We start from the raw sequence: 144,179 nt of genomic DNA, 5'->3' as shown, positions 1-144,179 counted from the left end.
ATTAACATTTTTAATCGAGTTAATTACAGCTTAAAAATTAATTAATCACAATTCAAACCCTCTATGAAATATGCCATATTTTTCTGTAAATTATTGTTGGAACGGAAAGATAAGACACAAGACGGATATATACATTCAACATACGGTACATAAGTACTGTATTTGTTTATTATAACAATAAATCAACAAGATGGCATTAACATTATTCACATTCAGTTAAAGCGATCCATGGATAGAAAGACTTGTAGTTCTTAAAAGATAAGTGTTAACACAAGTTATAGAATTTTTTATTAAAATCCCTCATGTTTTCGTTTTAAATAAAATTTGTAAAATTTTCAATCAAAAATAAACTAGTAGCTCACCATTGTTGATGTCAATAATTACACAATGCTCGTTCATAGTGCTGAAACCCACAGTCGCACCCAAGCGCCAGCAGAGGGCGACAAAACGCCCAAAAACACAAGTAACAAGTGCACATTACACTGTTCTGTCATTTGAATCTGTTTTAGCGGGGCATGTGCGTTAATTGCGTCATATATTTTAACGTGATTAATTTAAAAAATTACTTAACGCCCGTTAACGAGATAATTTTGACAGCCGTAAAAAAAACACACCGTATTTTTCGCACTATACGGCGCATCATAGTATAAGGCCTACCTTCAATGAATGGCCCATTTTAAAACTTCATACAAAGGACGCACCGCATTATAAGGCGCAGTAGTAGTAGTAGTAGTAGTGGTGGTTGCGTTAAGCTAGTTAGCGATTATTCTAATTAGTCTCTCAAGTGTCCAATTGTATTGTGTTTTGAAGAAGCATGTTGGCACTTGATTTATTGTTCCATAGTTTTTTTTGTTTTTTTTGTTTTTTTAAATAAATAAACCACACAAATGACCACTTCATATAACAGCTGAGAGTCATCTTTCAACACAAACTCAAACTAAATAGTCATACAAGAGTGGGCTTTGAAATTGGATTTGGACTGTATTTAAGAACAGTATTTAAGAACAACTGTTTGATAAAGAAGACTAATTCATTACAGTCTGCTTCCTCCTTCTTCGATTTTGTTTTTTAGTTTGCATAAAGAAAATAAATGAGTCATTGACACAATTTATATCAGCGCTTTGTCCGAAAGAAAAAAACTTTTTTTTTATTTGAAAAAGCAGGACTTTTGTCCGATTTGTGTACTGACAATTTTTTTCGTGTTTTATACTCAAAACCTTTATTAAAAACGTAATAAGTTTTATGTACTTCAAACAGTACAGTTGCCAGAGCTGGCGGAAGTAGTCTCTGACAAAAGTCTTGTCGCTTATCTATTTTGTACAAACAACTGCTAATCACCTGACTTTTAATTATTCAATTGGTTTCAGAAATGGCTCATATGAAAGCTAAGACCCTCCCAAATGATGTTGAATGTACAGAAATATATTTGTTTCACTGAAAAAAGGAAGACATAAAGGTCAAATTTTGGCAAGACTAAATTTTTGTCGCCTACAGAAAGTAGTGTGAAAATTGAACAAAAAATGTACTTCAAATACAAAAACACATTGCATAACATAAGCGAATTAAGTAGTGGTGCTGTGAGATCCAAATTTAATATTTTGTATGACTTCCATGGGCTTCCATGGGTTCAAATCCATCAGGGCTTGGTGCTGCTATTTATATTGCTTGTTTTAATCAAATGGCATATATGGAACACATAAATTACATAAGGAAAGCATAATTTTCATGCAGAGAACATATGAAACATATATGGAAACTATAATTTGCCATATGTTTTCCATATTTACCACATACATACATTTTACTTGTTTCATACACAAATCCTTTAAATATTTTGTATGAAAAGTATGCAAAAGTGGCCACTTTCAAGAGTAAATTATAGTTTATTTCCTGGAAGCCGCAACCAGGAGTGCTTGTGCATAACTGGCGATCCTGGAAGTGGCGATAGTTTTGACAGGCAGAAATGTCATGGAAAAAAACGGATCGCACGCCTCTTTGACTGGGGGTACCATGCAGGTCACTTTTCGGGGTTTCATTTTCCTCTACGTGTTTTTATATACTCATGTTCGGTCGGCATTGAGTTGGGAGGGGCCAGCCCCGCAGCTGGCTGATCGGAGACAATGTGGGAGACAAACGGGTAACAAATGATCATGTCCACATCATCCGCAATAGGAGGACCACAAATTGGCAAGGCAAATTTATTTATATAGCACAATTCTACACAAGGCAATTCAAAGTGCTTTACATCACATGAAGATCATAAAAATCACATTTAAGTCAATATAACGTAAAAACCAAGACAATCAAAATAGGAAATAAAATTATACATAAAAATCGTATTTAATCACAAATAAAATAAAAATAAATAAAAATAAAACAAAAACTACTGATCATAATAATAATTGAAATCAGCAATGGCGATATGCACAAGAGGAACAGAAAGCAAGAAGATTGAAATATATAGACAGTTATGGATATGTTGTGCTAAACAAAAGCGTTTTTAGCCCTGATTTAAAGGAGCTAACAGTTTGAGCATACTTCAGACATTCAGGTAACTTGTTCCAGAGGTGAAGAGCATAATAACTAAATGCTGCCTCACCCTGCTTGGTTCTTGTTCTTGGAACATGCAGGAGACCGGTTCCAGCCAACCTTAGGGGTCTAGATGTCTCATAGGAATCTAACAAATCAAGCATGTATTTTGGTCCAAGGCCATTAAGTGATTTGTAAACGAGCAGTAGTATTTTATAGTCTATCCTTTGGCTCACTGGAAGCCAGTGTAGCGGTGAAATGTGGTCCAGCTTCCTTGTATTTGTGAGGACTCTGGCTGCAGCATTCTGTACTAGCTGCAGCTTCCTGACTGATTTTTTTTTTTATCAAGACCCGTAAATATACCGTTGTAATAGTCCAATCTGCTGAAAATGAATGCGTGTAGTTTTTCCATGTCTTGTTGAGTCAGAAACCCCTTAATTCTGGCTATATTTTTTAGGTGGTAATAAGCAGATTTAGTGACGGACTTTATATGGCTATCAAATTTTATGTCTGAGTCAATAATTACGCCAAGGTTTCTGACTTGATGTGTAGCTGTAAGTGACATTGTGCTAAGGTGCCTGCTTATCTTTGACCTTTCCTTTTTTGCCCCAAAAATTATCACCCCTGTCTTCTCCAAATTTAACTGAAGAAAATTCTGGCACATTCATTCATTGATTTGATGAATGCATTTACTCAGGGAGACTAAAGGACTATAAACATGTGGGGACACAGAAATGTACAGTTGTGTGTCATCTGCATAGGCGTGATAGGAGATGTCATACTGTTCCATTATCTGAGCAAAGGGAAGCATATAGATGTTAAATAAGAGTGGCCCAAGAATTGACCCTTGAGGGACTCCACACGTGAATTTGGTTCGTTCTGACTGATGGTTTCCGATTGACACAAAGAAATCCCTGTCATGTAAATAGGATGTGAACCACTGAAGAATAGCGTCAGTAAGCCCTACCCACTGTTCCAATTTGCTGAGTAGTATGTTGTGATCAACCGTGTCGAATGCCGCACTGAGATCCAATAGTAACAGAACAGATGATTTGCCTGCATCGGTATTCCGACGAATATCATTTAGGACTTTGAAAAGCACGGTCTCGGTGCTGTGTTGTGGCCGAAATCCAGACTGAAATGAGTTAAAAAGTTTGTTTTGCATCAAAAAAGTCTGGATCTGTTCGAACACAACCCTTTCGATAATTTTCCCCAGGAATGTCTGATTTGATATTGGCCTGTAATTACTAATGTTTGAGGCATCCAGATTAGGTTTTTTTTAGGAGAGGAGAGGTTTTATTACTGCAGTTTTTAAAGTCTGTGGAAACTCCTGTTTGGAGAGAAGTATTTATAATCTGAAGTATGTCTGGGGCTATGCAATGAAAAGCAGTTTTGAAAAAGTTTGAAGGAAGGATGTCAAGGGAGCATATTGTGGGATTTAATTTTGACACAATTTCTGTTAAAGTGGCATTGTCCAAGAGGCTAAACTGTCTAAGATTGACATGGGGGACATTTTGAGAGGCATTTAGTGTAACAATTGTTAATCTGGAGTTGCACACAGTCTGTCTAATCTTTAGTAGTTTGTGTGTAAAGAATGCTGCGAAATCATTACAGGACATCTCAGATGCCAATTCCTAAGGTATTGATGCTTGTGGGTTTATCAGTTTGTCAACAACAGAAAATAGTGTGCGAGTATTGTTGGTGTTTCTATTAATGATCTCTGAAAAATATGACTGTACTGTTTACATTAAAAATAACTAATAAAAGCATTAAATATCCACGACCAAAAATTGCACATTGTTCTGTTTTTTCTTTTTTTTTTTTTTTTTTTTTTTTTGCCCAGCAGAAAAAATTTGGGTCTGAAGGAGTTAAAGAGGAAATGTTATATCAAATAGAGTATAACGTATTTATGATAAAAATATTTCTGTGTATTTGCGGACAATTTAAAGTCTTCACTCAACTCAGCATGCATCTTTATTGAACGTAAGGGTAAATGCAAGTACACAGGCACCTCTCGCCAGGTTTTGATGCTCGGATCATCTTTGGCAATTAAAAACAAATGTTATGATGGAAAACATGAGGTGGATGAAATCTCAATGCTTAAAAGAGAGCGAGATACTCCCTCAACTCGTCATTAGTTAATTGCAAAGCACATACAGTCATAACAATAACACCTACGTATATTCAGTTTACACTATTCCAATAACCTCATACAAAAACCTATTTAACTCCAGTGTCACCATGCTGCCCAATGACATGTTGCGATTTCGATGCATTTTTCTTTCCCCTAGTGCCTCAGGCATAATCTTCATGGATAAGGCAAGCAATTGAAATAGAAATTAGAGTAGTTGCTTTGGAGACAGTCACTCCTATAAGTGTGAATACCTTTCAAACTGAAGGTTCTCTACTAGTCTAATGAATAGCAATGGAAACCAAGATGTTAATATCAACCAATTCATTGCCATTGAAAGGGTTGAGCAGCCTTGAGCTAAATGAATGGTTTGACATTTATTGGTCCAATTTTTAAAAAATACCACCACCAACAACAAAAAAAACCTGACAATCTGGGAAAAGACATTGTGTATAGCAGTGGTGTCAAGAATAATCGATGCGGCGATCAGGGCCGGCCCAGGCCATTTGGGGGCCCTAAGCAAAATAATGCAAAGGGGCCCATATTTTTGGCCCACCATTTCGTCACAGTGTACTGTGAAACCCATACATGCAATCCAACCCATACGTCCATATTTTGTGTATTAATCAGATTTTGTTGCACTGCATACTTCAAACTTCTCACCCCAAATGATTGTCAGTACTTACAGTAGATAGCGCCAAACCTTTTTCTAAAAGAGGAAAGAAAGAAGTTAAGGAAGTTTTATTTTTTTTAAGCTTGTAATCAAGTATCAAAACTCACAAAAGTCAAATAAAGCAAACTGTAGTAAACAAAATAGAATATAAATTAAACAATTGCCAAAAGCCTTGCCTTAAGCAGCTGCATAGTCTGCATATAGGCTGGGCCGGCCCTGGCGGCGATGCATCCCGATGCGGGGCATGGACAATTCGATTCAATGCGGGCAACAAGCCGAATTGATTCAGCGTATTTTAAAATATATAAGTACGTTCAATAATCTTCCTTGCGCAATTCCGGTGATGCAACGGATTTGGTTTCCCCATTTGTATTATTATTCTCATGTTTCATTTTTTACACACGCATAACTCTGGTCAAGTTTCCCACCAACCTCGTTGACAGTGTTGTTAATCTTACTGAAAAAAAGTAATTAATTATAGTTACAAATTACTTCTCCCAAAAAGTAATTGCGTTAGTAACTCAATTACCTGAATGTAAGAGTAATTAGTTACTTGGCAAAGTAATTGGTGATAATTACTTTTTTTTTTTTTCCTCAAAAAAAAAAAAAAAAAAAAAAAAACATTGGCCACACGATGGGAAGTTTTTTGTGAAGGTTTTTGGTACAATTGGCCCGAGCCCAATTCTTTACCCTAATTTACCCTTTACCCTGAATCAACTGTTAAAAGTTGTTAAAATTGCTCCCATTATTGCATTAGTTCCCTTCTCTCGACTTTCGACATATGAAAGTTTTGAAACTGTTCATCATTTAAAGATAGATTCAAGTCAAGATTTTGCCGATTTAGAAGTATTTTAGATTAAAAGTTACTTAGGTTCGCTAGTAAGGTTCTCTACAACAGAGCCATCCTAAAAAGTCTACTGCTTTAAGATGGCGGCTGTCTACTAACTCATTTAGTGCCATGTCTGTCATTTTGCATCTAGTTATATCTATGTACAGTACATGTGATATCTACCATGTCTACCATATCTACCATAAAATGCGGGCGTAGTTTGTCGGCTATCGGCTACAACATGTATTATTGGAGCTACCTATCATCGCGTTTGCTCGGCGTCACAACTTTCTTGCCTCCTCCCTACTCCTGCTCTGCTCTGTCGTCTCGGTGAGTCAGTCTCCCTCAGACTTTTCGACCAATATAGTAACGCATGCCTTTCCGTCCTCAGTAACGGTAACGGCGTTGCCAAGATGAGAAAAGTAATTAATTAGATTACCCACTACTGAAAAAAATAACGCCGTTAGTAATGCCATTATATTGTAACGCCGTTATTAACAACAATGCTCGTTGAAGCCAAAATGTGTCCAGATGTCTGCTTTCAATGTCTTAGGTGCATCAATAATCTTTCTCGCTCCCTCTTTCTCCGCTTCAGCCATTGTTGTTATGTCGTATCTCTTAGAGCAGACATGTCCAAAGTCCGGCCGGGGGCCAAATGCGGCCTGTGGTCAAATTTCATCAGGCCCCCAGCCTCTGTCATAAAATCAATAACATCTGGCCCGCACACAGACTAAATTGGTCAGCAGTACTGCAACCAGCATATGAAGTAGCTTACACACGAAATGCTGCTCCTCATTTACCCACTAAAAGGCAGCAGCACTTTAACCCCTTATTGCCAAATGTATCACATTTGATACACCTAAAATTTCATGATTTTTAGACTAATTTAGAATTTTGACATTTCTTTTTGGAAAAAAAACAAAAATGATGGATGCAAGTCAGAACATGCATCTGCAGGTTCCATGAGAAAAAAAAAACATGATTTAGCATGGGTTACAGATATTAGAGCGCTTATTACACATATTCATTTTGACTTTTCACAAATTTGAAAAAAAGGTTTCATTATGACCTTATTTTTCAAATTTTGGGATTCTCTGCTAATTGCTTAATGTTGCAGGTATTTAAGGGCTAAACAACATTACTCCGTGAGACCCTCTAGTTCCAATTTTCTAAAATTGCAAAAATTGACAAAAAAATAGTTGACTGTGACGGCCGACGCTTCAAGGATAGGTAGAAATTGGACTATTTCTTCACTAAAATACGCAACAACTGTGTCTTGCCTCATTTGCAAAGAGACAGTCGCTGTTTTTCAAGATTTCAATGTGAGGTGATGTTACCAAACAAGTCACGCTGACATGTACAACAAGATTACAGGGAAGATACGCAGCAAGTGTCAGGAATACGCGGGCAGACAGGTTGTGTGTGGACCCAAATTCTGGGAAAGGGAAGCGAGGCAGAATGGCGGTGCAAAAGGTTTTTAATTAATGCCAACAAAAAACAAAGTACCAACAAAACGACTGGGGTATCCAAAAACTCTTAACAAACAAAAGTCAGGCTAACAAATCAACTTACTTTCAAAGCAGGGCGAGTAACACAAGGAACTGGGGGGGAAAACGCAGGCATGAACGTGGACAAGTTCATTGACAATGACGCAACAAGGAGTGACAAGAAACTGAGTGCTTATATACACACACACGCAGACAAGGGGTAACGAGACAACGAGGAACAGCTGGGTAACACAGGAGGATGCAAATTAGAAGATACTCTAGGAGAAGGTACAACAGGTGAAATCAATGGGCAATCACAGGGACAAATCACACTAGGAGAAAACCAACACAAACCCTAACAGCGAGAAATTGAAGCAACTTGAAGCTAGTTTAATTTCACAGCAGTAGTATTTCGCAAGAGCCCGAGAGTCAAAAGAGAACGCCACAAAGGCTAGTTGCGAGATTGTTGAAATTATTCATTTAAAAAAAAATAATAAAGCAAATGTGACACACTGAATGGCTTGCTAAATTTTGCTTAAATATATTGTTCTACGGAAAAGACGTCAGCCAAGGTCGGCCCCCCACATTTTTACCACCCCAAATCTGGCCCCCTTTGCAAAAAGTTTGGACACCCCTGTCTTAGAGGTTAGATCTTGCGCCCGAACCTGACCCGAAACTCGGGTCGGTCGGGTCGGGTCGGCCCCAAAATGTTAAGCATTCACGTTCGGGTCGGGTCGGGCCGCCGCGCCGACTAATAAATTATGAAAAAAAAAAAAAAGGGATAAAACCGAGAGCAGGCTCTCTGTATTGTGCATTTGCTTGTGCACGCACATGAAAGCCGTGGCGCCGCTCGCTTTTTCATCTTCTCCTCCCACTGTGGCGCTTGAGAATTCGTTACGAAAGACACTTTTATTTATGCACACAAAAGCAACACAAATGTGATCCTTTTGAATCTTCTCATCTGTGTGTCTGCAAAACCGCATGTTTTTTTTTGTTTTTTTTTTTTATATTAAACTTTCCCGGTGTTATTTCGTTGTGTAAATGCTTTTATAATGATCATAAAAATATGTAGACTATCTAAACATTAAGAAAACTTGCGTTTTTTTCTGCCAACTGAGAATTCGTTACGAAGGACACTTTTATTTATGCGCACAAAGGCAACAGAAATGTGATCCTTTTGAATCTTCTCTGTGTGTCTGCCAAAACCGTTTGGTTTCTTTTTTTATATTAAACTTTCCCAGCGTTATTTCGTTGTGTAAATGCTTTTATAATGATATTGAAAATATGTAGACTATTTAAACATTAAGAAAATTTGCGTTTTTTCTGCCAACTCGATGAAATGAAAATAAATTGCTGCTGCTGCATTTTTTTTTTTTCGCGTCACTCCAACAAATAAAAAAACAAAAATTCGGGTTTTTCGGGCTGGGCCTGCAAATCTAGTTAATTGATCGGGCTCGGGCCGGGTCGGGCTTCAATACCAGCAGGTCGTGTCGGGTCGGGCTGGATTTTTTAGGCCCGATCTAACCTCTATTGCACATATATAATTGGCTCGGCCTACATTTTACTTTTGTTCTACATTGCAATTTAGTTGATGTTTTCTTTGCAACTGAACTGATCCCTGGATTGATATTGCGATAAAGATGCTGCTGCACTACAATATTTTCTTTGTCATTTTCTTTAATATTTACTTGAATATTTTTATTGATGGGTCGTTGTGACTAAAATACAGTGACTGTTATTACTGATTTTGCATAGGAGTTCAGATGTTGCACTGTGTGAAGGGCTGCTACTGTGTGTAAAAAAAAGAGAAAGCCCTGGTCTTATTCAAAGCACTAATTAAATGCTGTGTTTTTTTTTTTTTTTTAATTTATATACAGTGGGGCAAATAAGTATTTAGTCAACCACTAATTGTGCAAGTTCTCCCACTTGTAAATATTAGAAAGGCATGTAATTGTCAACATGGTTAAACCTCAACCATGAGAGACAGAATGTGAAAAAAACCAGAAAATCACATTGTTTGAATTTTTAAATAATTTATTTGCAAATCATGGTGGAAAATAACTCTTCACAAGCTTTTCACACACTGTTGCTGGTATTTTGGCCCATTCCTCCATGCAGATCTCCTCTAGAGCAGTGATGTTTTGGGGCTGTCGTTGGGCAACACGGACTTTCAACTCCCTCCGCAGATTTTCCATGGGGTTGAGAGCTGGAGACTGGCTAGGCCACTCCAGGACCTTGAAATGCTTCTTACGAAGCCACTCCTTTGTTGCCCTGGCTGTGCGTTTGGGATCATTGTCATGCTGAAAGACCCAGCCACGTCTCATCTTTAATGCCCTTGTTGATGGAAGGAGATTTTCACTCAAAATCTCTCGATGCAAGGCCCCATTCATTCTTTTCTTTACACAGATCAGTCGTCCTGGTCCCTTTGCAGAAAAACAGCCCCAAAGCATGATGTTTCCACCCCCATGCTTCACAGTGGGTATGGTGCAATTCAGTATTCTTTTTCCTCCAAACAAGAGAACCTGTGTTTATACCAAAAAGTTCTATTTTGGTTCCATCTGACCATAACACAATCTTCCAGTCCTCTTCTGGATCATCCAAGTGCTCTCTAGCGAACCGCAGACGGGCTTGGACGTGTACTTTCTTCAGCAGGGGGACACATATGGCAGTGCAGGATTTGACTTCAACCAGGAGTGACACAAGAGCCAATAAAAAGTTGTTTAATGTCTTACCGCTTGTGTTGCCTCATGATTCACGAAAAATATGCTTTGCTTTAGAATTTTAATGCATCCAAGGCTTTAATGCATCGCGACGCATTGCCGAATTGAACCGAATCGAATCGTGACCCTCTGAATCGAATCGAATCGTGGCCCTCCGAATCGCAATCGAATCGAATTGTGAGGGCAGTGCCGATGCACACTTCTAGTGTTTGGTGTGTCCAATGTGTATGTGCCTGGAGTGAAAATAGCAACCATCTATCTTCTGTAGTGATATTTTATTTTAGTTTTTGTATTGAGGTCACATGTGAGCTGGAATTTGTCTGAACAAAAATACGAACAACACAAAAAAAAAACTCAGTGCAGTCCAGAATAATGAAAAAAAAAAAACTTAGATAAAATCATTGGCGACGATAGATGTAAAGTCCATTTTAACGAGGAGAGCTGTCATGAACAATTACCGCTAGCCCTCCCGGTTAATCTGGTGAACACTGCATTGTTTGTCATCGTGTCCAGAGCCACCCACCCCCACAACCCAGACAAGTTCAATTCAAACTGTTAGTGTCCACTTGAGATTGAAAAGATGGAGGACGCGATCTGGCCAAGGGTTTTTATAATCTCGCCCGGGGAGCAACGAAGTGTTGATTTATATAAACCTCAATGTTCTTTCTGCTGCTCAAAGATGAGTGTTTGATAAGAGGTCACACTCAGTGCAAAGCAATCGGATAAGAGAAGAGTTTAAAACAACCTGAAGGTCCCACTTCTTTTGCCAGTGTGTTTTTATCTTTGTTGCTCCCTCTTCTGGATCTTGTTCAATCCAAGTATTAACAAGTTGCTTCTCCGAGATAGCCTTTTCCATCCTTCCTGCACAAAAGTGAAATCCAAGGTGAATTCTGTGAGAATAGGCTACATGCAGCCAACAAGGTAAACTTTGTAAAAGAAATACACTGCAAATACACTGAAACATTTGGAGTTTGACCTACCTTCACTCCTGATTTTTTTTTTTTCTTTTTATTGTGTTTTTGCAGCAACTACTGTAATTTCTGGACTATTTGGCACCCCTGATTATGAGTATATATTTTTAAAGGAAAAACAATTTTGTACATACGTAAGCATCTCCTGTCTATAAGCCGCGTGTGCCCACATAGTAACATGAGATATTTACAAAGAAAAAAAACAGCGTTTTCTAAATTTTAATAACATACATAATTATAACATAATAATTATTGGCACCCCTGAAAAAGATGTGTTTTTTAGCTTTTTTAGCTTTTTTTTTTTTTTTTTTTAATTCAAATTGGGGCTGTCAAAATTATCGCGTTAACGGGCGGTAATTTTTTTTTTTTTTTTTAATTAATCACGTTAAAATATTTGACGCAATTAACGCACATGCCCCGCTCAGACAGATTTAAATGACAGTACAGTGAAATGCCCACGTTAATTGCGTTTTATGGTGTTTTGCCGCCCTCTGCTGGCGCTTGGGTGCGACTGATTTTATAGGCTTCAGCACCCATGAGCATTGGGTAAGTAATTATTGACATCAACAATGACGGGCTACTAGTTTATTTTTTGATTGAAATTTTTACAAATTTTATTAAAACGAAAACATTAAGAGGGGTTTTAATATAAAATTTCTATAACTTGTACTAACATTTATCTTTTAAGAACTACAAGTCTTTCTATCCATGGATTGCTATAACAGAATGTTAATAATGTTAATGCCATCTTGTTTATTTATTGTTATAATAAACAAATACAGTCCCTACGTACTGTATGTTGAATGTATATATCCATCTTGTGTCTTATCTTTCCATTCCAACAATAATTTACAGAAAAATATGGCATATTTTATAGATGGTTTGAATTGCGATTAATTACGATTAATTAATTTTTAAGCTGTAATTAACTCGATTAAAAATTTTAATCGTTTGACAGCCCTAATTCAAATAATATGGGACCTTAATAGAAAAAAAGAGAAAAATCCAACCTTCAATACAAGTGCATTCATTCAGTGGGGAAAAATCCCACATGAAGAAAAAATTATTTGACATCAAATAATGTGTGTCACAATTATTAGCACCCCTGGTGTTAATACTTTGTACAACCCCCTTTTGCCAACAAAACAAGGTCTGGGGACTGAGATGGCCATGGGAGGAGCTTGATTTGTGTCTGGTGAACCATTTCTGTGTAGATTTGGCCATATGTTTAGGGTCATTGTCTTGCTGAGAGACCCAGTGACGACCCATCTTCAGCTTTCGGGCAGAGGGCAACAGATTTTGATTTAAAATGTCCTGGTATTTCAAAACATTAATGATGCCATGCACCCTTACAAGGTTCCCAGGACCTTTGGAAGCAAAACAGCCCCACTGCATCACTGACCCACCCCCATACTTCACAGTGGGTATGAGGTGCTTTTCAGCATGCACATCTTTCGTGGCACGCCAGACCCACTTAGCTGGGACCGTGTGCTTTGGTCAGATGAGACCAAGATTGAGCTTTTTGGCAACAAACACTCTAAGTGTTTTTTAGTATGACTTCCATGAGCTTCGGCAAGGATTCATACAATTTATTGATGAAGTCATCAGGAACATCAAAGAAAGCAGTCTTGCATGCCTCCCAGAGTTCATCAACATTATTGGGTTTCGTCTTCCATGCTTCCTCTTTCATCCTACCCCAGACATGCTCAATGATGTTCATGTCTGGTGACTGGGCTGGTCGGTCCTGGAGGATCTTGATCTTCTTTGCCTTGAGCAACTTTGAGGTAGAGATGGAAGTATGCGATGGAGCACCGTCCTGCTGCAGAATTTGTCCCTTTTTATGGTTGGAATGTAAGAGGCAGCTAAGATATGTTGATATTTCAGACTATTTATCTCTCAGGGTGCAGACCATTTAAAAACCGTGTGGCATTTGCCAAGGCCCACAGCCTGTCAAAAGGATGGACGCTGGAAAAATGGCAAAAGGTGGATTTTTCAGATGAATCTTCCATTGAATTACACCACAGTCGCCGAACATATTGCAGGAGACCTACTGGAGCCCGAATGGATCCGAGATTCACTCAGAAAACTGGCGTTTGGTGGTGGCAAAATCATGGTCTGGGGTTACATCTAGTATGGGGTGTGCGAAAGATCTGCAGGGTGGAAGCAACATAAATAGTCTGAAATATCAACACATCTTCACACAACACATCAGAGAAGAACTCTGGGAGACATGCAAGACTGCTTTCATTGATGTTCGTGATGACTTCATCAACAAATTGTATGAATCCTTGCCGAAGCCCATGGAAGTCGTACAAAATATTAAAATTGGATCTCACAGCACCACTACTAAATTCGCTTATGTTATGTAACATATTTTTGTATTTGAAGTACATTTTTTTGTTCAATTTTCACACTACTTTCTGCAGGCGACAAACCTTTTTTCTTGCTAAAATTTGACCTTTATGTCTTCATTAAATGATAAATCTTTTTTCAGTGAAACAAATATATTTTTGTACATTCAACATCATTTGGGAGGGTCTTAGCTTTCATAAGAGCAATTTCTGAAACCAATTGAATAATTAAAAATCGGGTTATTAGCTATTTTTTCTACAAAATGGATATGCGACAAGACTTTTGTCAGGGACTGTGGAATAAAGAGGGGAAAAAATAACGACTATAGTGTAGCTGAAAATAGCGGAAAAGAGTAGTATTTCTTCACAAATCAATTCAAGTAAAAGTAAAAAGTTTTGTGTGGTAAATTGTAAAACTATTACTTACTATGATAAGGTAAATTTTCATCGAAAAGTTACTCGAGTAAATGTAACGGAGTAAATGTAATACGTCCATACCCAGCTCTGCTCTTAAGATTGTAAAAAGAAAAACAGCCATGCAGGCATGGATGAGGGGAATCACTAGCGCACTTCGGTTGTTTATTTCATGGGATTGCTAAAACTTAAAGAAATCTACATTGACACAAGAGCCTGGGAAATTTGTCTCACTATATAAAGAAAATGCACCTTGACCAACTTTCCAGAATGAAATGAGTTCCGCTTTGTGTATTAAATATTGGTTTAACATTTCAAATTAAACTATTAAAATACATTACCTTTTCCAGGTTCTAATCACTTAGGTGAACCTCAACATAACATTATCTTTAAAACACACACAGAGAAACCAGTGATACACTGTGTCTGTCAACTCTGTTACCATTTGGACATGAAAAAAGTCCTGTCTGTGCTCATGCAGCTCTCATCCAATGTTTCCATTACAAAGGAGAGCACACATGCTTTGATGGTGCATTTTCTCTCTCTCTGGCAGACTATTAAATCCCAAATAATGATACCCGCTTCCAAAATCTGTTTCATGCACATCAAAAGGCTCAGCGAGTGTCCATGCCACCATGTGATAGTGCATACAAAAGTCTGGTTGGGGTAAACTTCCAATATTATTAAACTGAAGTCAAAAGACTGATTATTTCGGAGAGACGTTTGTTGACCTGTTGGACCACAGATTATAACGTAGAGAAATGGCGCCATCTTCAGGACTAAAGAGTTCCAGCGCATGACCGGTCGCTCGTTTATCAGCATGAAAAATGCCCATAACCGGTCAAATAATGAACCAAAATAAACAAGACAAGCATTTTAGCAATAGCAACTTCATGCGTCCATCGTCAAATAGCACAACTCAGATGGTAAAATTCAAACTCTGGAACTCACACCTCCAATATAAATACTAATACTTCTACTACTACTTCTACGTGCTATTAATAATAATAATAATAATAGTAATAATCACTCCCAAATAAATCATTTGGTTTTTGAGTCTTTAAACTCAATTTTGTGTTAAAAATTACATTCGGTAATCATCCGAAGAAAGTCCAGCCTGATTATCTGTTGCTTAGCAACCATTTAAAACCGTTTGTAACTTCAGTACGTATCAGCAAATGATGATAAAAGTTAATTCCATCCATGTATTTCCTTTAAACAAGCCTAAAAAGGTGACAGATTTCAGTGAATTAACATATACTGTATAAATTCATAAGCGACCCAGACAGCAGACCGATGTTGAATAAAGGTTGATTTTTTTTTAATCTAAATCATCAGTATGGTTAACAATGAAATTTTCAACAATAAACAATGTTAAAGTGCCTATGACAGCAAAAAGCATGTTTTTTTCATATTTTCCGCGGTATTTCATGCTTCTGAATGAAATGGACCGCTTGGATGTGTGTGGGAGCGATCGCTTTATTTATTTAGTTTTTTGAATCCCGTCATGAAAATGAGTGACTTCCGGACTTACAGTAGAAGGAGTCCTCTTCTCTGTCCAGCCGTACTGTTGTATGAGAAGGACTAAGGATTCAGCTGATTTTGCGGATTCATTCGCTTATTTTTCGCATCACGCCAGCCAAACGGTTGCAGGAAAAAAAAATCTGCACCAGGGAGGCGTGTGAGCCTTTTGGGGGTTTCAGAAGGTTCCCATTCACCGGTGGATATTGGCCAAAACAAGCCCTACTACTGTTGACCATTGGACTTACGAGGAAGTGAGTAAACACCGTGTTTTGTATTATGTCAAATACTAGGATCATTTTAATACGTATGTGGCTTTCATTTTGTGGCTGACAAGCTCCTTGTCGACTTGGCCAACGACACATCCCCCAGCCGGGAGAGCACTATACTCGGTTGTTGCCCTCTTCATGTGCCCGGTGTTCTGTCAAATTTTCCACGCGATTAGAAATTGTAACTTTGTGTTTAAAAATAGCTGCGAATACAGCGACTACACCGTAAACACTACAAACTTTCTTTCAATAAAGGACTACTTACGTTTGATCATGGATGGGCATATAAAAAGCTTTCCTCATACACATTGTCATGTTAGCTGCACAACAACTGCAGCCGCTCTCCTATGACTCTCGCTGTTTACGTCTTCGCCGCGTAGTAAAGCATTATTTTGCCATATTCGTGTTGACCATTTGGCTGCTACACGCTCCTCCGACGTCGGCCGGTTTGTTCGGCGGTCATTGTCCAGCTGCTTCCCCGGCTAGCTCTCCTGTCCTTAGTAGCAGGGGAATGAGCTGTAACTTGCTCTCCGCCGGGCGGGTTGCCGATTAGCGAAGACAATCGACAACCCTGCGGCAGTGTGACGTGATCCGGGCTAGTTTTGTGTGATTTTTCGCTTCAAAAAGCGAAAATAAGACTTTGAGACGTCACTCGGTTCGGGTTAGCTGTCACGCCTCTTGGTTTGTGTACATTCTCGAAGCCGGGAGGCAGGAAAATGTCAAAAGCCTGACTAACTACGGCGGCATAATATGGCGTACGGGAGGTGCGACAGTAAAGGTGAAGTCGACACTTTTGACCATTAGGGAGTAATTTTGCCATGTAATGAATAAATGCATTTTTATTATTTCCATTTAGCACAAGATTGTTATATGTCATGACATTTATTTAGCCATTGGGAAATATACTTCTATAAAAAGAATATCCTTTAAAAATATTGGAGTAGAAAGACTGAAACAATGAAATTTTGCGGGTCTCTTCGTCGCATTTTCCTTGTTATGAATAATTCCCCCTCAATGGGCTGCATGCTAAATCAGATGAAACCACTCTCCCGCTGACGTCATTCACCTGTTGGGGACACTAGAGCACTATAATGTTAGACGTGGCTAGACGGCGGATTAAAAGACTAATTTCTCGTCATCTGCTCTTTGCCAAATTGTTGTAAATAGTCTAATCGTCTCAAAATATGATTGTAATTCACATAATAATGCTATTTAAGACTTTTTTTATCCTGTCGTATGCACTTTAACTCAACATTGCAAATACCGATGGCACCTGACAATGATGCTGAAATAACGTTGTTCTATGGTTTTTCAGGTGATGGTTGGGTTAACATTGTTTTATAGTTGATTAAATAATAATGACAAATTGCAGATTTTTGATTGACCGAGAAATATGATTGAAAAGTCATCGAATTATCGATGAGCGGGAGTTATGTTAAAAAAATAGTTGTGTTCGTGGTTCACCGGGAAGACAGCGTAAACGAACTCCACTGGAAACGCCTCATTTAAGGATAGGAATATTTAAAGGTAAGCTTTTACCTTTTCTTCAGGGCCTTTATCAGCAATGATGTCTTACGGTAGAATGAACCACGTTTGTCATCAAAGTTGTATGTAAAAGGGTTTGCCTGACACAAGTGACAAAGTTGCCGAAATTGTAAGAAACGGTGCATTTGTGTGATTGGCATACAAGCGAAGACCTACTTAGCTTGAATGTTTGCTAAGTGGAGCTTACTAAAGGCAAACGTAAGTCTTTTTCCCAATTAAAGTACTAAAATCACTAGATATTACACAATCGAGCCTTGTCGAAATTATAATTGATGAAAACCAAGATATTGCATTTATTTTTCTATCATAGTAGCTAACTAGCCAGCTCCGTTCCCGCATGTAGCCCTAATTTGGTTTGAGATTGGTTGAGAAACTCACTTCACTACAAAATACTGAAGTATGTTAAACTGATCCATGATACCTGCTTAAATTCCTTGATATGATATAACTGTAAATGCTGTTTTGTTTGTATTTTTCAGATTCACTGAAGAGGCAGATAGGGATGTACGTGTCGCAATGTGCATTTGCTACTGTTGTGCAGAAGTGACTACGCTGCCCCACATCGCATTGGTGGCAAAGTTCGCAGCGAAGCTCGTCAGGCTGAGGAGGAGGCTTAGGTTTGAAATTAGTGAGCGTTAATAAAGTTTTCTGTTGTTGTGATTCAATTAAGAGTAATTTGAAATCAAGCCAAGTTTTTATTTGTATTATTTATTATATATATATATATATATATATATATATATATATATATTAGGGCTGTCAAAATTATTGCGGTAATTTATTTTTTTAATTAATCCCGTTAAAATATTTGACGCAATTAACGCACAAATGCCCCGCTGTACTACAAAAAGATTTCCCAAGCTTTAAACATCTCAAGGAGCACTGTGCAAGCCATCATATTGAAATGGAAGGAGCATCAGACCACTGCAAATCTACCAAGACCCGGCCGTCCTTCCAAACTTTCTTCTCAAACAAGGAGAAAACTGATCAGAGATGCAGCCAAGAGGCCCATGATCACTCTGGATGAACTGCAGAGATCTACAGCTGAGGTGGGAGAGTCTGTCCATAGGACAACAATCAGTCGTACACTGCACAAATCTGGCCGTTATGGAAGAGTGGCAAGAAGAAAGCCATTTCTCAAAGATATCCATAAAAAGTCTCGTTTAAAGTTTGCCACAAGCCACCTGGGAGACACACCAAACATGTGGAAGAAGGTGCTCGGGTCAGATGAAACCAAAATTGAACTTTTTGGCCACAATGCAAAACAATATGTTTGGCGTAAAAGCAACACAGCTCATCACCCTGAACACACCATCTCCACTGTCAAACATGGTGGTGGCAGCATCATGGTTTGGGCCTGCTTTTCTTCAGCAGGGACAGGGAAGATGGTTAAAAATGACGGGAAGATGGATGCAGCCAAATACAGGAACATTCTGGAAGAAAACCTGTTGGTATCTGCACAGGACCTGAGACTGGGACGGAGATTTATCTTCCAACAGGACAATGATCCAAAACATAAAGCCAAATCTACAATGGAATGGTTCAAAATTAAACGTATCCAGGTGTTAGAATGGCCAAGTCAAAGTCCAGACCTGAATCCAATCGAGAATCTGTGGAAAGAGCTGAAGACTGCTGTTCACAAGCACTCTCCATCCAACCTCACTGAGCTCGAGCTGTTTTGCAAGGAAGAATGGGCAAGAATGTCAGTCTCTCGATGTGCAAAACTGATAGAAACATACCCCAAGCGACTTGCAGCTGTAATTGGAGCAAAAGGTGGCGCTACAAAGTATTAACGCAAGGGGGTCGAATAATATTGCATGCCCCACTTTTCAGTTTTTTATTTGTTAAAAAAGTTTCAATTATCCAATAAATTTTGTTCCACTTCACGATTGTGTCCCACTTGTTGTTGATTCTTGACAAAAAAATAAAATGTTATATCTTTATTTTTGTAGCCTGAAATGTGGCCAAAGGTTGCAAGGTTCAAGGGGGCCGAATACTTTTGCAAGGCACTGTATATATATATATATATATATTTTTTTTTTTTTAATTGTTAATGTTTAATATTATTAGTCAGCCTAGCTATTTCTTCTGTCTAAATAAAGAAGGACCTCTAAATATCGGCATATTTGAAAGCATTAATAGCATTATGGTTGAAAATGAAGGAAAACATGACATTGATTCAGCATTGTTCCAGTATTACTAATCATTGAAATGACGTTGAGGTTTTGTAAGGATTTCAACGTTGGAACAACATTAATCAAGGGTGCACAAGTGATGACATATCAACGGTGGGTGTCAACGTTGATTCAACGATAAAAACTTGACAGCGGAATGTTGATTCAACATGTTTTCGACGTTTGTCTGCTATCTGGGTATTAAAGATTTTAGGTTTCACATTTTGAATAATTGACAAATATTGTATATGAATAATTATTAATGTTACTGTTGTAAAAGTACCACCTTGCCGAGCAATATATGATTAGAAAATGGATTTTAGTGCAATGGTAAATGGTAAATGGTGTTATACATATATATCTAAGCATTGTTAGTAAGGAATTTTTTTTTAAAAAAATGTTTTTTTAAAAAAAAAAAAAGAAAGAACGTTTTAAAAGTAAAAAATATATACAGTATATTATATGAAGCATACATAAGTGTGTGTGTGGGGGGGGCTAATTCAAGAATAAGAAGGAGAAGAATGAATTTGTTTTGTCTCGTCACTCCATATTTTCCTTATTCTTTTTTGTTTATTGTGGACGATGCTGCCCTCTGGCGGTAAAAATGGGTATCTGTTTCTCTAGATGGTGACTTGCAGTATCAATGATTCTCACCTTATGAAATCTTACTGAATATCATATAACTCTGAGTTTGGTTTCTGTAAATGATAATAAAATAAAATAAAACATGGATTTTTAGTGCACACACGTTCCACATATAATATACCCTATTTTCGTCCATCTGTGATTTTACTACATGCCTTGGTTACTAATAGAAGTTGTATATGTTGTAGTTTTCCCATTTACTTTCATTGAAGTCAGTGCATTGTTTCTTAAAGATGTGTGAAAAGAATTACATCTAAAATAATGTCTACCTGGCCGTAAAATACTGAGGCCATGTTTTGCCACCTGCTGGGGAAAGTCTATAAAATTTCAAATGCAAAGCATCCCATCAGTATTTGAACTATTTTCAAAAAACATGTGCCTTTACATGCATGTTAGCAATCTAACGTCACTTGTAATAAAACACATTAAAAGTTCAAAGAATCATTTTTGCCCCCATCTTTGAAATTCCTCGTAGAAAAAAAGCATAACATGAGACTACGATATTCTTGATGGTCTTGTTGTGAGATTCTCATACATCTATTATCCAGAAATCCATCCTTCTGCAACTGTTGAAAGAACAGCATTCATCAGTAAATGAAATTATCTGAAATCTTTGTACGTATAATGTAACCCCTTCCCTTACCCAAAGCCTCAAGTGATACTGTGGGGCAAATAAGTATTTAGTCAACCACCAATTCTGCAAGTTCTCCTACTTGAAAAGATTAGAGAGGCCTGTTATTGTCAACATGGGTAAACATCAACCATGAGAGACAGAATGTGGTAAAAAAAAAAAAAAAAAAAACTGAAAATCACATTGTTTGATTTTTAAAGAATTTATTTGCGAATCATGGTGGAAAATAAGTATTTGGCCAATACCAAAAGTTCATCTCAATACTTTGTTATGTACCCTTTGTTGGCAATAACAGAGGCCAAAGGTTTTCTGTAACTCTTCACTCTTCGCTTGGTGTATAGAAATCAACTGTGGGAGCAATTATTAGAAAGTGCAAAACATACAAGACCACTGATAATCTCCCTGGATCTGGGGCTCCATGCAAGATCTCACCCCGTGGCATCAAAATGATAAAAAGAACGGTGAGCAAAAATCCCAGAAACACACGGGGGGACCTAGTGAATGACCTACAGAGAGCTGGGACCACAGTAACAAAGGCTACTATCAGTAACACAATGCGCCGCCAGGGACTCAAATCCTGCACTGCCAGACATGTCCTCCTGCTGAAGCCAGAACACGTCCAGGCCCGTCTGCGGTTCACTAGAGAGCATTTGGATGATCCAGAAGAGGACTGGATGAATGTGTTATGGTCAGATGAAACCAAAATAGAACTTTTTGGTAGAAACACAGGTTCTCGTGTTTGGAGGAAAAAGAATACTCAATTGCACAATACCCACTGTGAAGCATGGGGGTGGAAACATCATGCTTTGGGGCTGTTTTTCTGCAGAGGGATCAGGACGACTGATCTGTGTAAAGCAGGAATGTCCAAAGTGCGGCCCGGGGGCCAAAAGTGGCCCGTGGTCGGATTTCATTCGGCCCCTAGCCTACAGTGCCTTGCAAAAGTATTTAGCCCCCTTGAATCTTGCAACCTTTCGCCACATTTCAGGCTTCAAACATAAAGATATGAAATTTAATTTTTTTGTCAAGAATCAACAACAAGTGGGACACAATCATGAAGTGGAACAACATTTATTGGATAATTTAAACTTTTTTAAAAAATAAAAAACTGAAAAGTGGGGCGTGCAATATTATTCGGCCCCTTTACTTTCAGTGCAGCAAACTCACTCCAGAAGTTCAGTGAGGATCTCTGAATGATCCAATGTTGTCCTAAATGACCGATGATGATAAATAGAATCCCCCTGTGTGTAATCAAGTCTCCGTATAAATGCACCTGCTCTGTGCTAGTCTCAGGGTTCTATTTAAAGTGCAGAGAGCATTATGAAAACCAAGGAACACACCAGGCAGGTCCGAGATACTGTTGTGGAGAAGTTTAAAGCCGGATTTGGATACAAAAAGATTTCCCAAGCTTTAAACATCTCAAGGAGCACTGTGCAAGCCATCATATTGAAATGGAAGGAGAATCAGACCACTGCAAATCTACCAAGACCCGGCTGTCCTTCCAAACTTTCTTCTCAAACAAGGAGAAAACTGATCAGAGATGCAGCCAAGAGGCCCATGATCACTCTGGATGAACTGCAGAGATCTACAGCTGAGGTGGGAGAGTCTGTCCATAGGACAACAATCAGTCGTACACTGCACAAATCTGGCCGTTATGGAAGAGTGGCAAGAAGAAAGCCATTTCTCAAAGATATCCATAAAAAGTCTCATTTAAAGTTTGCCACAAGCCACCTGGGAGACACACCAAACATGTGGAAGAAGGTGCTCTGGTCAGATGAAACCAAAATTGAACTTTTTGGCCACATTGCAAAACAATGTGTTTGGCGTAAAAGCAACACAGCTCATCACCCTGAACACACCATCTCCACTGTCAAACATGGTGGTGGCAGCATCATGGTTTGGGCCTGCTTTTCTTCAGCAGGGACAGGGAAGATGGTTAAAATTGACGGGAAGATGGATGCAGCCAAATACAGGAACATTCTGGAAGAAAACCTGTTGGTATCTGCACAAGACCTGAGACTGGGACGGAGATTTATCTTCCAACAGGACAATGATCCAAAACATAAAGCCAAATCTACAATGGAATGGTTCAAAAATAAACGTATCCAGGTGTTAGAATGGCCAAGTCAAAGTCCAGACCTGAATCCAATCGAGAATCTGTGGAAAGAGCTGAAGACTGCTGTTCACAAACACTCTCCATCCAACCTCACTGAGCTCGAGCTGTTTTGCAAGGAAGAATGGGCAAGAAGGTCAGTCTCTCGATGTGCAAAACTGATAGAAACATACCCCAAGCGACTTGCAGCTGTAATTGGAGCAAAAGGTGGCGCTACAAAGTATTAACGCAAGGGGGCCGAATAATATTGCACGCCCCACTTTTCAGTTTTTTATTTGTTAAAAAAGTTTAAATTATCCAATAAATTTTGTTCCACTTCACGATTGCGTCCCACTTGTTGTTGATTCTTGACAAAAAATTAAAATTTTATATCTTTATGTTTGAAGCCTGAAATGTGGCGAAAGGTTGCAAGCTCCAAGGGGGCCGAATACTTTTGCAAGGCACTGTATGTCATAAAATCAATAAAGTCTGGCCCGCACACAGACTTAATAAATTGGTCAGCAGTACTGCTACCAGCACATGAAGTAGCTTACACATTAAATGCTGCTCCTCATTTACCCACTAAAAAGCAGCAGCACTATAAGATGCATTACCCCGTGTGACCCTTGACTTCCAATTTTCTAAAATGGCAGCAATCAACAACAACAACAACAAAAAGTTGACTGCGACGGCCGATGCTTCAAGGATAGGTGGAAATTGGGCTATTTCTTCACTAAAATACGCAACTACTGTGTCTGCCTCATTTGCAAAGAGACAGTCACTGTTTTTAAAGAGTTCAATGTGAGGCGATATTACCAAACAAGACACGCTGACATGTACGACAAGATTACAGGGAAGATACGCAGCGAGAAATTGAAGCAACTTGAAGCTAGTTTAATTTCACAGCAGCAGTATTTCGCAAGATCCCGAGAGTCGAAAGATAACGCCACAAAGGCTAGTTGCGAGATTGTTGAAATTATTAAATTCAACAATCTAATCTAAAATAATAAAAAAAATACTAAACCAAATGTGACACACAGAATGGCTTGCTAAAATTTGCTTAAATATATTGTTCTACGTAAAGGACGTCAGCCAAGGTCGACCCCCCCCCCCCCCCCCCCAAATTTTTACCACACCAAATCTGGCCCCCTTTGCAAAAAGTTTGGACACCCCTGGTGTAAAGGAAAGAATGAATAGGGTCATGTATCGTGAGATTTTGAGTGAAAATCTCCTTCCATCAGCAAGGGCATTCAAGATGAAACGTGGCTGGGTCTTTCAGCATGACAATGATCCCAAACACACAGCCAGGGCAACAAAGGAGTGGCTTCGTAAGAAGCATTTCAAGGTCCTCGAGTGGCCTAGCCAGTCTCCAGATCTCAACCCCATAGAAAATCTGTGGAGGGAGTTGAAAGTCCGTGTTGCCCAACGACAGCCTCAAAACATCACTGCTCTAGAGGAGATCTGCATGGAGGAATGGGCCAAAATACCAGCAACAATGTGTGAAAAGCTTGTGAAGAGTTACAGAAAACGTTTGGCCTCTGTTATTGCCAACAAAGGGTACATAACAAAGTATTGAGATGAACTTTTGGTATTGACCAAATACTTACTTTCCACCATTATTTGCGAATAAATTCCTTAAAAATCAAACAATGTGATTTTCTGGGATTTTTTTCCACATTCTGTCTCTCATGGTTGAGGTTTACCCATGTTGACAATTACAGGCCTCTCTAATATTTTCAAGTGGGAGAACTTGAACAATTAGTGCTTGACTAAATATTTATTTGCCCCATTGTATCTACAGCATAAAACTGTCTATTGCTAAGCTAGTTAACAACATAATGTCGTCTTTAGTTTTTGATACTGTAGCAATATAGCAACGAGCCTAAATTAACTCAACATGATTTTGATTTACACATGCGTGGTGTGGTCAATGTGCCAAAATCTGACTTTAAAATTAATGCATGCTAAATTTTAACGACAGCTGTGTTAATGTCTCTCATTTAGTTGAGTTATGTTCCGTCACAGATGTTGTCATGAAGGGCAAACTCATACGGTAACACCATGGAAACATGTTGTTCATACCTCCTAGGAGCTGTGCAACGTGTATAAATGTGTCATAAATGTCATAAGTTTAGACAGTGAAACAATTAAGTAACTTATACAATATGAATCAGATGTCATGGTTTGTTAATGGCATGCCTGTCCCCAGACATTTATGAGATCCATTCATCTTGATTATGCACTGCTAAAGATGTACAAAAATTTGTCTCAAAAACAACAAGTTTAAATAGAGCCTTGAATTTTAAAACATTTATTATATAATATTTCTAATTCTTCCTTGCTTAAGCCTGACAAATGCGCTAGTGAGTCTGGGTGTCTTGGGACATAGTCGCTAGCCACCAATCATCCAACACTCAATCCCAAACCCTCATAGATTCCATTGCACTTATGTATGCGGAAAAACCTTGTTTCAGATTGATGTATCCGAACAGTATATGGGGGGCAGGTAATCTCCTCAGGCCATAAATGGTTATCATTTTTTATGGACCACAAACAGAAATTAAGAACATACTACGGATTTGCATCTCATATCAGGTATTTTCCACTTTGACCCCCTTACAAAAAGTATTTTGTTCCATCAGTAAATTGACCTATTTCTTTCTGTAAAGCATGTTACTAAGAATGAGATTTTTTGCCTGTTTTATTTGGTTCTATCACCTGTTTGAGCAAATAGGTACACATTTAAGATCACACTTTGATTTGATTTATTTATTTCGAGCTGTAATAACTAAATACAGCAACAAGAATGGGGGCAAAAATAACAACAATAATAACAGTAATGTTGATTATAACAAAAATAATAACAAATACATACATATGTAGCTAGAAAAGGAGTGGGAAGAAGCTGAGATTTTTTGGGGGTCCCACCCCCAATTCACCCCTTAAAAATTCCATGAGAATACAGTCACTTCCCAATATCGTCATCATCATCGCATCATCACCAGTGTTGGGCACGTTACTTTAAAAAAGTAATTAGTTACATTACTCACTACTTCTTCCAAAAAGCAACTGAGTTAGTAACTGAATTACTCTATAGTAAAAGTAACTAGTTACCAGGGAAAGTAACTATTTCCGTTACTTTAAAAAGAACTTGTTGTATGTCAAAGAATTTGAAATTTTCTGAGAAGTATTCGAGTCAGTGGAATAGAGAAGAACAGACAGGTAGTTTAGTTGTTACGTGCTTCAGCAGATTTGAATTGCTTACCACAGATGTCGACAAAAGCTTTGCCCCGGGACATAAATTACACATTACATGCAGGTTCTTTCCTTTAATTTCAACAAACTTGAAATAGTGTCTTTATCTCCACCTCTTAAAGGACAATTTTTCTTCTGAATGCTCTGCCATCCCGACCCTGTGCATCTGTTTTGCGTGTATGTTTGCCGCACGCGCTGTTCCGGTTTGCTTGTGAAATCACCGGCTCTGATTGGCTTACCACGACACATGACTCTAACCCTCAGCCAATCACAATCACTTCCATCGCATCTCTCGAGGGGCTGCATTCAGGTAGGCTAGTTTCCCGACAATTCACGTCACCTTCAAAGCGTCTGCCGTCCTCAAGATGGAAGCAGAATTATTGCTGGCTGACAGTGGCAGATGGGAACGAGGCTAGCATCAGGTGTAGCAAACACAGAAACGTTACCAAACTTTGGAAAGCATTGTCTAATTGAATGAGCAGGGACAAACAGCTTGGAGTCAGAAGTACGTGCGCTATTCTCGAACCTGAACGCACCCCAAGTCTTGGATGACAAATCAACAGAGCAGAGAGTCGACTCGACATGGCTGGTAGTTTCTTCAATTTATTCAGATTAAGTAACGCACCGCTTTTGACCGTCAGCAACGGTAACGGCGTTGTAACGGCGGGAAAAGTAATTGGTTAGATCACCCCGTTACTGAAAAAATAACGCCGTTACGTTATTTATAACGACATTACTCCCAACACTGATCATCACTATCACTAGCGCCATCACTACAACCACCATCATCGTCGTCATCACCGCTGTCCCCATATAGTGATCGTACATTCAAGAGTTATTATATATGTAATAAGAGCTTCACTGGTGGTCATGGTGATAACCATTGTTTTTTTTAGATGTATATTATTCATTATCCAATGTTAATTGTGGGCCTGCTGCCATAGGGAAGCAACCCACAGGCAACAGGACCATCCATTGCTAAAAGATTTAGGAGCCTGTGCCAAGGTGTTGGCCTCCAGCTTCAGAGCTCCCCCTTGCTAGCCCTATGCTCCAAGTTATATTGAACGTGTAGACATATAAACTTGTTTGCACACCAGTTTTCATCTACAGTGGGGCAAATAAGTATTTAGTCAACCACTAATTGTGCAAGTTCTCCAACTTGAAAATATTAGAGGGGCCTGTAATTGTCAACATGGGTAAACCTCAACCACGAGAGATGGAATGTGGAAAAAAAAAACAGAAAATCACATTGCTTGATTTTTAAAGAATTTATTTGCCAAATCATGGTGGAAAATAAGTATTTGGTCAATAACAAAAGTTCATCTCAATACTTTGTTATGTACCATTTGTTGGCAATAACGGAGACCAAACGTTTTCTGTTACTCTTCACAAGCTTTTCACACTCTGTTGCTGGTATTTTGGCCCATTCCTCTATGCAGATCTCCTCTAGAGCAGTGATGTTTTGGGGCTGTCGTTGGGCAACACGGACTTTAAACTCCCTCCACAGATTTTCTATGGGGTTGAGATCTGGAGACTGGCTAGACAACTCCAGAACCTTGAAATGCTTCTTACGAAGCCACTCCTTTGTTGCCCTGGCTGTGTGTTTGGGAACATTTTCATGCTGAAAGACCCAGCCACGTCTCATCTTCAATGCCCTTGCTGATGGAAGGAGATTTTCACTCAAAATCTCTCGATACATGGCCCCATTCATTCTTTCCTTTACACAGATCAGTCGTCCTGGTCCCTTTGCAGAAAAACAGCCCCAAAGCATGATGTTTCCACCCCCATGCTTCACAGTGGGTATGGTGTTCTTCGAATGCAATTCAGTATTCTTTCTCCTCCTAACACAAGAACATGTGTTTTTACCAAAAAGTTCTATTTTGGTTTCATCTGACCATAACACATTCTCCCAGTCCTCTTCTGGATCATCCAAATGCTCTCTAGCGAACCGCAGACAGGCCTGGACGTGTACTAGCTTGAGCAGGGGGACACATCTGGCAGTGCAGGATTTGAGTCCCTGGCGGCGCATTGTGTTACTGATAGTAGCCTTTGCTACTGTGGTCCCAGTTTTCTGTAGGTCATTCACTAGGTCCCCCCGTGTGGTTCTAGGATTTTTGCTCACTGTTCTTGTTATCATTTTGACGCCACGGGGTGAGATCTTGCATGGAGCCCAGATCGAGGGAGATTATCAGTGGTCTTGTATGTCTTCCATTTTGTAATAATTGCTCCCACAGTTGATTTCTTTACACCAAACATTTTACCTATTGCAGATTCAGTCTTCCCAGCCTGGTGCAGGTCTACAATTCTGTCTCTGGTCTCCTTCGACAGCTCTTTGGTCTTGGCCATAGTGGAGTTTGGAGTATGACTGACTGAAGTTTGTGGACATGTGTCTTTTATACCGATAATGAGTTAAAACATGCCATTAATACAGGTAATGAGTGGAGCCTCGTTAGACCTCGTTAGAAGAAGTTAGACCTGTTTGACAGCCTGAAATCTTGCTTGTTTGTAGGTGACCAAATACTTATTTTCCACTCAAATTTGGAAATCTTTAAAAATCAAACAATGTGATTTTCTGTTTTTTTTTTTTCTTTTCTCCACATTCTGTCTCTCATGGTTGAGGTTTACCCGTGTTTACAATTACAGGCCTCTCTAATCTTTTCAAGTAGGAGAACTTGCACAATTGGTGGTTGACAAAATACTTATTTGCCCCACTGTATATAGATATGTACGACCATTTATTTCAACTATCACCATCAGCACGGGCATTCTATCTTACTCAAAGTGTTGTTAATAACAATAAAATCTGGACTCAATTATACCCTAGCAATAGTGATCACCAGCAGTGAAAATGACAGTTGTGGCCACAATAATAACAACAACAATGGCAACAACAGCCATAATACCAGTGATGACATCAATGATGACAACAATAGACTTACAGTAGCTACCAAGTTTCAAGACAATTATTTCATGAATGACAGATGATTAGGACTTCAAAGTTAGTGTCCACAAACAACAACAATAACAATCTGAGTGGCAACCTGACAGGCCTTCAGCCTGTAACAATCAATGATTAATTGCTGCAAGGAAAGAGGACTCCTGTCCGTCACCTCTCACAGAATTCATAGAATGATGTGACGGATAATATAAAACAGCATAAACAGTCACTACTGAGACAGTTAAACAAATCAGTTTTGAGTCACCAAAAATGTAGGTTTATCACTAAACCTCCAAGACTGACCAATGCGTAAATAGTGAGTCATTCGTTTAGTAATGGAGACAAAAAGCACAGTTTGGTTTGATGTTTGATCATAGGGTCATCCCATGAACAGCTGGTTCCCTCTAAGCATAACACATTTTACATTCGGCCTAACCTTTGGTTTTATTGATGCCATGCTGATTAATGGGTTTATGTTCATTTCTACGGCCTCTAATTATTGTACTATGAACACTGAAGTGAAACCAAGTGTCTTTCATGCAAGGGGTTTTGTGGTGGCTTTTGTGATCTCTGACATTGATAGAAAGGAGAGTGGCATTGGCATTTCTTTTTCGAAACCATATATGAACTCTTAAAAAAGAGGTTGGAACAAAATGTGTTAAATAATCTACAAACAAATTTTGACTATATATGGTTCATTCATTTAGAAAAAATTGATACGATAACGTGAGTACATTTAAACTTTGACTCAAAGCCTTGTGAATAAACACTTAAGATATTTAAAAATAGTCTACTGTAGTTTCATGTACGGGAAACAGTCCCAGCATGTTGCTCATCATACTGCATAAAGGTCTGATTTTTGTCTTTTAGGTTTGCCGGTTATGTCTAAACACTGGGCCAGCTATCCCAGCCCATCCCGGAACCACAAATAGAAAACCATAAGAGTTCAGAGGGTTGAGCTAAAGTCAACCACAAACTGCTGCATACAACCTGAGCATCCCAGAGGGGAAACTACACATTACCACCCTAAAATTTCATCACTCACAAATGGGCAAGGCTCTTCATTACATGTCTCGATACAGAATCAGACTTCCTTTCGTCATTACATAGAGCCTTGCTGAAACTGTGCAGTAGTAGTACTATGGCTTATTTGACTAACTGCCTTGTGCTAGATAAAAGATTATTCTTTTGATTGGAGACTTTACAAACAATATTCTCATATTATAATCAGAATATTTTCTCTAGGGCTGTTTATTTGGGATGCTGATTTACATTATCAATTAATCACTAATTCTAGTCATACACAGAGGTCGAAATATGTCATTGCATGTAATTGACTTTCCTATACAGTGTATATGAATTTAAAATTAGGACTTTGCCGGTAAAATGTTTTCACAAAAAAGTTGTAAAGCAATAAAACAAACAACAACAATGAATGAAATTAACAAAAAAAATAATTTTAAGATGGGTGAAAATAATTTTTTCGAACAGATCATGTGACTAGCACCTTAGAGACGGTCATTTGGTTCACTTAGCCAAAATTACCTGAGGACAGAAGTGACATTATGGATAATGACTAGGGTTGTTCCGATCATGTTTTTTTGCTCCCGATCGTTTTAGTTTGAGTATCTGCCGATCCCGATATTTCCCAATCCGATTGCTTTTTTTTTTTGCTCCCGATTCACTTCCAATCATTCCCGATAATTTTTCCCGATCATATACATTTTTGCAATGCATTAAGAAAAAAATGAATAAAACTCGGACAAATATATACATTCAACATACAGTACATAAGTACTGTATTTGTTTATTATGACAATAAATCCTCAAGATGGCATTTACATTATTAACATTCTTTCTGTGAGAGGGATCCACGGATAGACTTGTAATTCTTAAAGGATAAATGTGACTTTGTATATTATGACTAAATATTGCCATCTAGTGTATTTTTTGAGCTTCCAGTAAATGATGCTGTAGCCATCTGTTCTGCCCAAATGCATGATGGGAAGTGCACCCATGACTGTGCGTAGTGGTACCAATTGATATATCTTCCCTGCGTTGGGAAATAACATAGGGTGTTAAGAAAAAGATCAATTACTACCTTTCTTCCCCACATTACTTCCCATGATGTTTCTAAGCGTAGGGAGAGGGATTGTAAGGCAAGGCAAGGCAAATTTATTTATATAGCACAATTCAACACAAGGCAATTCAAAGTGCTTTACATCACATGAAGATCATAAAAATCACATTTAAATCAATACAATGTAAAAACCAAGACAAAAGATCGCATTTAATCACAAATAGAATAAAAATAAATCGATAAAAATAAAACAAAAACATAACAAAAACTACTACTAATAATAATTGAAATCAGCAATGGAGATAGGCACAAGAGGAATAGAAAGCAGGTAGATTGAAATATATAGACAGTTATGGATATGCAGTGCTAAACAAAAGCGTTTTTAGCCCCGATTTAAAAGAGCTAACAGTTTGAACATACTTCAGACGTTCAGGTAACTTGTTCCAGAGGTGAGGAGCATAATAACTAAATGCTGCCTCACCCTGCTTGGTTCTTGTTCTTGGAATATGCAGAAGACCCGTTCCAGACGACCTTAGGGGTCTAGATGTCTCATAGGAATCGAACAAGTCAAGCATGTATTTTGGTCCAAGGCCATTAAGTGTTTTGTAGACGAGCAGTAGTATTTTATAGTCTATCCTTTGACTTACTGGAAGCCAGTGTAGCGATTTCAAAACCGGTGTAATGTGGTCCAGCTTGCTTGTATTTGTGAGGACTCTGGCTGCAGCATTCTGTACTAACTGCAGCTTCCTGACTGATTTTTTATCAAGACCCGTAAATATACCGTTGCAATAGTCCAATCTGCTGAAAATGAATGCATGCATAAGTTTTTCCATGTCTTGTTGAGTCAGAAGCCCCTTAATTCTGGTTATATTTTTTAGGTGGTAATAAGCGGATTTAGTGACGGACTTTAGATGGCTATCAAATTTTAGGTCTGAGTCAAAAATTATGCCAAGGTTTCTGACTTGATTTGTAGCTGTAAGTGACATTGTGCTACGTTGCCTGCTTATCTTTGACCTTTCCTTTTTTGGCCCAAAAATGATCACCTCTGTCTTCTCCACATTAACTGGAGAAAATTCTGGCACATCCATTCATTGATTTGATGTAAGGCTTTAGCCAATTAAAGAAAGGCTCCAAGGGCTGCCAAAATTCACTCTACTCATTTTACGCTGCCTTTTAGCTCTATAAATAGGTAAAACAGTGCCATTACAGATTGAACGCAACAATGCGTGAGTGGGCCGTGCAGGGCATGCATTAATTGCGTTAAATATTTTAACGTGATAAATTCAAAAAATAAAATAATTACCGCTGTTAACGGGATAAATTTGACCTTAAACCTAAACTCAAGACTCTGGATGACATATTATGTCTGAAACGTTAAATACAATTAGAAAATGATTTATTTAAAAAATATATATATATTAAAAAAAGGCATGTCCGATATTTTTTTTGCCGATTCCGATACTTTGAAAATGATGTGATCGGACCCGATCGATCGGCATCCCGATCTCTAATAATGACATAATTTTTTTCATACCTAAGCTTTCAAAAGTGAGAACAACTACTGAGTGAGAACCAAGGATTGAAGATGTGGACAATGAAATGCCGGAGCACACTCCCAAAATGGTGAGTTTCACTTTCCCTCACAAAAGATGCTAATTGTATAAGAGAACCACCACTGGGCATACCATATTCAATGGACACTGATCTTGGCCAAAAGCATACTAGCTGTCCTAAGCAGCCTGATTAAGAATTCCTTTAAAAATGATGGGAAACAAAAAAGATGTTCATTTTCAACATATTATTATAAATATTCTTGCTTGGAATATTCAGTCAAAAGATGCCGTCTCTTGTTTTGCTTTCTGCCATTATCGAACTGAGGATTCATTTTGCAAGGGTGTGAGTGACTGGAAAAAACTCTGCAGTAAATTGGATATCGGCGTCTACTTCTTTACTAGGTAAGACAGAAAAACGCATGCGCTCACACCCACCCTCCCCAACCCCTTCCACACACACACAGACACAGACACACAGCTGGGATGCCTGCATTTACGAGCATGGTTTAAGCTACTTACAGAGCATATATGTTGTAAATTAGTTTTATTGCTGACACTGCGTTTCGGGGTCATCTACATGTTTTGCCACCCCAACTCAAAATTCAAACTATGATCACAAGTGAGCTGGAATTTTGGGTGTGGGTTTTGGATGGAGTGTTGTATGATTGGTGGCTAGCTACCCGGGCGTCACTAGGTTTTAAGAACAGGGGGGTTTTAGCCACCAGGAGTTACACCGGATGTAAGTGAACGTAGCGTACAAGCACAAAACTTCACAAACAGCCAAAAAGAATGATAATTATAATATACATAATATATAAAATATATGAATACATAATATACATATGTATGCTATATATAATCATCTTCTTGGTTTTCTCCACTGTGTAATCATTACTCTCCAACTCATGTGGTCTCTCCCTTGTCACCCTCTTTGCTCCTCTGCTCTGACTCCTACAGGTCAATAAAGGTGGTGGAGTGATTAATATTAGTGTATTATTATGACTATCCATTGAAGATAATCATACGTGAATGAGCTCAGCGCCTGTATTCATCTATGCGTAAAGTGAGAAACACAGCTGATGATCCAGAAGGAAGTCACCTCAAAGATAGTGGTAACGAGTGTGCACAGTTCAGTATACTAGGACCTTCACAATGCATGTCAGACTAACTAGCTAGCCGCAGCTAAGTAGCAGCGTTATTTTTGAGCTGGGATGTAACTTTTGACCTCAAAACACCAAAGGTAAGACGTGCGCAGAGACCGACTGCGAAAAAAAAAAAAGGTAGTACCGACTGCTAGCAATGTCACAGGGAAAACGCGTACTGGATTTTCAGAGATGTGGGCGTTCTCTATTTGAATAAGTGGAATGGATTGGATAGCGACGCACTGAAGGGGTGCTCCACCTTACTCTATGAAGGAAACTGACAGACTCTTCACCATATTTAAGTTAATAATGACAGTTAACAGGATTTTTTATTCAAACTAATATTCTGGCAACTACATAGTGAATATGGCAGCATTTTTTGTAATTAAAAAAAAAAAAAAAATTATGACCTCTAATTATTTAGGGGGGGCATAAGAACCCCGTAAAATATGCCCAATGACGCCACTGTTCGCTACTATGTCCCAGCCCCAGTAGTAAAAAATGATGGGAAACAAAAACTGTTCATTTTCAACATATTATTATAAATATTCCTGCCTGGAATATTCAGTCAAAAAGGATGCCGCCTTCTGTTTTGCTTGCCGCCATTCCCAAACTGACCACTGTGAGGATTCGTTTCATAAGGGTGTGAGTGACTGGAAAGAACTTGGCAGTAAATTGGGTATCTACGCCAAACACAAAAGTCTCCACTAGGTAAGACAGAAAAACGTGCACTCGAACACGCACAGAACACCCCCCCCCCCCCAACCCAACCCCACCCCTCACACACACAGCTGCCTGTAATCACGAGAATGGGCTAAACTACTAACTGGGCATATATATTGTAAATTGATTTTATTGCTGACACTGCGTTTCGGGGTCATCACCATGTTTTGCCAACCCCCCGCCCCACTCCTGCCACAAAAGTCAAACTCCACCGATGATTTTAGTTCTGTCTAATATCTTGTATATTTTGTGGGCCAGGTAAAAAAATATCCTATTTATTTTTAGTTGCGCTGATAGAGGACTTAAGATGGTCAGTGACTAACCCTACAAATCAAGGGCGTAGATTTGCATAGAGACATTAGGGACCTATCACTACCGAGTATTCAGGATGCTCAAATTGTCCCCACCAACCTTTGAGCAACCTTATATGCCTTATATGATAAGTTCAGTTATACAGGAAATTCCGATTGTCTTCCCATATGTTGTAAGGATAGAATTGACCCTACCATTAGTAAGTGAATTATATTCATTATGTTCAAACTTGCATTTACACCTTTCCACCCCCAAGTGCACGTTTGCTTGGCTGATGATTTGACCCACCCCCGACACACAAACACATGCATGCTCATACTCACACAGCCCCGAGAGAAATACATGTCGACAACATGCCACCTCCTCCGCCCCCTTTGAAGACGAGGGATATTAGAAGTTTTTTTTTGGCCTGCAGGAGTAAGTAATATAAAAAGTAGGGCTGTCAAACGATTAAAATTTTTAATCGAGTTAATTACAGCTTAAAAATTAATTAATCGTAATTAATCGCAATTAATCGCAATTCAAACCATCTATAAAATATGCCATATTTTTCTGTAAATTATATATATTCTGTAAAATAAATTGTTCGAATGGAAAGATAAGACACAAGATGGATATGTACAGTGGGGAGAACAAGTATTTGATACACTGCCAATGGAAAAATCCATTGGCAGTGTATCAAATACTTCTCCCCACTGTACATTCAACATACGGTACATAAGGACTATAGTGGGCATTTCACTCTACTGTCATTTAAATCTGTCTATGCTGTCCTCACTCCGAAGCGTCTACTTTTTCCAAAGCTAGACAGCTAGTGAACGATGCCTTAATAATCAGACTTCCTCCTTATTCATCTGATTTATTAATAAAAAAGCCTCAAACCATTGTCCTCTTTAGACCGTCATAAAACTACAAAAAAAAAAGTACACAAGCATTGCATTAGCAACAACGTTAGCTTAGCACGCTATACAGGTTCACTAAACATAAACAAAAAGAGTCTCATACAAAAAATAGAACATTTCGCTTACTAACATAATATGTACATTCTTTACAACAACCATACTTACGGACAAATCTTGTCCAAGGATCATATAAGCACAACATTACAACGTAGGCTTCAGCCCGAGACGTTGTGCAGCCATATGAACTGGCAAGTAAAAAATAAACCATGTCGCAAGGCGACCACAAGAGTTCGCTGTTGTGCTGCAGCACAAAAAGGCTTGCTGTAAAACTTACCAAAAGGCAGAATACTGTCTGAGCGGGACATGTGCGTTAATTGCGTCAAATATTTTAACGTGATTAATTTAAAAAAATAATTACCGCGCGTTAACGCGATAATTTTGACAGCCCTAATAAAAAGATGTCAATGTTGTGGAGGTGGGGGAAACCCCACTAATTTTGCTAATGAAAGTCCAACCTGCATCAGGAGTTAGCATAACATTTAACTGTGTGAACTTTCTAACCTGCAAAATTTGAGTGGAAACCTGCTTAGAAGTGTCCTTCTGTATGTGTCTTCTACTCTGCTGGAAACTACAGAAGCAGAAAAACGTGAGCAAGAAGCTGCTTAGAGACGGGTGCTGCATAACCTCATATGTTGCTCACACAACACAACATACACACACCATAATCAACTACATAAATAAAAAAACAATTTTGTTTTTGGCTGCCACGAGCTACCCATACTAGCATTGCGATCGACTGGTCGATCGTGATCGACGTAATGAGCATCCCTGATTTAGCGTATCAGTTAATCAGGTTCATATTAGTGCTGTCAAATTTATCGGGTTAACGGGCGGTAATTAATTTTTTTAATTAATCAAGTTAAAATATTTGCTCATTCAACGCATGCACGGAATGACCCACTCATGCATTGCTTCAAACATATTACAATAACGCCATTTTTCCACATTAAGAGATAAAAGGCAGAAAATGGGAGTGGACTCAGGCGTTCATTGGGACCACACCTTTTATTGACATAAACTTTGTCACAACAAACATTATTATTGTGGCGAGCTACGTGGAGAAGAATGACAGGACATGAGCTTTTCCTTAACACGCTTAATCGAACCCAACCCAGAACATTCTGTATACCATTTGCAGCCATCTTTGACAGTCATGGTTGCCCAACTTCCCATCATGCATTTGGGCAGAACAGTTAAGTCACAACAGTACCATTTAGTGAAAGCACAACAAAAATAATATTCCCATCTCTCAAAAAAATAATGTTCACACAAAGAAAAGCGCTCAATGCAAAGAGAACTGACATTCCCAATCAAAATAGCTTTGTAAAATACACATAAAACCTACTCAGACTTTGCCTTGGCTAGATCTCTAATTAATTTAAAACTCGCCATTGACACCTTGTGGTGTATTTCAATCACTACCTTACGTAGTTAAAGACACTGTGGAAGAACGGCAGGGATCCCATGTGACGTCCCGCTCGGCGACGTCAACAATGGCAAGCTATTAGTTTATTTTTTGATTGAAAATTTTACAAATTTTATTAAAACGAAAACATTAAGAGGGGTTTTAACATAAAATTACTATCATTTGTACTCAGATTTACCCAGGGGTGAAAGTGGCTAGAATTTTTTGCCGGAACTCCCCGACGTGAAGGTTGCCACAGTGTCAGAAATTTTATATATTATTTATTTTTCTTTCTTTTTTTGGGGGGGGGTCAAACCTCCTAAAACTACTGAAATGCAAAGAAAACTGTTTTGGCACAGTTATTTCTATAACACATACAAAAACTGATTTTCATTCAAAATTGTATTTTTTTTCATTGATTTGCAAAATAGAAGTTAACAAAAACAGCAACCCCAACCTCCATCTCCTAATTCTTATTTTCCTTCATTTCCTCACATACTAAATGCCAAATCTCAATTTGAACTACTTAAGAACATAGCATGTATGTTAAAATTGAAGTTAATGCAAACATTTATTTATTTTTAATAACAAACATATAAGTAACGTACATTCAGAAAAATAAGTACAAATGACATATTATGCAGAGTGAAATGGAATATATTTTGAATATCACGCAAACATTTACTTTTTTAAATCACAAGGAAATGAATAAGTAGCCTAACATAAATGAACAAATATAAGTCCAAAGTGCACACTGACAGCTAAGATGTTCTAAACCTCCCCATCAGAGCAAATAAAACTAAATATGATAAATAGGCCTCCTTAAACCTTGCCTTGCTCTTAAACATTTGATCCATTTTCTGTTGAATTGCCCTTTTTTTTGTCGCATCAGTTCAGCAAACTTTTTTATTTTTTGTTTGCTGTTTCAGAAAACAGGCACATTTGAACCAATCAGAGCTAACCATCTCTGCTGATCACATGTCAGTATGTCAGCCAATTGAACGGATAAATGACTCCAGCCATTTTGCTTTGCTGCGTGCATTCGCACATTGACGTGACTCATCATCGTCAGACTCAGATAACTGCAGCAGCTGGGGAAACCTCTATGCCGTCCGTGGAATAAAATAAATAATAAATATTGGTGGAAACGGATTACGCTACACAAGCACTTTATTGTGCTTGTTGTTAACACTTGTGTATGTAAATCTGATGTTGGTAGATTGTTTTCTTCTTGGAGATGAAATGCATGTGTGGCAGCTTAGCATTTATTTATTTATTATTTTTTTTTTTTTAACAAAGCGTTTTGACAGTTGCCGTCATATTTTCGGAATCAAAGCACCTTGCACCGGTACAGCATTGCCCTGAATCTTATACCCGAACTGCGTTCTGGCCCTTAATCTTATACCGGAACTGCGTTCCTGACCGTTTTGGCCCACATTCACCCCTGGATTTATCTTTTAAGAACTACAAGTCTTTCTATCCGTGGATCCCTTTAACAGAAAGAATATTAATAATGTTAGTGCCACCTTGTGGATATATTGTTATAATCAGGGGTGCACATAAGTGGTCCGCATGCGCGCATGCGTACTGGAAGTAGACAAACGCGCTGGCCCTCAACGGGTTCCATACGCTTTTGCGTACCGATGGCTGACCACTGTATTTGCGGCGGACACGAGAAAATAACTTCTCAAAATGTCGAAGAGGCAGGCCACACTGAGTAATTACTTCCGTGTTCCCCCACCCCCGTCAAAAGACAGACAGACGACAGCGACGTCACCGGAGCTACCGAAAAAAAGGACTTTTGCTGAAAAGTGGCTACAAGAGGTATCATGGCTAGAAGCAAATGATGCTCGCACGGAAATGCGGTACAAAATGTGCCGTGAGAATCCCAATGTCGCCGATAAGAGCAGCGCAATTTACGTAGGGTCAAAGAATTTCAGCCATCCAAACTTTGAAAAGCACGAAAAAAACAGAGAGCATGTGGCAATTAAGCAAACTATCGATGTCAAACAGGACCCCACTCGCCCTATGGACAGGTGGCGGAATAAAGGTAATGAACAGCGACATGCACTGACAAACGTGTTTTTGCTCAAATTTTAAAAAAGCTAAACATGCACGTTCAATGAGGTCTTATGAGGAGGACATCCCACTTTTAAAAAGGCTTGGAGTTAATGTGGGAGCCGCATAATGCCCTTTATTTGGAATTGGTGCTTTTTATTTCTTTACATTTCACTTCAAAGTAATGGCAATTATGTTGTGCCAGTTGATGTTAATCCAGCATTAATTGTTAATATAATTAATTGAAGTTAATTGGCTCTTAGTAAAGCTTGTCATAAATTTATCGCATCAGGCTCTCAAGCTCAATGAGGACCAAGTCACATCTCCAGGTCCTCCTCTGAGTACCTGGGCAAAAAAATTATGTGCACCCCTGGTTATAATAAAAAAATACAATACTTATGTACAGTATGTTGAATGTATATGTCCGTCTTTTGTCTTATCTTTCCATTCCAACAATAGTTACAGAAAAATATGGCATATTTTAGAGATGGTTTGAATTGCGATTAATTGCGATTAATTAATTTTTAAGCGGTGATTAACTCGATTAAAAATTTTAATCGTTTGACAGTCCCAGTTCATATTTTTGACAAATGTAGCCCTGACCCCCGTTCACCCGATCTGTTTGGTCCAGTGGCGCCTCCAGAAATTTTTCATAGGTGTGGTCAGATGGGGCCACTTAAAATCTTGGGGTGGCACACTAAAACTAAAAGCCATAATTTCAGGTTTTCATTATATTATTGCAGTAAAAAGGTCAGGGGAAAACTATCAGAAACACTTAAGGACGCGGCTACTGATATACTTTGGTGTATTTTGTAATATTTGATGTTACTAATGATTTAATGTGCATAGTCCATAATCCATAGTCCTGGCTGTGCATTTGGGATGAAATGCATAATTGATGCTACAACAATCTAACGATATACTGGCAAGCAGGGTGGCCAGTGGGGTGGCCAACAAATTTATAGGGGGGGCCGTGGCCACCCCCTGGTGGCGCCACGGGTTTGGTTTTATTAATGTCCCATCCCTAGCAAAAAGTGTACATGCAGGTTATGCTCTTATATCGTCCATATCAATGTTGAGACCAAACCTACGCCAAATGTTCCTCCATTAAATATTTTTTTCTTTCCAAAAATCAAATTAGAGATTAGATTAAATTAAACTGAAGAAGAACTAAAATTTAAAATGAAAGTCTCTAAAAAGAGGGGGGGACGCTCGAGATTTGCTGTGACGTCATCTCCCACAGCCCCCCTCCATGTTTGGCGAAGAAAGAATTCGTAAAACTAGCACAAACTACCTTCCTCGGCTCTAATTCGGCTTTTGAAACTATATCCTCGAAGAAGGATGTCGCAATAGAGCGTTCGGTTTTGCATTCTCGCAAGCGGTGTCTTTTAGAAGTATTTAGTTTGACGTTTTCCACAGGGGAACAGCGTCAGTCAGTGAGTCAATGTCCCACAGTGGAGGGTTAACAGTTTAAAAGCGCAGCCCACACTTGTCTCGGATGGCCGCTCACAGACGCTCTTGGACCCATTTCATCTCCCGAAAGGCTGCCGGTTCCTCAGCCACTTGCGCCGTCTTTGTATGAACAGGGCCGAGGCACCGGGACAGCGGCGAAGAGTCGCGACGAAGAACCCTCCTGCAGCAAAGCCGGCCGGGCGGCAGGATGAGGATGCCCCGAGGAGGACGCCTGTTTCTGGCGACGTGCCTGGGCTCTCTCGTGGTACTGGTGCTTTATTACCAGAGTGTCGGAAAGCTTGGTAAGTCATCCTCTGACTCTTTTATTTTGAATATACTGTAACTTTCTTCTTTCACACCCAATACTACAACTCCATCCATGTATTACGAGCAAAAGGGAAGTTTAGAGTAGAACAGTTTTTCCACTTAATGAAATGACTGTCAGGAGAACATATTGTACAAACCACAATTTTAAATTGATACGTAAAAAAGACTACTAAAAAACACAAAACATGATTTTTTAATCATTTCCAAACTATTTAAATGAACACACTACAAGATCCTAACCAACTCATTGTATTTGTTATCATTATTATTATTATTATTATTACATTCTTGCATTTTGAATTTGATGCCTGCAACATGTTAAAAATTTGGGTCAAGAGCATAGGTTTGACTTTTGGGCCAGGGGGGGCACAACATGTTGATGACCTCAAAACGCAGTGTCAGCAATAAAATAACTTACAAGAATATTTATTATGATAAGTTAAAAATGAGCGGGTTTTTTTCTGTTTCCCATCATTCTTGAGGGGAATTCTAACTCAGGCTGCTTAGGACTCCATACTTTTCGCCGTTGAATATGGTACGCCCGCTGGTGTCGTGCCAATGTAGTTACCCCAGTCAAAAATTGTATCCCCTGGGCGTAGCCATATGGAGGTAGATTTGTGTCTTAGTCGATAAAAAAAAATTGTGTTTGAATGCAAAAATGTATTTGAAACTCAAAAAAATGAATTTCAAAGATATTTTTCTTTGAATTTTTTTTTTTTTTTTTTTTTTTTTTTTTTTGATTGAAGCCGATTTTTTCTTTTTTTTTTTCGATTGAAGCAACTTTTTTGATTGAAGTAATGTTGTTGTTGTTTTCCGTTTGGGCCACATTTTGGCAAGGACATTTGTGTCTTTATTATTCAATCAAAAAATAAGTTGCTTCAAAAAAAAAAAAAAAAATATATATATATATATATATAGTCAAATGAAAAATAATTTCAATCAAAAAAATAAACATTTCAATCATTAAAAAAAACGTTTTTGAATGCGAAAAAAATATTTGAGACTCAAATATTTGTATTTGAACACTTAATTTTTAATTTAAAAAAGTTAATTTTAACAATCCTTTTTGTGTTTGGGCCATATTATGGGTAGGACATTTGTGTCTAAATCATTCAATCACCAAAAAAGTTGCTTCAATCAAAAAAAAAAAAAAAAAAAATTCCAAGAAAAAAAATCATTTGAAAAATAAAATTGCCCTCCCCTCATTTTATTATTATTTTTTTAAATCATATGCAAAGCAAATGACCGTCTAAGGTGCTAGTCACAAGATCTGTTCAAAAAAATAATTTTGACCCATTATAAAAATATATTTTTTTGTTCATTTCATTCATTTTTGTTGTTTGCTTTATTGCTTTACAAATTTTATATATATAGGAAAGTCAGTTACATGCAATGACACTTTTCGGCCAACAGGGGGGTGCTGGCCCCCCCTTTAACTCCGCTTATGGTCAAGAGGGGTTGATGAATGGTTATGGTTATGGTGGTATATGCTCAAAAAAACACTTGTTTTGGAGCACTACACAGGTAAATAGGTTAACAAATGAATGTTATGATCAGTGACGCTGGGTGTCACTCACAGCAGGGGGTGCTGAGGATCTTTTAGTTTTTCCCATCCAAAAACAGTCGTTTCGGTCCAAATTTGTCATGCTTGCATATTTTCTCCATACAATATTTATACATACGTGTACAATGGCAGGACACATGCATGCTGGATAGTTTATGTACTACTACTAGGCTGCTACAAAGACAGCGTTCTATTTCACCTAGAGTGTGTGTTGGAGTTTTTGTTTTGGAAATAAAGCGCACCTTGATTATAATGCAAATCCCTGCAGCTAGAGGGTGCAATGACACACAAACACATTTGAAAACTAAAAGGGCCAATAAGCCCACTTTTCACGGCACTCAAATAAATTGCACAGAAATATCCAACAGCGCTCTGCATGGCGACAGCTCAACAGCAACAACAAACCATAATATGGCTACAATGCAAGCATGGCTTCAGATGTGGGTAGTAACACGTTACATTTACTCTGTTACATTTACTTGAGTAACTCTGAGCGAAAAATGTCATTCTATATGTTGTTTTACTCAGCCATACTTTTTACCTTTACTTGAGTAGTTTTGTGAAGACAAAACGCTAGTCTTACACTGCTACTTTGGGCTACACTAGTTGTTACATTTTTCTTCGTTATTCTACATATTAGATTTTACTTCTTTTTTGTCAGAGATGCCAACAGTGCCACAACCAGTTTCACCAATGAGACGTCGCAATAATAATCACATGCCTCCATTATACCAATCAGACACAAGGTTGCTGTTGTGCGACCACGCCGGCCTGTTCAATCAAGTGGTGTCTTTAAAGCACCGTAAAAAATGAAGTATTTGACATAGCTGTCAACATGACTCGAACGCGTGGTTTTTAAATCTCTCTCCCAGTTTTTATCTGGCACCGATTGACCGCAGAAAACCAGAGATATGATCCTTTTAGTTTCATCATAGGATTTTCTTTTTCTCCACTAGAGGGCACTCATGCTCTTTGGACGAATAATGCTTAATTTTTGGAGATTTTTTTCTCTCGCCGGAATTCAACATTTTGTTGTTGTTACAGTAGTAGTATTTTTTTCACCAAATACTTTACTTGTACTTGAGTACATTTTTTGGATGACTACTTTTACTTGAATAATATTATTTTTGAAATAACGCTATTCTTACTTGAGTAAAATTTTGGGCTACTCTACCCATCTCTGCATGCTTTACCTATTTGAAGACACCAAAGAACAATCATCTTCATTTACAACTTCAAATTGAATTTTAGAAAATGTTGCTGCTTCTGTAAAGAAAAAAATTGCTACTTCGTTTTTGTGACATGTTTACACCTCCTCTGTCAACAGTATAGTTTTCCGTTCCAATAGCGCTTTATTCAACGTGACTCGGTAGCAAGCAAGGTGTCAGGTGGTGTTATTAACCAAAAAAAAAAACCTTTTTCAATATATATTTCCACAAAATACACTATTGTTCCAATGTTTTGTTTTGTTAAAAATAAATGATCTACCAAAACACCCCCCCAACACCAGGGGGTGCTGCAACGCCCTCAGCACCCCACTTCCCGCGGCACTGGTTATGATTTAGTATTGAAGGAGCAGACCCGAAAGTCTTGGCTGTTCCCAAGCAGGGATGAGACAAGGTTCACCCCTTTGTGAACATTTGTGTGTTCATACAAATAAAAGTCCAACAGTATAGAAATGTTTCTCAATAATTGCAAGTATTTTGATTTCATCATCCAGTCGATTATAGGCATGTGCAGATATGATATTCTGACAGTATGATAACCTTAAGCCATAATATATCGGTTTCAAAGTATTACGGTATTGCAATTACAGCTCATAAATGTGTTACTTTGAGATATCTGGGGTGGAAAAAAAAATTCCATTGAAAAGGATTTTTATTTTCAAAACATATCAGCAAATTGGAACATAACTATAATTTTAGGTTAAAATATTTTTTTTTTTTTTAAAAGTATTCTAAATAAAATTAAAATAAATGCAGTCCTTTAGGTGAGCCTAAACCCACACCCACAACTCAACATTATTACCATCAGAATAAAAATAATTGAATTATTTTCCATAAAAAGCACATGTGTATGACTTGTATCATGTCTACATTATATACACTAGAAATGTCCCGATCTGATATTTGGATCGGATCGAACGCCGATATGGGCAATAAAATGCGCATCGGTATCAGATCGGCCGACACGGAGAAATTCCGATCCAGACTTCCGATCCAGTTTTTTTGAAAGTCCGGTCCGGGTTTTCCAATGCACCGATTTACATAATCCATTCCAGTTTTTGCTTCGGTTTCCCTGAAATCCGGTCCGCATTTTACGGCACACCTTCAACAAACTACATTACCGTCTCTCCAATTTACCGAGAGACATTATGGTAAAAATGTCAGCTGTGTGGGATCATTTCACCTTAAAGGACGACAAAGACGAAGATGCAGAGTGCAACACATGCCACAATAAAGTCAAGCGTGGTGGTAAAGCTGTAAGAAGTTTTAATACAACCAGCCTAATCAAGCATTTAGCGAAATACCACCACAAACAATATAAGGAGTATGTTAAGACAAACGACAAAAAGAAAGGTCCTACGCAACTAACACTGGCAGAAACTTTTGCCATGCGTGACAAACTGGCACTCGACAGTCCCAAAGCCCAGGGAATAACAAGAGTCATTGCCGAAGAATTCATTCTGGATGACAAGCCATTATCTCTCGTGAGTAAAGACGCACTGTCCAACACTTAGAACCACGGTACAAAATGCCCAGACGTCATTACATCCTTGAGCGATTCGGCCATGGAAGATTCGAGAAGGATTCACAAACATCCAAATTACGATTATTGAAATATGTCAAGTAAAGCGGAACTAATACACAGCGCGGTCTTCGGGACGCAATGAGAAACGGACCGCATTGCGTCTCGAGAGTAAACATCATGCTTGTCATAGACCTGAGTAATGCCAATGCTCAACTCACGGCTTTAGCTCAACTCATGCCGCTGGATAAAAAACACAAGAATACCTGACTACCGCTGACAGCCGCTACAAACTACGTCAACGTCGTTTTACTGGAGATAATAGATATCATATGTATATAGAACTAGATGCAAAATAACAGACTCGACTGCGTTAGCTACATTGAACTATTGAAAACTAGATGTGTTAGTAAACAGCCGCCATCTTAAGGCAGAAGATTTCCCGAGGCTGTTGTGAACCTTCCAAGAGAACCTAATTAACTTTTTATCTAAAATACTCCTAAATCGGCAAAATCTTGACTTGAATCTATCTTCAAAACAGTTTTAAAACTTTCACATGTCGAAAGTAGACAGAAGGGAAATTATGGAATAACGGGAGCAATTTTAACAACTTTAACAGTTGGTTCGCAAAATTAAATGAATTGAATGTAGTTTAAAGCTGCTGATACAGAATGGGGACTTGAGTATTTTATTTACTGTTTTAAAATGTTAACTTGATACTGAAATAGTCGTTTATTTAAACCTGAGAGGCTTTTTATACAATTATTGTAACTAATGCACGAAACATTAAAAGCATCTAATAGCTTGGGGGGTTTGTGGGATTTTCCACTGAGGTTGTTTGTGTGTTTTGCTTTTTTAAGACAGTTTACAATATTATTTGGACGTTTTAATGACTGACTATGCCATTTCTGTTTGTTATTTATAATGTTTTGTGTTTGTCACTGAATAAACAGGTCAGTTTCTTGTTACCAACCATTGTGTGTTATTCAAACTCAGCTGGCTAGTTGTTATCAAGAGTACTAAAACCCTTTTCAACATGAGTGACAACTAAGTAAGGAGGTCAAATAACTTTAAACTTTAATACATGCTCAGATAGACCGGTATCGGCCAGTATCGGTATCCGATCGGAAGTGCAAAACAATATTGGTATCGGATCGGAAGTGCAAAAACCTGGATCGGGACATCCCTAATACACACACTCTCTTTTTCAACACAGGCAGTTCCCAGAAAGAAAAAAAATACATTTTTACCACCGCTAGACACACTAAACACACTGAGGTAAACTCTTGTAGCTGGAGGGAAAAGTTCATGACCGTGTTTACTAACTTTTAATTTTGTATAGTAAATGCAAAATCATACTGGAGGTATTGCCTCCTCGGCAGCCACCCTCCGCAAACATGTTTTACATGTCGGTTGGCCCTCCTCTAAGCTGCGGCCGTCTGTAACATTTCTTAACCAAAGTATTCCCATTCTAGCGATTTCATTTTCTTCCACGGTGTCGAAGTTTAGGAGTTACACCTCCTCCAGCCATCGTGTAGCACAGCTGACTCACTCACACTGAGCACCAACCGATGGGGGAGGGTTGAGCCTTACATGTGCAAGTGAGGGATTTCTCTATGCATTTTTGTGACATAAAAAAAATAGGTAATACCTTAGGGACGGTATGATGGGAATTTTTTACGGTTTTGAAGCCTTGACATTTTCATACCACGGTATACTGTGAAACCGGTGATAACCACTTGTCTAGTTGACTATAGAATCAAAAGATTCCAAAAATCTGGATTTAAAACCAAAATAATTGTGTACAGAGTATTGCCACATTCCACTTGGGCTCAGGAACACCTCAGAAAAACATTGTCTGCTAACACAGTTCTTTGCTACATCTACATTTTCAAAATCTACCAAATAAAGAAAAAAACAATAGTTATCAACACCCAGAAAGACCACTAAACTCTCAGGGCCTAACTTCATCCAAGTCTGATGCGAAGTGGACAAGCTTGCTGGTCTGACAAGTCCACATTTCAAATTTTTGGGGGAAATCATGGGCATTTTGTTGTATTGGGTGGAGTGGTGGTTGACTGATTAACATGACACTGCGTAGTTATATGATCAAGCGTTCAATCTCAGGCTACGTGTGGAGATTGCACGTTCTCCAAGTGCTTGTGTGGGTTTTCTCCAGTTACTCCGGTTTCCTCCCACATTCCAAAAACATACATGCTTGGTTGATAAAATTCTAAAATGTTTGGAGATAACGTTATTATGCCCCACAATTGGCTGGCAACCATCTCCAGAACCCCCGCCACCCTCCGCGATAAGTGGTATAGAAGATAAATGAATGTCAATGTATTCCTCGGGCCAAAGAGGAAGAAGACCATTTAGATTGTTATCCTTGCAAAGTTCAAATGCGTTAGTCCCTATGGTAGGGATGGGTAAACCGGTCCTCAAGGGCTGCAGCGGGTCCTGTTCTTTGTTCCAACTGATCAAGCACAGACAAGGACACAAAAAACTTTCTCAGATGTCCATTGTTTGTTGGAAACTTATGTTGGGTGGCTGAAAACACAAACATTCGAAAATAAATCGTTACAGTCCGAGTACCAATATACAGTGGGGCAAATAAGTATTTAGTCAACCACCAACTGTGCAAGTTCTCCTACTTGAAAAGAGTAGAGAGGCCTGTAATTGTCAACATGGGTAAACCTCAACCATGAGAGACAGAATGTGGGAAGAAAAAAAACTGAAAATCACATTGTTTGATTTTTAAAGATTTTATTTCCAAATTAGAGTGGAAAATAAGTATTTGGTCACTTACAAACAAGCAAGTATAACTTCTTCTAACGAGGTCTAACGAGGCTCCACTCGTTACCTGGATTAATGGCACCTGTTTTAACTCATTATCGGTATAAAAGGCACCTGTCCACAACCTCAGTCAGTCAGTCACATTCCAAACTCCACTATGGCCAAGACCAAAGAGCTGTTGAAGGACACCAGAGACAAAATTGTAGACCTGCATCCGGCTGGGAAGACTAAATCTGCAATAGGTAAAACGCTTGGTGTAAAGAAATCAACTGTGGGAGCAATTATTAGAAAATGGAAGACATACAAGACCACTGATAATCTCCCTCGATCTGGGGCTCCATGCAAGATCTCACCCCGTGGCGTCAAAATGATAACAAGAACGGTGAGCAAAAATCCCAGAACCACACAGGGTGACCTAGTGAATGACCTACAGAGAGCTGGGACCACAGTAACAAAGGCTACTATCAGTAAGACAATGTGCCGCCAGGGACTCAAAATCCTGCACTGCCAGACATGTCCTCCTACAGAAGAAAGTACACGTCCAGGCCCGTCTGCGGTTCGCTAGAGAGCATTTGGATGATCCAGAAGAGGACTGGAAGAATGTGTTATGGTCAGATGAAGCCAAAATAGAACTTTTTGGTAGAAACACAGCTTCTCGTGTTTGGAGGAGAAAGATTACTGAATTGCATCCGAAGAACACCATACCCACTGTGAAGCATGGGGGTGGAAACATCATGTTTTGGGGCTGTTTTTCTGCAAAGGGACCAGGACGACTGATCTGTGCCAAGGAAAGAATGAATGGGGCCATGTATCGAGAGATTTTGAGTGAAAATCTCCTTTCATCAGCAAGGGCATTGAAGATGAGACGTGGCTGGGTCTTTCAGCATGACAATGATCCTTAACACACAGCCAGGGCAACAAAGGAGTGGCTTGGTAAGAAGCATTTCAAGGTCCTGGAGTGGCCTAGCCAGTCTCCAGATCTCAACCCCATGGAAAATCTGTGGAGGAAGTTTAAAGTCCATGTTGCCCAACGACGGCCCCAAAACATCACTGCTCTAGAGGAGATCTGCATGGAGGAATGGGCCAAAACATCAGGAACAGTGTGTGAAAAGCTTGTGAAGAGTGACATAAAACGTTTGGCCTCCGTTATTGCCAACAAAGAGTACATAACAAAGTATTGAGATGAACTTTTGTTATTGACCAAATACTTATTTTCCACCATGATTTGCAAATAAATTCTTTAAAAATCAAACAATGTGATTTTCTGTTTTTTTTTTCCACATTCTGTCTCTCATGGTTGGGGTTTACCCATGTTGACAATTACAGGCCTCTCTAATATTTTCAACTGGGAGAAGTTGCACAATTCGTGGTTGACTAAATACTTATTTGCCCAACTGTACGTATTACATCACCTTGTTGAAGCTTTTGAGGTTATAACTTTCCCATTCTTGTTTGAGGTACAACTACAACGTCTAGGTCTTTGTTGTCGTATTTTACACCTAATTAAACCACTCATCTGTAATGGGAGACAGGCTTAGAGTGATTCTGTTGTAACACGTGCAGAATGTGGCTTGGAATTCTCTTGGCTAATAAGAAGAGATGCCCCTGGGGAAATGATTCATTGGATGTAGGGCTGCACAATTAATCAAATTTTAATTGTAATTACAATTTTGCCAGCCACCTTACCGTTGGTGAAATTTACATTTAAAACGTGGACTGTACTGCACATTAAAGTCCTTTCCCCAATACACTTTGCATCATGTAGTATGCTGCCAGCAAACCAGTTCATTGCCTAGGTCATGCATCAATCTCAAGGCCCCAGAAGGGTCCCCAGAATTGACAATTCAAACAAAATTGCTCTATGTCATAGTTGCTGCTCTGACATCATAAAAAGGAGTCCAAAGTCCTTTTGTGTGAATGTTAGTTTTTCCCAGTTATAAACGAGGAGAAAGAAAATGGCGCCGACTCGTCTCTAAAACTATAGAAGTATTGTGCAAAGCAGGAGTTTAATTTCATTTTTGCCCATTTATCTAACATTGTGATCAACTCTATAAAATAACACCAACACAATACACCCTTTAACTGTCAAAATGTCACAATTTTATAAACAAAAAAATAATTTAAATGAACTCCCCAAAATTTAATCCTAAAATTTTAACTGTCCAATTTTTGCTGTGTAATTCCGTAAACACAGCACATGTTAACCAGACTGAAACATTTGTACCGAACAGTTTGGGTGCTTAAAAAAAAAAAATAATAATAATAATCCACCCCAAATATACAGTATATTAGTATGCATATGTACCAAGTATACTATACCATAGACTTCATGATATATTCACGTGTCACATTCGCCATTCAGTGCGTTACGCCTTCCGAAGGGGGCTGTCCCACACTCGGCTTCGTTTATTAGCAGTTGGTCACATGCAGCGATCTAACGCCAGATTTAGGTTGAAAAAGTACGAAAGCTGTACCGCATACAAAAAGAAAGGATTGTCTCAGGAGTGATTTGGTTCAAGGATTCAAGGTAATTATTATATTTTTCGTACCACGCATGCATTTTGAAACGTGAAAAAAATCAATGGGAGAAATTAACCGCTACAGCATTGGCATTATACTTTGCAATATTTAGGTAAAATAACTGCTAACAGCCCCTTTTTTTGCTTTTAACCAAGAATTGAGACGGTTTTACGTCCATATCCATAAAGAACTCAGGGATTTAAGCATTTATTCACAAGAATGTTCAACGCAAAAAGCTCTCTGTTGTACTAAGGGGGCCGCCCCAGTGACTTAACTAGCAGCACATTCAACGTATTTATGTAAAATAAATGCTAACTGCCCGTTTTTTGTTTTTTTATTAACCAAGAATCGAGACTGTTTTACGTCCATATCTATGAAGAAGTCAGGGTTTTAAGCATTTATTCACAAGAATTTTCAACGGAAAAAGCTCTGTCTTTACATATGGCTGCCGCTAATTTTCTGACTGACTAGCATCATAGTTCGCAATATTTATGTAAAATAAATGCTAACTGCATGGTTTTTTTGCTTTTAACCAAGAATCGAGACTGTTTTATGTCCATACCTATAAAGAATTCAGGGGTTTAAATATTTATTCACAAGAATTTTCAACGGAAAAAGCTGTTTGTGTTTCCATTTGGTCAGCTATGACGGGGATAGGACCCCTATGAATCGGCCCCGCACCCCGTGTCCCGTCAACACATTATGAAGTCTATGACTATACAGCGAGGTAACGTCACATTTTGTATAATTTTGCCATAAAGCCAGAATGTCAGTCAATTAACTCAAAACCTAAATTCTGAAATGGAGTAGCAGTTATCACACATGACATACAGTGTAACACAAATGTGAGTACTCCCCTCGCATTTTTGCAGATATTCAAGTATATCTTTTCATGGGACAACACTGACAAAATGACACTTTGACACAATGAAAAGAAGTCTGTGTGCACCTTGAATAATAGAGTTAATTGATTTTCCCCTCAAAATAACTCAAAATATAGCCATTAATATCTAAACCCCTGGCAACAAAAGTGAGTACACCCATTAGAAACTACGTACATCCCTAAATGTCCAGATTTAGTAATGCTTGTCATTTTCCTTCCAAAGTGTCATGTGACTCATTACAAGAGTGCTGTCAGCATTGCTGCAGAGATTGAAGAGGTGGGGGGTCAGCCTGTTAGTGCTGAGACCTTACGCCGCACTCTACATCAAATTGGTGTGCATGGCTGTCACCCCAGGAGGAAGCCTCTTCTGAAGATGGTACACAAGAAAGCCCGCCCGTCACATCAGACCATAGGACGTTTCCAGTAATCCATGTGCTTTGTTGACATGTCTTTAGTAGGGCTGTCAAACGATTAAAAATTTTAACTGAGTTGATTAACAGCTTAAAAATTAATTAATCGTAATTAATCGCAATTCGAACCATCTATAAAATATGCCATATTTTTCTGTAAATTATTGTTGGAATGGAAAGATAAGACACAAGATGGATATATTCATTCAACATACGGTACATAAGGAACGTATTTGTTTATTATAACAATAAATCAACAAGATGGCATTAACAATATTAACATTCTGTAAAGCGATCCATGGATAGAAAGACTTGTAGTTCTTAAAAGATAAATGTTAGTACAAGTTATAGAGATTTCATACTAAAACCCCTCTTAATGTTTTCATTTTAATAAAATTTGTAAAAATTTCAATCAAAAAATAAACTAGTAGCCCGCCATTGTTGATGTCAATAATTACTTGAACAAAGCTTATGGGTGCTGAAACCTATAAAATCAGTCGCACCCAAGCGCCAGCAGAGGGCGGCAAAACTCCATAAAACACAATTAATACTTGGGCATTTCAATGTACTGTCATTTAAATCTGTCTGAGCGGGGCATGTGCGTTAATTGCGTCAAATATTTTAACGTGATTAATTAAAAAAGTTAATTACCGCCCGTTAACGCGATAATTTTAACAGCCCTAGTCTTTAGCAAACTGTTTGCGGGCTTCCCTCAAAAGAGGCTTCCTCCTGGGGTGACAGCCATGTACACCAGTTTGATGAAGAGTGCGGTCTTAGCACTAGCAGGTTGACCCCCCACCTCTTCAATCTCTGCAGCAATACTGACAGCACTCCTGTAACGAGTAGCATGACATTTTGGAGAGAAAACGACAAGCAGTACTCAATTTGGACATTTAGGGATGTACGTACGTAGTTTCTAAGGGGTGTACTCACTTTTGTTGCCAGGGGTTTAGATATTAATTGCTATATTTTGAGTTATTTTAGGGGGAAAATAAATTAACTCTATTATATAAGTGGCACACAGACTACTTTTCATTGTGTCAAAGTGTCATTTTGTCAGTGTTGTCCCATGAAAAGCTATACATAAACATCTGCAGAAATGCGAGGGGTTTACTCACTTTTGTCATACACTGTATTCCACACCTGAGTAGCCCACGAGGAAGGTATTCAATACCACATATGCTGCTTGGGTTGTCTGGAGTTTTCTGCTCTTCAGGAGCACTAGTAGCCACTTTAGGCCCAGTGAAGTACATGATGAATGTCTACATACAAGTTGTCATCTTTTTTCTTGTCTTGATCTGACTTGTACAGAAAAGAATGTGTCAACTTTTTGAAATCTAAAACGTTTCTTTGAGGATGCATGTTAGGTCGGCTGAAGAAGAGATGCCAGAATGAGCCAGGCTGCTTCCATTAGTTTTGAAACCAAAACCTTTGCATGACAGCGTATGATCAATGTTCAAGAAATTATCTGAAATCTCACCAATAATTCGTCTCAATTTATTGAGCCACCTATGTAAATGCGACTTAAATGCCTGCAATTACGCAGGATGTGGTAGCGGTAGTGATGCAATGCATTTGTACTTTCCTGTAGACCGTTCGGTTTTTACACCCCCACCCCCACCTCCCCCCAATTTTTACATGAAAGTATGTCATTGTCATTTTTACAACTTCTACTCAGAAACATATCAAAATTTGACTTTTTTCATTCATTTCATTTTCATTCTTGATCCATCCAACCACATTGATGTTGGACAGACATTCATACCTCATAATGACTATGAGGTGTATTAGCAGGAGAGACAAATACTTTAAGATTTATAGAAATTAAAAGTACAGTACGTATAAGAAACTGCCACCCTGTTTTTTTCTTATATTAATTTTTTAAAAGTCCATAAACACTTTTTAGACAACCATTAAACAGTGATCTACTGATCCATATGTATGCCATGTAATCTAATGATTTACACTGCTAGCCAAAAGTATTGGTACCCCTGCAATTCTGTCAGATAATGCTTAATGTCTCCCAGATAATGATTGCAATTACAAATGCTTTGGTAGTAATATCTTCATTTGGAAGATAGAATGGAAAAAAATAAAATAAAATCATTATCCTTTTACACAAAACTCCAAAAATGGGCCGGACAAAAGTATTGGCACCCTTTGAAAAATCATGTGATGCTTCACTAATTTGTGTAACTAATAGCCCCTGTTACTTATCTGTGTCACATAACAGGTGGTAGCAATAACTACATGACTTTTGCAGCCAGTTAAAATGGATTAAAGTTGACTCAATCTTTGTGGGGTGTCCTTGTGTGTACCACATTGAGCATGGAGAAAAGAAAGAAGCCCAAAGAACTGTCTGAGGACTTGAGAAGCAAAATTGCGAGGAACCATGGGAAATCTCGAGGCTACATGTCCAAAGACCTGAATGTTCCTGTGTCTACCGTGTGCAGTGTCATCAATAAGTGTGAAGCCCAATGCACTGTGGCGAACCTCTCTACATGTGGACGGAAAAGAAAAATGGATGAGAGATTTCAACGAAAGATTGTGCAAATGGTGGACAAAGAACCTCGACTAACATCCAAACAAGTTCAAGCTGTCCTGAAGTCCGAGGGTACAACAGTGTCAACCCATACTATCGGTCAGCGTCTGAATGAAAACTGACTCAATGGTACGATCCCCGTAAAGACCCCACTTCTGAACTAGAGACATAAAAAAGCCAGGCTGGCGTCTGCCAAAACTTACCTGAGAAAGCAAAAAATGTTTTGGAATAATGTTCTCTGGTCAGATGAGACAAAAGTAGAGCTTTTGGGAAAAGGCATTAACATAGAGTTTACAGGAAAAAAACAAGACCTTCAAAGAAAAGAACACGGTCCCCACATTCAAACGTGGTGGAGGTTCCCTGATGTTTTGGGGTTTTTTTGCTACCTCTGGCACTGGACTGCTTTACATTATGGCATTATAAAGATGAGGACTACCAACAAATATTGCAGCATAATGTAGGGCTCAGTGTGAGTAAGCTGAGTCTCCCTCAGAGGTCATGGGTCTTCCAGCAGGACAATCAACCAAAACACACTTCCAAAAGCAAGAAAATGGCTTGAGAGAAAGCACTGGAGACTTCTAAAGTGGCCAGTAACGACCTGAATTCCATACAACACCTATGGAGAGATCTGAAAATGGCAGTTTGGAGAAGGCACCCTTCAAATCTCAGAGACCTGGAGAAGTTGGCCAGAGAACAATTTTCTAAAATTCCAGTAGAGCATTGTAAGAAACTCATTGATGGATACCGGAATCGGTTGTTGACAGTTATTTTGTCTAAAGGTTGTGCTACCAAGTATTACGCTGAGGGTGCCAATACTTTTGTCCGGCCCATTTTTGGAGTTTTGTGTAAAATGATAATGATTTAATTTTTTTCCAGACTCACACTGTATATCCAAATTAGCAATACCCTGTATTGTACAGGAAGCTTGCTGCATGTTATTGTTTTACCTCCATTGTCTGACTTCCAAGTGCCACCACCCATGAATAGTGCCTAGGGAAGGAATGCAAAGTCTATCCACTGTGCCAACATAAACTCATCAGTCATGTCATAGTTATCGCTATAATGGTTATTTTGTTCATAAAAGTCAGTCTACCACTTAAGTGATAAATGAACTTCTTAATTGAACTGTTTTTTTTTTTTTACTCTGATTTGAAGTTGTTGAGCAAAATTGGCTCCATCACCCTGCCACCTGGATACTGCATTCAATAGACGATACAGTATCTATAATATGCTGAAAGCTATCCCAAAATGAGCATTTTTGGAAAATTTTTATTAACAATGCTTATGATATCTCCATTTAAAAAACGATTTCAACCACAGAATGCAAACCTTAATGTGAACATTTCTTGGGTAAGCATTTATTCATAAGGCATTTAGAAAACATTTAAGAAAACAAAATACACACATTGCCTTCAGGTTTTGGTGGAACAGCTTTCATATTTTCTTTTAAAGCTAAGAAAAATATTCTACAAAGTATGTAAAAGAACTGGAGTCTATTCTTTAGTGTTTTCTACTGTTAGCAAGGTACTAGAAAGATTTTAGGTTTATGACCAAAGTGGCCCCATTGGCAATGTTTCTCCTAAATTTCAGTCAGGAAGTTATGAAATGAAATGCACACTTCTCAACTAAGGTTGTCCCGATCCGATATTTGGATCGGATCAACCGCCGATACGCGCAAAAAAATGCGCATCGGTATCGGATCGGCCGACACAAAAAATGTCCGATCCAGACTCCAGATCCAGGTTTTTTGCAAATCCGGTTTTCCAGTGCACCGATTTACATAATGCATTCCAGTTTTTGCTTTGGTTTCCCTAAAATCCGGTCCGCATTTTACGGCACACCCTTCTCCCAATTTACCTCCGTGGCATCTCCAACATTATGACTGCAATGTAATTTTAAAGTTTATCGGTAAAAAAATGTCAGCTGTGTGGGATTATTTTACCTTAAAGGACGACAAAGACGAAGAGGCAGAGTGCAACATATGCCACAATAAAGTCAAGCGTGGTGGTAAAGCTGTAAGAAGTTTTAATACAACCAACCTAATCAAGCATTTAGCGAAATACCACCATAAACAATATAAGGAGTATGTTAAGAAAACCAAAGACAAAAAGAAAGGTCCTACGCAACTAACACTGGCAGAAACTTTTGCTATGCGTGACAAGCTGGCACTTGACAGTCCCAAAGCCCAGGGAATAACCAGAGTCATTGCCGAAGAAATCATTCTGGATGACGAGCCATTATCTTTCGTGAGTAAAGTGGGATTTAGCCGCACCATCCAACACTTAGAACCACGGTACAACATGCCCAGCTGTCATTACATCCTTGAGCGATTCGTCCGTGGAAGATTCGAGAACGATTCACAAACATCCAAATTCCGATTATTGAAATATGTCAGGTAAAGCGGAACTAAAACACAGCGCGGTCTTCGGGACGCAATGAGGAACGGACCAGATTGCGTCCCGAGAGTAAACATCATGCTTGTCATAGACCCGGGTAATGCCAATGCTCAACAAACGACTTTGGCTCAACTCATGCCGCTAGATACAAAACACAAGAATACCTGACTGCTGTTGGCAGCCGCTACACACTACGTCAACATCATGCTACTGTAGATAATAGATATCATATGGATATAGAATTAGACAGCCGTAAACAGCCGTCATCTTAAAGCAGGAAGCTTCCCTAGAAGGCTGTTATAGCGAACCTTCCAAGCGAACCTAATTAACTTTTTGTCTAAAAAAACTCCAAAATCGGCAAAATCTTGACTTGAATCTATCTTCAAAACAGTTTTAAAACTTTCACATGTCGAAAGTAGACAGAAGGGAAATTATGGAATAACGGAAGCAATTTTAACAACTTTAACAGTTGATTCGCAACATTAGATTAATTGAATGTAGTTTAAAGCTGCTGATACAGAATGGGGTCTTGAGTATTTTATTTACTGTTTTAAACTCTTAACCTTATACTGAAATAGTCATTTATTTAAGCCTGAGAGGCTTTTTGTACAATTTTTACATTAAAACACACATTAAAGCATTAAAAGCAGCTAATAGCTTGGGGAATTTGTGGGATTTTCCACTGAGGTTGTTCGTGTGTTTTGCTTTTTTAAAACAGTTTACAATATTATTTGCACACTTTACTGACTAACTATGCCATTTCTGTTTGTTATTTATAATGTTTTGTGTTGATCACTGAATAAACAGGTCAGTTTCTTGTTACCAACCATTGTGTGTTATTCAGACTCGCCTTATTGAGCTGGCTAGTTGTTATCAAGAGTACTAAAACCCTTTTCAACATGTGTCTGACAACTAAGTAAGGAGGCTAAATAACTTTAAACTTTAATACATGCTCAGATAGGCCGGTATCAGTATCGGCCAGTATCTGTATCGGATCGGAAGTGCAAAACAATATCAGTATCAGATCGGAAGTGCAAAAACCTGGATCAGGACATCCCTATTCTCAACTGTGCTTGACATAACCTCGGGTAGTGTTTCCCAACTACTGTCCCACACTCTTGTGCCACGAGAGATGTTTAGGTGTGCCGCGGGAAATTATCTCCCAATGATGTGTCATTGTGCCCGTGACCCTCAAAAAGGAATAAGCGGGGCAGATAATGGATGGATGGAACATCTAGTCAACAAAAGTCCAAACGACAAAAGAAAAAAAATAGGACTACAAGAATCGTCATAATATTACGAGATTAAAGTCGCAATATTACAAGATTGTACTCCTACATTATAATATTATGAGAGAAATATCGTAATATTGTGAGATTAAAGTGCCTGTGACATGAAAAAGCGTGTTTATTTCATAATACATGCAGTATTTTATGCTCCTGAATGAAATGGACCACTTGGATGTGTGAAGAAGCGATCAATATATTTATTCAATTCTTTTAATCCCACGCTACAAAAATGACAGACTTCCGGCTTCGGTCTTGTGTTGAGGAAGAGGGCGCTGTGACGTGTACGGAGAAAGGAGTCCTCTTCACCATACAGCCGTACTGTTGTATGAGAAGGACTAAGGATTCAGCTGATTTGGTGGATGAATAAGTTTATTTTTCGACTCACTCCAGCCAAACGGCTGCAGAAAAATCTTGCTGTACAAGAAGGAGGCGTGTGAGCCTTTTTGGGGTTTCAGAAAGTTCCCATTTACCGGTGGATATTGGCCAAAACAAGCCCTACTACTGTGGGACCATGGCACTTACGAGGAAGTGAGTAAACATCGTGTTTTGTATTATGTCAAATACTGGGTTCATTTTAATATGTAGGTGGCTTGCATTTTGTGGCTGAGATGCTCCTTGTCCCCTTGGCCGATGACAGGTGGCTTGTCGCACATCCCCCCCGCCAGGAGAGCACCATACTCGGCTTATTGCCCTCTTCATGTGCCCGGTGTTCGGTCAAATTTTCCGACCGATCAGAAATTGCAACTTTGTATTAAAAATAGCCGCGAATACAGCAATTACAAAGTAAACACTACAAACTTTCTTTACACAAAGACCTACTTACGTTTGATCATGGCTGGGCATGTAAAAGCTTTCCTCATACACATTAGCTGCACATGTTAGCTGCACAACAACTGCAACCACCCTCCACTGAGTCTCTCGCTATTTACGACTTCGCCGTGTAGTAAAGCATTATTTTGCCATATTTGTGTTGACCATTTAGCAGCTACACGCTCCTCCGTTGGCCGGTTTTGTTCGGCCATACTAAAGCAGAAGAAATCGTTACTCCACTGACATCATCCACCTGTTGGGGACGCTCAAGCCCGATAATGGTAGGCGTGGCTAACCGGCAGATTAAAAGACTAATTTCTCGTCATCTGCGCTTTGCTAAATTATTGTATATAGTCAAATCGTCTCAAAATATGATTCTAATTCACATAATAATGCTATTTAAGACTTTTTTTCTCCTGTTGTACGCACTTTAAAGTCTTAATATTACGAGAATTGAGCCTTACATTGAAATATTTCAAGATAAAAATTAGAATAACATCGTTTTGTTGCTTATTATTAATGTGACTTAAACCTGAAGTTGTTTGGTTTCACAGGCTCAATTTTTGGCGATGTAAGGTCTGCGTGAACACAAAACTGCTTTTGGCGTAATATTAGGAGACGTTACGTGACCAGAAGTTGTTCAGGGTCCATGGACTTCAACTTTTGGTGACGTAAGGTCTGTGTGAATAAAAAAACTCCTTTTCTACTGCTGCGAATAAAAATAAAGAATGAGGTATTTGAAATACTTTTGTGTTTAGATTCTTATTGATAAAACCTCAATGAGAATTACTTTATATTTTTAATATAGGCTGCGGTTATAAAATTTTAAGATTCTCAGATGGTTATATGCCTTGAGATTTTTTCAATGCTAAAAGTGTGACTTAGCTCAAAATGGGTTGGGAAACACTGAATTGAATTAACTAAATTGAACAAATGAACATTAATACAACAGGCCATCCTTGGTGGTTTCAAGAGCCACTGAAAGGCATTCTTGTTCTAAAATTAGAAAATACTAAAAAGCTCGCCACTCGGGTTTGTGTTTTACTAAAAGAAGTCAAGAACAAAGTTTTCACACAGTTGTGCTATGTGCAGTTTGTGTTTGCTCCCATGCCAGGTATCAGCATAGTGTGAAGCATTACAGCTTGCTATATGTGTATTTTGGGGAGAGAAAAAAAGCGATGTTATGAGTGATTATGAGTCAAATCCATTCCCCTGTGCTAATTTGCTAACACCTCCACCAGAATCACCAAAAGTCAACATCGGTGTGTCCAATTTACAAAAAAAAAAGAGGACCAGACAAGTTTCTCTCTGATGCGCCACAGTTGAGCTCACACAGGCAATGTCCACTCAGTTGGTTGTTGTGACAGTGATGGATTCCTCCTAGCAGCTTTAAACCAAAGACATTAAAGCCTTCTGAATGAGTCAGTTTACCACTGCCAATTTTAGCTCAGACTTACTGTAGGCATACAGACAGACACAATGTAGTAGTATTTGAAAGTGGACACACATTTACACAGAAATGCTTTTTTTTTTTTAACGATTAGTGGAATCCTACAAAACAAGTCATTACTTCTTGATGTGCATATGCTGTTTAATGTAGAAGTAACAATTGACCTGGCATAGACTTTATAATAATATTGACGGGACACGTGGCGCGGGGTCGATTAATAGGGGGACTGCATTGTTGGCGTGGCCGTCAAAGCTCACCGAGTGGAATCACAAATAGAGCTTTTTTCGTTGAAAAGTCTTGCGAATATATGCTTAAACCCCTGAATTCTTTATAGTTATGGATGCAAAACAGTCTCGATTCTTGGTTAAAAGCAACAACAACAAAAAACATGCACTTAGCATTTATTTAACGTAAATACGTCGAAGTACGATGCTAGTCTGTTAGTCAGTGTGGTGGCCGCCTGATGTAATCAGAGTTTTTCTGGTGAAAATTGATGTGAATAAATGCTTAAATCCCTGAATTCTTAATAGGTATGGACGTAAAACAGTCTTGATTCTTGGTTAAAAGAAGAAAAAAAACAACAACGTGCAGTTAGCATTTATTTTATGTATACATTGCGAACTATGATGCTAGTCAGTAAGCAAATATAGCGGCCGCCTTATGTTAACAGAGCTTTTCCGGTGAAAATTCTAGTGAATAAATGCTTAAATTCCTGAATTCTATATAGATATGGACCTAAATCAGTCTCGATTCTTGGTTAAAAGCAACAACAACAACAACAAAAACGAGCACTTAGCATTTATTTTACGTAAATATGTCGAAGTACGATACTCGTCTGTTAGTCAATGTGGGGGCCGCCTTATGTAAACAGAGCTTTTCTGGTGAAAATTCTTGTGAATAAATGATTAAATGCCTGAATTCTTAATAGATATGGATGCAAAGCAGTCTCGATTCTTGGTTAAAAGCAAAAAAACAAAACAAAACAAAAACACGCAATTAGCATTTATTTTACGTAAATATGTCGAAGTACGATACTCGTCTGTTAGTCAATGTGGTGGCCGCCTGATGTAATCAGAGTGAAAATTGATGTGAATAAATGCTTAAATCCCTGAATTCTTAATAGGTATAGATGTAAAACAGTCTTGATTCTTGGTTAAAAGAAAAAAAAACCGTGCAGTTAGCATTTATTTTACGTGTATATATTGCGAACTATGATGCTAGTCAGTAAGCAAATGTAGCGGCCGCCTTATGTTAACAGAGCTTTTCCGGTGAAAATTCTTGTGAATAAATGCTTAAATTCCTGAATTCTTTATAGATATGGACCTAAATCATTCTCGATTCTTGGTTAAAAGCAAAAAGAAAAGAAAAAAAAAACGAGCAGTTAGCATTTATTTTACGTAAATATGTCGAAGTACGATGCTAGTCTGTTACTCAATTTGGTGGCCGCCTGATGTAAACAGAGCTTTTCTGGTGAAAATTCTTGTGAATAAATGCTTAAATCCCTGAATTCTTTGTAGGTATGGACGCAAAACAGTCTCGATTTTTGGTTTAAAGCAAAAAAACAAAAACAAAAATGCATTTAGCATTTATTTTACGTATATATTGCGAACTATGATGCGAGTCAGTAAGCAAATGTAACGATCGCCTTATTTAAACAGAGCTCTTCCGGTGAAAATTATTGTGAATAAATGCTTAAATTCCTGAATTCTTTATAGGTATGGACCTAAATCAGTCTCGATTCTTGGTTAAAAGCAAAAAAAAAAAAAAAAAAAAAACGAGCAGTTAGCATTTATTTTACGTAAATATGTCGAAGTAAGATGCTCGTCTATAAGTCAATGTGGGGGCCGCCTTATGTAAACAGAGCTTTTCTGGTTAAAATTCTTGTGAATAAATGCAGAAATTCCTGAATTCTTTATAGATATGGACCTAAATCAGTCTCGACTCTTGGTTAAAAGCAAAAAAAAAACAACAACAAAAAAACGAGCAGTTAGCATTTATTTTACGTAAATATGTCGAAGTACGATGCTCGTCTGTTAGTCAATGTGGGGGCCGCCTTATGTAAACAGCTTTTCTGGTGAAAATTCTTGTGAATAAATGATAAATGCCAGAATTCTTTATAGATATGGACATAAAACAGTCTCAATTATTGGTTAAAAGCAACAACAACAAAAAACATGCAGTTAGCTTTTATTCAACGTAAATATGTCAAAATACGATGCTAGTCTGTTAGTCAATGTGGTGGCCGCCTAATGTAAAAAGAGCTTTTCTGGTGAAAATTCTTGTGAATGAATGTTTAAATCCCTGAATTCTTTGTAGGTATGGACGCAAAACAGTCTCGATTTTTGGTTAAAAGCAAAAAAAAAAAAAAAAAAAGAAAAACATGCAGTTCGCATTTATTTTACGTATATATTGCGAGCTATGATGCAAGTCAGTAAGCAAATGTAGCGACCGCCTTATGTAAACAGAGCTTTTCCAGTGAAAATTCTTGTGAATAAATGCTTAAAACCATGAATTCTTTATAGATATGAACGTAAAACAGTCTCGATTCTTGGTTAAAAGCAAACAAAACGTGCAGTTAGCATTTATTTAATATAAATATGTCGAAGTACGATGCTAGTCTGTTAGTCAATGTGGCGGCCGCCTTATGTAAACAGAGCTTTTCCGATGGAAATTCTTGTGAATAAATGCTTAAATCCTTGAATTCTTTATGAAATGGACGTAAAACCGTCTCGATTCCTGGTTAAAAGCGGGGGGAAAAAAGATGTGCAGTTAGCTTTTTTTTTTTTTTTACGTAAATATGTCGAAGTACAATGCTAGTCTGTTAGTCAATGTGGCGGCCGCCTTATGTAAACAGAGCTTTTCCTGTGAAAATTCTTGTGAATAAATGTTTAAATCCCTAAATTCTTTATAAATATGAACGTAAAACAGTCTTGATTCTTTGTTAAAAGAGCAAAAACCAGGCAGTTAGCAGTTACTAGTCTGTTACTAGTCTACTAGTCATTGTAGCGGCAGCCTTACAACAAAGACCTTTTTACGTTGAAAATTCTTTTGAGAAAACGAAAAAAAATAATAATTACCTTAGAGTTCTTTGCCATGTGGTGCCATGTTAGAACTTTTAGTGACCAGTATGAGAGAGTGTGAGAGCTGCACTACAAATTTGAACACACCAGCTCCCTATGCACACCTGGACCTAGTAACACAAATGAGTCACATGACATTTTGGAGGGAAAATGACAAGCAGTACTCAATTTGGACATTTAGGGGTGGACCTAGTAACACAAATGAGTCACATGACATTTTGGAGGAAAAATGACAAGCAGTACTCAATTTGGACATTTAGAGGTGTAGTTTCGAAGGGGTGTACTCACTTTTCTTGCCATTCTTGTCATTCATTGTCAGACAGAAGCAGTACGGCACAACGTTAGGCTAAAAAAATTAAGTAAAAATGGCTTACCTCTTTGTCCTCTGAAAGACCATGCCAACCCAACATAATGTTTACTGCATATGAAACGTGAATGGATTCGCCAAGCTGGTGTTAAAGTCCGCGCAAGTTGATTCGGTTTTCACATTTTTTCCTCCCGAGTTTTTGGTTTCCGGGAACGTATGAAGAAAACATCCTTCATGGTCGTAATGTCTAGAGTCGTTTCTACAAGTTCCAAAAAAGCAATGCGTGATCGGCATGTTCATTTTTGAAAGATTACTGGCGAAAGGTAGCACTTTTTACGTTGGGTCTATGCGAGGGCGGGTCTATAATGTCCCACTTCGGCTTTACTTCCGCTTTACGATGCGACGTCACGGTCTAAAAATAGCCTGCGTGCGGTACGCCATTACCTGATGTGAGTAGGCCACGCCTCCCAAATGTTCCCAAATGTTCATTATCCCAGGCCCCATAAATGTCCCCAAATAGACAGGAAGTGACCTGATACTGTCCCCGAATTGTCCCCAAACCAACCTAGGCTGAGGCTAAGATCTGTATCTCCACATGGCAAAGACCAGAAGTAATTTCTCCCGAAATTGCAGTTTCTAGTAATAAACAAATACAGTACTTATGTACAGTATGTCGAATGTATATATCCGCCTTGTGTCTTATCTTTCCATTCCAACAATAATTTACAGAAAAATATGGCATATTTTATAGATGGTTTGAATTGCGATTAATTACGATTAATTAATTTTTAAGCTGTGATTAACTCGATTGAAAATTTTAATCATTTAACAGCCCTAGTAAAAATAGTTGAGAAAATCACAATGTCACAATGTGAGAGCGTAAATGAGGTCACTCTGACTCAACCGCAGTGGTGTGAGTGCAAGCCAGCAGGGAACATATAACTTCTAACAATACTTCAGCTCGGAAGTAGACAACTAACCCAGTGTGAGTGTTCTCTATTATTAAAGAGAACATTAAAAAAGAAGTGTCTACCCAACCTTCCCAAGGATATCACCTGTCGTAAACTCACATCATCTTGTGTTCTGTAATGGCACCCATGTGTAGACCTAAGTACTGTATGTCTGTTCTCATTAAAGGGGGCTCCATGTTTTCTTTGTGTTCTTTAGTTTCCCTTTCAGGAATGATGTGTACTTTATGTATATACTTGAGAGGATGAATCAATTAACCACAGCTTGGCAGGTCCATTTAGATTCTCAAAAATTTTCATGCTACATTGTACCGGGACATTTTAGTCAATCAATGCTTCAAGGCACAACAAACCTGCATTTCCTTCGCCGGATGAGGGCTGTCTCCCGACCCCCTTCTATAGAGGCACCCCTCCAGAGTCTTATGACCAGCTGCATCTCCGTCTTGTCTGGAAATCTTTGCAGAGCAGTAAGAACAAGGAAGACCTGTTCCAGAGTTCGGAATCCAGAGTCAGTTGATTACACCAGCACATACTTTTATAGCAGCCTTTTTAAAAATCTATCCTCTTACAGTGGGGCAAATAAGTATTTAGTCAACCACTAATTGTGCAAGTTCTCCCACTTGAAAATATGAGAGAGGACTGTAATTGTCGACAACCTCAACCACGAGAGACAGAATGTGGAAAAAAAAACAAAAAAACAGAAAATCACATTGTTTGATTTTTAAAGAATTTATTTGCAAATCATGGTGGAAAATAAGTATTTGGTCAATACCAAAAGTTCATTTCAATACTTTGTTATGTACCATTTGTTGGCAATAACGGAGCCCAAGCGTTTTCTGCAACTCTTCACAAGCTTTTCACACACTGTTGCTGGTATTTTGGCCCATTCCTCCATGCAGATCTCCTCTAGAGCAGCGATGTTTTGGGGCTGTCGTTGGGCAACACAGACTTTCAACTCCCTGCACGGATTTTCTATGGGGTTGAGATCTGGAGACTGGCTAGGCCACTCCAGGACCTTGAAATGCTTCTTACGAAGCCACTCCTTTGTTGCCCTGGCTGTGTGTTTGGGATCATTGTCATGCTGAAAGACCCAGCCACTTCTCATCTTCAATGCCCTTGCTGATGGAAGGAGATTTTCACTCAAAATCTCTCGATACATGGCCCCATTCATTCTTTCCTTTACACAGATCAGTCGTCCTGGTCCCTTTACAGAAAAACAGCCCCAAAGCATGATGTTTCCACCCCCATGCTTCACAGTGGGTAAGGTGTTCTTCGGATGCAATTCAGTATCCTTCCTCCTCCAAACACGAGAACCTGTGTTTCTACCAAAAAGTTCTATTTTGGTTCTATCTGACCATAACACATTCTCCCAGTCCTCTTCTGGATCATCCAAATGCTTTCTAGCGAACCGCAGACGGGCCTGGACGTGTACTTTCTTCAGCAGGGGGACACGTCTGGCAGTGCAGGATTTGAGTCCCTGATGGCGCATTGTGCTACTGATAGTAGCCTTTGTTACTATTGTCCCAGCTCTCTTTACGTCATTCACTAGGTCCGTGTGGTTCTGGGATTTTTGCTCACCGTTCTTGTTATCATTTTGACGCCACGGGGTGAGATCTTGCATGGAGCCCCAGATCGAGGGAGATTATCATTGGTCTTTTTTGTCTTCCATTTTCTAATAATTGCTCCCACAGTTGTTTTTTTTACACCAAGCGTTTTACCTGTTGCAGATTCAGTCTTCCCAGCCTGGTGCAGGTCTACAATTTTGTCTCTGGTGTCCTTCGGCAGCTCTTTGGTCTTGGCCATAGTGGAGTTTGGAATTTGACTGACTGAGATTGTGGACAGGTGTCTTTCATACCGATAATGAGTTAAAACAGGTGCCATTAATACAGGTAACGTGTGGAGCCTCGTTAGACCTCGTTAGAAGACGTTAGACCTCTTTGACAGCCAGAAATCTTGCTTGTTTGTAGGTGACCAAATACTTATTTTCCACTCTCATTTGGAAATAAATTCTTTAAAAATCAAACAGTGTGATTTTCTTTTTTTTTTCACATTCTGTCTCTTATGGTTGAGGTTTACCCATGTTGAGAAATACAGGCCTCTGTAATCTTTTTAAGTAGGAGAACTTGCACAATTGGTGGTTGACTAAATACTTATTTGCCCCACAGTATCTTCACTTGGGGTTTCCTTTACTCCACTTTGAATAAGGTACCAATAGAATGTGCCCTAAACAACTTTCTTTGCTGTTTTACATGGCCCTGCTAAAAAGATGAATTGGTTGCAAGCTTTTTACCTTTTAGAGTAAATGTTTACATTGTCAGTGTCACACAATTTTCTCAGCTCTTTATCATGGTCATTAAGGGGAAGAGGTTTTCAAACAGGGAAGCTAATTTTCCCCACAGACTAGTGCTGAGATTTTGTGATGACTGAAGATCAATGGACTGGCCCACACAAGCACCTTTCTCTCCACAATTGCTTTAAATTAGTGCTGTGTTGTTTATGACATGAAATCATCCAAACACAGACTTAAGGCACTCAGCAGACCCTGAACCCTGACCGCGAAGTGTTTGTGTAGAGCTCTGCTTCAACTGTCGGCATTGCTTCACTTCCTGGATCTAAGAGGAAGTTGTGGTTTCTGTGGTGACAGAACATATGATGCAGAAAAACATGGTTTATATTGATCAAAATTGAGCAGACCTGTAACTCACACTCTAATACACTTACCTGTTCATGTGAGTAGGGTCTGGACAAGAGATTAAATGGTATAAAACAAAAAAATCAAATCACACTGTAAAAACCAATGTTATCAATACAAAAAAAAAATCAAGCAATCAATTGCCTTGAATTATTTTAAGTTTATAAACTTCAAGAATTTGAGTTTGTATATATTATGTAGAATATACTGTATAATATTGAGTCAAAAACATAACAGATTGGAATACCTAATACTTGTACCAATTGATTTCAGTTAAATTAAAAATGTGTATTGAGTGAACTCAAAGATTACAGTCCCTGACAAAAGTGCTTTTTCAGCCTTGTCTGTGTTTTCCGCCATATATGTACAGTGGGGCAAATAAGTATTTAGTCAACCACTAATTGTGCAAGTTCTCCCACTTGAAAATATAAGAGAGGCCTGTAATTGTCAACATGGTTAAACCTCAACCATGAAAGACCGAATGTGGGGAAAAAAAACAGAAAATCACATTGTTTGATTTTTAAAGAATCTATTTGCAAATCATGGTGGAAAATAAGTATTTGGTCAATACCAAAAGTTCATCTCAATACTTTGTTATGTACCCTTTGTTGGCAATAACGGAGGCCAAACGTTTTCTGTAACTCTTCATAAGCTTTTCACACACTGTTGCTGGTATTTTGACCCATTCCTTCATGCAGATCTCCTCTAGAGCAGTGATGTTTTGGGGCTTTGGAAAATATATATTTTGATTGAAGCAACTTTTTATTTGATTGAAGCAACTTTTTTTGATTGAATAATAAAGACAAAAATCTACCTCCTTACTGACTCGTGTCACACACGGCAGCGGGGTTGATTGTCTTTACCGATCGGCTAGCCCCCAGCGGTGAGTTTCGGCTTGTCGTTCTGCTCTTGCCCCGGCAGGCAGGCAGTGCTCGTCGCTGGGGACGCAGAGGGGAATGGACGCCGAAAAAGTCGCATTCTCGGTGGACTAACCGGCTGACGTCGGAGCGCATGGCTGCCCGAGCCCAAGCCGAATATAGCGCTCTATAGGTGGGCACGTGAAGAGGACCGAGAGGGATGGAAGTCTGGACACAATTGAGAACCGGAGACGAGAGCGGGGGGGAGGGGGGGGGGGGGTTGGGGGGCTTCCCGGGCCCAAGCCGAGGAAAGCGCTTTATAGGCGGGCGCGACCATGGTGTGTGATAGGCCGCCGGTCCTCAGCCGAATGGCCTTCATGGTGGACAGGGAGCATTGTCACCCAAAAAATGCAAGCCACCTCCTTATTAAAACGTTTGCCATGATCCCAGTATTTGACATACCATAATACATGTAACTTAGTCACTTAGTCATCCGTCCAATGGTCTCTTGATTGTCGGACTTGTTTTGCCCATTCTTCGCGGTGAGCAAGGATCTTTTGGAAATCCAAAAAGCCCCACACCATTCTTCCTGGTGTAGCAACAAAAGCCTGCAGCACATTGGGCTGGCATAACGCAAAAAATAAACGAGTTAATCCGCAAACCTCGGATAAGTGGGAGAAAATGGATGGATGGATGGATGGATGGACGGACGGACGGACGGACGGACAAATTAGCTGAATACGCAGTCCTTCTGTATACGATAGTAATGCCTGTATTGTGAGATGATTAGTCCGTTGACGTCACATTCGCCTTGTTCCTCAGTCCAGACTCTGGCCTGAAGTCACTCATTTTCATGGTTCGGGATTCAAAAAATTAATAAATGTATATAGATCGCTTCCACACACATCCAAGCAGTCCATTTCGTTCGGGAGCATAAAATACAGCGTGTAATATGAAATAAACACGCTTTTTTTGTGTCACAGGCACTTTTAGTAAATATCACGATTTGTTCTTTTTAAGCCCATGCATGCAAAAGTAAAAAAACAAATGCTTTCAAATAATGTTTTGAACAATATCTATTATTGAATTAAGAACATTTGGACATTTCAAAGCCATTCTTTTAAGATTAAATATAGAAATGTATTGCGTAAAATAAGTCTGTTAAGCTTATTTTAAGGTAGCTATTTTTCTTATTTCAAGAAATCGGACGGGTAAAATTTACTTGAAGCACTGGCAGATAATCTCACTAATTTCTAGTAGGTTTATACTGAAAATAACGGAATTTAACTAGTTTTAAGGAGGGGTGTTTTTGCAGTGTTAAAGGGATCTTCTGTTTTTAAGACAAAAAATTCTTAAAAGATAAATGTTAGTATGAGTTATAATAATTTGATATTAAAACCCTTCTTCATGTTTTTTGTTTTAAAAAAGTTTGTAAAATTATTTTAAGTGATAGGTCGCCATTCTTGTTACGTCGTAGTGCGTGACGTCACTGGGCCCGTTGCCGAAATTCCAGCGCGTCACCCGTTAGCTTTCCCAACATGTCGTCAGTTCTACTGTTCCTCTTTGAACCAGATCTGAAAAGTGAAGTGCAGAACAGCACTGTCGGTGGTTCACAAGACGAGCTTCAGGGAAAAATGCGTGCAGCAAATACCTGATAAGACAAAAGTTGGGCAAAAGTCTCAATGACAACAGAGCGAGAGATCGTATGCTGTTGGGAACTCCGGTTGGGAGCGAGAGTGTATGCTGTTGGGAACTCCGGTTTTATTAGCAGATATTCAAGGTAAGCATATTGCGTTTTCAAACTTATCCCAATATAATTATGTAGATTATTAGCATCCAGAGCTGTCGTGTGCTTTACATACAGTACAGGCCAAAGAGCACACCTTGTGTAATCCATGTCTTGTACATTGTAACGCGTGGTAGCTAGGATACGTGTATAAAAGTACCAAAAAGGGGAGAAGCTTCCACTTATGCACATTTATTCACAAAAAATAATATTTCCACCTTGATGACTCTTCACTCGGGAGCTCAGCAGTACGCAAACAAGCGTTCCCTGACGAACTCCAACATTGTTGTAAGGTCCACATCAGAGTCACTGTCATCACTGTAGCGTGCCATAGTGCTTTAGTTATTTAGTATGATTTGGGAAAACTCCCACGAAGAATAGTCAACATAAAAGATAGCAATAGTAATCCAAATCCGCGTTTTTTACTCACTCGAAGATCCTGGAATTAGACCGATCCCATGGCAGTGTCGCAGCCGCGATCAGGCCATCGATTCCACAAAAAACACAGATCCGAAACCAACATTGCAGACGCGGTGGGACTGTCGGATCCAGAAAATAGACGGATCCCTTACTTGACTGAGGATCCAGGAAAAATGTTCAGGCGCCAGTTGTACGCGTGGTGGGTAGGATACGTGCATACAGGGACCAAAAAGGGGGAGAAGCTTCCACTTATGCATATTTATTCACTAAAAATAATAATTCCACCTTGACCACTTACTTCACTCCCCTTGTTTCCATTTGACAGGAAATTGCATCCAAAAGCAGCACATGGTGGCATTTTACTTCGTGAGTTTAGGCAGCAATAAGCAATTGTTGAACACGCTACACATTTGGAAAGATCCCAGTTACGTCATCACTGCGAGCCCGCAAACCATGGCGCCAACTAACGGTCAAAATATGTAGTAAATATTATAAGTTATTGCCATTGATTTAACATTTTATGTGTTTCTAACAACATATTTTAGTACAAGAGAACAATTGTGGTTCATTAGAGCCTACATGCATTTAAGTTAGAGGATCACTTTAACAGCCTTGGAACTCGCAAGGAAATGTTCATCAGCGCCTTGTTTGCTGCGAGTGCTTAACCACTAGGCTTCGAAGTGGCCACAACAAAAGTTTCTCATGATGTATAACAAGTCAGACTGAAATCTGAAATGTAAGATGAATTGCACTTCCGTGGTTGAGTATGGACGATATTTTTTCCGACAAATAAGTTGGTGTGTACGTATACTTTTTTTTTTGTTTTGTTTTTTTGACGGAGGGGGCAGGATATTTGGTTTTAAAAAGCTCTGCTACATGTACACAAGGCCTTAATCTAAACTGCTGAAGTGTCGTTTATAATCGTTCTTACAGTATTTCTGTATTTTCTTTATTGAATATTGTTTGCACAATATACAATTGCATAGGATCCTTATCTGGACAGTGCTGATCTAAAATTATTACGTGCTTTTTTTATCATCCCTGACCACACTATGACCTTATTAACATGAGACATGTGGAGTAATGTTGAAACAATAGGAACATATTCATATTGGACAATAGCCATTATTAGTTATCATTAGTTGTATTAAGTTGTGCTAAAGTTAAGCTTACTTAATATACACAAATAGTTTAAGTTGATCAAAAAGTTGGTGTTAGTTACTCAAAAAAAGAAAAAAGTTAAACACACAATATATTTAAGTTAATAGAACATATTATAAAAATGTATGCACTTACTACTAGTGCTGCAACGATTAATCGATTATTATTGAGTATTCCATGAGAAAAAGGATTCTAAATAAATTTTGCTGCTGCGAGTATTCGTTTAATTAAAGAGGCGTTCGAATGGTTTGTTTTGAAAGTGTTTGCATTGAGTTTTATTGATTTGGGTGGATACACTACCCTCTAATCTATCATAAGCTAAGTTTTTGTTTGACCTAATGTTTTACTTTCAATGCATTCCCTTTTTTTTTTTTTTTTTTTTTTTTTAAACCTGTCAGCTGTTTGACACAGAGAATGGAAGTCTAAGTGCCCGGATTCTGAACAGTTTTAATGTTTCACATGGCGAGTCTGACATACTCCCATTGTGATCCTTCAAAATACCTTTTTATTATGACAAAGCAGCGAACAGGAAGGGATTATGGGGGGACAGAAGAAAAGAAATACAAGAGAAGAAAGAAAAGAAACACATACACAAACAACAACAAGAAATACATTGAACATCTAAACTAGTTACTAATATGCTGGTGCTATCGTCAGCGAGATGTATTTCCGGTTTACACCATGTGGGGGCCAATTGGCCAGTGAAAGAGGAGAATGGGGGTGGGGGTGTCTATAAGACTATAAGCTTTCAATGCATTCCTAATTTAATTAGTTTATAGGTACATTCACTTGTTTTTTGTGGGAATATATGTCTGAACCATTTGTTAAGAGCATTGTAAAAAAAATAAAAAAAATAAAAAAGTTTGCGTTTTATAGCATTTAAGCTCGCGAACTTTTGCCATGTAAGTTGGTCAATTGGTTTTATGTTGTACATAGATACTCATTTGTTGTTTTTTTTATACCGCTTCAGGCTCAGCTCAGGAATGAACATTTTTTTATGTTCCTCATACGATTACTCGATTATTCGAACTAACAAGTTAATCGATTAATCGACTACTAAAATAATCGAGAGCTGCAGCCCTACTTACTACACTTTTGCCTACACATTTACACTATACTCAGTCTATTTGATTATAATGAACATCCAGGTTTACAGTGCATGATTATAATGATATATGATAATATCACTGTTGAAGTAAAATAAAATCACAGATGTATTAATGTGGCGTAATCTTTTGACTATACACATGGACATTCACCAAATTTGACAAAAACACAATTTGTTCATAAATAGCCCACACTGTGCTATAAACCGCATTGGTCATTTACAATAAAAGATGTTAAGAAATATATACAGTTGTGGTCAAAAGTTTACATACACTTGTGAGGAACATAATGTCATGGCTCTCTTGAGTTTCCAGTTATTTCTACAACTCTGATTTTTCTCCGATAGAGTGATTGGAACAGATACTTCTTTGTCACAAAAAACATTCATGAAGTTTGGTTCTTTTATGACTTTATTATGGGTTAACAGAAAAAGTGATCAAATCTGCTGGGTCAAAAATATACATACATGGATCTGAAAAAGCGAATCATTGACTTGAACAAGTCAGGAAAGTCACTTGGAGCCATTTCAAGGCAGCTGCAGGTCCCAAGAGCAACAGTGCAAACAGTTGTTTGTAAGTATAAAGTGCATGGCACTGTTTTGTCACTTCCACGATCAGGAAGAAAACGCAAGCTATCACCTGCTCCTGAGAGAAAATTGGTCAGGAGGGTGAAGATTCAACCTAGAATCACCAAAAAGCAGATCTGCCAAGAATTAGAAGCTGCTGGAACACAGGTGTCAGTGTCCACAGTGAAGAGTGTTTTGCATCTCCATGGACTGAGAGGCTGCCGTGCAAGAAGGAAGTCCTTGCTCCAAAAGCGGCACCTTAAGGCTCGACTGAAGTTGGCTGCTGATCACATGGACAAAGATAAGACCTTCTGGAGGAAAGTTCTGTGGTCAGACGAAACAAAAATCGAGCTGTTTGGCCACAATGCCCAGCAATATGTTTGGAGGAGAAAAGGTGAGGCCTTTAACCCCAAGTACACCATGCCTACCGTCAAGCACGGTGGTGGTAGTATTATGCTGTGGGGCTGTTTTGCTACCAATGGAACTGGTGCTTTACAGAGAGTAAATGGGATCATGAAAAAGGAGGATTACCTTCAAATTCTTCAAGATAACCTAACGTCATCAGCCCGAAGATTGGGTCTTGGGCGCAGTTGGGTGTTCCAACAGGACAATGACCCCAAACACACATCAAAAGTGGTAATGGAATGGCTAAATCAGGCTAGAATTAAGGTTTTCGAATGGCCTTCCCAAAGTCCTGACTTAAACCCCATTGAGAACTTGTGGACAATGCTGAAGAAACAATTCCATGTCAGAAAGCCATCAAATTTAACTGAACTGCACCAATTCTGTCAAGAGGAGTGGTCAAAGATTCAACCAGAAGCTTGCCAGAAGCTTGTGGATGGCTACCAAAAGCGCCTAATTGAAGTGAAAATGGCCAAGGGACATGTTACCAAATATTAGCGCTGCTGTATGTATATTTTTGACCCAGCAGATTTGATCACTTTTTTCTGTTCACCCATAATAAAGTCATAAAAGAACCAAACTTCATGAAGTATCTGTTCCAATCACTCTATCAGAGAAAAATCAGAGTTGGAGAAATAACTTTTTGTGACAAAGAAGTATCTGTTCCAATCACTCTATCAGAGAAAAATCTGAGTTGTAGAAATAACTGGAAACTCAAGAGAGCCATGACATTATGTTCTTCACAAGTGTATGTAAACTTTTGACCACAACTGTATGTAAATATATATATATATATATATATATATATATATATATATATACAGTGGTACCTCTACATACGAAGTTAATCCGTTCCAGGACCTTGTTTGTAAATCGAAATGGTCGTATGTCGAGCAGGATTTTCCCATAGGAATACATTATAATTCCATTAATTCGTTCCACAGCCCAAAAACCTTCACTAAATCCTTAAAAAATACTGCTGGTACTATTACAAATGGCAATTACACATAGCAAAACAAATAAATTATAAATCAAAATCGGAATAATAATAATAATAATTCCTGTATTAATGTAACGAATCGGGTTCTAATGTGGCGGACGTTTTTTGCTGACCCTGAACGCACCGCGGGGCTAACGTGCCAGAGAGTGAGCTTGAGTTTCACTTTGAATGTTTTCTTGAGAACACCGTCAATTGCGGCAGACAGAAGGTGTTTATGTTTTGAATAAGTTGTGAAATAAATGATAAAAACGTGGCGAAGTTGGCGATTTCTCTGGAGATGTTACCACAATAAGAATTGTCAGCTTAACTTATAAAGACTGGCGAACGATGGTCGGAGGAGGACCTTGGAGATGTATTGTTGAGCCATTTCACAGATGCCCACCCTACGCTCATATTTTTCTGTCATTTGCATCTTCATTTAGAAGGTATGCGTCAACTTTTTCCTTGTTTCACCACCTGTACCAACCTTTTCTGAAACCAGTGTTGATTTGTCACACAAGAAAATCCGCCGTGCAGTCGTCTGCGGTGCTGCCATTGTCGTCGTATTTCGAGCATGTCGTCGGATGTAGAAACAAATGGTGAGTCAAATTTTATGTCGGATGTCGAAAAGTTCGTGTGTCGAAGCGATCGTATGTAGAGGTACCATTGTACATATATATATAATTTAGCCATATTGTAGTATATGATGCAGAGTTCATAGCCTGGGGAAAAGTTGATGTTTAAAGTAAAAAAATTACTATATTAAACCAAGTGTGAAAATGACTTGATACAGGAAAACTGGCCTCCCAGACCATATCAAGTTGTAGGGACACTGTGGGGGAAATCAGGCAGACACAAGAATGGCATGCAGCAGCTGGAATGTGGTACAGAAACAGTGGAACAATTTAATTGAAGCAGGAAGATGCGACTAGATGAACTGCGATTCAGAATCTCGTGTAGGAAAATGTGAGATAGTAGTCAAGCCATGTACAGTGTATCACAAAAGTGCGTACACCCCTCGCATTTCTGCAGATATTTAAGTATATCTTTTCATGGGACAACACTGACGAAATGGCACTTTGACACAATGAAAAGTAGTCTGTGCGCAGCTTATATAATAAAGTTAATTTATTTTCCCCTCAAAATATAGCCATTAATACCGTACTGGCCCGAATATAAGACGGCCCTGATTATAAGACGACCCCCTCTTTTTCAAGACTCAAGTTTGAAAAAAGACTTTTTGAACACCAAATTAATTTTTATACTGAAAATTACAGTACATCCGAAACAAATGATTATAACAACATATTTGAAAGAAAAAGCACATTATTTTGCCTTATTCAAATCTTAATATCTGAACATTTAAATATGTAAACTAAAGTGCAATCACATTTGTAAATGAATGGCTTCTGGTTTTTGAAATGTAAATAAACTAATCTATTGTGATAAAACAACAAAATTGCAATAACTGCATTAACCAAAAATGTGAAGTCTAACTGTAACTGTAGTCTTGAAACAAATCTGAATAAGGAAAAACATTGCAATAAAATAATGCAAACTGGTTAAACTTGAGAGTAGCTGAGAACTGTCATGACAGAACATCGATATCTGGCGCCATCTAGCGTCGTGAATGGGTATAATGTTTAGACCGCGAATATAAGACGACCCCCACTTTTTCAGACTTATTTCAATGCAAGAACCACCGTCTTATATTCGGGCTGAAACAGTATCTAAACCCCTGGCAACAAAAGTGACTACACTCCTTAGAAACTACGTACATCCCTAAATGTCCAAATTGAGTACTGCTTGTCATTTTCCCTCCAAAATGTCACGTGACTCGTTACAGGAGTGCTGTCAGCTGTCTGCATTTTATGCTGAATTGTGCTATATAAATAAATTTGTCTTGCCTTGCCTTGCTGCAGAGATTGAAGAGGTGGGGGGTCAGCCTGTTAGTGCTCAGACCATACGCTGCACTCTACATCAAATTTGTGTGCATGGCTGTCACCCCAGGAGGAAGCCTCTTCTGAAGACGGTACACAAGAAAGCCCGCAAACAGTTTGGTGAGGACATGTCAACAAAGCACATGGATTACTGGAACCATGTCCTAGGGTCTGATGAGAATGCGGGCGGTGTACTCACTTTTGTGATACACTGTATATTAATCGATTCCTTAATGACAAAACAGTATCAAATAGCTTCAGCAGCTCACAGTTGTAAAAAATTAGGAGCGCACCAGTGCAAAAATGATGATTAAAGAGCATACGACAGGAGAAAAAAAAAGTCTTAAATAGCCTTATTATGTGAATTAGAATCATATTTTGAGACGATTCGACTATATACAACAATTTAGCAAAGCGCAGATGACGAGAAATTAGTCTTTTAATCTGCCGGTTAGCCACGCCTACCATTATAGGGCTCTAGCGTCCCCAACAGGTGGATGACGTCAGCGGGAGACTGGGCTCTTCGGTTTTACTATTCATCACTTTGAGGGGGAATTATTCAGAACAAGGAAAACGCGACGAAGAGAGCTGCAAAATGTCATTGTTTCTGTCTCTTTACTTCAATATTTTTACAGGATATTCTTTTTATCCAAGTATTTTCCCCAATTGCTAAATAAATGGCATGCTCATGACAAATAACAGTCTTGTGCTAAATGGAATATGAAATAATAAAAATGCACTTATTCAGGATGACATGGCAAAATTACTCCATAATGGTCAAAACTGTCGACTTCATCTTTACTGTCGCACCTCCCGAACGATATTTTATGACACCTAAATCAGACATATGTAATTTCCCTTCCCCGGCTTCGGAGAATGTAAACAAACCCAGAGGCGTGACAGCTAGCCGACATGCTAACCCGAACCGAGTGATGTTTCAAAGTCTTCGAAGCGGAAAATCACACATAACTAGCCCGGATTATTTGACATGACGACTGGGTTGTCGATTGTCTTCGCGGATCCGCAAACCGCCCAGCGGCGAGCAATTTACAGTTCGTTCCCCAGAGGAGGGCGGCTGCAGTTGTTGTGCAGCTAACGTGCGGCTAATGTGCATGAGGAGAGCTTTTTACATGCCTATCAATGATCAAACGTAAGTAGTCCTTTATCCAAAGAAAGTTTGTAGTGTTTACTTTGTAATCGCTGTATTCGTATTTGACATAATACAAAACAAGATGTTTACTCACTTCCTCGTAAGTCCAATGGTCCCACAGTAGTAGGGCTTGGCCAATATCCACGGTGAATGGGAACCTTTTGAAACTCCAAAAAGGCGCACACACCTCTCCCTCTTAAAGCAAGATTTTTCTGCAGCCGTTTGGCTGGCGTGATGCGAAAAATAAACGTATTAATCCGCAAAATCAGCTGAATCCTTAATCCTCATACACAACAGTACGGCTGTATAGTGAAGAGGACGCCTTCATCCTTACACGTCACAGTGCCCTCCTCCTCAATGCAAGACCGAAGCCGGAAGTCACTCATTTTCAAAAACAAAATAAATATAGCGATCGCTTCCACACACATCCAAGCGGTCCATATCCTTCAGGAGCGTAAAATACCGCGTGTATTATGGAATAAACATGCTTTTTCGTGTCACATGCACTTTAAAGTGATGGAATTAGAAGTTGGAGTGGAAGCGGCTAACAAATGTTTTTTAAAAAATCTATTGCAAAAATTACAGTTGGGACACTAAACTTGTGTAAAAGCCAGGATTTGTTTATGTTACTTGCCCCCTGGGATGCATCTATTCCCGCGTCTTTTGTTCCAAAATTAAGGCATAATTGTTTTGGGATAGGCCAGTAAAAGAATTGCTGCTGCGTGCTGAAATGACACAGACCCATAAAATGCAATATGCTGTGGTTTCTCTATGTGATATGTTGCATGTGATCTCTTTGTTTACTGTATATAGGATAACCACTCAAACACATGCAACTTAACGTGCATGTTATTCACCAATCCACAAACGTGATTTAAAGTGCCTATGATCGCAAAAAGCATGTTTATTTCATATTTCACATGACATTTTATGCTCCTAATGAATGAACAGTGTTGGGAAGAACGCCGTTATAAATAACGCGTTACATAACGGCGTTATTTTTTCAGTAACGGGGTAATCGAACTAATTATTCCGCCGTTAAAACGTCGTTACCGCTACTGACGGTCAAAAGCGGTGCGTTACTTACTTTTAATAAATTGAAGAAACTACCAGCCATAGCGAGTCTACTCTGCTCTGTTTATTTGCCATCCAAGACTTGGGGTGCGTTCAGGTTCATGGCAATGAAAATAGTAAACACACATAGCCTACCTTTGCAAGAACGATGGAGTTGCCGTTTGATACGGTCATAATGTGCAGGTCTTGCACTCATCCGCAGCAAAACTGTTCGTAGCTTTGTAATGATTTGTAATTTCTGAATCGCTGATGAGTTTAGTAACACACACCAGACAATAAATACAGCAGAATGTCCATTTCGCGTAATTGTGGAAGCCCGTCGACATCTTTACTCTATTTGTCTTCGTCGTAAGGGTCAACATTGTTCACATCCTTAAGTTTGATCACATATCTGTTCTTCGCCTTAGTAACGTGTTTGTCTCTTTATCGAACTGGCAAGTTAAAGTTTAATGTCCCGCGAGCCAGACCTGCTTCCAATATGGCTGCGTTGTTGTCAAATCTCACGTAATCCCCCATTCTGTGACGTAAACGCTCGAGCCTAATAGCGCATGTACTTCAGAGCCGGTGTTTTCACACACAAACCGGAACAGCGCGTGCGGCACACACACACACGCAAAACAGATGCAGAGGGATATGATGGCAGAGCATTCAGGGGAAAATTTGTCCTTTACGAGGTGGAGATACAGTGCTGCTCGAAAGTTTGTGAACCCCACAGGGATGGTCAGATTTTTTGTAAAAAAAACTAAAATAACCTTATTAAATGTTAAGTTATACCCAAATCCACAATACTGACATTCCAAATAATGGACTGAAACAAAAGAAATAGTTATATTGTCATTCTTTATTTAACAAAAGTGGTTGATTTAAGAAAAACTCAGATATCATGTGTGCAAAAGTATGTGAACCCCTTCAGTTAATAGGATATTGCGCCTCCTTTTGCAGAGATTACCTCAACCAAACGGTTTCTGTAGTGACTAATCAGCCTCTCACATCTACTTTGGGGGATTTTTGCCCATTCTTCCTTGCAGAACGCAGTCAGTTGAGAGAGGTTTGATGGGCGTCTGGCATGAACTGCTCGCTTCAGGTCCCGCCACAGCATTTCAATGGGATTTAGGTCAGGACTTTGACTGGGCCAGTCCAGAACACGAATCTTCTTCTTTTTCAGCCATTCCTTGGTTGTATTGCTGGAATGCTTTGGATCATTATCATGTTGCATGATCCACCTTCTGCCAAGCTTTAACTTCAAAACAGATGGCGTCAGGTTATGTTCTAGGATTTGACAATATTCCTCAGAATTCATGATTCCCTGGACTATGTGGAGTTGTCCAGGTCCTGAGGATGAAAAGCAAGCCCAGATCTTGACATTCCCACCTCCATGCTTCACTGTTGGGAGAAGGTTCTTTTGGTGGTATGCAGTGTTGACTTTTCGCCAGACATGGCGGTTTTGGTTGTGACCAAACAGTTCAATTTTGCACCTACATCAGTTGATGAAAACTCTTTTTAATTTAGTCTCGACAACACAACTGTTAAAAAAAAAAAAAAAAAAACTACTGAATTGATTGATTAGGAAATCAGGTTGAAATAATAGAAAATTCCAAAATGTTGAGGGGGTTCACAAACTTTTGAGCAGCACTGTATATACACTATTTCAAGTTGGTCGAAATTAAAGGAAAAAACGTGCACGTAAAGTGTAATTTATGTCCCGGGGCAAAGCTTTTGTCGACATCTGTGGTAAGCAATTCAAATCTGTTTATTTTTGTTGCACTTCAAGTGTAGGATAAACCTGTTGCTGGTGAGGTGCAATAAATATTACAAGGTTCTATAACACAAGCACCTGTCTGTTCTTCTCTATTCAACTGACTCAAATACTGCTCAGAAAATTTCAAATTCTTTGACATACAACAACTTCTTTTTAAAGTAACGGAAATAGTTACTTTCCATGGTAACTAGTTACTTTTACTATAGATTAATTCAGTTACTAACTCAGTTACTTTTTGGAAGAAGTAGTGAGTAACTAAAATTACTTTTTTTAAAGTAACGTGCCCAACACTGGAAATGGACCGCTTGGATATGTGTGGAAGCGATCGTTGTATATATTCAATTTTTTAAATCCCGCACCATGAAAATGAGTGACTTCCGGCTCCAGTCTCTGGTTGAGGACAAATGCGCTTGCCCACCGAGAGAACGCCATACTCGGCTTATGCTCGTGAAGCCCCCTGCTCTCATCGGCGGTTCTCCATATCGTCCAGACTTCCAGCCACCTCTGCCCTTTTCGTGTGCCCGGCAATCGACCACTATCTTCGGGTTTGGCTCGGGCAGCCACATGCTCCTCCGATGTAGGCCGGCTTGTCCGGCAGTCATTCTCCATTTGCTTCCCCCTCAATGAGCATTCCTGCCCGCAGCAGCGGAACGACGTGCTGGCTCGCCGCCAATCGGTGAGGGCTGTCACCCTCGCCGCCGTGTGTGACATGATCTGGGGTAGTTTTGTGTGCTTGTTCGTTTTAGAAAGGTGTGAATAAGACTTGGAAACACTGCTCGGTTCGGGTTAGTATGTCGGCTAGCTGTCATGCCTCCTACTTTGTTTACGCTCTTTCCTCTGTCTCCAAAGCCAGGGCAGGGAAATGACAAAGGCCGGACTAACTCCAGTGGCATAAAATACCGTTCAGGAGGTGCAAGAAGTCAACAGTTTTGACCATTATGCAGTCATTTTGCCCTGTCGTACTGAATAAATGCAATTTTAATATTCCATATTCCATTTAGCACAAAACTGTTATTTGCCATGACCATACCATTTATTCGGCAAATGGGGAAAATACTTAGATAAAAACAATATCCTGTAAAAATATGAAAACAAAAAGAGATTGAAACAATGATGACATTTAGCTGCTCTGTGTCATATTTTCCTCATTCTGAATCTTCCCTCTCAATGGGCTGAATTCTAAATCAGTTGAAATCGTGACCCTGCCAACGTCATCCCCCAGATGACGTTGGCAAAAGCGGTATAATGACAGGAGTGGCTAAATGGCAGATTAAAAGACTAATTTGACATTGTCTGCGCTTTGCCAAATTGTTGTATATAGTCGAATCGTCTCCAAATATCATTCTAATTCACATAATAATGCTATTTAAGATTTTTTTATGCTGCCGCAGGCAATTTAATGGAGCCTTAAAGTCTTCATTGAATGCAATCCCAAATGACTGCAAAAACGGATAAAGTCATCAGATTAGCAACTTTATATTCACTAAAATAAGTGATTCTTAACCAGAGGCTTGCCTGCCGCCCACTGTTGGGCAATCAACTGGGTTGCAAAATAATTTCAATTTAGCACCTGTAGGCCACAAAGGCCACCAGTATGTTATCAATTCAATTTATCTATGTCACAACTTAACAATGGCCAGTGCGCCGTTGTCTGAGGACAGTGTCAGTTCAAATGTCTTAATTCACTAAAAAAAATTCGTCCACTGAAAATACACATTGTTGGTTTTGGACTGAAAAACTTTTCAGGAAATTGTGATGATGCAAGGGGAAACAATGACTCGCACGCTGGGCCGGAAATAGGGATATGAACAAATAGTCGTTTACTTCGGCAAATCTAACCGTGATGTGTTTCGGCAGCAATGGCAGAAAAGACGAATGGCAGTGATGCATAGTGACTCTTGAGCTACTGTGTCTAACCCTATCATGCGCAAATTATGAAAACCAAATAAGGATTTTTTCCACCCTTAAGTGTTTTTATTACTTTTCATTGAGTAGAAAACATGGCTAAACCTACAGTCAAATATAAGTCTGAAATAAATTCATCAACCCTACTATGTGTATATATATATATATATACATATATATATATATATATATATATACATATACATATACACATACATACATACATACATACATACATACATACACACACAGTGGGGAGAACAAGTATTTGATCAAATACATATACAGTGGGGAGAACAAGTATATGATTTTATATATATATATATATATATATATATATATATATATATATATGCCCATGTGATTTCCCGCTTGGCGATGTCAACAATGGCCAGCTAATAGTTTATTTATTTGATTGAAAATTTTACAAATTTTATTAAAACGGAAACATTAAGAGGGGTTTAATATAAAATTACTATAACTTGTACTCACATTTATCTTTTAAGGACTACATGTCTTTCTGTCCGTGGATCCCTTTAACACAGGGGTTCCCAAACTATTCCACATTGGGCCGCTGTGGGTGCTGGATTTCTTTCCAACAAAACAGGACGACCCATGTGTACCAATCTGGTGTTTTACAAGTGTAATCAGTTGATTGTAGTCAGGTGCTGCTTGTTTTAGCAGAAACCTCATTGGTTAAACCAGGCGTCTCAAACCGATTCCACAAAGGGCCGCAGTGGGTCCTGGTCTTTGTTCCAACAGATCCAAAACAGACAGTTCAACCAATGAGGTTTCTGCTAAAGTAAGCAGCACCTGACTGCAATTAACTGATTACACTTGTTAGACACCAGATTGGTGAAAAGGGATTGTTCTCGTTTGGTTGGAATGAAATCCAGTACCCACTGCGGCCCTTTGAGGACCGGTTTGAGACCCCTGGGTTAAACGGTCTGTGCTCGATCGGTAGGAACAAAAACCAGGACCCACAGGGTCCTTGAGGACCGGTTTGGGAACCACTGCTTTAACAGAAAGAATATTAATAATGTTAATGCCATCTTTTGGATTTATTGTTATCATAAACAAATACAGTACTTATGTACAGTATGCTGAATGTATATATCTGTCTTGTGTCTTATCTTTCCATTCCAACAATAATTTACAGAAAAATATGGCATATTTTAGAGATTGTTTGAATTTCGATTAATTAAGATTAATTCATTTTTAAGCTGTGATTAACTCGATTAAAAATTTTAATAGTTTGACAGCCCTAATAGACATATACAGTATATAGTGCTTGTTTCGCTCAGATATGTATATACTATACAGTATATATACTGTATATTTTGATTGAAGCGACTTTTTTTTTATTGAAGCAACTTTTTTTTTTTTGATCGAATAATAAAGACGATTCAACGATTAATCGATTAACTCAAGTATTCGATTATATATATATATATATATATATATACAGTACATATATATTTATATATATACAGTATATATAAGGGTATATTGTATCTATCCTTGTAGCTGTACAGCTGCTTCGCATATTCCTTGTGTAGAAGAGGCAAAAGTAAAGGTAGAGTGTTTTATTGTTAATTTGCAGGGGTTTACTTCTTTAAGGTACGATATGGTATTGGTGTTGATTCAAAAACAAAAAAATCTACTCCATCCATGATCCATCAATGCCCTGATGAGCATACAGAGCCCTGACATTTGAACTGAGACTGCCCAAACTAAGATTGCCCTTCAACAGAGAGTTTTCAGATCACACACTGTTTCAAACACTTTCACCGAGTCTCCGCTTGGCTAAAACATGTTTCTAACCCACTTGAGACTACTCATATTAAACAATCACATTTGCTGTTTTTAGGTAGGCCAAAATGCTCGTTGCTTTATGTTCATACTCGTACGAACAAGGCACGATCTTAACACAGGCTGCAGTTACACTTTAGGAGGTGGCAGTCACGAGTATAAAAGTCAGAAACTCTATTTAGAAACTATAAGTCATTGTTTGCACACCATACTTTGAGTTATCCCAGACTTTGTCAAAACACCACTTGATATCCATAAATAATCCCTGCAAAACCTAAGCACGATTATAAATCCTATCCTCAGATTTTTACAAAGTATGTTCGACTTGACCTTGTTGTAGTGTTAATCCTTTTTACAAGACGTTTTAACAAGACACTTAACATGTTCTCATGGGCCGCCTCCAACATGCTCCACTCCTTGACAACCATGAGCTGTTGCTCAAAGTGACAAAGCCAAGTCATCTGTTTTACTTAATAGAATAAAACTCATCAATAATTTCACATTCTTCGGGGTATAGAATCAGAGCATTATTAGTGAAGTTATGGAGGATTAAGTCATCAGAAACCGCTGAGTTAATCGTTTTAACTATGGACCGTCTGGAACTGTGTTCACAACAAAAGAGAGCCAAGGTGCAAGTAGGCATTTCTAATGTAATTATTGCCGAGGAACTGCATTGCAAATGAGTTTGTGGACTCTGCCAGATTAGAAAATTACACATCTGGTGGACAAGGGATCTCTCTCGCTCTCCTTTACAGGCCTATTTTTGTTTCCGTCAAGAAAACTACAAAGGTCAACCCAGACAGCCATGAGGTGTTTCTAGTTTTGATCAAATGAGCAATGACCCACACATCCACTATTAATCACTGCATAGTAATTTTACAAGAAGCTGATGATGCGTCAGGACTCACCCTTGCTTGTCATGGTGCATTAACTTGCCCTTTGAGATAGTTGAAAAAATTCCGGAACCTTTAGTTTTTTCATGTGATCTACTGTCTCAGTTCCTCATGTATCAGTAATCATATCCTGAGACTGACTGGGTGACAGGAAGGCTTGGAACTGCTGAGTAGAATGAGACAGCATTCTTATAGTGGAAATTCAAAATTTTTGACATCAGGCTTAATCTTTGAGTTAGCGAGGGTTTAATTCAGACATGTCCAAAGTCCGGCCCGGGGGCCAAATGCAGCCTATGGTCAAATTTCATCTGGCCCCCAGCCTCTGTCATGAAATCAATAATGTCTGGCCTGCACACAGACCTAATAAATTGCTCAGCAGTACTGCTACCAGCATATGAAGTAGCTTACACACTAAATGCTGCTTCTCATTTACCCACTAAAAGGCAACAGCACTCTCAGCAACATTAAAATGGCGACAATCAACAACAAAAAAAGTTGACTGCAATGCTGCAAGGATAGGTGGAAATTGGACTATTTCTTCACTAAAATACGCAAAAACTGTGTCTGCCTCATTTGCAAAGAGACAGTCACTGTTTTTAATGAGTTCAATGTGAGGCGATATTAGCAAACAGACACGCTGACATGTACAAGATTACAGGGAAGATACGTAGCGAGCAATTGAAGCAACTTTAAGCTAGTTTAATTTTACAGCGAGAAGAGATGAAAGAGAACGCCACAAAGGCGAGTTGCAAAACTCTGTGAAAATTATTGATTAAAATAATCATGAAGCAAATTAGACACACAGAATGGCTTGCTAAAATTTGTTTAAATATATTGTTCTACGTAAAGGACGTCAGCTAAGGCCGGCCCCCCACATTTTTAGCACACCAAATCTGGCCCCCTTTGCAAAAAGTTTGGACACCCCTGGTTTAATTAGTTGATTGAGTTGATTTCAATAAACTCTGGTGTAGTTGGTTAGTTATTTGTTAGTTTCAGGGCTCCGGAGTGGCTAGGCTAGCACAAGTCCGTTGGGCGGACTGAGCTTGCCAATAAAAAACAACATACGTACCAAGGGTGTGCCATCTTAGGCACCCCACGATTCGATTACGATTCAGGGTGCTACGATCCGATTATTAAACGATGATCGCGGCATTGACTATGATTGCAGTTATCGCGATTATCGATGCATCGTACATTACTACTTAATACAGTAGCCCAACAAGTTTATGTCCATTATTTATTTAAAATATCCTAATGATTCAACAGGAACGATGGAAACGTGCCTATACAACAAAAAGCTGTCCTCAAGCTGCTTATTTATTCATTTATTTTTCCACAAGAAAGTGCAAAAACATTAACCATTTTAAAGGGAGTACTTTTTTTTCTCAACAATACAATAACATTTACACAGGTGGAATGAATTCCACAATTTCTGGAAACAAAGTGTCTTGAGAAATAAGACTTCTTTTAACCAATATACTTTGTTTTCATAGAATTCTGTACTATTTCGCATGTTTGTAGTGTTACCGCTGTACTTAATCGTGGTTTTACACGTTCTGCATATGAAATATACGTTAGCGAATTAGCTAATTAGCTTAGCGCTCGGCGCTATCTATTAACATCTCAAAAACAACAACAATAAAGGCTAAACAGTACAAGAGGGTTCGTGTACTCACCTCTTTTAGATGCACACGGGTCTTAACAACACTCAGGACATTTTTCAATTGAAATGCCTAAAAACTACCGCTGGACATCTAAAATGACAAGGAGCAACAAACTATCTCTCTTCCCTTCTTGCTCTAAAAAAATAACTTGCACACAAAAGCGCGACCACCGGGTTGCGCTTCTGTACCTACCTCTCTCATACACAAATTTATTTTCCAGTCTTTTAAAAAGGAGTAAATCTCTCTCTTAGTAACCAGCAGCATCCATCATAACACAAAAATACACACCGTCCCATGCTTCAACAGGGACTGTGTGCTTTGGTCAGATGAGACCAAGATTGAGCTTTTTGGCAACAAACACTCTAAGTGGGTCTGGCGTGCCACAAAAGATGCGCTTGCTGAAAAGCACCTCATACCCACTGTGATGTATGGGGGTGGGTCAGTGATGTTGTGGGACTGTTTCGGTTCCAAAGGCCCTGGGAACCTTGTTAGGGTGCATGGCATCATGAATGCTTTGAAATACCAGGACATTTTAAATCAAAATCTGTTGCCCTCTGCCCGAAAGCTGAAGATGGGTCGTCACTGGGTCTTTCAGCAAGACAATGACCCTAAACATATGGCCAAATCTACACAGAAACGGTTCACCAGACACAAAATCAAGCTCCTCCCATGGCCATCTCAGTCCCCAGACCTCAGCCCCATTGAAAACCTGTGGGGTGAGCTGAACAGGAGAGTACAGAGGAGAGGACCCAGGTCTCTGGATGATTTAGAGAGATTCTGCAAAGAGGAATTTCTGTCTTTTACCATCTTGTGAAACATTATAGGAGAAGATTAGGTGCTGTTTTGTTGGCAAAAGGGGGTTGTACAAAGTATTAAGACCAGGGGTGCTAATAATTGTGACACACATTATTTGATGTCAAATAATTATTTCCTTATGTGGGATTTTTTCCCCCACTGAATAAATGCACTTGTATTGAAGGTTGGATTTTTCTTTTTTTCCATTAAGGTCCTATATTATTTAGAAAAAAATATATATATATTAGAAGCTAAAAAACACATAATTATTATAAATCCAATAATTATGGAGGGCACTGTAATGTCATGTGTGGAGGAAAAATGGAACGGCTAACCAATATCAACAACTAATCCCCACCGTGAAGCATGGTGGAGGGAGCATCATGATTTGGGGCTGTTTTCCTGCCTCAGAGCCTGGACAACTTGCAATCATTATTATTGGAAGAATGAATTCAAAAGTTCATCATGATGTTTTGCAGGAAAACCTGAGGCTGTCTGTCAGACAGTTGAAGCTAAAAAGAGGATGGATGCTGCAACAAGGCAATGATCCAAAACACAGAAGTAAATCAACTTCAGAATGGTTTCAGAAGAACAAAACATGTTCTGGAGTGGCCAACTCAAAGTCTACACCTTAACCCCATTAACTAATTTGCTCCCAAAAACGTATAAATACGTTCTATTTTTAATTATTTCAGTGTCCCAAAGACTTTTACGTTTTTTTTTTTTCCCAAAAGAGACATCTCTAGGTTCTGATGCAACTTAGCTCCAAAGCACAATGCTGAACAATGCCACAATGCCACATCCGTTCTTCCCCACATTGCTTCCCACAATATTTCTAATTGTTGAGAGAGGGATTTTAAGGCTTTAGCCACTTAAAAAGAGGTTCCAAAGACTGCCAAAATTATCTCTACTCATTTTACGCTGCCTGTTAGCTCTATATGTAGGTAAAACCATTATAGATCGAATGCGACAATGCGTGAGTGGGTCGCGCAGCGCATGCGTTAATTGCATTAAATATTTTAAGGTGTTTAATTTTAAAAAATTGATTACCGCCGTTTACGCGATAAATTTGATAGCCCTACTTTAAGCCAAAACTAAAGACTCTGGATGAATGTAAGACATTTTGTCTGTAACGTTAAATAGAATTAGAAAACGATTTAATTAAAAAAAATATATATTAAAAAGGCATGTCCGATATTTTTTTGCCGATTCCGATACTTTGAAAATGACGTGATCGGACCCGATCGATCGGGACATCTTTAGTTTGCATACTATCCTCATTAAAATATGAAAATCTATAAATGTTTGGGTGGTTTTAGTAAAGCAGACACTATTTTTTCGTCTGTGTGATTTTGACAGATCACATATGATGGTGAGTTCATGCAGAAATGTGAGAAATTCCAAGAGGTTCAGAGACTTTTTCATCCCACTGTACTTAAGCTTTTGTAATGTGGTAAAGCGAAACTATACATTGTTTGAGCCACATGTGCAAAACAAATCACTTCTCTTGTGCAGTGTCATTAGCTGCAGACTCCGTACCACAGTGGGGGATGGGATTGGGTAAAGAGACACTGAAAAGAAAAAGACTTACAGAACAAACAATGAAAGGATTCAAATCTTTTTGATCAGTTCTTTCAGTGCTGGGTCCCCCTGGGACTTTTTTTTCTTTCTCATGCAATGTAAAAGAAAAAAAAAATAACACTGGCAGTTATGTAATAGCGATGCATTAGGCAGGACATACTGTTCTTGTGAGTAAGCAGTATGAAAGTAGAAGATGGATTGATAGATTTTTAGAAGGGGTTGAACATGAGTTCATTAATGCTTAAATGTAAGAATTCGATGTTCTTTATATCTGATACAGAACCCAGTGTTGGGACAAGCAGCAGTCCAAAGAAAAGCAGTACTCCATTGCAGACCCTTTACAGTGGAGACCAGGTGAGAACACAAACATCACGTATCAATTGATATATGGCACATTGTGTACCGTACATTGTAATATATTTTCATGTTGGTTTAGTAATCCAGCATTACGGAATTTGTTTTTTTAAGTGATTAAGAGTGTTGTAACTGTTCTGTTAAATTATTCAATTAGGTGAATGTATCTGCCCATTTGACCAATTCACTCTGCAGAACTAAACATGCTCTGGCTGTTTACATCACTGTGCAACTAGTCGGCTATGAATTTTAAAAGCGGCCTCTGCTTATATTCCTTTTAACCCTTGCCCCTCAAGCAACTGCAGCTGTTGGCGGATCAGAAGTCGCTTCAGGGTCGCAGGGAATTGATGGAGCAGGCTTGTCTGAGTCACACAAAGAAGCGGCGGGTACTTTCCCCCGAAGATCTCAAACACCTCATTGTGGATGACAAACACAACCTCATTTACTGCTATGTACCCAAGGTTGGTTCCCATGACTTTAAGCACTGTTAAGTGTTGGTAATGAAGTTTTAATCAATTAATGAGATTCTTTTCCACTTTAAATGGCATGAACTTGGATATTTTGGTTGATAACTTTTTTTCTGTTTTTTAATCGATGAATGTAACTAAAATAATCAACAAAGTGGATAATTCAGCAGATACAGTATAAACAAAAACACATAACGATTCACCTATTAGCAGATATTTTTAAAAAATATCGATACCGAATTTTCCAGACTATAAATTCCTCCATTTTGTATAAGCCGCACTAGTCCAAAAATGTGTTATGACAAAGAAAATTAATAACAAATTGCAATTTGGGGGGAATATGTACAGTGGGGCAAAAAGTATTTAGTCAACCACCAATTGTGCAAGTTCTCCTACTTGAAAAGATTAGAGAGGCCTGTTATTGTCAACATGGATAAACCTCAACCATGTGAGACAGAATGTGGAAAAAAACCAGAAAATAACATTGTTTGATTTTTAAAGAATTTATTTCCAAATTAGAGTGGAAAATAAGTATTTGGTCACCTACAAACAAGCAAGATTTCTGGCTGTCAAAAAGGTCTAACTTCTTCTAACAAGGTCTAACGAGGCTCCACTCATTACCTGTATTAACGGCACCTGTTTTAACTCATTATTGGTATAAAAGACACCTGTCCACAACTTAGGTCAGTCACACTCCAAACTCCACTATGGCCAAGAACTGTCGAAGGACACCAGAGACAAAATTGTAGACCTGCACCAGGCTGGGAAGACTGAATTTGCAATAGGTAAAACGCGTGTTGTAAAGAAATCAACTGTGGGAAAAATTATTAGAAAATGGAAGACATACAAGACCACTGATAATCTCCCTCGATCTGGGGCTCCATGCAAAATCTCACCCCCTGGCGCCAAAATGATAACAAGAACGGTGAGCAAAAATCCCAGAACCACACGGGGGGACCTAGTGAATGACCTACAGAGAGCTGGGACCACAGTAACAAAGGCTACTATCAGTAAAATCCTGCACTGCCAGACGTGTCCCCCTGTTGAAGAAAGTACACGTCCAGGCCCGTCTGCGGTTCGCTAGAGAGCATTTGGATGATCCAGAAGAGGACTGGGAGAATGTGTTATGGTCAGAAAAAAACAAAATAGAAATTTTTGGTAGAAACGCAGGTTCTCGTGTTCGGAGGAGAAATAATACGAAGAACACCATACCCACTGTGAAGCATGGGGGTGGAAACATCATACTTTGGGGCATGCAAAGGGACCAGGACGACTGATCTGTGTAAAGGAAAGAATGAATGGAGCCATGTATCGAGAGATTATGAGTGAAAATCTCCTTCCATCAGCAAGGGATTGCTGAATAGACGATAGGTCACTTCCTCGGTCGGGTGCTGTCACTTCCTCGGTGGGTGAAACTCAGCTAAACGACGACTACAGATTATATATGCCATTTTGCTGATTTTTGGATTACAAAGAACTCTGTGTGCTGATCTGGGTTGAAGATCGATCGTTCGGAGAGCGGTAAAAAAGGGACTGTGGTGGGATTGGCACCCTGATCGTGCGGTCACCGAACGTGAGTGGCGTGCAAGCTAGCCTAGCGGCTACACAGCGGCCAACATCGAAGTTAATTTTCGAAAGTGTTGTAAAGAAATCAGACGGACTTGAGTATGGGACCGAAAAAAAAAAGGGAAAAAAAGGGCATTGAAGATGAGACATGGCTGGGAGTGGCTTCGTAAGAAGCATTTCAAGGTCCTGGAGTGGCCTAGCCAGTCTTCAGATCTCAACCCCATAGAAAATTTGTGGAGGGAGTTGAAAGTCCGTGTTGGCCAACGACAACCCCAAAACATCACTGCTCTAGAGGAGATCTGCATGGAGGAATAGGCCAAAATATCAGCAACAGTGTGTGAAAAGCTTGTGAAGAGTTACAGAAAACTTTTGGCTTCCGTTATTGCCAACAAAAGGTACATGACAAAGTATTGAGATGAACTATTGGTATTGACCAAATACTTATTTTTCACCATGATTTGCAAATAAATTCTTTAAAAATCAAACAATGTGATTTTCTGAATTTTTTTTTCCTGCCACATTCTGTCTCTCATGGTTGAGGTTTACCCATGTTGACAATTACAGGCCTCGCTAATATTTTCAAGTGGGAGAACTTGCAAAATTAGTGGTTGACTAAATACTTATTTGCCCCACTGTATGTAAAAATCTGGAATAGACAAGATGGACAGTCTTTCTCTCTGGAATTGAGCGGAGGAATATAAGTCAATGCAACAGAATAACCAAAACAGGTTTCAAAATTCCTAAAATTCAATACCAATATCAAACCGATACTGATATATGTGGTATTCTTGAACAAATCACTCCTGAGACAATCCTTCCTGTTTGTATGCAGTACAGCTTTCGTACTTTTTCAACCTAAATCCGGCGTTGAATCGCTGCATGTGACCGACTGCTAATAAATGAAGCGGAGTGTGAGACGGCCCCCTTCGGGAAGGCGTGAAGCAGTGAATGGGAAATGTGTCATGTCTATACATTATGAAGTCTATGGTTTAGCTCAGTAAACATCTCGTTCGTTCATTAGTTACATGCATCTAGCATGAGGGACAAACGCGAGTTTGACCCCCCCCTAGCAACAGTTGCTAACCTCATTAATATTAATGAGCAAAGGTGACGTGTTACATGCGGTACGCTATTAAATAGGGGTGTGACAAAATATTGAAATGGTGATATATCGTGATACTTCGTATCCCAAAAGGTTAGCGATTTGCTCCTGCCAAGAATCGAGATATCGTTTTAAAAAGGTGTCAATGTCGAAAAAAATTAAATGGAACCAACAAGTTATAATAGTGTCTCAGTTAACTCTAAGGCTGCATTGACGGTGCACGGCGCCCAATCCATTTAGACTGGAAACGTTCGTTCATTCGAAACCAGAGCATTCACAGTCATTCTGTCCGATTTTCAGGGCATTTACAGGTCACTTGCAGTTCATTTTAGGGCATTAACAGGTCATTTCCTTTTTAGTTTGAGTCACTGCCTATTCATTTGGGTGATTCCCAGGTAACTTCCTGTTCTGTAACTCAAAATAAACAGGAAGTGACCCATAAAATACCCCAAAATCAACAGAAAGTAACTGAACATCAACAGGTAAATGACCTTAAATGGCCCAAAATTACCTCATTGCCTGGCATGGGCTGCCACTGACGGCCATAGACGTTCAATCCCTTTGAAGTGGGAGGGTGGCAGCAAATGAACGAATCCCGGTTCAAATGGATTGGACGTCTACTATTGATAAACTCATTCCAATTCACAGCAAAAGTTTGTTTTTCTGTTTATTAGTTGTTTGTAGAATATCTTACAATGATTTCCTGACCAATGTATCAATAATCGTTGTATCGCCATATCGTCAGATCATCGTTATCGTGAGCTTTGTATCGCAAATCGTATCGTATCGTGAGGCACCAAGAGGTTCCCACTCTTAGTAAACATCTTATTCGTTCATTATTTACATGCATCTAGCATGAGTGACAAACACGAGTTTGACCCCCCTAGCAACAGTTGCTAACCTCATTAATATTAATGAGCAAAGGTGACGTGTTACGTGCGGTACGCTATTAAACTATTTACACATGCCTCAAAACCTTAGTACCCCTCTGTTAATGAGAGAACAACCCCGTGTTCACAGAAAAACAAATAGTAACAATAGTAATTATAATGAAAATTAACCGATGAAAATCTTTTTTTTTTTTTATTTCAGTTCAACAGAATTACCTTATTGGCCCGAATATAAGACGGCCCTGATTATAAGACGACCCCCTCTTTTTAAAGACTCAAGTTTGAAATAAGACTTTTTGAACACCAAATTATTTTTTATGCAGAAAATAATTACAGTACATCTGAAACAAATGATTATAACTAGAGGTGTCCCGATCGATCGGGATGTCGATCGATCGTGTCCGATCACGTCATTTTCAAAGTATCGGAATCGGCAAAAAAATATCGGACATGCCTTTTTTTAATATATATATATTTCTCAATTAAATCGTTTTCTAATTGTATTTAACGTTACAGACATAATAGGTTACAATCATCCAGAGTCTTTAGTTTAGGAATAAGGTAGGGTTATCAAATTTATCCCGTTAACGGCGGTAATTAATTTTTTAAAAAATTTATCACGTCAAAATATTTACGCAATTAATGCATGCGCTGCACGACCCACTCACGCATTGTCGCGTTCAATCTGTAATGGCGCCATTTTACCTATATATAGAGCTAAAAGGCAGCGTAAAATGAGTAGAATTAATTTTGGCAGCCTTTAGAGCCTTTTTTTTAATTGGCTAAAGCCTTACAATCCCTCTCCCTACGATTAGAAATATCGTGGGAAGCAATCTTTTTCTGAACACTCTATGTTATTTCCCAACGCAGAGAAGATATATCAATTGGTGCCACTACGCACAGTCATGGATGCACTTCCCTTCATGCATTTGGGCAGAACAGTTAAATGGCTACAGTATCATTTACTGAAAGCTCAACAAATACACTAGATGGCAATATTTAGTCACAATATACAAAGTCACATTTATCCTTTAAGAATTACAAGTCTTTCTATCCATGGATCCCTCTCACAGAGAGAATGTTAATAATGTAAATGCCATCTTGAGGATTTATTGTCATAATAAACAAATACAGTACTTATGAACTGTATGTTGAATGTATATATTCGTCCGAGTTTTATTCATTTTTTTCTTAATGCATTACCAAAATGTATATGATCAGGAAAAATAATCGGGAATGATTGGAATTGAATCAGGAGCAAAAAAAAATCGGATTGGGAAATATCGGGATTGGCAGATACTCAAACTAAAACGATCGGGATCGGATCGGGAGCAAAAAACATGATCGGAACAACCCTAATTATGAAAATATATTTGAGAGAAAAAGCATGTTATTTTGACTCATTCAAATCTTAATATCTGAACATCTAAATATGTAAAGTGCAATCACATTCATAAATGAATGGCTTCTGGTTTTTGAAAAGTAAATAAACTAATCTATTGTGATAAAACAACAAAATTGCAATAACTGCATTAACCATCAAAGTGAAGTCTAACTGTAACTGCAGTCTTGAAACATATCTGAATAAGGAAAAACATTGCAAAAAAAAAAACTGGTTAAACTTGAGAGTAGCTGAGATCTCTCATGACGAAACATCGCTTCAATGATATCTGGCGCCATCTAGCGTCGTGAATGGGTATAACGTCTAGACCGCGAATATAAGACGACCCCCACTTTTTCAGGCTTATTTCAATGCAAAAAACACCATCTTATATTCGGGCCAATACGGAATTAAAAAAAAACTCATAAACGTGACAAAAATTTGTACTGTCGTACAGGTCGCCTGCACCAATTGGAAGCGCGTCCTCATGGTTCTCACCAGCGACGGCCGCATCACCGAACCCCTCGCCATCCCTGCCAACGAGGCCCACGTGGCCGGCAACTTGCGCACACTGTCGGAGTTCTCGGTCTCCGAGATCAACCGCCGCCTCCGCAGCTATCTCAAGTTCGTCTTCGTGAGGGAGCCTTTTGAACGCCTGGTGTCGGCCTACCGTAACAAGTTCACCCGCAGCTACAACACGGCTTTCCACAAACGCTACGGAACAAAGATCATCCGGCGGCACCGGACTCACCCAGACCCGGACGCTCTGGAGAAAGGTAACGACGTGGCTTTCCATGAGTTTGTCCAGTATCTCGTGGACCCAAGGACCCAACGTGAGGAGCCATTTAATGAGCACTGGGAGAGGGTACACTCCCTCTGCCATCCGTGTTTGATCCACTATGATGTGGTGGGTAAGTATGAGACGCTGGAGGAGGACGCCCGCGCTGTGCTCTCGTTGGCAGGGGTGGAGGACACGCTTCAGTTCCCAACGTCCGGTAAAAGCACCAGGACGGATGGCAACATGGCGGCACGCTTCTTTAAGCACATTAGTCCCTTTTATCAAAAGAAACTGTTCAACCTCTACCGTATGGACTTCCTGTTGTTCAACTATTCAACACCGGAATATCTGAAAACTTGATGAGAAGTGCTTCATCTTGTGATTTAGTGAATTTGCACTTTTTCCTTACTGTGGATGCAGAAAATGACTCACATGCTGTATTACGCTGTATGCAGGAAATCACTTCCTTTTCTGGTTAAATTTGATTTGTGGTAGGGCAGGGCGATAGGGCCGTGAAATAAGACTCTTTTTTTAGCCGTATTTAAATCTTTTTTTTTTTTTTTTTTACGATTAAAAAGATAAAACAAATGGCAACTACTAAATATACAGTCCCTGACAAAAGTCTTGTCTCATATCCATTTTGTAGAAACAATTGCTAATAACTAGGGCTGTCAAAATATCGCGTTAACGGGCAGTATTTTTTTTTTTTAAATTAATCACGTTAAAATATTTGATGCAATTAATGCACATGCCCCGCTCAAACAGATTAAAATGACAGCACAGGGTCATGTGCACTTGTTACTTGTGTTTTATGGAGTTTTGTCGCCCTCTGCTGGCACTTTGGTGCGACTGATTTTATGACCATGAGAATTGTGTAATTATTGACATCAACAATGGCGACCTACTAGTTTATTTTTTGATTGAAAATTTTACAAATTTTATTAAAACGAAAACATTAAGAGGGGCTTTAATATAAAATTTCTATAACTTGTACTAACGTTTATCTTTTAAGAACTAAAAGTCTTTCTATCCATGGATCGCTTTAACAGAATGTTAATGTTAATGCCATCTTGTTGAGTTATTGTTATAATAAACAAATACAGTACTTATGTACAGTATGTTGAATGTATATATCCGTCTTGTGTCTTATCTTTCCATTCCAACAATAATTTACAGAAAAATATGGCAAATTTTAGAAATGGTTTGAATTGCGATTAATTACGATGAATTAATTTTTAAGCTGTGATTAACTCGATTAAAAATTTTAATCATTTGACAGCCGTACTAATGACCTGGCTTTTAATTATTCAATTGGTTTCAGAAATGGCTCATATGAAAGCTAACACCCTCCCAATAATGTTGAATGTACAAAAATATACTTGTTTCACTGAAAAAAGATCTATCATTTAATGTCAAATTTTGGCAAGACAAAAGTTTTGTCGCCAACAAAAAGTAGTGTGAAAATTGAACAAAAAAATGTACTTCAAATACAAAAATATGTTGCATAACACAAGCGAATTAAGTAGTGGTTTTGTGAAATCCAAATTTAATATTTTGTTTGACTTCCATGGGCTTCGGCAAGCATTCATACAATTTATTGATGAAGTCATCAGGAACATCAAAGAAAGCAGTCTTGCATGGCTCCCAGAGTTCATCAACATTCTTGGGTTTCGTCTTCCATGCTTCCTCTTTCATCCTACCCCACACATGCTAAATGATGTTCATGTCTGGTGACTGGGCTGGCCAGTCCTGGAGAATCTTGATCTTCTTTGCCTTGAGGAACTTTGAGGTAGTGATTGAAGTATGCGATGGAGCACCATACTGCTTCAGAATTTGTCCCTTTTTATGGTTAGGAATGTAAGAGGCAGCTAAAATTTGTTGATATTTCAGACTATTTATCCCTTGTGGTGCAGACCATTAAATAAACGTGTGGCATTTGCCACGGCCCACACCCTGTCAAAAGGATGGACGCTGCAAAAGTGGCAAAAGGTGGACTTCTCAGATGAATCTTCCATTGAATTACACCACAGTCGCCGCAAATATTGCAGGAGACCTACTGGAGCCTGCATGGATCCAAGATTCACTCAGAAAAAAGGTGAAGTTTGGTGGTGGCAAAATCTGGGGTTACATCCAGTATGGGGGTGTGCTAGAGATCTGCAGGGTGGAAGGCAACATAAATAGTCTGAAATATCAACAAATCGTAGCTGCCTATTACAATCCGAACCATAAAAAGGGACACATTCTGCAGCAGGATGGTGCTCCATCGCATACTTCAATCTCTACCTCAAAGTTCCTCAAGGCAAAGAAGATCAAAATCCTACAGGACTGGCCAGCCCAGTCACCGGACATGAACATCATTGAGCATGTCTGGGGTAGGATGGAAGCATGGAAGACGAAACCCAAGAATGTTGATGAACTCTGTGAGGCATGCAAGACGGCTTTCTTTGATGTTCCTGATGACTTCATCAATAAATTTTAGGAATCCTTGCCGTAGCCCATGGAAGTCATGCAAAATATTATATTTGGATCTCACAGCACCACTACTTTGCTTATGTTATGTAACATGTTTTTGTATTTGAAGTACATTTTTTGTTCAATTTTCACACTACTTTCTGTAGGCGACAAAACTTTTGTCTTGCCAAAATTTGACCTTTATGTCTTCATTAAATGATCAATCTTTTTTCAGTGAAACAAATATATTTTTGTACATTCAACATTATTTGGGAGCGTCTTAGCTTTCATATGAGCCATTTCTGAAACCAATTGAATAATTAAAATTCAGGTTATTAGCGTCTGTTTCTACAAAATGGATAAGCGACAAGACTTTTGTCAGGGACTGTGTTTAATAAATGTTTGACAATTTGACAATAAATTAAGAAATACATTTGGAATTGATACATAACAAAACTGGCCACATTTACATGTAGCCAATAATCATTTCAAAGTGTGTTTTTTGGCAAAAATCCAGTGAAAGAACACTATGTGTTTGGCAGCGTGCATCTGATGGTGATGTCACACTATTCAAATATGTGATTGCCTGAGGAGTCGAAATGAGCTCCTAGAAAACTGCCTGGTTAAAAGTGCTTCTATGTATTTTTTAATCTTATTTCGTTATGGCCTCAAGCAATATTTTTATATCAATCACACCTTCCACTGAAAATATGCTCGGTTAAAAATGTGCCAGGTTAAAAGTATGAATACAATGATCCCTCGCTACTTCGTGCTTCAAACTTTGTGCCCTCAGTCCATCGCACATTTTTTTTTTTCAATTAAAAAAATTTAAAATAAATACAGCCTTTTATAGAGATGTCCCGATCCGATCACGACCAGTCTCTCACTCTTCCTCCTGCTGCTTTTCTGGGTCAGGCAGTGCACTGGAGTTGCGTGTTAAAGTTAACGATGATCGACAGGCGTTAAGCTTTGATCCTGTCAGAGAAGCTTGGGAACCCTACCTTCAAAGGTGCCGAGTCGTTTAGCTTTTTAAACACTAGGGGTAGTGTGCTGTGGCAAGTCATTGTGTGTGTAAGTGCTTAGCATGGTGAGCGGATTTGTGTGAAGCATTTAATAAAGACAAGTATTTTGCTACGTTATTTTTGTTTAAAAATAATTCGGTGGGACAGTAACATGTTTAAAATTACCACTGTATATACACTCACCGGCCACTTTATTAAGTACACCATGCTTGTAACGGGTTGGACCCCCTTTGCCTTCAGAACTGCCTCAATTCTTCGTGGCATAGATTCAACAAGGTGCTGGAAGCATTCCTCAGAGAGTTTGGTCCATATTGACATGATGGCATCACACAGTTGGTGCAGATTTGTCGGTTGCACATCCATGATGCGAATCTCCCGTTCCACCTCGTCCCAAAGATGCTCTATTGGATTGAGATCTGGTGACTGTGAAGGCCATTTGAGTACAGTGAACTCATTGTCATGTTCAAGAAACCAGTCTGAGATGATTCCAGCTTTATGACATGGCGCATTATCCTGCTGAAAGTAGCCATCAGAAGTTGGGTACATTGTGGTCATAAAGGGATGGACATGGTCAGCAACAATACTCAGATAGGCTGTGGCGTTCCAACAATGCTCAATTGGTACGAAGGGGCCAAAAGAGTGCCAAGAAAATATCCCCCACACCATTACACCACCACCACCAGCCTGAACAGTTGATACAAGGCAGGATGGATCCATGCTTTCATGTTGTTGACGCCAAATTCTGACCCTACCATCCGAATGTCGCAGCAGAAATCGAGACTCATCAGACCAGGCAACGTTTTTCCAATCTGCTATTGTCCAATTTCGATGAGCTTGTGCAAATTGTAGCCTCAGTTTCCTGGTCTTAGCTGAAAGGAGTGGCACCCGGCGTGGTCTTCTGCTGCTGTAGCCCATCTGCCTCAAAGTTTGACGTACTGTGCGTTCAGAGATGCTCTTCTGTCTACCTTGGTTGTAACGGGTGGTTATTTGAGTCACTGTTGCCTTTCTATCAGCTCGAACCAGTCAGGCCATTCTCCTCTGACCTTTGGCATCAACAAGGCATTTCCGCCCACAGAACTGCCGCTCACTGGATATTTTTTCTTTTTCGGACCATTCTTTGTAAACCCTAGAGATGGTTGTGCATGAAAATCCCAGTAGATCAGCAGTTTCTAAAATACTCAGACCAGCCCTTGTGGCACCAACAACCATGCCACGTTCAAAGTCACTCAAATCACCTTTCTTCCCCATACTGATGATCGGTTTGAACTGCAGGAGATTGTCTTAAACCATGTCTACATGCCTAAATGCACTGAGTTGCCGCCATGTGATTGGCTGATTAGAAATTAAGTGTTAACGAGCAGTTGGACAGGTGTGCCTAATAAAGTGGCCGGTGAGTATATGTACATATATATATAAAATTTCAAATAAAGTGGTATCGGTATGGTAGCAGTATCGGCCGATACTGCACAGCCAGGTATTGGTATCGGGGCATCACTATTAAAAACCATTAAAAATTATTAACCATTAAAATATACATACGTTTTTTTTTTTTTTTTTTTTTTTTTTTTTACTTCAGGGGAAAAACATGTATCGTTTTCCAATGCGAAATCTGAATAAGGTCCCCATTAACCGCGAAAAACGAGGGATTACTGTATTTGTGAAATATAACAACAGCGATTAAATCGAATAATTGCTCAGCCCTACTTTGTACATAGAGCCGTATCATTTCCTTTTATAGTTCCAGCAGGCTTTTAAAGCTGAGGACCAATGTAAGAAGCCCTATTTTGAAGGAGCGGGTTCTCCTTTTGCATGGAGGTACTTGACTGTGAAAATTCCAAAGCACCTCTGATATCTAGGGGAAAAACTAAATTATACATGTCAGTTGGTGCATTTGGTATTTATTGTTGTACAGAAATGTGTGTAGTCTTGTCAGTTTCTGATGGGAAATACAGTGTATCACAAAAGTGAGTACACCCCTCGCATTTCTACCGATATGTACGGTAAGTATATGTTTTCATGGGACAACACTGACAAAATGACACTTTGACACAATGAAAATTGTCTGCGTGCAGTTTATATAATAGAGTTAATTTTTTCCCCCTCAAAGTGACTTAAAATATAGCCATTAATATCTAAACCCCTGGCAACAAAAGTGAGTACACCCCTTAGAAAATACATCCCTAAGTGTCCAAATTGAGTACTGCTTGTCATTTTCCCTCCAAAATGTCATGTGAGTCGTTACAGGAGTGCTGTCAGCATTGCTGCAGAGATTGAAGAGGTGGGGGGTCAGCCTGTTAGTGCTCAGACCATACGCCGCACTCTACCCGTCTGTCTCATCAGACCATAGGACATGGTTCCAGTAATCCATGTGCTTTGTTGACATGTCTTCAGCAAACTTTGCAGGCTTTCTTGTGTACCGTCTTCAGAAGAGGCTTCCTCCTGGGGTGACAGCCATGCACACCAATTTGATGTAGAGTGCGGTGTATGGTTCTGAGCATTGACAGGCTGACCCCCCACCTCTTCAATCTCTGCAGCAATGCTGACAGCACTCCTGTAATGAGTTACATGACATTTTGTAGGGTTAAAATGACAAGCAGTACTCAATTTGGGCATTTAAGGATGTATGTTTTCTCAAAGGGGTGTACTCACTTTTGTTGCCAGGGGTTTAGATAGATATTAATGGCTATATTTTGAGTTATTTTGAGGGGAAAATAAATTAACTCTATTATATAAGCTGCACACAAACTACTTTTCATTGTGTCACAATGTCATTTTGTCAGTGTTGTCGCATGAAAAGATATACTTAAATATCTGCAGAAATGCGAGGGGTGTACTCACTTTTGTGATACACTGTATGCAATCTGATTATTACAATATTTTGACAAGAGCAAGAATATTACTAGACATGGATTATGCGTTATCGTCAGTGGTCGAAACGTCTACAATAGACTTTTTGAAAGAGGGAACATTTACAGAAATGCCAAGTGGAATGTTGAGCATGCAGATAATTGTTTAAAAATTCCACAGAGATGCGTTTATTAATCTATCGATTTATCAATTTTGCCTTTTGTGTGGAATTACTCAATTCCAACTTGAAGCTATTAGTGCAAAACGGACTGAACTACTGGCTGCAACCAGAAGAGACCCTCTAATTGTCTCAATTACTGTATAGGTGTAAAGCAAAACATGAAGTAACATAATCCACACACATCTACTGTGACACAATTTCTCCTGGTAATATTATTCTACTGAATATGACACTGATGACAAAACTTGTTTAGAACCATCTTGGAGTCACGTATCCCATACAAATTTATCACCCAATGCACATGCAGTATTTGGACTTCAGATAGTTTCGTACATTATATTTGATGCTGATACTGTGAGGGATGGTGATTGCAATACCAATAGTTCTGTGTCTGACCTGGTATGGATTTCTGAAGTAAAGCCAGTTACTTTGTTTTGCACATGAACTCTGATGCCAAATAAAAATCTGAATTTTTTATTTGTTAAGAAGTGAATGCTTGTATCCTCTTAATTGTTCTCAAAACACGTGTTTCGCAGTGTCTTAACCATCTGAGTCATTTCCATTTCAGCTTAGTTACAGCTCAATTCCAGTAAAAGCTTGCCATCCTTCCAGTAGTGCCGCCTGTTTCCCACTGGCCAGCTATGCTGTACAAACAACGGCATGACTGTAGTCGAAGCTTGAGTGAAGCCCAGCTCAGGTCAGAGCTTCCCTTGTTAGGTCCCACCAGGGACATGGAGTGGTTGAATCAACCATCATTGCTGCATAGGAATGCACTCATAAACAGCTAAAATAGTTTTAATACAAATAGTGCTTAAATTGCAAATGCATATTATGAGGATGCGTTCCACAACTACCATGTGTGATTTCATTTTCAGGTGATTCAATGTTCAGTTGAAGACTGTTGAGTTACATGCCTGTGTGGGGTTTCTCCTGGTACTGCCAAAAAATGCATGTAGGCTAATCAAACACTCGAAATTGTCCCTAGGTATGTGCGCCTCCTTGTGCTTTGCAATTGGCTGGCAACTGTTTCAGGGTGTACCCCGTATACTGCCCATAGTTTGCTGAGGTTGGCTCCAGCACCCCGTCACCTTCGTGAGGATAAGCGGCTCAGAAAATGAATGAGTGAATTGGTAGGTTTCACATATGCATTAGGCTATTTTTTCACTATTTATAAAATTCCTCATAGTTCTAATTTTTATATTTCCTCAAATCTAAAAGCTAAACCTCAATTTTACCTATTCAAGAACATAGGATGTGCCTTAAAATTGAAGATAATATAAACTCTGACTTTTTTGTAAAATAATATATACGTAACATACATTAAAAAAACAAAACCTTCAAAGAAAAGAACATAGTCCCCACAGTCAAACATGGCGGAGGTTCCCTGATGTTTTGGGGCTGCTTTCCTGTGGTTTATAATCCAGTGCGGCTTAATTGTTGATATATTTGGGTTAAGAAGTAAATCTATACTTGACAGCGGCATCATAAGACTGTCATAATTATGACATGACACTATCATGGGCATTACTGAATGATTATGACAGATGTCCTTAAGAGTCATCCGGCAAATTATGTCACTAACTACATTTATGTCCAGCTCGGATCTTTTACATCCATTCAAGAGTGAAATAATTCGCCGGATAACACTAAATGACATTTTTTTATAAGCATTCATTTGTGCTCATGACAGTCTCATGTCATATTTATGATTGTATAATGATAGTCTTATGGCACCACCGTCATATAAAGTATTACCAAATACGCTAACTAGCAATTAATGAAAAAAATGAACAGTAATTGAAGAAATAATTAGCACAGAACATTGAATTTTGTTATTTACATCTGTAGTGTTGCAATGCATGCTAGGAGGGATGTTGGACAACAACAGTGTTGACAGCAGGTGGCAGCAGAGGTTGACTGTCTCCCCCAAAGGAGCAGTGACGGCCTAATGAAGCTTCTTGAAGCCATTTGGTTCAAAGCTTCATGGTGGTTCATTTGGTCTTATGACAGTCGTATGATGCCGCTGTCAAATAAAGTGTTTCCGGTTAATATCTTTTAGTGTAAATATCCCATAAGACAGTGATGACAGCTGCGGCTTATAGTCTGGTGCGGCTTATCTATGAAAAAATGTCGTTTTCGTGTCAAATTTGGTGGGTGGAGGCTTATAATCAGGTGCTCCTTATAGTGCGAAAATTAATCTAATAGTCTAATAATTTTAAATGATTGTACGGCGACCTTGAATGCCAGAAAGGCGCCTTCAAATAAAATGTATTACCGTATTGGCCCGAATATAAGACAGTGCTTTTTGCGTTGAAAAAAGACTGAAAAGGTGGGGGTCGTCTTATTTCGCAGTCTAGACATTATACCCATTCACGACGCTAGATGGCGCCAGATATCATTGAAGCGATGTTCTGTCTTGACAGATCTCAGCTACTTACAAGTTTAACCAGTTCGCATTATTTCATTGCAATGTTTTTCCTTTTTCAGATTTGCTTCAAGACTAGTTACAGTTAGACTTCACTTTGATGGTTAATGCAGTTATTGCAATTTTGTTGTTTTATTACAATAGACTGGTTTATTTACATTTCAAAAACCAGAAGCCATTCATTCACGAATGTGATTGCACTTTAGTTTACATATTTATGTGTTCAGATATTAAGATTTGAATAAGGCAAAATAACATGCTTTTTCTCTCAAATACATTGTTATAATCATTTGTTTCAGATGTACTGTAATTATTTTCTGTATAAAAAATTTGTTCAAAAAGTCTTTTTTTTTTTCAAACTCGAGTCTTGAAAAAGGGGGGGTCGTCTTATAATCAGGGCCGTCTTATATTCGGGTCAATACGGTAGTCTGAAATATCAACAAATCTTAGCGGCCTCTTACATTCCTAACCATAAAAAGGAACAAATTCTGCAGCAGGATGGTGCTCCATCGCATACCTCAATCTCTACCTCAAAGTTCCTCAAGGTAAAGAAGATCAAGATCCTCCAGGACTGGCCAGCCCAGTCACCAGACAGGAACATCACTTAGCATGTCTTGGGTAGGATGAGAGAAGAAGCATGGAAGACGAAACCCAAGAATGTTGATGAACTCTGGGAGGCATGCAAGACTGGTTTCTTTGATGTTGATGTTGACTTCATCAATAAATTGTATGAATCTTTGCCGAACCGCGTGGATGCAGTCCTTCAAGCCCATGGACGTCATACAAAATATTAAAATTTGGATCTCACAGCACTACTACTTAATTCGCTTATGTAACATATTTTTGTATTTGAAGTACATTTTTTGTTCAATTTTCAGACTACTTTCTGTAGGCGACAAAATGTTTGTCTTGCCAAAATTTGACCATTATGTCTTCATTAAATGATCTTTTTTCAGTGAAAAATATATTTTTGTACACTCAACATCATTTGGGAGGGTCTTAGCTTTCATATGAGCCATTTCTGAAACCAATTGAATAATTAAAAGTCAAGTTATTAGCAATTGTTTCAACAAAATGGATAAGCGAAAAGACTTTTTTCAGGTACTGTATGTACTAAATGAATATCACTGATTTGTCAAAAGTTTCCTTTTTACAGTAAATATAAACTACTTAAACCATTTTCCACTATAGTGTACCCATTTATTCATGCACCTGCATTTTGACACAAAAATTACACATTGTGCTCGCTTTTCAAGAGGTGAGTGATCAATGCAATTGGGGGGGGGGGGGAACTAGTTCAGCTCAAGTTCCTGAAACAGATGTGCAATTAATAACGTTGCAATTATTAAAAAATACTTTATTCCCATGCCAAAAAAAGTAAAAATATACCATCAGTAAACCGCACAAACATTCGCTTTGTCGTAATTAAAAATCTTCATACAAGAAATACACAAATCAAGTAAGAGCCTTCTCTTAAGAGTCCAAGTCAACATTTGTTTTTGAACAACAAAACTGTGCAATAAATTAAAAGTTACAAAAAACTAACATGATTTGGCTCTTTGCAAAAACTTCAGTGGAACATTTTTTCATGTAAATTACACAAACAAAACCAAACTTCCGGGAGCAGGGGAAAAAAAGCACCTTTTTACATTTAAAGGTTTCTACAGTGTTAGAATCTGTTACAATATTGCAGTCCAAGTTACAATTCTTGTTTTTCAGCGCAGAATACAAGATATTTTTTTATTCCAAAAAGAGGTAAATTTGTTGGTAATGAAAAATCAGATTAACATTTTAAATCAATATGTATCTAAATGTACTATGACCTCTTTTTAGGGACATTTAGTTTTTTTAAATAATTGACTCATTCGCTGGCATTGGTAGCTATCCAATCCATTTTAACGGAGTACTCCCAGGTCGGTGGACTGCACGTTGAATGAGTTAAAATAAACTCTGAGTTTCAAAATAAACCAGAGTAATGATGGATGTGCAAGATGACCATGACATTTCACCCGGTCACTGTATATTTGAGAGCGATGATGTCAAATCATTGCATTAGTCTGACGAGAGAGTCCGATGAGCACATAATTGCATATCATACCTCACAATCACAAGAAAGGCAGTTTTGCGTCAAACTCCTGAAACCCTTTCGTGTACTGTATATGCTTCATGTCGAAAGTCAACACGGTCAGTTGTCTTCCTAAGCTAGACCAGACCACCTGGTGAACCAGGGAAGTAGAAGCACAATCAACCGGCCGTTCATTTCCAGTTGTATGACATCCAGAGAGCGGTAAACAGCAGGTTGGCGCTCAGGCTGACTACTAAAAGCACCATCCAACCCCGGCGCGTCGTATCTGTGAAGGACCAAGAATATTAACCATTCTACAGCATGTGAATACATTCTAGAGCTGAAACGTATACTCGAGCAACTCGAGTTTAATAACTGGTCCGAGTAATTTCATTCACCTCGAGGAATCGTTTAATTTTGCCAGCTCTAACCATCACGTTTTGCCCGGACTACGCACTGACGTCACGTGCGTAGAGGAAGAAGCAATAAAATTTTTTAAAAAATACTCACCGCAGCCGACAGCCGCTACACACTACTCAGACATTGCTAAAAACTACGACCGCATGATGCTACGGTAGTAGCAGGTAGCGTCTGATGCGTCTCATAGATCTACAAATCTATGTAAAACTAGATGTAAAATGACAGACTGGGCGGTGTTAGTAAACAGACGCCATCTTAAAGCAGTAAATTTTTCAGCACTAATAAATAAAATGTCGCTCGCTTTCATTCGCTCACGTAACATTAGCCCTGCGGAGGGCTAGGTTTCTATGGAGGTAGATTTGTGTCTTTATTAGGGCTGCAGCTATCGATTATTTTAGTTGTCGATTAATCGATGAACAAGTTAGTTCGAATAATCGAGTAATTGGATGAGGAACATGAAAAATTTAAATACCTTAGCTAAGCCTCAAACGGTATAAAAAAATCAAATAAATGAGGATCTATGTACAATAAAATAACAATTGGCTAACTTACATAGCAAAAGTCCACTAGCTTAAATGCTATGAAATGCTAAAGTTTTTTTTTTTTTTTTACAATGCTCCTAACTAATTGTTCAGACACATATTTCCACAAAAAGGGGCTAAATATACCTACAAAATAAAATACGAATTCAATTAAAACACATTAGCTCCCAAAAAAAAAAACTTACATTGGTCTTTACAGGGAGCAGTTGGATTCAGCCATGTCAAATGAGGCAGACCAGAAGGCAGTATATCCACCCTAATCAATAAAATGAAATGCACTTTTAAAATAAACCGATACAATGCCACTTTAATTAAACGAATACTCGATGCAACAAAATTTAATTCGAATAGTTTTTTCTAGAGCTGTCCCGACTAGTCGACGTAGTCGACGTCATCGATGACGTAAATCCGTCAACGAGCACAACATGCCGTCGACGGTTAATGAAGGGTTAAAAAAATCTATGCGTGGAAAGTTAGAATGTCGGATGCTCTGTTTGCAAGCGGGGAAAGCGGCACAAAGCCAAAAAAAAGCGCACCAGAGTGTCCAAAACATTGACTTATTTCAAAGAAACAAAGGAGAGTACACGCTTCTGTCCTGTCTCTTCAGTGCCAAGCTTGGCTGCACGTCGGCCGTGAATAAACACCTCAAGCGCCTTCACGCAGTTTGTAAGGTTTTTTGTTTTTTTTTTCCTTTCATTTTTTGTACACCAGAGGGTGCTGTCGCCTTACTAAATAATAATGTTTCATTGACAATGGGCCTATAAGTGCTATTAGTATTGTTCTTAATGCTAATTGAAAGGATTATTTCATGTTATGGTTTATTTTATGGTATAGAAAATTATATAAGGTTAAAAGGTCATAAATATATACAGTATATACAGTGATTGCACTCAAGGGAGAGATTGTCAATGATAAGGTAATAAGGTAAAGGCAATTCATATAGGCAATTCATTGATATATAAATAAGGTTTAAAAGGAAAAAGGTGAAAAGTTTTTGTTAATTTCTAATTGTGTTGCTTTATTTGTGTGCGCCGTAGCTCTTACGGTGTGTTTACATCAAGGATGGAATAAAAGTTGTAAACCATCAGTTTAAGAGACCATCTTTTCAATCGGGATGCTACATTAGTTAATTCTATCAGCATTTGAACTCATTGTTTATTTGTGATTTATTATTGTTATTTACGTGTTTATTTGTACTTTAATAAATGATTTGAGTGTTCCAGTATGTTTTTTTTTTTAATTGATAAGCGTCAACAAAAATGTCATTGCTAAATTAGTTTGAAAAAAAAAAAAATAAATAAATAAAAAATTAATTATTAGATTACTCGACTAATCGTAAAAATAGTCGGCTGACTAATCGGGAGAAAATTAGTCGTTTGGGACAGCCCTAGTTTTTTCTAATCGAATACTCGAGTTAATCGATTAATCATTGAAGCATTAGTCTTTATTATTCGATTAAAAAAAAAAAAAGGTGCTTCAATTAAAAAAAAAAAGTCGCTTCAATCAATATATATATTCAATTTAAAAAAGTCACTTCAATAAAAAAAAAAAAAAAAAAACGTGTTTGAATGCAAAAATAAATTTGAAACTCAAAAAAATGCATTTGAAAACTTTCTTTCATTGAAGTATTTTTTTTATTATTGAAACAACTTTTTTGATTGATGTTTTGCATTTGGGCCACATTTTGGGTAGGACATCTGTGTCTTTTTTATTTAATCAAAAAATAAGTTGCTTCAAAACAATTTTCAATCATAGAAAAAAGTTTTTGAATGCGAAAAAATATTTAAGACTCAGAAATTTGCATTTGAAGACTTAATTTTTTATTTAAAATGTTTTCATTGATTGAAGCAATCCTTTTTTTTTTGTTTGGGTCATATTATGGGTAGGACATTTGTGTCTAAATTATAGGTGTCAAACCAGTTCCACAAATGGCCAAGTGGGTGCTGGATTTTGTTCCAACCGATACCGCGCAAACAGTTTAACCAATGAATTTCCTGTTGAAACAAGCAGCATCTGACAAAGTACTGATTACCCATGTACTGTAAGAGATCAGATTGGTCAAAAAGTGTCCTCTTCATTGGTTGGAAAGAAAACCTGCACCCACTTGGCCCTTTATGGAGTCAGTTTGACACCAGTGGAAATCATTCAATCCCAGAAAATGTTGCTTCAATCCCCAAAAACTATTTTCAACAAAAGAAAAAATACTTTGCAAAAATAAAATTGCCCTTCCCTAAAAAATATATATAATTTTTGAAAATATATATGTATTAGGGCTGTCAAAATGATCGCGTTAACAGGCAGTAATTTTTTTTTTTTTTTTATTAATCACGTTAAAATATTTGACGCAATTAACGCACATGCCCCGCTCAAACAGATTAAAATGACAGCACAGTGTAATCTCCACTTGTTACTTGTGTTTTTTGGAGTTTTGTCGCCCTCTGCTGGCGCTTGGGTGCAACTGATTTTATGGGTTTCAGCACCCATGAGCATTGTGTAATTATTGACATCAACAATGGCGGGCTACTAGTTTATTTTTTGATTGAACATTTTACAAATTTTATTAACAAATTTTATTAAAACGAGAACATGAAGAGGGGTTTTAATATAAAATTTCTATAACTTGTACTAACATTTATCTTTTAAGAACTACAAGTCTTTCTATCCATGGATCGCTTTAACAGAATGTTAATAATGGTAATGCCATCTTGTTGATTTATTGTTATAATAAAGAAATACAGTACTTATGTACCGTATGTTGAATGCATATATCCATCTTGTCTTATCTTTCCATTCCAACAATAATTTATAGAAAAATATGGCATATTTTATAGATGGTTTGAATTGCGATTAATTGCGATTAATTACGATTAATTAATTTCTAAGCTGTAATTAACTCGATTAAAAATTTTAATCCTTTGACAGCCCTAATATAAATATATTTCTACATATATTTCTACAATATATATATATATATATATATATATATATATATATATATATATATATATACAGGGGTGCACATATTTTTTTTGCCCAGGTTCTCAGAGGAGGACCTGGAGATGTGACTTGGTCCTCATTGAGCTTGAGAGCCGACCCGCCTGATGCGATAAATTTATGACAAGCTTTACTTAGAGCCAGTTAACTTATTATATTATATTAATTATATTAACAATTAATGCTTGATCAACATCAACTGGCACAACAAAATTACTTTGAAGTGAAATGTAAAGAAATAAAAAGCACCAATTCCAAATAAAGGGCATTATGCGGCTCCCACATTAACTCCAAGCCTTTTTAAAAGTGGGATGTCCTCCTCATAAGACCTCATTGAACGTGCATGTTTGGCTTTGTAAAATGCGAGCAAAAACACGTTTATCAGTGCATGTCGCTGTTCATTACCTTTATTCCGCCCTATTCCGCCACTTGTCCATAGGGCGAGTGGGGTCATGTCTGACATCGATAGTTTGCTTAATTGCCACATGCTCTCTGTTTTTTTCGTGCTTTTCAAAGTTTGGATGGCTGAAATTCTTTGACCCTACATAAAATGCGCTGCTCTTATCGGCGACATTGGGATTCCCACGGCACATTTTGTACCGCATTTCCGTGCGAGCATCATTTGCTTCTAGCCATGGTACCTCCAGTAGCCACTTTTCAGCAAAAGTCCTTTTTTTCGGTAATTCCGGTGACGTCTCTGTCGTCTGTCTGTCTTTTGACGGGGGTGGGGGAACACGGAAGTACTCACTCAGTGTGGCCTGCCTCTTCGACATTTTAAGAAGTTATTTTCTCGTGTCCGCCGCAAATACAGTGGTCAGCCATCGGTATGCAAAAGCGTATGGAAGCTGTTGAGGGCCAGCGCATTTGTCTACGTCCAGTACGCATGCGCGCATGTGGACCACTTATGTGCACCCCTGTATATATATATATATATATATATATATATATATATATATATTAGGGCTGTCAAATGATTAAAAATTTTTAATCGAGTTAATTACAGCTTAAAAATTAATTAATCGTAATTATTCGCAATTAATCGCAATTCAAACCATCTATAAAATACGCCATATTTTTCTGTAAATTATATATATATTCTGTAAAATAAATTGTTGGAATGGAAAGATAAGACAAGATGGATATATACATTCAACATACGGTACATAAGGACTGTAGTGGGCATTTCACTCTACTGTCATTTAAATCTGTCTATGCTGTCCTCACTCCGAAGCGTCTACTTTTTACAAAGCTAGACAGCTAGTGAACGACGCCTTAATAATCAGACTTCTTCCTTTACATCTGATTTATTAACAAAATGGCCTCAAATACAAAAAATATAACATTTCGCTTACTAACATAATATGTACATTCTTTACAACAACCATACTTACGGACAAATCTTGTCCAAGGATCATATAAGCACAACATTACAACGTAGGCGTCAGCCCGAGACGTCATGCAGCCATATTGAACTGGCAAGAAAGCAATAAACCATGTCGCAAAGCGACCACAAGAGTTCGCTGTTAGCACAAAAAACCTTGCTGTAAAACTTACCAAAAGGCAGAATACTGTCTGAGCGGGACATGTGCGTTAATTGCGTCAAATATTTTAACGTGATTAATTTTAAAAATTAATTAACGCCCGTTAACGCGATACTTTTGACAGCCCTAATATATATACATATATATATATATATATACATTTTTTTAAAATTGAAGTGTCACTTTTTTTGGAAAGCAAAAAGTTTTGAACTCATTTTTTATTTGAAGTACTGAAAGTTTTGAACACACTTTTTTTTTTTAAAGTACAAAAGGTTTTGATTGAATCATTTTGACACAAAGATCCAACTTCGCCGCTACTTCCGACATTGCTTGAGTGACAGGTGATTACGCCAATGGCATAAAAGCATGACGAAGCAAGAATAATGGCCACCAGGGCGCCAGCCAGCCATCGGACTCAGCTTGAGGAGTTAAAGCCGAAAATAGCGCATCTAAGACGGATGACTTCGATGCGAGGCAAGGCTTCTATGATCTAAGAATACATCTGAGATGCAATTGTTGGCCGTTTTCAACAATGTACATAGAAAATACACATTGATTGACTGAAAATTCAATATTAGGTTCAATATTAGATGGCGTCTTATTTTCTCATGTATATTTATAATTGCCCTTTACCTAGAGAAAAATATATATTATCCGATTACTCGATTAATCGATGGAATTTTCAGTCGATTACTCGTTTACTAAAATATTCGATAGCTGCAGCCCTAATACATTCCATTGCACAATACTGTCATTGCTTATTGGGAATATTAGTTGGAATCAAAACAAATCAAACACAGAAGAACTTCCTGGAAACACTGTGTAAATGTATACACTGTAAAATAAGCTGACAGATCAGCCACCACTGTGGTTAAGTTTGATGGAGACTCTCCAAAGCAAGCAGAAAAACATAAATCCAGTTCAGATTCTTAATGCATAACTACACGACTTCTGACTACAGAAATGCAGAATTACTGCATTCCATACCATATTAGAAATTTGAGTCAAACCCCATGGAAAAATACTTCAAGTCACAGCATCCAAGTGTGAGTGTCTCTCTTTCTCATTACATTGTTTTCAGAAAGAAATCCTGTTTCATTTTTGGAGGTCTCACTGTTAAACAAAAAGTGAATGGAGGTCTCAATAGAGAAGCACAAAACCCAAACAAACAATTTCAAACATTGATAAAAGAATAACACAACTGTCAACATCAAGGCCATTCGGGTTGTTTTTAAAGCTTACTTTGTGAAGAGGGACTGCTTTGTGGAAACCCTGTTATCGTGTCAACCTGAGATGTTGAAGACCCAGACGTGCTGCTCGCTTTCTCCTTCATACAGCTGTCTTCGTCTATTGAAGTCAAATCTACAAGTTGGTGAAAGAAAAAACATTAAATGTCCTAGCAGAAAAAGTACGCAACAGTTAAATAAAAAAAAATAAAATAAAATAAGCAGCAGATTACAGTAAATGAGTTCTTTCACACTGACGGCCATTTCTGACAGTAAGGGTGTGACTCTGATTCTTAAAGTGATCCTCGATCTGTAAGACAAGTAATTCTTAAAAGATAAATATTAGTATGAGTTATAATAAGTTGATATTAAACTCCCTCTTAATGTTTTCGTTTTAATAAAATTTGTAAAATTATTTTAAGTGATAGGTCGCCATTCTTGTTACGTCGCAGTGCGTGGCGTCACCGGGCAGAACTTCCAGCGTGTCACTCTTAGCTACCCCAACATGTCATCGGTTCTGCCCTTTCAATTTGAACCAGATTGGAAAAATGAAGAGCAGGACAGCACTGTCGGTCGTTCACAAGATGAGCAGCAAAGGCAAAATGAGAACAGGAAATACAGTACCTTATAAGAGAAGAATCGGGCAAAACTGGTGATGTACTCGCTGCAAGTGCGTCTCAATGATAACGGAGCGAGAGAGTGTATGCTGTTGAGAACTCCGGTTTTTGTTTGCAGATCTTCAAGGTAAGATACTGCGTTTTCAAACTTATCCCAGTATAATTATGTAGATTGTTAGTGTCTAGAGCTGTACAAGCCAACAGTTTGACGGGAACAAGTCCTGGTCTCACTCACGTCACTCCACTTGTTGCCATTTGACTGGAAATCGCATCCAAAAACAGCACATCGTGGCATTTTACTTCGCGAGTTTAGGCAGCAATACGCAATTGTTGTACACGCTACACATTCCACATCCCAAAAGTTTATTGATATGCTCCTGACAAGAATCGAGATATCGTTTTAAAAAGAATGTTTAAAAAAAAAAAAAAAAAAAAAAAAAAAAAAGTTGCTACCAAAATCTTCCACCATAATAGTGTCTCAGTTAACTCTAAGGCTGCCATTGACGGTGCTCGACGCCCAATCCATTTAGACTGGGAATGTTCGTTCATTCAAAACCAGAGCATTCACGGTCATTCGGTCTGATTTTTGGGGCATTTACTGGTCGATTGCTGTTCATTTTAGGGCATTTACAGGTCATTTCCTGTTGAATTTGGGTCACTGCCTATTTATTTGGGTGATTTCCAGTAGGGATGGGAATCGAAATCCGATTCCAATTCGGAACCGGTTCCGGGTGTTTCGAGGCCTCGACATCACAATGAAAAAGCCTTAACGATCCCTTTAACGATTCCTAAAGACGCGTATTGCGTCGTGACGTGTCTTGTTGTCCAGACGCATCAAACTAGCATGGCGCCAACAACCACTCGCTCCAAAGTTTGACTACACTTCACCAGGAACTTGTGTGAAAATGAAAGGTTACGACGGGTAAGCACGAGCATTGCAGCCATAAACATAACAATGACAGCACGTAGGTTCAAACGCTCGAAAGTGTGTCTTCACTTCACGAGGAAAAATTACAACAAAGCGACTTGCAGTCATTGCAAGGTGGAGATAACTGCACCGGGAGGGAATACGACTGCGCTGTCCTCACAGAGTGGCTAAGGCTCAGTCCTGGCTATACAGCTAGCTAAACTCCCAAATGACGATGCAGAAGACGTTGGTATAATTTGCTGACTTTATTCAACCATCACTTGAAGAGTGAAACTAAGAATAGAAATGAAACAAATCGATTTCGTCCCCAATAACAAACAGGTTTGAATCAACGTAAATCAGTGATGATTAGCTGCTAATAACAGTAATAAAAAATGGTTAGCATTCGTTCGCTAGCATTAGCACATCATTCAAACCACTACACAATTGGATTTAAGTGTCCGATCGCGAGTGGAAACACAACAACAACAACACAAAAGATGATACAGGCGTTGCCTCTGTAGATATTAACATTAACAAAGAACGTAGGCTCGTAGAAGTGTTTCCCTCTCTCACTAACTCGCTTGGATGCGGCATTTCTTCTTCGGGTGTAAGCCCGCTCTTCTTTACGTGAGCGCGTTCTTCGCGTGAGGAAGCGCAAGGGTGCCCCCACTTGAGCGTGTAAGCGCCACAAAAACTAAAAGGCATGCATTTCAATGTAATGGTAAATACACGTTAACCCAGCAGTCCCCAAACTGCGGCCCGCGGCCCAAATACGGCCCGCCTCCACATTTGGGCCGGCCATTTTGAATTTTTTTTTTTTTCTCAATCGTGTTATTTCCTGGCCTTTTCCTTGAAGAATTCAGAGAGGGTTATTTGGTTATTATCTATTTAATTAATAGTGTTTTTATTATTATTATTATATTATATTATTATTTTTATTTTATTTACTTTCATTCCGTGAAGAATCCAGAAAGGGTTATTTGATTGTGGCTTTCTGAAAAAAGATATTTTTTTACATTTATGCACTTCCGCAATCGTCATCGTTTTTCTGTTACAAACTGACCCCGGCCCCTCATCAGAGAAGGGAAAAGTTATGTGGCCCTCACAGGAAAAAGTTTGGGGACCCCTGTTTAACACATATTGCCAAAGGCAGAACAACAACCTATCTGCCAATATCAGTAAAATGTTACACATTCTTGTGTATTTGCCACTTATTGCCACAGTTAACATTGAGGCTTTGGGCCTCTTTTGATCTCGTTGTGAGTTTGTAAGGTTGTGCCTTCTGATTAAACAAACTCGATGCCAATCAAAACGTTTGGTCTTCTTTTTCCCCAAATTAGAATCGTTAAGAGAATCGATAAAGAATCGGAATCGTAAAAATCCTATCAATTTCCATCCCTAATTCCCAGGTCATAAACAATAATAATAAACAGGAAGTGATCCATAAAATACCCCAAAATAAACAACTGAAAATCAACAGGTAAATGACCTTAAATGGCCCAAAATTACCTCAATGCCTGGCATTGGCTGCCACTGACGGCCATAGACTTTCAATCCGTTTGAAGTGGGAGGGTGGCTACCCTCCCAGTTCAAATGGATTGGACGTCTAGTAGTGATAAACACACAGCCGAAGGATTAAAATTGTGTTTTTCTGTTTATTTGTTGCTTGTAGAAAAAAAAAAACACTCTACTGCTCCGTCACTAGAGCAGGAGAGCGCTGTCACTAGCGAACACATGAAAACTACCGATTTTGTGCTCGTTTTGTGAAATACCGACAGGGCTGTCCTACTCTGGTTCTAATTGGAAGGGCAGAACCGACTACATGTTTATGTAGTTAAAGAGTGACACTGTGGAAGTCCGGCAGCGTGACCCAGTGACGTCACCACCCAGAGTGCATTGCGTCGTCAACAACAATGGCGACCTACTAGTTAAACTAATTTTACAAATTTTATTAAAAGGAAAACATTAAGAGGGGTTTCAATATTAAGTTATTATAACTCATACTAACATTCATCTTCTAATAACTACATGTCTTTCTATCCGTGGTAGAGCAGGGCGGTAAACCGAAAATTTACCGGTACCGAAATTCTTCATGATGACTGACGTAATTTTGACCATGTCGGTAAATTTGGTAATTTATTAAAACAAGAAAATATAGTCTTTTAATCCCGCTTTGACTCTGTGTTGTTCGGCTATGTTCATTCCCCTTTAAGAAAGCAGTCAGTGTGCTTACGTATGGAGTCACGCAGTTATCTGGAAGCCAAACAGAAGCCCCCTAGGCTAACGCTAGCGGCTAACGCTACAAGCAAACGTGATGGAGTGGAGCCAAACTTTCACCCGACATTAAGTAGAGTCTTGGCGGCATCCATACGGGCTTTCACCCGCTGTCCTCCATTGTTCTCACGATTTACGGAGAGGGTGCTTACAGTGCTTTCCAGTGTTTCCCGCCAATGAACGAGACTGTGGCGGGCCGCCACAGTCTCGTCCCCCCCCCCGCAGAAAAAAAAAAGATACTAGTCAGACGCGTCAGTCAGCCGATTACACAGCTGTAGCCCACTCCACTCTACTACCCGCGCGAGCGAGAGCAGCATTTTAGAGTAGTATTTTATTTATTCATTTATTTATTTATTTAAGAGACGCAAGGGAACGAGTAGGAAGAATGGGAGAACGAGCGAGATAGCGAGAGATAGCGGTCGCATGTCTTAGCAGCCCGCTGTTATTTTGTTATTGTTTTTCTTTATTTTTGTTACCACAATCAAGTGGGTAAGCAAATACAGACTTCTCTCCTTCTTCCCCATATCCGGGGCATTACAATAGTTTGGATCGGACTTTTCGGCGAAAGTGAGCTGTGGACGGCCGTCTTGGACGGAAAGCAAACTGATTGAACTTGCGCGGAGAGGCGGGGCCCAAAATAAAGCCTTGCTCTATTTTCAGAGCGTTGGTCACAGTAAAGTATTTATTAGTTCAAGCAGAGTAAAATGATACATATTCACGGTACAAGAACGTCGTTTCCGTGTCCATCGATTGGTAAGAAAAGGCTGTTTGTACGAGTGACGTGTGGGCGCGCCCGTCGGGGGGACATTTCGCGTGGAGTGGCTATTTTTCGGCACAACACCGACGCGCCACCTTCAGACAGGAGTTGGATAAATGCGCCCCCCCCCCCCCCAATTTTGCGAGCTCTGGGACACTCGAAAAATGACTCTCATACCTCTCCTTGCTAAGTTAATGGTACCTCGTTGTGCGTTTGTGTGGAAATTCAGTTCACGAACAACGGGGAAAAAACTATTCACCTTCTCACCGAATCAAGTAAAACTCTTTACACGGCTATTAGAATTCCCCCAGTCCTGTAAATGGGTCGGTTGACAGAAGGACTGTTATTGTTGTGGTAATGTAGTACTTATGAGGGTCAAATAAAAAGGAAAAAGGAGGGCTACGACGGCCGTCTGAAACCCGCGGCTCTTGGGCCGCATGCGGCTCTTTAGTGCTGCTTCGGAGCTTTTTTTTTTTTTTTTTTTTTTTTTTTTTTTTTAATGGAAAAAGATGGGGGAGGGAAATATATTTTTTGTTTTAATAGGATTTCTAGGAGGCCAAACATGATACAAGCATTCTTTCAATTCATTAATATTGTAATGAAGTTAAACTTGTGGTGTCATCGTACAACAGAGTAGTCACGTGGTGCGCTATAGGATCCACTGCAGGGAAAATAAACATTTAATCATGAAGGCTAATTATGTATTTCTAGCCAACTTAGTCATTTTTATAGTAGGCTAATATAGCTAGTATTGATAATTATAAGGCTTGTACAAGGCTTTTAATTTTTTGCTGCTCCAGACATACTGTATCAGTTTTTTTTTTTTTTTTTTTTTGGGGGGGGGGGGGGGGGTCAAATATGGCTCTTTCAACAGTTTGGGTTGCCAACCCTGAGTCACTACGAGATGTAAGTCGTACCATTTCTACGAGAAAAAAAGTCGCATTATTACATAGGGTAATGTAGCTGTAATCAGCAACGCATTTTACATACATGTACCGTAGCTGAGAGCTATAACATTAGCCTAGCTAATGAAATATTTCAAATATATCTTTGTTATGGTTCTTCTTGGGGGGGGGATCGCCGTGGCACGACATGGTGTGGCTGTCCAACTCCGATGCAGCCCACCACCACAGTTTCAAAAAATCCTATGGTCAGAGACCCTCCCACCACAGTCTCCTAAAATCCTGTGGGAAACACTGGCTTTCTACTGGTAGCCAGGCCACAGGCTAACGCTAGCGATTAGCGCTATAAATGAACATGATGGGAGTCGGATAGCGGCGCTAACCTTGTTGAAACGACAACTTAATGAGTGGATTGGGCACGGACTGCATCTAGCTGTTTGTGTGTGATTTCTCTGATAGCTTTTGTGATGGTAAAGCATTCAGCATAAAGTACAATCCAACAGTGAAAATTATAATATAACCGTTTAATGGCCCCAGCTATTTTTCTGTATGTGCTTAATTCTGTGTCATTATTGCCATCATAAAATCTTAAATGTTTCATTTGCAGAAGATCAATATAGCTTTAATGTGTGTGTGTCGGTGTGGGGCTTCATGTGTTCTTGCATGTATTAAAAATGCACTGGGGGGGAAAAAAAAACCTGAAACTTTGAACTGAACACTTGTGTTGAGTAATTATGTCACAGCAGCCATTATGAATTAGTTGTCTTTTTGAAGTGTACTGTTCAAGCTGTAAATCATTTGTGTTACAATGACGTTTGCACAGGCATATTGATTTTGACAATGTACATGGTTCAAGCCATACAAGCTGTTATAAATGTTCATACTTGAATTCTTATTGTTTACAATAATTTTTTATACACTTAATGTTTGAACTGCATGTACAATTGTTAAATATATTAAATTGAAAGCTGGTAAATAAATCAACAAGAAACGGTTAATCTGTATTTCATGCATTGATTCAGATTTTCAAATTATATAACAGTCCGCTTGGGCGAATTTATCGTGATTTATCGTTATCGAGGTAAATCTGCTCAATTTACGTGCTTAAAGGGATCCTCTATTTTTAAGACAAGTAATTCTTAAAAAATAAATGTTAGTATGAGTTATAATAATTTGATATTAAAACCCCTCTTAATGTTTTTGTTTTAATAAAGTTAGTAAAATTAATTTAAGTGATAGGTCGCCATTCTTGTTACGTCGCAGTGCGTGACGTCACCGGGCCCGTTGCCGAAATTCCAGCGTGTCACTCGTTAGCTTTCCCAACATGTCGTTGGTTCTACCCTTCCTATTTGAACCAGATCTGAAAAGTGAGGAGCAGGACAGCACTGTGGAAAAATGCGTGCAGCAAATACCTGATAAGACAAATTGTTGGGCAAAAGTCTCAATGACAACAGAGCGAGAGAGCGTATGCTGTTGGGAACTCCGGTTGGGAGCGAGAGTGTATGCTGTTGGGAACTCCGGTTTTATTAGCAGATATTCAAGGTAAGCATATTGCGTTTTCAAACTTATCCCAATATAATTATGTAGATTGTTAGCATCCAGAGCTGTCGTGTGCTTTACATACAGTACAGGCCAAACAGCACACCTTGTGTAATCCATGTCTTGTACATTGTAACGCGTGGTAGGTAGGATACGTGTATAAAAGTACCAAAAAAGGGGAGAAGTTTCCACCTATGCAAATTTTATTCACAAAAAATATTTCCACCTTGACCAGTCTTCACTCGGGAGCTCAGCAGTACACAAACACGCGTATCCTGACGAACTCCAACATTGTTGTATGGTCCATGTCAGAGTCACTGTCGTCACTGTAGCATGCCATAGTGCTTTGATTATTTGGTATGAACTGGGAAAACTCCCACGAAGAATAGTCAACAAAAAAGATAGCAAACGTAATCCAAATCCGCGTTTTTACTCACTCGAAGATCCAGGAATTAGACCGATCCCATGGCAATGTCACAGCCGCGATCAGGCCGTCGATTCCACAAAATAGACTGATCCGAAAAGCCGCTGTGGGACCGACGAATAAAAAAAATAGAGAGATCCGAAACCAATATTGCAGACGCGGTGGGACCGTCAGATCCAGAAAATAGACGGATCCCTTACTTGACTGAGGATCCAGGAAAAATGTTCGGGCGCCAGTTGTAACGCATGGTGGGTAGGATATGTGCATACAGGGACCAAAAAGGGGGAGAAGCTTCCACTTAAGCACATTTATTCACTAAAAATAATAATTCCACCTTGACCACTCATTTCACTCCCCTTGTTTCCATTTGACTGGAAATTGCATCCAAAAGCAGCGCATCGTGGCATTTTACTTCGCGAGTTTAGGCAGCAATAAGCAATTGTTGAACACCCTACACATTTGGAAAGATCCCAATGACGTCATCACTGTGAGCCCGCAAACCATGGCGCCAACTAACGGTCAACATATGTAGTAAATATTATAAAATTTTGCCATTGATTTAACATTTTATATGTTTTTAACAACATATTTAAGTACAAGTGAACAATTGTGGTTTATTAGAGCCTACATGTATTTAAGGTAGAGGATCACCTTAAGGCCATTTCGCCCAGCCATAATCCATGGTACCCTTCAAAAAAGCTTTGGCAAAGCATTCTGGGGGTTGGAATTAATGAGCAACCAACACAGCTGCTGTACTTACCACCATGGCTAAGGAAGCAAGGGATGTCTGGTGAAATGCTACCACTGTAAACTGAAGTCTGGTCTGTGGCAAGATCACGTGATGTGGACAAAAGTCGTGACTTGAAGGTGGACTCTGGCTTACTAGAGTACATTTTGGGTTTTGGGCTGCCCAGGTTGAGACGTGCAGGACTGATGAGGGGGCGAATTTGTCTCTCTGAACCAGAACTGGACGTCGCAGAGCCATCCACTGAGGGGGCCGGCGAGAGCCCAGGTGATGATGGGCGACTCCATGACTTCATTGAAAAGTAATCTGTGGCAAACAGGGGTGAGAAGATGTTTTTTGTCCTAACACGAGCACTAGCCCTACTTATTAGGTTCAACTGACTGCGAAAAAAGTTTGTTAACTCGGCAAAACAAGTGGCCATGAGACCGCAGTACACCAAGCACTTACTGTATATAACTCCCTCCAATTGAAAACATGCACTGCCAGGTAGTTTTAACGGGAAAGGTTTTTTGTGTGCCTCAGTGTTTTGGGAGACCTTTCAATTCGCAAACTCAAAGTAGTACAAGACTAATTCCAAAAGCTGCCTTTGATGGATGTATGTCAGTGATGGATGTCCAATCCATTACGACTGGGAGGGCTGGCACCTATAATTCAATTTCAGCAAATGATCATTAGCTTGCTGCCTCACCCAGTCAAAATGGATTGGCCGTCCATCGCTGTCAATGACAATGAAATGTACTTTTCTTCAAATTCAACCAGTTGCCCGGAGCGGATTATAGTTGACCTTTTGAGGTTATAGCAATTAAAATACCTGAGGGGGGGGAGTCTTTGTAGACTGAGGCTGGTCTGCTCCCACTGAACAAGTAGCCTGAATCTGAAAAACAAGTTTTGATACATTTTTAATCCCATTATTCATTCACTGCAGTTGTTAGTGATTTGTCTGCCACGTTCAAGGTTTATTTTGGATGGAATATGTTGAGCTGCACAATCAAAATGTGATCTTTTGCACCACCTGCTGGTAAAACAATATGAATGCAGCCTTTCAGCTGCACACCTTTGGAACAATGAAAACAGTTGTTTCTGATGCTCCATGATGACCTAGAGAATAAAATTGCTCAAGACCGTGACAAAATGTTGTCACGTTGCGCAGCTATCCTTACCAATTTTAAAACAAATATTAGTGGCGTACAAGTGTTTTCATTCATTCATGCAGTCCAGCACAATCAGCTGCAGAGGTTGTATCTGGCTACAAAGTAAAATAACTGTCAACTCATTGAAGTGTTCATGTGGTAATGGGAGGGGTTAGGGTTCAAATACAGAGTCAAAGATCGTTTAGATCATGTCAAATCCCGGTTGACACGGATAAGCAGAGAACCACACCATTATTCATGATATCTAACAATAGAAATGAAAAAGCATGGGACACCATAGCTAAAGATAAAGAAACACAGAGCCCTATTTTCGTACGCTGATTAAATCCACACAAAGTGGCTTTTTGGACCAGATTTTGCACTGGTTTCCTCCCAATTTTAATTTCTTTTAATTGCTAGTCCTTGATTTGATGGGAGGAGGAACTGGTTTGCTTAGTGGAAGGTTGACTCGCACTTGGTAAGAGGGGAAAAAAACAGACCAATGGGCAGCGTGGTCTAAAATTTTGACCTGTTTATACAACATGCTTTCAAAATGACAAGAATTTTCAACGGGAATTTGCTAAATTATTAGCTTGCTAGCTTCAATATGTTGGTTTTGAATTAGAGAAAAAAATGCTTTATTATCCAATTCCGAAGGGTTCGGTGAATCCACATGTGAAACTAGTGGGGTTCGGTAATTTCAGCAAAGTTAAGGACCACTGATCGAACACCTGCATAAGCAAATAATAAACAAACACTATTCTAATTGAAAAATAAAGCACTGTGATAAAGAAACCTATTTGCCATTAGCTAATGTGGCTATTATGGTTGCCAGTTCTGCATAGTGTTGATGTGGCGCCTTTTTCCATCTTTTACACCAGTGAGTACTCAAAGTGTGGTTGGCGGGCTCCCTCTTGTGGTCCGCAAACAAATCACTGAATTAAATCTAACTGCAGAAATGTCCCCGCGACCCTCGTGAGGATAAGCGGTTTAGGAGATAAATGACCAGAATGTGTAGCTTCTACTTCTCTTTAAAGTTCCGTAAAGTACATTTGTTAAGTACAGTTACTTGTATTTACCTTGGATTCAAATATATTTGCAATGAATCATTTATAATGGTTTTCTCGAACATCCATTCAAATACTATTTGTATTTTATGAGTAGTACATTTGGAATCATTATTTACAATTGTTCATTCCCTATATTCACATCTTAAAGTAGAGTGATCCCTCAATTTTCGCTGTTAATGGGGAGCAGAGCCCACCGTGATACATGGAAAAACCGCGAAGTAGCACCCACCCAATTCAAATACATTGTGTGTTCAATGTATTTATTCAGATTTAGCATTGCAGATATATATATATATATATATTAGGTCAAAATTATCGTGTTAACGGGCGGTAATGAATTTCTTTTAATTAATCACGTTAAAATATTTGACGCAATTAATGCACATGCCCCGCTCAAACAGAATAAAATGACAGCAGTGTAATGTCCGCTTGTTACTTGTTGTTTGGCGCCGTCTGCTGGCGCTTGGGTCCAAATGATTTTATGGGTTTGGGGAGTGAGCATGGTGTAATTATTGACATCAACGATGGCGAGCTACTAGTTTATTTTTTGATTGAAAATTTTACAAATTTTAATAAAACGAAAACATTAGGAGGGGTTTTAATATATAATTTCTATAACTTGTACTAACATTTATCTTTTAAGAACTACAAGTTTTTCTATCCATGGATCGAGAATGTTAAGAGAATGTAAATAATGTTAATGCCATCTTGATTTATTGTTATAATAAACAAATACAGTACTTATGTACCGTATGTTGAATGTATATATCCGTCTTGTGTCTTATCTTTTAATTCCAACAATTTACAGAAAAATATGGCATATTTTATAGATGGTTTGAATTGCGATTGATTACGATTAATTAATTTTTAAGCTGTAATTAACTCGATTAAAAATTTTAATCGTTCGATAGCCCTAATATGTCTATATATATATATATATATATATATATATAAAAGACGTTTTTTCAATTTTTTCACAGAAAAAAAAATACCATATACATATTAATAAATGGTTTTAAGCACTTCAAACGTAATAAATATGATAAGTTTTAAACATGTTACTGTCCCACTGAAATATTTTTAAACAATAAAGCAGAAAAATCATTGTCCTTCTTAAATGCTTCATTGAGTGAGCCCACTCAAATCTGCTCAAGTTGCTCACTTACACACAATGAGTTGCCACAGCAACTGTTTAACAAGTTAAACGATGATTGACACATGCGGCGCTTTGAAGTTCGCTTCTCTGGCAAGATCAATCATTAAGTGCTGTCAATCATCGTTAACTTTAATAAGCAACTCCAGTGCACTCACTGCCTGACCAACAAAGAGCAGGGAGACTATGCGATTGGCTCGGGACAGCTCATCTATTTTTTTTTTTAATTGAAAAAAAAAAAAAAAAAAAAAAAAAAACGGCGACGTACTGAGGGTGCGGATTTGAAGCGCAAGTAGAAAAGAAAAAAAACGGCGACGTACTGAGGGTGCGAGTTTGAAGCGCAAGTAGCGAGGAATCGCTGCATTACTTAGTGTTTCAGTAAATCTTGGTGTGAACACAGGAACATTTAGTGCTACCTGTCCTGGTGAAGGTGGAGACAGTTCCAAGGCAGAGTGCGTTCTTGAGACGGCGCGGCAAAGAAGAGAGGTTCCCCTTGGGTTTTAAGGGAGTCTTTTGGTGGTTTATGAGCTTGAAGATGTTGGGAGGAGGTGTGGGGATGAAGGAGCGGATCATTTCGGGAGTAAGCAAAGCGGGTTGGTTGCTTAGGGAGCGCATGGAGGAATCCGTGAAGTTTCTGCAAAACAAGAGGAATGACAGTCTACTAACCTGTAACTGAGAGGTTCAACGCTTTTCAATTCATTCACTGTCATTGGCAGCAACAATTTGACTTAAATTTAGATTTCACATGCATTGCTGTCAATAGTAGCGAATGAGTTAAACCTGGGAGCATGAGAAGTGCAACAACTGAAGTGTTGAAAAAACCATTTGATTTTTCATGTGCAATATCCAGTACAATAGCTGTTTGAGGAGTGATTTGCTATCCTTGATATTCATCTTTAAAGCCCGTGTAGTAACATTTTAGCCATGACTGTACTACTACGCTACTACAGGTAGACCTTAAACATCCAGAATATCAAATCTTAAATTGCTCAAAGCTTAAATTGCTTTCCAAAGTTGAACAAATGTTTGGGCAAAGTGTTGGGAGCTTTGTTAACAGTGCCAGAAATGAGGCTTCAGATGTCAACAAGCAAGCAAACAGCTGCATGTGCATGCACATCAGAGCAGCAGCACACCAAAAGTTTATGTTAGCAATCTTTGACAGTTTAACATGTGCCATCTTAAAATTTGTGTCTTCAATTGCTATTTAAACAGAACAGCTTTGCATTTACATTAAAAAAGGACACATTCTTACACAAGCCCTTTATTATATAAATACACAGCAGCAAATGCAAATGTTACAGTCGTGAATAACAGTAGACTCCCCCAAAAATCTCATTTCAACATGCAGACAGCTTACAAACATGAAAAATACATGCCTTGAAAATTGGAGACATCACAAAAAGTAAAATTTTTAGACCAGGGGTCACCAAACGTTTTAAAACTAAGAATTACTTTTTGAAAACTAAATAATGTTAAGGGATATCAGTTTCTTTTTACATACTTCTGAAATGTGCTTTATCCATCCATTAGGGCTGAGTTTTGCCAACGTCACAATACGTCTCATGATACAGTGGTAGAGGTGCACGATAATTATCGGTCCGATAATTATCGGTCCGATAATAGGAATTATGACGTCATCCCAAAAAATCCGATAACAATATATTATCGGCCCTATTAATAATATTTTTGGCACGGTGTCGGATTGGGATTTGTGCGTTTGTTTCCGCTCCTGTTTTTCCAGTATGCAAAGTTTTGTTACTGTCTTTGTTTTGTTCATTATAATAATGTTCATGTCATCAGGAAAATTCGTGTTCGGTCATAGGCAAATCTAAGCTGAATCAACCACTAGTATTTTTGACCTACAGGTGTTCAAAAACTCAGGTGAATATACATTGAAAAATGATATATATATTATCGGTTATCGTATCGGTATCGGCCTTGAGGAGCAAGAAGTTATCGATATCGGTTTCAAAAAATGGATATCGTGCACCCCTATACAGGGGTTACAATGTGATACATGTGTAACTCAAATTCATGAACAAGGCCATAAAAATCCCAATACAAGTAACGAATAAAAATAAAAAATCAGACATGTACGACACGTACATTTTTTTATTTTGTTGGATCGCAAAAATATCAGGTAGTTCAGTCTTTGATGAGCTTACCAATGAGCATGTCGTGTGTTGATTCGCTATACTGAAAACCAGGAAAATCTTCATGAACATGAATAATACAGAATCTATAGCCTGTGTATCGATACGTTTATTGTCAACAGGCCCGCAACGATGTATTAACGTATTGATGTTTTTACACACACCCCAATAATCCATCCATCTTTACCGTTTACCCTCATGAAAGTTGCATGGGTGCTAGGCTATGTACAGTACACCATTCACTGGTTGCCAACCAACCACATGGTCCAAGAAAAACAACCACACAAACATTCATTATTCACTGACTAAATTTTCAAATCATTATTTTTTTCATTAAAAAATTATTTGGAAATTACAGTCTCCCAACACTAGTAAGCTCTTTTCAGAACTGAGAGAAAGCAAGCGCTATGTTGGTGAACCCTGGTTAAGACCATTTGACTTTTCACTGATGTCGTCTAGTGTCTCTCATTTCATATTGTTCTCAACTAACAACCACAATCACTACATTCTTATACTATTGGTATAAGAGTAACACACCAAAACCAAAAAATGTTACATGGAAGTCATACTCTTACAAGAATAAATATGAAGAAACTTATTACGAGATTAAAAGACAAATTTTGGAAAATAAAGTCAAACTCGGAAAGACCCCAAGAGACAACAGGTGCAGGTCTCAGACCATTGTTCTTACTCTTGTTATATTGAAGTCCTCTTTTCAAACATGACTATTTTCAATGTGTCCCTTAGATTTCACATGATGTTCAGGAATATTAATAGTACAGTGCTATTTTTTAAATGAAAATACATTCACTACATAAAAAAGGTAGGTGTTTGGCATACGAAGCTGTGGCTAGATTTTAAATAGCAGTTAAAAAAAAAATAAGTAGTGCTTTTAAAGACATGCTTATCACTAAAGCTATAGCTTCAATTTAGCCTAAATCAGGCAACTGGACAATGGCAAAGGGCAAAAGTAGAAGAGACACACTAGCAAAATGCTGCCTTCAAATGCTGTAAAAGATGATCCATACCACTTGCTGATTAATAATTACGAGTAGGTGCTGTTTATATGCTTTTGTTGTCGTAGGAATCAAACAAACAAACAAAAAAAACGTAGACACATACTTCATTTTGGTTTGTTGTGTGGCCAAAACTGTTGTAGAGCTATTCATCCATAAACTACAACAAGAAGAGTGCATCAAAATGCAAACTATATTTTTTTCCTAACTGAATATTTGGTTAATGTGTACACTGCGATATTATGCCGACATGCAAATTGACGGTAAACCTTACAAAACTTCCAGTCTCTTACCATTCACAACTTCTTCGCGCTCCGCCATTTTGAAAAGTAAAAGGTTGTCACATCTCTGAAACTCTGGTATCATAATAAAGTCCCAGTTCTCTAGTAGAATATACGACTTGAAGGAGCGTTCACATTCAATTTTCGACACGACAAATGGTATTTATAATAGCGACACATGAAGGCAGCATTAGACAGAGTGGTCAAATAAGCTGGTACAGTACGGGTACAGTAGTAGTACCCACTCACACAACTTTAACGTTTCATACCAATTGATTCTGTTGTGACACTGTAAATCCATTGGACAGTTCATAAGGTATAAAAACAAAAAAAGTCCAGTAGCAGGTAGGTAGATGACATAATGAACAGATTTACTACATTTACAGTCACCAGTAGAGCAGCAAAAAAGAAAATACTACTGCAATGGTGCAAAGAAAGAGTTACAAATCAACTCCTTTTCCAAAAAGGTTTTCTAACACTGTTGCTGCATCAACACCATTTTACTAAATAATAGTGCTACATACGGTTATCTCCATAGCAAATTCTTAAAGATAACTTGACTAATGTGTTCAGTGAGAACGGATAATCCAAATTAAAGCCTCGTCTTCATGTAAGGGACATTTTAACACAATATGTAAAATGAGCCGTTGTTAGTTTTACAATCATTTTTCTTCATTTCACAAATGTTGACTTTAGAGTCAGGTTACACTGCTGACCAAAAGTATTGGCACCCCTGCAATTCTGTCAGATAATGCTCAGTTTCTCCCAGAAAATGCAATTACAAATACTTTGGTAGTAATATCTTCATTTATTTTGCTTGCAATGAAAAAACAAAAAAAGAGAATGGAATAAAAAATCATTTTACACAAAAAAACTCCTAAAATGGGCCGGACAAAAGTATTGGCACCCTTTGAAAAATCATGTGATGCTTCCCTAATTTGTGTAATTAACAGCACCTGTTACTTACCTGTGACACATAACAGGTGGTGGCAATAACTAAATCACACTTGCAGCCAGTTAAAATTGATTAAAGTTGACTCGACCTCTGTCCTGTGTCCTTGTGCGTACCACATTGAGCATGGACAAAAGAAAAACCAAAGAACTGTCAGAGGACTTCAGAAGCAAAATTGCGAGGAAGCATGGGAAATCTCAAGGCTACAAGTCCATCTCTAACGACCTGAATGTTAATGTGTCTACCGTGCGCATTGTCATCGATAAGTTAAAACCCATGGCACTGTGGCTAACCTCCCTAGATGTGGGCGGAAAAGAAAAATTGACGAGAGATTTCAACGAAAGATTGTGCGGATGGTGGATAAAGAACCTCGACTAACATCCAAACAAGTTCAAGCTGCCATGAAGTCCGAGGGTACAACAGTGTCATGTCAACCCGTACTATCCGTCGGTGTCTGAATGAAAAGGGACTTTATGGTAGGACCTGAATCCCATAGAACACCTGTGGAGTGATCTGAACGTGGCAGTCTGGAGAAGGCACCCTTCAAATCTCAGAGACCTGGAGCAGTTGGCCAAAGAATAATGGTCTAAAATTCCAGCAGAGCATTGTAAGAATCTTACTGATGGATACCAGAAGCGGTTGTTCGCAGTTTTTTGGCTAAAGGTTGTGCTACCAAGCATTAGGCTGAGGGTGCAAATACTTTTGTCTGGCCCAGTTTTGGAGTTTTGTGTAAAATGGTAATGATTTAATTTTTTTCACTCTCTTTTGTGTTTTTTCATTGCAAGCAAAATAAATGAAGATATTACTACAAAAGCATTTGTAATTGCAATCATTTTCTGGGAGAAATTGAGCATTATCTGACAGAATTGCAGGGGTGCCAATACTTTTAGCCAGCAGTGTACGTGTTGAAAGAAACACTAGCTTTACTGAACATTCATAGTTTTAATAGTATTAAATTGCTGCTGACAGTAGATCTGGGCTGTCTACTTGTTTGATAGTATACCGAGGTTTAAAAATGTCACAGTTTCAAAGACTACATTCACAATGCAGGTCAACAGATTTTGTTGCCCATATGTGACAGGTATTGTTTTTTTTCCCCATTCAATATGAACAGTAGGGGTGTGACAAAACATCAAAATGGTGATATATCGTGATACTTGTGTATCCCAAATGGTTATCGATATGCTCCTGTCAAGAATCGAGATATCGTTTTAAAAAGGGCAATGTTTAAAAAAAAAAAAAAACATCAAGTTGCTACCAAAATCTTCCACCATAATAGTGTCTCAGTAAACTCTAAGGCTGCCATTGACCGTGCTCGACGCCCAAACCATTTAGACTGGGAACGTTCATTCATTCAAAACTAGAGCATTCACAGTCATTCAGTCCGATTTTCGGGGCATTTACTGGTCACTTGCTGTTCAATTTAGGGCATTTACAGGTCATTTCCTGTCGAGTTTGAGTAACTGCCTAATTATTTGGGTGATTCCCAGGTCACTTCCTGTTCTGTAACTCAAAATAAACAGGAAGTGATACATGAAATACCCCAAAATAAACAGGAAGTAACTGAAAAACAACAGGTATATGACCTTAAATGGCCCAAAATGACCTCAATGCCTGGCATTGGCTGCCACTGACGGCCATAGACGTTCAATCCGTTTGAAGTGGGAGGGATGGCAGCGAATGAACATTCGTTCATTCGCTGCAACCCTCCCAGTTCAAATGGATTGGACGTTTACTAGTGATAAACACACAGCCGAAGGATGAAAATTGTGTTTTTCTGTTTATTAGTTGCTTGTAGAATTTCCCAGGATGATTTCCTGGCCAATGTACCGATAACCGTTTTATCGCCATATCGTCAGATCATCGTTATCGTGAGCTTTGTATCGCAAATCGTATCGTATCGTGAGGTTCCGAGAGGTTAACATTCCTAATGAACAGTCCGATTTTTTTCATATCAGATCTGGGCTCATTTGTATATGTTTAAAAGATCTCTACCCGACAACTCTGGAATATAAACGCATATGTGCATTGACGCGATCCTTAAATCATCAACAAGTGAAATACATCAGCACTATTCAAACGATGGTGTAGAAAATAACTTTTCCTTCTTGATACCTCATGTGAAAGTATCAGGTTAAAAAATGTTGGCTCCAGCAGCATAAAATCCTCAAAAGTTGCAACAAAAGCTTGACAGATGAGACCTCGCTGTAATTCTGTGAACACTGCAACACGTTGTGACGTGTTACAGTGTGCATGACCGTGACGCCACAGACGCATTTCCTTTACACTGCAAGTTACATATGTCTTTGCAATATGATCGGCAAAAAATAAAATAAAATAAAATGAAATTAGGCATTATGTCCTGCATTGTGAACGTAGCCAAGAACCACTGAAACTTGCTGAAACACCAACAAGCTATGTTGCGTGTCTGCAGTTTGCAAAGATTTTCTTTTGCTTGTACAGTTTAATTCCTATTTTCTCGCATTGTGTTTTGAAGTTATTCAGTGAGTTCACTTAAATTTGTTTAGTATAAAAGGGTTATAAGCCTAAATAATTGTGGATTATTCACCTACTAAAAATAATTTAATAATTTTTAGTGCTGCAACGATTAATCAACTAACTCGAGTATTCAATTAGAAAAAAATATTCGAATTAAATTTTGTTGCTTCGAGTATTCGTTTAATTAAAATGGCGTTGTAATGGTTTATTTTGAAAGTGATGGCTTTTAGCTTTATTGATTAGGGTGGATACACTGCTCTCTGGTCTGCCTCTTTTCACATGTCTGAATCCAACTGCTCCTTGTTAAGACCAACGTAAGCTAAGTTTTTGTTTGAGCCAATGTTTTTTAATGCATTCAGAATCGAGTTTAAAGGTATATTTAGCAGTTTTTTGTGGGAATATGTGTCTGAACCATTTGTTAAGAGCATTGTAAAAAAAACTTTTGCATTTTATAGCATTTAAGCTAGTGGACTTTTTCTATGTAAGTTAGCCAATTGTTCTTTTGTTGTACATAGATCCTCATTAAATTTTTTTTTTTTTTTTTTAATTGAGGCTCAGCTCAGGTATTTTAATTTTTCATGTTCCTTATCTGATTACTCGATTATTCGAACTAATTAGTCCATCGATTAATCGACTACTAAAATATTCGATAGCTGCAGTCCTAATAATTTCAATGAAATAATGGACGGATGGAAACTATCAGTTTATTTTTATGTTACAACTATATATAGAGCTGGCAGCCCCTAAGGGTCATGTGTCTTTCTATTCTAAAACAAAATCTCATCATGGGACATTGTAATTTACTAAGATTAATAACTCATTGGCTGCCAGTGGCTGTGACAGACATGCAATTCATTTCAACAGTTGGAATGGATTGGACTTCTATTGTCGTCAATGGCTCTGAATGAGTTAGTTACTTATTTTAACTAAACATGGAATTAATCAACTAAATATTATTTATTTCTTGAAAACTAAATATAATGTATATATTATACATTTTAGAGCTCCAGTCACGATATCATGATACTAGCCCATGCAAAGCAGACGGTTGTTTTTATATGAGCTTCGATACAAAAAGGCACGAGGAGAAAAACAAAGGACTGATTTAAAAGTGTTAAGCAAAGTGAAATGTTCTAAACTGACATTTACAGCTCATGAAAAAAGGTCGTGAAAAAATAGTGAGCAACAGAACGGACGTTTTAAAGAAATCTGTGTAAAATGAAAATGTAATATATCGTAGGTGTTATTTACCTATAACCAGGTATTATAAAGTTTTAATATACTGACAGTATTTGCTTAACAAAATGGGGGTCCTCTGTTTACGAAAGAAGCCACATACAACTGAGCTTATGAACCGCACATAACGTACTAATGTTCCAATGTGCTTAGTGGCGTGAAAAAAAGGCAATGTGAAAAAGGCAAGCTCATTTACTATAATCAGTTTGTTACCGATGTTTATGTTAACATGATCATTTTATACAAATATTTACGACAATTTTGACTACTAAGTGCACGTTCAGTCTGTGTTTTGAATTGCATTGTTGGAACGGAAAGGAACTCCGTCATAAACTGAGGACCCCGTGTATCACTATAATTTGCTTAATTCATTTCATTCTGTGTGTGCGGGTTTGTTCCACTGGTTGCCTTTGTGATTTTTACCCACCAAGCAACACATAGCTTCATCTTTTCTTCTTGCTTCTAAAATACTACATTTTTTAAAAACACTGCATAACCTAAACCAGGAGAATTTACAGTTGATGGTGAGGTTGTTTTCGGTCTCATTGACCTGGGTCTCAAAAGTCTCCTGGCACATACTTTGCATGATTCCGGTTCTTTTTTTCATGAAGAATGAATATGAAGCAACAAGGACAAAGGAAGGACATGAACATCAGCGCTGAGTTTCTGACCTTCGATATCTGCCTCTTCGTTGATTCAGGGGGTTGCGTGTTGCTACAGCGGCGGCAAAGCTGACAACGCAACAGAGCACTGTGATGACATGTGCTGCGGTCCAGCTGGATGTATTACCCCCGACGTATGCTGCCACTAGGTGCCAGCACAAGACCAGAAACCAAAGTACTGAAGACACAATGTCGATTCTCCTCAACCTGCAAATTACACCAGATGAGTTACTGACTTTTCCCTTTTCAAACAGATGTCCAGAGCAGGGTGCGGCTCACCTGGCGGCTCCTGCTAATATGACACCAATGAGACACGACGTCAGTCCGACACTAACGACTGCCATCTGATTAGCTTGTCCGAAGAGCCATGACACCTTACAGTACTGTATGAGGGTATCTGGGAGAAGTCCCATTAGGCTCTGCCACGTCTGTGCGGCGCCATCGCTCTCAATGTTGGCACGAGGTTGGGGGGGATTCTGCACGCTACTTGGCGGCGACAAGTCAGCCGCATAAGAAATAGCGAGCAGAAAAGCAGAAATGAAGAAGGAGATGCATCGGAGCAGTACGACCGCCAGAGGACAAGACGCAGAGAGGGAGCCCTGTGTGAGAGAAGATTTGAGAAATTACTAAGATTTAAGGCCTAAATGTGTCTACATTAGGAGAACAAAGTAATGCAACCAGTGAAAATCAAAACTAACTATTTGTAACCATTATCATTTTAAAATGTCAATAGCAAGGCTCTAAACTAGGGCTGTCAAGGGCGTTAATTAACTGTTTTAATTATGTTAAAATATTTAACGCAATTAACGCATGCACGAAATGACTCGTTCATGCATTGCCTCAAACAGATTACAATGACGCACTTGAGAGCTAACAGGCAATGAAAGGTGTCTTGTTTTGTGCTTTTTCTTAACAAAGGTATACCACACGCGACAAGCTGGCACTTTATTAGCACATTCAGCTTCATTAACATTGACACAGCTTACGGCTCTCGGCAGGCCGTAACAAACTCACTCCTCACTCCTGTAAACCGCATTGGCGCTGCGTGCACTTCAGGGTGACTGGGATACTTCTATATCAGAATATTACAAAAGGCAAGTGGACACAGGCGTTCATTGGACCGCGCAGTTTATTGGCATAAGCTTCAGCAACTCCTTCATAACAAACATAAGTATCATTTAGTGAAAGCATAAAAAAAATAATATTCCTATCCCTCAAAAAAAAAAAAAAAAAAAAGTTCACAAAAAGAAAAGCGCTTTAATCTGTATTAATGAGGCCCTATTCTCACACAGTTAAACAACAGTGCAAAGAGAACTGGCATTGCCAAACAAAATAGCTATGCAACATACACATAAAACTTATACAAGACTTTGGTCAAATTCTATTCAAACATTTCGTGTAGTACAAATACATTGAATTGCAATATTTATTAAGAATATATAAACTATCAGAGGCCAGCACTCAAATGACGTGAATTACAATGGATGGACCACTAAACAGGAAACTACGGCGTCAGTCGAGCGACAAAACACACTATTTGGCTTGATTTCTAATTTAATTTAAAACTCGCCATTGACACCTTGTGGTGTATTTAGTGTATGTAGTTTATTTTTTGATAGAAAATTTTACAAATTTTATTAAAACGAAAACATTAAGAAGGACTTTAATATAAAATTAATGTAACTTGTACAAACATTTATCTTTCAAGAATTACAAGTCTTTCTTGTGGATCCCTTTAACAGAAAGAATGTTAATAATGTTAAGGCCATCTTGTGGATTTATTGTGATAATAAACAAATACAGTACTTATGTACAGTATGTTGAATGTATACAGTGGGGAGAACAAGTATTTGATACACTGCCAATGGGTTTTCCCACTGGCTGTGTATCAAATACTTGTTCTCCCCACTGTATATCTAGGGTTGTTCCGATCATGTTTTTTTGCTCCCGATCCGATCCAGATCGTTTTAGTTTGAGTATCTGCCGATCCTGATTGCTTTTTTTTTTTTTTTGCTCTCGATTCAATTCCAATCATTCCCGATAATTTTTCCCGATCATATACATTTTGGCAATGCATTAAGAAAAAAATGAATAAAACTCAACGAATATATACATTCAACATACAGTACATAAGTATTGTATTTGTTTATTATGACAATAAATCCTCAAGATGGCATTTACATTATTAACATTCTTTCTGTGAGAGGGATCCACGGATAGAAAGACTTGTGACTTTGTATATTGTGACTAAATATTGCCATCTAGTGTATTTGTGGAGCTTTCAGTAAATGATACTGTAGCCATGCCCAAATGCATGATGGGAAGTGGAGCCATGACTGTGCGTAGTGCTACCAATTGATATATCTTCTCTGCGTTGGGAAATAATATAAGGTGTTAAGAAAAAGATCTATTGCTACCTTGCTTCCCCACATTGCTCCCCATGATATTTCTAATTGTAGGGAGAGGGATTGTAAGGCTTTAGGCAATTAATAAAGGCTCCAAAGGCTGCCAAAATTCACTCTACTCATTTTACGCTGCCTTTTATCTCTCTATATAGGTAGAACGGCACCATTACAGATTGAGTGCGACAATGCGTGAGTGGGTCGTGCAGTGCATGCATTAATTGCGTTAAATATTTTAACGAGATACATTTATTTAAAAATTAATTACCGCCGTTATCGGGATAAATTTGACAACCCTACCTTAAGCCTACACTAAAGACTCTGGATGAGTGTAACATGTCTGTAACGTTAAATACAATTAGAAAACGATTTAATTAAAATATATATATATATATTAAAAAAAAGGCACGGCCGATATTTTTTTGCCGATTCAGATACTTTGAAAATGACGTGATCGGACCCGATCGATCGGCACATCTCTATATATATCCATCTTATGTCTTATCTTTTCATTCCAACAATAATTTACGGAAAAATATGGCGTATTTTAGAGATGGTTTGAATTGCGATTAATTACGATTAATTAAGTTTTAAGCAGTGATTACCTCAATTCAAAATTTTAATCGTTTGACAGCCCTAATATACTGTATATATATTAGAGCTGTCAAACGATTATTTTATTTATTTATATTTATTTCTTTTATTTATTTATTTTTGCGATTAATTGCGATTAATTAGGATTAATTTTTGAGCTGTGATTAACTCAATTAACAATTTTAATCGTTTGACAGCCCTACTCTAAACTACACTTAGATAGAAACATTTTGCCGCTAAAAGTAAACTTTTCAACCAAGTAAAACGGGAGACATTGTCATTTGAGTTTTAGAGTTTTATTGCCCTAATAAATAAACATTAAAACACTGCATGGACCATGTGTTTATTTCCACATTTCCATCATTTCTTGTCCTTTTTCAAAACTGAAAGCACCACAAAAAATTACATATCCCAGGAGCCATTGTGAGGTCACAAAGGAAGGCTGTAATGCCAAAATTTTGAATATATTGCCAAGCGAGGTGCAACCAATTGAGAGGGTGGTGAGGTAGCGAGTGACCGCCAGGTCGGCTAGAGCGAGTGATTTTGTGAAACGTACAGAATGAATCGAAAACTAAATATAGCGCAAGCAATTGCGTTATTGTGGGCTCCGCGTGCCTGTATGACATCCCTAAAAAGCCTGGGAATGCTCCTAATGATATGAAGGAGGGTGTCATACAGGCACGCGGAGGCCACACGCACTATTGAGCCTCATTTTGACTTGTTTAAAGGACATTACATTATAGTGCCCGTGACACGAAATAGCATGTTTATTTCATAATACATGCTGTATTTTATGCTGCTGAATGAAATGGACCGCTTGGATGTGTGTGGAAGCGATCGCTATATTTTTTTTAGTTTTTTGAATCCTACGCCATGAAAATGGGTGACTTCCGGCAACAGTCTTGAGTTGAGAAAGAAGGCGCTGTGACGTGTACGGAGGAAGGACTCCTCTTCACTATACAGCTGTACTGTTGTATGAGAAGGACTAAGGATTCATCTGATTTTGCGGATTAATACGTTTATTTTTCGCATCACGCCAGCCAAACGGCTGCAGAAAAATCTTGCTGTACGAGGTAGAGGTGTTTTTTGGGGTTTCAAAAGGTTCCCATTCACCGGTGGATATTGGCCAAAACAAGCCCTATTACTGTGGGACGATGGGACTTACGAAGAAGTGAGTAAACATCGTGTTTTGTATTATGTCAAATACTGGGATCATTTTAATACGGAGGTGGCTTGCATTTTGTGGCTGACTTGCATGCGGGGAGGCTATTTTTCGACACAACAACGGCGGCCTGCCGCACATCCCCCCGCCAGGAGAGCACTATATTCGGCTTATTGTGCTCATGTGCCAGGTGTTCTGTCAAATTTTCCAACAGATCAAAAATTGCAACTTCGAGTAAAAAATAGCCGCGAATACAGCAATTACAAAGTAAACACTAAAAACTTTCTTTAAATAAAGGACTACTTATGTTTGCTCATGGATGGGGATATAAAAAGCTCTCCTCATACACATTAGCTGCGCATGTTAGCAGCACAACAACTGCAGCCACCCTCCTACACTAGCCACGTTTACATGCTGACTTTTATTCATACCGATTCAAATCATTCCGAATGGAAATTTCACATCAGCTGTTTACATGTCACTTCATCTATTCCGATCCAGCGTTTACATGTGACTGCCTTTATTCCGAAAGGACGTTTGACAACTGCCGTCTGACATACGCAGATTAATCAAAACAAAGCGTCACGTTGCAAAACATGGAGATCGATCGTCAGATCAGCTGCTGTTTTAACTTTTCGAGTGGAAACAAAACTTCAGAATGATACGCCGTTCATTTAAAAAGTTGTGTGGGTGTGATGTGCGTGTGCTTGGAAGCCATGTTGCAAGTGACGTTACTTACGTCACCAAGTGACGTCACCACGTCAGTATGGAGCATGCGCAGAAAGAACGCAACCAGACACCATTCCGCTTCCCTGTTTACATGATATAATTTTACTTCTAATCGGTTTGGGAAAAGGAATATTCCACCCCTGTGAATTGGAATGAAATTCCATTCAGTTTGGGCCTGTTCATTCCGAATGAGGTGTTTATATGGAACACATTTATTCGGTTTGAACAAATATTCCGATTGTAATTGGAATATTTGGCTCCATGTAAACGTGGCAACTGAGTCTCTCTGTTTACGACTTTGCCGTGTAGTAAAGCATTATTTTGCCATAATTGTGTTGACCATTTGGCAGCTACACGCTTCTCTGAGCGGTTTACCCATCGGCGAAGACAATCGACAACCCAGTCGTCATGTGAAATGATCCGGGCTAGTTATGTGTGATTCGAAGACTTTGAAACATCACTTGGTTTGGGTTAGCATGTTGGCTAGCTGTCACGCCTCTAGGTTTGTTTACATTCTCTGAATCCAGGAAAGGGAAATGACACAAGCCCGATTTAGGTGGCATAAAATATCGTTCGGGAGGTGCGACAGTAAAGGTGAAGTCGACAGTTTTGACCATTATGGAGTAATTTTGCCATGTCGTCTTGAATAAATGCATTTTAATTATTTCATTTTCCATTTACCACAAGACTGTTATTTGGCATGACCATGCCATTTATTTAGCTATTGGGGAAAAATAATTGGATGAAAAATAATATCCTGTAAAAACATTGGAGTAGAGAGACTGAAACAATGACATTTTGCAGCTCTCTTTGTCACGTTTTCCTCGATCTAAATAATTCCCCTTCAACGGGCTGACTGGTCCTTCTCAAGCCATTTATTTAGCTATTGGGAAAATTATTTGGATAAAAAGAATATCCTGTAAAAATATGGGAGTAGAGAGACTGAAACAATTACATTTAGCGGCTCTCTTTGTCGCCTTTTCTTCGTTGTGAATAATTTCCCCTCAATGGGCTGCATACTAAATCAGATGGAATTGTGACTCCGCTGACGTCATCCACCTGTTGGGGACGCTAGAGCCCTATAACGGTAGGCGTGGCTAACTGGCAGATTAAAAGACTAATTTCTCGTCATCTTTGCTAAATTGTTGTATAAAGTCAAATCGTCTCAAAATATGATTGTAATTCACATAATTCTATTTAAGACTTTTTTTCTCCTGCCGTACGCACTTTAAAGTTGGATCAGCCTGTAGTGTTTTTCCATTTTGAATATAATGCCAAATCCAGACTTCCATGGGTTGATACATTTGATTTTCATGGATAATTTTTGTGACTTTGTTTTCAGTACATTCAACTATGGAAAGAAATTATATTAGTATTCCCTGTATTTTTTGAGCAGTGTACTTTTGATATGGTAATGGGTGCAATACTTAACCTCACAAAGAGATATTCTCCACACCCTTTTTGTGTTAGATGATATTATAAATTTTATATATATAACCTGTTTTGGCCATAAACGCCTATGACCATACCTGGGGTTCCTGATGAATTATCAAATATAAAACTATTAAGTCTTATTTTTTTCTGTTGAATGTTCATCCTAACAAGTTGAAAAAATATTATCAAGCTTCAAAACGGTTCGTCAAGAATGTTTGGTTGTCAATAGGACATCAATATTACAAATTCTAACAAAAAAATGTTTGGATTTTTTTTTTTTTTTTGTCTGTTTGGGCCCAAAATTTTGACTATAGTTGATCAGTGAAGAAAAACAGTTTGGACATGAAGATTATGGTGTCCTGAAAAAAGGCTTTGAACTATTATGGCAAGATCAAAGGCTTGCAAAATCTGACAAAATAGGCCCGGACCTTAAAGTGTTAAATTGGACACTTGGAGCTGATTTAATTCAGCTAATCACAACGTGCTTTCAGTTTTGACAAGTCTACACATACCTTTATGAAACCCTTCAGCGGCTCTTGGGTACATCTGAGATGATTGCTGAGCAGCACGGTCCTCAGTTGGCGGTTCTGGTATTTGATGTAGTAGTCTACAGCTGCTTGGCATGGCCTGCACAGCTTGTAGTGTTCTTCCAAGTGGCACGTGTAAGCGTCGATCTCATCGTCATAGTTCCCCTACAGAATTTAAGAAAATTGAGTAACCCTCAACAAGAATGAAGCAAGTGTTTTATCACATACATCATCCTTTGGAATGAAGGACGCTAGCAGCTTGATTTTCGTCGACTGGTTGTGATTGCACTTTCTGCAAAGGAGCATCTTGGAGTTGACCCACTGCATGGTCCCAGGAGTCACTTGAGCAGGAATGCTACCACACACCCCATGGTTCAGATCCTCACTGTACTGAGCCGGAATTGGTTTGTTGTAGTCCCCATTCTGTTGTCAGTCACAAAAAAATAACGAGTATTAACCACTGACAAGTCCTATTTCTTGCAGTGAAGTGAAATTAACAATGTATAGAAAGCTTACATCCTGAAAGCCATTGTACTGGTCACAGCTAGGACAATCCCAACAGTTTCTATTTCCATATGGAACTATTGTGTCCTGATTGCAGAACCAGCAGTTCACTGTAGCATCCAGGGGCTTTTTCTTTTTCCTGTCAACGAGTTTTTCATTTGACGTGAGCATAATTGGATGATCAAGGAAAATATGATAAGTGCAAATCAATCAAGATAGCGGCAGAAAAAGCATCATTTACGTACAACAAAATAAGTTTCTGGATGTTCGGTTGGTTTGGCTAATTTAGTAGTGTGAGTTTCTGCAGTCGTGCCATGCCGATTACCTGCTAGCAAGCTTGTAGATGAGCGCGCCACCGGCCACAAACGCTGTAGCGCTATACAACATTTCTGGATATTGGTGAAGGACGTCCTTGAAACTCTCCATTATATAAATAGAAAATTTGGGTAGGAAAAATAAATAGGGAATTTGTATTCTTAAACTGGAGTAGCCATGTAAGTTACAACACGCTGCAAGTGAGCCACTCTTTTGTCTAGCCACTCGTTCCGGAAACGGAAACTACGCAGCCACGTAACGCGTTCCGATATGATTTGGGGATATTTTTTTATTACGACAACATTTTCTCACATTTAGCGCCACGCAGTGTTTAAAATGCCGTGGAATTTTTAGTCACCTTTTTTTTTTTTTTTTTTTTTTTTTTTTTTTTTTGCACATTTACAACATTATTTAGCAACTAAAATATTTATTTTTAAATAAGGAGTTTTGGACCTGATTGTTTAAATCCAGAACTAAATATTTAATTTAAATGTTAAACTTATATATTATATCCTACATGTTAAATCAGGAAAAGGTCGGAACTAAATATTTAGCTTAATATGCAAATTCACATGACTGGAGACCGGAAGTAAACAAAATAAAAGCCGGTGGAGCAACTCAGACTGTCTGTTTACGTTGCTTGAAAATGAATAAAACCTACCTAACGATGGCAGTCTGCTCTTGGACATGAGTCATTGTGGTAATAACAATATATAGGTGAAAAACATATTTAGGAGAAACTATTTAAAGAGTATTTTGTGTGCTCCAGCTTTTGTTTTGTTACTTGCGGTCTCCAGTCATGTGAATTTGCATATTAAGCTAAATATTTAATTCCAACCGTTTCCAGATTCAGCATTTAGGATATAGGATATAAATTTAGTATTTAAATAAAATAATTAGTTCTGGATTTAAACAATCAGGTCCAAAACTTCTGATTATATATTTTATATATATTATATATTTTATATATTTAATAATATTAATAAATATTTAAGTTGCTAAATAAATGTTGTAAATGTAAATGTCCAAAAAAAAAAAAAAAAACTGACTCTAAAAATTTCACACCATGTTTTAAACACTGGCGCTAAATGTGAGAAAATGTTGTCGTAATTTTGAGCTTGTGCTGCTTTACAAACGGCGCCCCATACAAGGTAAAATTGATGGCCAAATTCAACGAGTAGAAAAATAGGATACTAAAAAGGATACCAATCAGAAATAAAACCCCGAAATACGACTTTTGAGTCCAAACGCAGCAAAGGAACTGTGCGCATTAAACGCTTGAAACCACTTAATTTACTCTTTGGGTGCCATTGACGGCGCTAGACATCCATTCCATTGCGACTGGGAAAGTCTGGCAGAGAATGGTCGCTGCCATTCCACCGAGTCATAATGAATTGGATGTCTTGCGCCATCATTGGCAATGTAATATAAGAACCATGGGCGTAGGTTTGCCTAGGGACAGTAGAGACAAAACACTAGCAACTTTTGAGGATGCTCAAATTGTCCCCACCAACTTTTAAGCAACCTTATTTGCGTTATATAATGACTTTAGTTATATAGGTCATTTAGATTGTCTCCCCACGTTTTAATTGTTGTAACTGACCCCACCATTATTATGTTAATTATGTTTTATTATTAGACATTTTTATTCAGCCAGTAGCAGCCAGTGTAAGAAATGTAAAAAGACTTCAATGTTGTGGAAGTGGGGAACATACCACTAATTTTACTACTGAAAGTCCAACCTGCATCAGAGTTAGCACAACATTAAACTGTGTGAACTTGCTAACCTGCAAAACTAGGAAGCTGGTTAGAGAAAAGTTTCCTCTTCTATGTGTTTTCTACTGCTGACATGAAATAAACTGTGAGAAATGTATGTGGTCTTAAAGCAGCCCACAGGAGCTTTCATCTTTTTGTTGAGTTTGGCCGTGCATGTGGACCAAAGCAGTAGTGGTTTACCTGAAGGACAGTGCCATTTTTATTTATTTTTGTTATTGCCTGACAAAGAAGTTTTATTACGTTATTATATTTAATTTCTTTAATTAGACAATGTTGAGTGGTCTTAAGACAAATGTTGGTATGTATTTTCTTTTTGCAGTTAGGAGATGATTAACAAGCTTTTATTTATTGTGTATGTTAATATTATTTTAGTGATGTTCAAATAATGCAATTTAAATTTGCTGATAAAATCCGGACATTTTTTCTGGCAGTTTTCAAAATGTATCTTTAGTAGTTTTTGTCAAGTCAATACATATTTATTTTGCATTGATAATTACAAATGTCCCATCCGTAGCAAAAAGTCTACGTGCAGGTTACGCCATATTGTCCCAACCAATGTTGAGCCCAAACCTACGCCCTTGATAAGAACACGAATGGACATCTGTTGTTGTCGATAGCAGTTGATGGGTTAAATAGCTAGGCTGCCTATTATGACATTTTAAAAAAGAATTGA

At 38.5% G+C, this 144,179-nt stretch overlaps 1 protein-coding gene and 1 pseudogene across 2 annotated transcripts; one reads left to right on the top strand and one right to left on the bottom strand.

Moving 5' to 3' along the window:
* The first annotated feature begins 40,678 nt into the window (after window positions 1-40,678).
* Window positions 40,679-97,388, top strand: LOC130911983 (carbohydrate sulfotransferase 11-like; annotated as a pseudogene).
* Window positions 97,389-106,294: 8,906 nt separating this feature from the next.
* Window positions 106,295-141,956, bottom strand: tmem201 (transmembrane protein 201). 2 transcript variants are annotated; one of them, XM_057829513.1, is made up of 11 exons: window positions 141,741-141,956; window positions 141,428-141,554; window positions 141,140-141,334; window positions 140,897-141,076; window positions 134,343-134,662; window positions 134,073-134,270; window positions 125,681-125,898; window positions 122,723-122,785; window positions 121,927-122,217; window positions 113,760-113,879; window positions 106,295-107,306 (listed from the first exon to the last, which is right to left on the bottom strand). In XM_057829513.1, exons 1-11 carry the CDS (start codon window positions 141,839-141,841, stop codon window positions 107,212-107,214), a joined length of 1,908 nt encoding a protein of 635 aa, XP_057685496.1. In that variant the 5' UTR covers window positions 141,842-141,956; the 3' UTR covers window positions 106,295-107,211. The 2 variants fall into 2 exon arrangements, with proteins under 2 accessions (XP_057685496.1, XP_057685497.1); XM_057829514.1 differs by lacking the exon at window positions 106,295-107,306 and adding an exon at window positions 112,052-113,630.
* Window positions 141,957-144,179: the final 2,223 nt, after the last annotated feature.

The sequence above is a fragment of the Corythoichthys intestinalis genome, chromosome 2 (assembly GCF_030265065.1).
Source record: "Corythoichthys intestinalis isolate RoL2023-P3 chromosome 2, ASM3026506v1, whole genome shotgun sequence".
Lineage (NCBI taxonomy): Eukaryota > Metazoa > Chordata > Actinopteri > Syngnathiformes > Syngnathidae > Corythoichthys > Corythoichthys intestinalis.
The sequence above is the reverse complement of the archived record's forward strand: the minus strand, read 5'-3'. Positions and strand labels throughout refer to the sequence as shown.

Excerpts from the sequence above, each read along its gene's own strand:
- tmem201 (XM_057829513.1), bottom strand. The coding sequence starts at position 141,841 with ATGGAGAGTTTCAAGGACGTCCTTCACCAATATCCAGAAATGTTGTAT. Across the intron at positions 122,786-125,680 it reads CTCCACCTTCACCAGGACAG|ATTCAGGCTACTTGTTCAGT; the intron begins GTAGCACTAAAT and ends CTTGTTTTTCAG. Across the intron at positions 107,307-113,759 it reads AAGCAGTCCCTCTTCACAAA|ATACGACGCGCCGGGGTTGG; the intron begins GTAAGCTTTAAA and ends GGTCCTTCACAG.